Source organism: Mesoplodon mirus, assembly GCF_964341445.2.
Source record: "Mesoplodon mirus genome assembly, chromosome: 4".
Lineage (NCBI taxonomy): Eukaryota > Metazoa > Chordata > Mammalia > Artiodactyla > Ziphiidae > Mesoplodon > Mesoplodon mirus.
Window position 1 is genome coordinate 38,042,300 of NC_138979.1, and position 141,676 is coordinate 38,183,975.

The following is a 141,676-nucleotide window of genomic DNA, read 5'->3' on the forward strand; positions in this document are numbered from 1 at the left end:
CCATACTCTCAGCGCTGCAAGGCCTCACTTCTTAGTCTGGGACCGGGACTCCCCGCTCCATGCTGCCCCGCCCTGGGATTAGCAGATTTGGGACTTTCAGGGTAGGCGGGTGACAGGCTGTTGGAACCTTCCCTGAGCCTCTGCGCTCTGCCCGAGCCAGGATGAGCAGGCCAGTAGAGAGTATGAGGACCACCAAAGTTTGCTGCTTGCTCCAGCAGACCCCACCCCAGCCAGGGAGTCCCTGAGAGCCCAGAGAGAACCCTGCCTGGTTACTGGGGTCTCAGTGGGAAGTCAGAGTTGTGTGAAGGGCTTGAATCCTGCCTCCTCCACTGACTAGCTGTGTAACGTTGGGCAAATTACTTAACCTGTCTAAGCCTTAGTTTTTTCATCTGTGAATAGGGATAGTAAAAACATTGACACTTGCTGAGTGCCAGGCCCCATGCTAAGTGCTTTACGTGCATTCGATATTTCTTTCACACGTCACGTCAGTCCCATCAGGTAGGTACCTCTTTTATCCTTATTTGTCAGGCACAGAGAGGGGTTAAGTAACTTGCCTGTGGTCACACAGCATGTAAGCAGATTTGCACCAGCCAGCCTGGCTCCAGAGCCCATAGCCATAACTCCTCTGTGATGCGTTCCTTGAGTACTGGCAGGATGGGAACTCAGAGCCCCCACCTTCAGGTGGTTGTGAGCGTGTACAACACTGAGGCCTCACCTGGCTCCTAAAAAGCCCTCCTAGAGTGCTTGCTATTACAGTGGTAATGACTGTCTCGTGCTGTGTGCCTGCAGAGGTGGAAGCCAAGGGGAACACCGACAGACTCACGCCTGAAGCGCTGAAGGGGCTGGTGAACAAGCCAGAGCTGCTTGCGCTGACGGAGAGCCTCACCCCCGACCAGACAGTGGCATTCTGGATGCCTGAGTCAGAGATGGAGGCCGTGGAGCTCGAGCTGGGGGCTGGGGTACGGCTGAAAACTCGAGGCGATGGCCCCTTCCTGGGTGAGCAGTGCAGCCCTCACTGTGGCCTGATGCTCCTATATGGCCTGTGGGGGCTCCTGGCCTCCTGTCCGAGGCTTACCCACCCCTCCAGCTTTGAGTTCATGGAGCAGGCCACATCTGGCCTCCCCGTGGACAAGACCCCTTGAGATTTATTCCTAAGTCCCTGGGCAAGTGCCTTGGAGCCAATAGCCTGGACACTTTGGATCCTGGAGTGCTGCCCAATCTCATGGTACCTATGGGTGACCTCTCCTATCCATTGCCTTGGGGGTCCCATCCAGGGCCTCCCTGAGCACACTCAGGCCTAGGGGACCCCAGCAGAATGGGCCAGCCCCCACTATGTTTCTGCCACACGGAGAGAGGCCTTCAACTTCTTTCAGATTCATTAGCCAAACTCGAGGCTGGAACAGTGACCAAGTGTAATTTTGCTGGTGATGGGAAGATGGGGGCATCCTGGACAGACAACATCATGGCCCAAAAGTCTTCAGAGGGGGCTGCAGTGGAGACCCGAGAGCAGGGGGACGGCGCCGAGGACGAGGAGTGGGTAGGTCCAGGGAGATAACCGTGGACCTGGCGTTGGTGTGGTTCATCTCCTGGCAGGAGTTTTGTATGCACTGGTTGTGGTTGGGTGTAGGACAACAGCATAAACTTTACTCCCCAGCTTTGGTGGAATTCCTGAGAGTGTGTTAGCATCAGGAAAATTCCCTCAAGGTATGAAGGGACCTTTCTTTTTGGTGGGTCTGAACTGTGCCAATCAACAAGAGAGCCCCCAAGATTTATGAAAGCAAGGGATGGAAAGAAGGGAGCGCAGAGGGGAGCCAAGGAGACTTAATTCCATTAAGGCTCCAAACATTTCTACTTCAAGTGAATACATTAGCCATGTTGAGCAGCTGAATGAGCATTTTTCCCCCCTTTGTTCTGGGCTCCCTGCCCAGAGTGGCTGGAAAATGGCTGACCTGGTCCTTAATAGTTATTTTGGCCCAAAGTTCAGCTTCCTAGTTGATCCTCAGCCTACTCACAGTTGATTTGGTATTTTGCGGTATATTTCACCCGAAGATTTTTTTTTTTTTTTTTTTCTGTACACGGGCCTCTCACTGCTGTGGCCTCTCCCATTGTGGAGCACAGGCTCCGGACGCGCAGGCTCAGCAGCCATGGCTCACGGGCCTAGCCGCTCCGCGGCATGTGGGATCTTCCCGGACCAGGTCACGAACCCGTGTCCCCTGCATCGGCAGGTGGACTCTCAACCACTGCGCCACCAGGGAAGCCCTCACCTGAAGATTTGAATTGGTGTCAAAAGGCCCCAGATTGAATGTTTAAAACAAAGTCTCAGAAAAACGGGCTCTTTATCTAGGTGATGAAGATGATGATATTTGCCAGAGAAAGCAGGGGCAGATAGAGGGAGTGGATTCTCTTTTGTCTTAATAGAGTGAGTCTTGGACTAAAAAACAATTGGAGTTGCCAGGCTGGCTTCCTGGGCCAACACTAATGAGGTGAGGCCAAGGCAGGTAGCTGCGGGCCCCACTGGTACTACTCAATCGAACCCTTGTTTGTCTGATGACGGTAGAAGACTTTTACGAAATGTGCTCTGTTCATATCTCTTTACTTTACCTCTAGGATGACTGAGGTCAGTGAGAGGTGGTGCCTCCGGGGCCCACTGTTGAGCATTTCTTCCATCAACTTTCACTCTGGAGCTCGAGAGAGCGGGTCTGCCAAGCCTTACCTGGTTCTTCCCTACAGCCACTGTGGAATACCCTTTGAACAAGCTCTGCTAAAATCAAATGCAAGACCCTGACGTTAGACGTGGGGCCCCAGCCTGTGGCTCATGGAGGGTCCTTCCCTGGATGTGAGTCTAGCCTTCCTAGACATTTTCATGGTGGCCCTCACCCTGAGTGGCAGCCTTGTTTCTGGAGGCAGGCAGGGGGCAAGTCACCCAGGGCAGTCAGAAGAACTGGACCTGGTTTTGGTGCAGAACTGGTGGGGGGAATCCCTCATCTGCATGCAGAGTGGCTCAGAGGGGAAGTTAGCGGGGCCTTCTTCTTCTGTCCTTGTTGTATTTCCTGCTTTCCTTCTGCAATTACCCTCCCCAGCACTCTGTGCTGTAGCCTCTGCCCTCCTGCTCAAGCCTCCTTGTCCCCTGTGCCCTTTTCAGTCCCCAGAGCTGCCAGTTCTTTATTCCTCCTCTGGTTCTCTGCCACCCTGGGGGTTCCTGTCTCCTGACCTCCTTTGGTGGCTTTCCTGGGAATGCTCTTTTCAGGGAGGCTGAGAGCATTCACAGGTGTGGCCGGCTGGTCTCCATCTCTCTGACTCATTCTGCCAGGCCACATTTTGGACAACACCTTTTTTCTTGTTGTTTTGTACCTTGAGAACTTTTTACGAATGAGTAAATCTTCAGGAAGGATTCCTCTACACCGACTGTGTTATTATTAGGTATAAACTGGGCAGCCTCCCTATAAGAAGAAAGCCATATCTTTTTGGTCATGAACATTGCCTTGCTGGGTAGTATGCCCACACCCACATCTATGAAGAGACCTGGAGTTGAAATCTACACGTCCTAAGAATGGGTAGGGACTTGGTGGAATGTGGATCCTGCTTCTCTCAGGGAAAAGAGGGGTGGTAGTAAACAAACAATTATGGAGCCCCCTAATGTGCCAAACACAGCACTAGATGCTTTCCATGATGATAATTATAGTCCCTGACTGTTGAGTGCCTCTTGGTTCTATTACTTGTGCCAAGCACTTCCAGTATCTTACTTAATTGTCACAACAATCCCAAGAGGCACATGTGATTATTATCTCCATTTTTTTTCATATGGTTTTCATGGTTGAGGTCCCAGCATTATTATCATGGTTCAAACTTTCATTTGCCTTCCTGCATATTTGAGCCTGGGCTCAACAGTATGGCTATGAGGCTTGGGGTTAACACTTCATTTAGGCCACCTGAAGTCACAGGTCACTGGACTGCTCTCGGGTCTCTTCTGTTCTTGTTGCCCTTTTCCTAGTTCACATCCTTGTTCTCTTACCTCGGCTACTATAGAAGCCACCTCGCTAGTGTCCTGTGTCTGAATGGGGCTGGCTCACTGTTGAGCATGCTGGGACCTCAACCATGTGGTGGCCAGGGGAGGGGTTAAACAGAAGGAGGACTGGGGACACTGACATGGGGAGAGGCACCCAGTGAGGGCATCCTGTTGCCCAAAGCACTGTGGCCAAAGGGTACGGCAAGCTCATGTGGGCAGGCCACCATTCTAAACAAGGAGGCACAGCGTGTCAATGGGGGAGCCCCTGGGCAACAGCTAGGCTTGGTGTCTCTGGGGGGTGGGGATGGGCTCCTGGAAGGAAAAGGCCATTGTGGCTGGAGCTTAGAGAATGGTGGGAGGTTGGGCATGGCATCTTCAGCATGTTAAGTATTTTGGGACTTTATCCTTAATACCTTGGAAGTCAGTGATCCCCGGGAGAGTAATAAGATCTGATTTGTATATTTCAAAGATCACTTGACTGCAGAGAAACTGAAGGCAATGAGCCCAACTAGGAGACTGCTACAGTGGTGGGGGTGAGAGCCTAGAGTGATTTAGTCTATAGCAGTGGCAGAGGAGATGGAAAGAAATTCAGGTAGACAGGTAGAAAGGGACTTTCCAGCAAGAGAAGAGGACCTGCAAGGCCATGGAGGTGGGGGAGTGGCCCGATCTTGGAATATGCAATTTCTGTACATGGTCATTGCAATTTTATACCAACACATAAAATTTGATAATCCTTTTTCAGTTGATGTTATATAACTACTTCCTATCAATATATCGCTAGTCTTCATGTCATTGTTTTTAAGATTGACTACCTTAACAGCTCTATTATTTTCCAGAATTTGGGTAATTAATTGATCCCTCTTTGGAGCTATCTGTGTCAAAAACTACTGTAAATTACATAGTTCCCTCAATCTCACCTGCCTCCCCCTGCCACTATATTTTGGTTTTTTGGGTTTTTTTAAAAGATTTTTTGATGTGGACCATTTTTAAAGTCTTTATTGAATTTGTTACAATATTGCTTCTGTTTTATCTTTTGGTTTTTTTGGCGTGAGGCATGTGGGACCTTAGCTCCTGGACCAGGGATCAAACCTGTACCACCTGCGCTGGAAGGTGAAGTCTTAACTGCTGGACCGCAAGGGAAGTCCCCGGGGTTATTTCTTTAGGGATGGATTCCTAGGAGTCAGATTACTGGGAATCTAGGAATTCTTTGTAAAGGTCTTGGGGTTTTTTTTTTCTGTTTGTTTTGTTTTGGTTTTTTTGGCCACGCCTTGCAGCATGTGGGATCTTCCCTGACCAGGGGTTGAACCCATGCCCCCTGCATTGGAAGCTGTAAAGGTCTTGTTATATTGCCAAATTGCTTTCCAAAAGGGTTGTTCTAAATTATAATCTCACCAGCAAGGTAGGAGAGGACTATTTTGCTAGACTTGGGTATGATAATATTTTAAAAATTGATATTTGATAAGGTAAAAATAACACTTTAATTTTAAGTTAATACTTTACTTTTAATTAGCCTTTTCCCCCATTAATAGTGAGCTTAAGCATTGTTTTTCATGTTCATTTTCTAGATGTATTTCCTCATTTGTTACTCAGTTCCTTTGCCCATTTATTACTGAGGGGGGGAGGTTCTTTTGGTTTATCAGTTATATTTTAAATATAACCATTTGCCATATTTTAAAAACTTTTCCATTAAAAAAATTGACTTACAAACGTAAAATTTTTATATAGCTATATCTTGACTTTTTATGATTTTTATTGTTTCTAAGCTTATATACTCTTTTCAGATGTTAGATTCTCTATCATTTTCTTCCATTCTAGTTATTACTTGGTTTTATATTTAACTCTGTAATCCACTCTGCCTTTAATTTGAGAGAGTATGAAGGGAGATAACTAAATTGCTTATTTTCAAATTGCTAACCAGTTATCCCAACACACTTACTGAATTCCTTCCCACTTGCAAGGTATGATGTCTTCCACATCACATATTAAAATCACTTATACTTAAATTATCCATTGTATTTCAATAAGTCTCCCTTTAATGACAATGTGAACTATCAGAGTAGGTTTTAATAGTTGGTAGAGCTAGGTCTCACTTATTATTCTTCTGTTTCAGAATTTTTTTTGGTATTCCTCCTCAACATTTGAAATATTTTGTCAAGTTTCAGTGCATATTTATTGCCTTTGGATTCTTTTAAATGAAAAAAAACTGGCTACAAGAGTAATACATTTTATTTTAGAAAATTTAAAGTAAGAAAAACATATAATTCCACCACCATTTAAAAAATCACTTATGTAGTACTCAATTATATACCATGCACTGCTCTGAGTACTTACAAATATTAACTCTTTTTGTGCTATAACAACTGTCTTAGGTAAGTAGAATTTTTTTTTCAAGCAGAAATAAACTAGTTTTACAGTAAAAGAACCTGATATTATGCCTGTTTTACAAATGATGACACTTGCCCAAGGTGCACAGGTGGTGGACAGAGCCAGGGTTTTGATCAGAGCAGTGTGGTTCCACCGGCCTGTGGTGAACACTATGATGCTGCCATTCCATCAGACACAATTATTATTCACATTTTGGTGTATATACTTCCAATCTTTTACAAAGTGGAGTGTCCCTCTACATACATATGCATGTGGATCAATGCATTTAACCAGTTTCTCATTTTGGAATAATTAGTTTGCTTCCCACTTTCCCCTGTAGTAAGACTGCTGAGATGTACGTTCTTGAGGCTAAATCTTTTCACACACCCACATCGTCTTATTATAAATTCTAAAACTGGAAATGCTGGGTCAAATGTTCAATATATTTTAAATGTTTTTGATAAATATTGTCAACTGTCCTTTGGGTAGATGATTCCAATTTGCAGGTCTATCTGTGATATAAGGACGTGCTCCACCTCACCCGCACTAAGTCATTAAAAGAAAATACAAAAACTTTACTAATTTGGGGTCGCCGATACCTTTTAAAAGGAATTGCATTAAAGATCCCTTAATTCCACCATTCGCTATCTACCGTGGAGAGAGAGCCCTTTTGCACGAGGAGGCACATATATAATTCACTACAGCATTGTATGTAATACTAAAAAATAAAAATGAACCTAACTTTCCCCAACAGGGGAATGGCTAAATTAGCCTGCATCTCCACACCGCGAAACGTTCTGCAGTGTTAAGGGGAAGGTAAGACTGCATATGTTAAGGCAGATGATGATAAAGGGAGACTCCCGCTGCGCTTCACCTGGGAGCGCGGCTGCTGTTGGGGTTTCTGCTTCTTGATCCGCTTTTCCGGTGTGCTCGGCTTTGCGCCAGGCCCGGGATTCTGCGGCCCTAGCCTCGGTGTCCGCACCAGCCTTACCCCCGCAACCCGCCGCCCGTCCTGGAGCCTTCTGCAAGGCGTGCCGGGAAACCGGACTCTTGGTGGTCGGGCCCTTGGGCGCCGGGACATGTTTCCGGGAGCCACTCTCAGCAGCGCACCAACCGGAAGCGTCCGTGTTGTGGCGGAAGGAGATGCTCTCTGGAAGCAGCCGGTGGTGAGAGGACCGTGGCGGGCAAAGATGATTCAGGCGATTCTGGTTTTCAATAACCACGGGAAGCCGCGGCTAGTCCGCTTCTACCAGCGTTTCGTGAGTGCGGCCGAGCTTCGTCACATCCTTACAGGGCACCTGCGCCCCCTTCTCTCTCTTTGTCCCGTACGGCGCACGCGGGCATCGCCCGCTGACCTCCTAGGCCTCCTGCACCGTATATGTGATCTTCCCCGGACCGGGGCCAGTGTCAGGCCTATGTGTCCCACGCCCGCTACCCCCGCTCTTTCCCACCCCTTCTTGGACCCCGGCATTTTTGTGCCATTTTTGTGACACTTCTCGCAGAGTCTCAGGGCTCTATAAATGGTGTGTGTGTGTGGAGGGGGTGTGCCTCATGGACAACTTGAATGATTGACATCAAATGATTGAAATCAAATTAATCTCAAATTAATTAAACTGTTAAACGCAGTTTCACGAGGAGGAAGAAATATGCAGCTTTTTAATGATTTTGCTTTAGCTAACGGATTTGGAAAAGTGCTTTCTTGGAATTATTTTGCTTCAGTGTAGGCTGGGACTGCCCAGGAATTGATACCTTTCACTACGTAGAGTTGAAGAAAGTCAGTTTGAAAGTGAGAAATGTTGAGAAATTATACGTGATAATGTGAATTTGAATTTTCCAAAGACGTTACTCTGGAAAAAATAAACATCATTATTTGCCTCCTGCCACCCAACGTTTTATTTCTTCGTGGCTAGGTTTCAAAATGTTAAGTACGTAATTGTGAAACCGTAGAGTGGAGAGTGTCAGAAAACTTATGTTCAGGCCTCAGCAACACCTTATTTTACCCTTGTGTCAAGTTAACAAAAATCTCTTTCAGACTTCATTTCCTCTTTTGTCAAGTAGAAATGAAAAAAAATTTTTTTTACCTTTTTCATAGAATTTTTTAGCTAGGTTACATTTTATTATATCGATTTTATATTAACACTCAATAACACTATTCAATTTGTATTTACATTTGTGTGTGTGTGAATTTTTCTCTCAGGTTTTAAAGTGTTATTGAGATATGTTACATAACATACAGTTCACCTTTTAAAAATATACAATAGAATGGTTTTTAGTACTTTACAGAGTTATGCAACCATCACCACAATTTTAGAACATTTTCATTATCCCAAAAAGGAACCCCCTACCCATTAGCAGTCATTCTGTGTTTCCCCCTCAACTCCCCCAGCCTTAGGCAACCACTAGTCTACTTTCTGTCTCTCTAAATTTGCCTATTCTGGACATTTCCTATAAAATGGAATCATACAATATGTGGTCTTTTATGACTGGCTTCTATTACTTCTATAATGTTTTCAAGGTTCATCTATGTTGTAGTGTGTATCTGTTCTTTATTCCTTTTTATTGCTAAATTATATTCCATTGTGTGGATGCGCCACATTTTTTTTTTTTTTTTTTTTTCTGTACGCGGGCCTCTCACTGTTGCGGCCTCTCCCATTGCGGAGCACAGGCTCCGGACGCGCAGGCTCAGCGGCCATGGCTCACGGGCCCAGCCGCTCCGCGGCATGTGGGATCCTCCCGGACCGGGGCACGAACCCGTGTTCCCTGCATCGGCAGGCGGACTCTCAACCACTGCGCCACCAGGGAAGCCCGATACGGCACTTTTTTTTTTTTTTTTTTTTTTTTTGCGGTATGCGGGCCTCTCACTGTTGTGGCCTCTCCCGTTGCGGAGCACAGGCTCTGGACGCGCAGGCCCAGCGGCCATGGCTCACGGGCCTAGCCGCTCCGCGGCATATGGGATCCTCCCAGACCGGGGCACGAACCCGTATCCCCTGCATCGGCAGGCGGACTCTCAACCACTGCGCCACCAGGGAGGCCCGATACGGCACATTTTGATTGTCCATTCATCAGTTGATATTTCCACCTGTGGCTCTTGTGAATAATGCTGCTGTGAACACTGACGTATAAGCTTTTGTGTGAGCATGTATTTTCATTTCTCTTGGGTATATATCTAGGAGTAGAATTGCTGAGTCACGTAGTAACTTTATGGTGATCATTCGGAGGAACTGCCAAATTGCTTTGCAAAGTGACTGCACCATTTTACATTCCTATCAACAATATATAAGAATTCCAATTTTTCCATCTCCCTATCAACATTTTCTATTATCTTTTTGATTAAAGACATTTTAGTAGGTGTAAAGTGGATTCTTGCGGTTTCAAAAATTTTTCTAATGACTAATAATGTTGAGCATCTTTTCATGTCTTTATCAACCATTTGTTTATCTTCTTTGGAGAGCATAGGATTTTTATAAGACCTAAATTAGCTCCTAAGTGAAAGTTACCTTGAAAACTGCAGAGTACTAAAAGATATGAGGGATTATTAAAATGATTGAGAGATGTAAGCAGTTGGTAGTTTGCTATTTTGTTGAATTAGAAATTAGGTAACCTCACCATTTCATAGTGCTTACCCACTGACTATCACCACTTCCCTGTAGAATCAGATAAAAGGCTTTGCAAGATGTTTTTGTCAGTTTAAAAAAGTGCTGATGCTTAGCATGTTTTGTATTTCTGGGTACACAGAGTTAATCCTTTACAGCATCCTGGCGTCTGTGAGCTTTCTGAATTCTTTAAATGGAAACCAGAAAACAGTGATTGATTTACTCAAACTTACAGTGACCAGTTATTAGCAAGTTTTCATTTATCCATTTGGTAAATAAGAGAGCCACTGTATACCAGTGTAAGTCAAAGTTATGAAAAGTAATTTCTTCACAATGACATTTTCCCTGTTTTTTTCCTGTTTCATTTAAATAACTAACCATTTCAAGTCTAAATTCTATGCTGTAGAAAGAAAGGGGTTAATGTTACTTGAATCTATGTTCTGACTCTTAAGGGAAGTCCAGTCTGAAGGTTTTCTTAAGCTTTGCTACTCAAAATGTTGTCCTCAGACCAGCAGCATTGTTTTCACCTGGAAACTTGTTAGAAATGCAGTCTCAGGACTTAGCCCAGACCTACTAAATTAAAATCTGCGTTTTAACAACATTCCCGGGTGATTCATTATACATTGAGATTTTTTTTTGGCCCTGCCATGTGGCTTGCAGAATCTTAGTTCCCCAACCAGGGATTGAAACTGTGCCCTTGGCAGTGAAAGCGCAGAGTCCTAACCACTGGACCGCCAGGGAAATTCCATTATACATTGGGCACTGGTCTAGAGCTTTTTATTACTTTTGTCTTTTTTTTTTTTTTTTTTTGGCCATGCAGCATGTAGGATCTTAGTTCCCCTGAATCCCCTGCATTGAAAGCGCCAAGTCTTAACCACTGGACCTCCAGGGAATCCCTACTTCTGCCTTAATGACTGATTTCTCCCTCCCACTATCCTTTTTTAAAAACCATACTTACTATGAACTTCATATGTATAAATAGAAATCAAATGTGAGTTATCAAGAGATTCCATCACAGTTGAGCTTTCTGGAGTGTAGTAAGTGAAAAAAGGTGTTTATAGCTCTGCAATTGTTCAAGATTCTAATCTGTAAATAGAACACTTTCTGTCTTTCTCTGTAGTACTTTGTTGGTAACACAGCATCTTATATGTAATGTCTGTATTACCAGTACAAAAGATGGCAAATGCAGGTTTTTAAAGCACGTACATGATTACATCTTGACTTCCTTAAAGTGTTAGACCTATTAACGTTTGTTATTTGCCCTGGCATAGATGTTTTCTAGAGTAAGACAAAATATTTCAGAACCAGGCCTTCTAGTTATTCTTTGACCTTGTATGAAAGTTTGTCAGTTCTCCTTTCCTTGGTTATTCACAGTAAAGAAATATCAGCTTACCTATCAGGATGGTAATGGTTAGGGACTAGATATCTAGGTAAATATGCCCTATTTTAATTCCGGTAACAGAGCCTTGTCAACTTTTCCCTAGATTCCCCTTTTACTTTTTCTCTACTCATCATTTCTATCTTTTTTGTAAACTGGTACCAAATGTTCAGATCATTCCTAGTTTGGAAGCCCTTGCCTTCCTGTCCATCCTCACTGATGGGATGTAGTTTTTCAGACTTTCCCACTGATTCACTTTATTTCTTTTATTCCGTAGCCAGAAGAAATTCAACAGCAGATTATTCGAGAGACCTTCCATCTAGTTCTCAAGCGGGATGACAACATCTGTAACTTCTTGGAGGGTGGAAGGTAAATGATCAGTTTTCTCCCCATACATCCACTTTTGGGTGGCCTTCATCATTATTGCTTCTTCAGGCAGTACTCAAGTGTCAGGTGAGTACCTGATGCAACTTGAGCTGAGCTGAGCTAAATCTGCTCAGGGAGAGACCCAGTTCTGTTTTGGAAGCTGCTAAATGGTTGTGCTTCAGATATTTACAAGTTTGGTGCCTGGGAGGATGGGCAGAAGAAAAGGGGAGGTAAAATGGCTTTAGGCACCTCTGCCAAATTTGGTTGCCGTTCACCTGGTAGAAATGGCCTGTTGTTTGGCCTGTCCTCCCCCTTTCTGTTGGGCCCCTTCTCCTCCCTTGGCACAGAGTTTCTCTTTGATATATTCAGTTAAGATATAGGCATTTAAATGTTTCCCATCTTCCACAGTTTGATTGGTGGCTCTGACTACAAACTGATTTATCGGCATTATGCTACCCTCTATTTTGTATTTTGTGTGGATTCATCAGAGAGTGAACTTGGGATCTTGGACCTCATCCAGGTATGTGTAGCAGGTAATGATGGCAGCCACTTCAGAGAGTTTGCATGGGATTTTTGAGTAACCATCTGTAGGTCCTTTTGTCAGTATCTTTTTTGATACTTGGTGAAAGTTGCTACATGTCCACCAGATGGTGCTATGAGAAAGCTCCTTAGAAACCCTTTAAAATTCTTAGAGCTTTTGCATTCTTCTTCTCCAGCCCTCTCACTCCCTTCGTTTTCTTTTTCTAAAATATTTTATTTATTTATTTATTTATTTTTGACCATGCCACGTGGCATGCAGGATATTAGTTCTCCGACCAGGGATCGAACCCATGCCCCCTGCAGTGGAAGCATGGAATCTTAACCACTGGACCGCCGGGGAAGTCCCTCCCTTCGTTTTCTTATACAAGGCTGACACCAGTTCCAATGTGTGTACTCACCCCCACCCCAAGCAATTAACTAAGTTCTCCATGGACAGTAACCAGGTGTCCCACAAATTTGCTCAATTCTGACACTGTCTACCTGGAGATAGATACCAATCTCAAGTCCAGGTTGTCTGTCACCTGTGCATCTGACTGACAGCCTATAGCTTGAAGATTCCCATGATTTCCTCCTCAGGTTCAGTTTATTTGCTGGAGTGGCTCGCAGAACTTTCTAGAGAAACATTTTACTAACTAGTTTACCAGCTTAATTTAAAAGGGTATAACTTAGGAACAGCCAGATGGAAGATGGGGAAAGGGCGTGGAGCTTCTATGCCCTCTTCAGGCACGCCACTCTCCTCGAATATCCACATGTTTACTAGCTTGGAAACTCTCCGAACCCTGTCCCTTTTGGGTTTTAAGGAGGCCTCTTTACATAGGCATGATTGATTAAATCACTGGCCATTGGTGACTGACTGAGTTTGCAGCCCCTCTCCCCTCCCCAGAGGTCAGGAAGTAGGACTGAAAGTTCCCACAATCACATGGTTGGTTCCTCTGGCAACCAGTCCCCATTCTTGGGTGCTTTCCAAAAGTCACCTTATTAACAGAACAAAAGGTACCCTTAACACTTAGGAAGTTGCAAGGTTTTTAGGAGCCCTGTGCCAGATACAGGGTTGAATACCAAATATTTCTCATTATAAATTACAGTGTCACATCGTGTTTTAAGATATTTTTCAAGTATCAAACTAAATGACATTTAAAAATGCATACTTCGTATTTTCACTTGTAATTCTAGCCTAAAGCAAAGAAACTTGATGTTTTATTTAGTCTGAGCAATCTTGACATAGGTAAACATGTTTTTTTAGGCTTTTTGAAAATTAGAAATGGCTTACAGATTTCTTTTCATTACCTTCATGGAAACTGAGATATGTAGGGACCCTATACTGGGAACTATTAATTTAGTACAATTCCGTCATTTTGTACATGATATTCTAGATAGGCTTTAAGTGACTTGAACAAGTCACTTAAGTTGAAAGCACTCAAAAGGAGCATGCATTAAAACCTAATAACAACAATTATAGAAAACTCTAGCTATAGATTATAAACTTTACATGCTTACAACTATATTTTATTTTGTTAAGATAAAATTAAAGAAGCTAAATTTAATATACCTTGGGACAAATAAATGGAAATTTTAAATATGTATTTTTATTTCAGATATACTACACTCTTCCAAAAAGTTATATTCTTGGACATAGCAATTTTTAAATTTTATTTTATTATTTTCTTTTAAATTTTATTTATTTATTTTTATACAGCAGGTTCTTATTAGTTATCTATTTTGTACACATTAGTGTATGTATGTCAATCCCAATCTCCCAATTCATCCCACCCTCTTTTCCTCCTTAGTATCCATACGTTTGTTCTCTACATCTGTGTCTCTATTTCTGCCTTGCAAACCGGTTCATTTGTACCATTTTTCTAGATTCTACATATATGCGTTAATATACGATATTTGTTTTTCTCTTTTTGACTTACTTCACTCTGTATGACAGTCTCTAGGTCCATCCACATCTCTACAAGTGACCGAACTTTGTTCCTTTTTATGGCTGAGTAACATTCCATTGTATATATGTACCACATCTTCTTTATCCATTTGTCTGTCGATGGGCATTTAGGTTGCTTCCATGACCTGGCTGTTGAAAATAGTGCTGCAGTGAACATTGGGGTGCATGTGTCTTTGTGAATTATGGTTTTCTCTGGGTACATGCCCAGCAGTGGGATTGCTGGCTCATATGGTAATTCTGTTTTTAGTTTTTTAAGGAGCCTCCATTCTGTTCTCCATAGTGGCTGTATCAGTTTACATTCCCACCAACAGTGCAAGAGGGTTCCCTTTTCTCCACACCCTCTCCAGCATTTGTTTGTAGATTTTCTTTCTTTTTTAAATTAATTAATTTATTTTTGGCTGTGTTGGGTCTTTGTTGCTGTGCATGGACTTTCTCTAGTTGCAGCAAGCGGGGGCTTGGTTGTGGTGTGTGGGCTTCCCACAGCAGTGGCTTCTCTTGTTGTGGAGCATGGGCTCTAGGCGCGAGGGCTTCAGTAGTTGTGGCACGCGGGCTCCGTAGTTGTGGCTCATAGGCTCTAGAGCACATGCTCAGCAGTTGTGGCTCACGGACCTAGTTGCTCTGTGGCATGTGGGGTCTTCCCGGACCAGGGCTTGAACCCGTGTCCCCTGCCTTGGCAGGAGGACTCTTAACCACTGCGCCACCAGGGCAGTCTCATTGTTTGTAGATTTTCTGATCATGTCCATTCTAACCAGTGTGAGGTGATACCTCATTGTAGTTTTGATTTGCATTTCTCTAATAATTAGTGATGCTGAGCAGCTTTTCATGTGCCTCTTGGCTCTCTGTACGTCTTTGGAGAAACGTCTATTTAGGTCTTCGGCCCATTTTCTGTTTGGGTTGTTTGTTCTTTTAATATTGAGCTGCATGAGCTGTTTATATATTTTGGAGATTAATCCTTTGTCCCTTGACTCATTTGCAAATGTTTTCTCCCATTCTGAGGGTTGTCCTTTCGTCTTGTTTATAGTTTCCTTTGCTGTGCAAAAGCTTTTAAGTTTCATTAGGTCCCATTTGTTTATTTTTGTTTTTAATTCCATTACTCTAGGAGGCGGGTCAAAAAAAGATCTTGCTGTGATTTATGTCAAAGAGTGTTCTTCCTGTGTTTTCCTCTAAGAGTTTTATAGTGTTCAGTCTTACATTTAGTTCTTTAATCCGTTTTGAGTTTATTTTTGTGTATGGTGTTGGGGAGTGTTCTAATTTCATTCTTTTACATGTAGCTGCCCAGTTTTCCCAGAACCATTTATTGAAGACACTGTCTTTTCTCCATTGTATATTTCTGTTTTTGTGCCAGTACCATATTGTCTTGATTACTGTAGCTTTGTTATATAGTCTGAAGTCAGGGAGTCTTATTCCTCCAGCTCCGTTTTTTTTCCCTTAAGATTGATTTGGCTATTTGGGGTCTTTTGTGTCTCCATACAGATTTTAAGATTTTTTTGTTCTGGTTCTGTAAAAAAATGTCATAGGTAGTTTGGTAGGGATTGCATTGAATCTGTAGATTGCTTTGTGTATTATACTCATTTTCAGAGTATTGATTCTTCCAATCCAAGAACATGGTATATCTCTCTATTTGTTTGTGTCATCTTTGATTTCTTTCATCGGTGTCTTACAGTTTTCTGAGTACAGTTCTTTTACCTCCTTAGGTAGGTTTATTCCTAGGTATTCTTTTTGTTGCAGTGGTGAATGGGATTGTTTCCTTAATTTCTTTCTGATCTTTCATTGTTAGTTAGTGTATAGGAATGCAAGAGGTTTCTGTGCATTAATTTTGTATCCTGCTACTTTACCAAATTCATTGATTAGCTCTAGTAGTTTTCTGGTGGCATCTTTAGGATTATCCATGTATAGTATCTTGTCATCTGCAAACAGTGATGGTTTTACTTCTTCTTTTCTGATTTGGATTCCTTTTATTTCTTTTTCTTCTCTGATTGCTGTGGTTAGGACTGTGAAAACTATGTTGAATAATAGTGGCGAGAGTGGACATCCTTGTCTTACTCCTGATCTTAGAGAAAATGCTTTCAGTTTTTCACCATTGAGAATGATGTTTGCTGTGGGTTTGTCATATATGGCCTTTATTATGTTGAGGTAGGTTCCCTCTATGCCCACTTTCTGGAGAGTTTTTATCATAAATGGTGTTGAATTTTGTCAAAGCTTTTTCTGCATCTATTGAGATGATCATATGGCTTTTATTCTTCAATTTGTTAATATGGTGTATCACATTGATTGATTTGTGTATTTTGAAGAGTCCTTGCATCTCTGGGATAAATCCCACTTGATCGTGGTGTATGATCCTTTTAATGTGTTGTTGGATTCTGTTTGCTAGTATTTTGTTGAGGATTTTTGCATCTATATTCATCAGTGATATTGGCCTGTAATTTTCTTTCTTTGTGACATCTTTGTCTGGTTTTGGTATCAGGGTGATGGTGGCCTCGTAGAATGAGTTTGGGAGTGTTCCTTCCTCTGCAATTTTTGGGAAGAGTTTGAGAAGGATGGGTGTTAGCTCTTCTCTAAATGTTTGATACAATTCACCTGTGAAGCCATCTGGTCCTGGACTTTTGTTTGTTTTCTTTGATTTCTTCAGTGATCTCTTGGTTATTTAGTAACGTATTGTTTAGCCTTCACGTGTTTGTGTTTTTTACAGTTTTTTCACTGTAATTTATTTCTAATCTCTTAGCGTTGTGATCAGAAAAGATGCTTGATATGATTTCAGTTTTCTTAAATTTACCGAGCCTTGATTTGTGACCCAAGATGTTATCTATCCTGGAGAATGTTCCGTGTGCACTTGAGAAGAAAGTGTAATGTGCTGTTTTCGGATGGAATGTCCTATAAATATCAATGTCCTATAAATATCAATATCAATGCAATCTCTTGCATTCCTATACACTAACTAAATCTATTAAATCTATCTGGTCTATTGTATCATTTAAAGCTTGTGTTTCCTTATTAATTTTCTGTCTGGATGATCTGTCCATTGGTGTAAATGAGGTGTTAAAGTCCCCCACTATTGTGTTACTGTCGATTTCCTCTTATATAGCTGTTAGCATTTGCCTTATGTATTGCGGTGCTCCTTTGTTGGGTGCATATATATTTATAATTGTTATATCTTCTTCTTGGATTGATCCCTTGATCATTATGTAGTATCCTTCCTTGTCTCTTGTAACATTCTTTATTTTAAAGTCTGTTTTATGTGATATGAGCATTGTTACTCCAGCTTTTGATTTCCATTTGCATGGGAAATCTTTTTCTATCCCCTCACTTTCAGTCCATACGTGTCCCTAGGTCTGAAGTGGGTCTCTTGTAGACAGCATATATATGGGTCTTGTTTTTGTATCCACTCAGTGAGCCTGTGTCTTTTGGTTGGAGTATTTAATGCATTCACATTTAAGGTAGTTATTGATATGTATTTTCCTATTACCATTTTCTTAAATGTTTTGGGTTTGTTTTTGTAGCTCCTTTTCTTCTCTTGTGTTTCCCATGAGAAGTTCCTTTAGCATTTGTTGTAGAGCTGTTTTGGTGGTGCTGAATTCTCTTAGTTTTTGCTTGTCTTTAAAGCTTTTGATTTCTCCGTCAAATCTGAATGAGATCCTTGCCAGGTAGAGTAATCTTGGTTGTAGGTTCTTCCCTTTCATCACTTTAAATATATCGTGCCACTCCCTTCTGGCTTGTAGAGTTTCTCCTGAGAAATCAGCTGTTAACCTTATGGGAGTTCCGTTGTATGTTATTTGTCGTTTTTCCCTAGTTGCTTTTAATAATTTTTCTTTGTCTTTAACTTTTGTCAGTTTGATTACTATGTGTCTTGGCATGTTTCTCCTTGGGTTTATCCTGCCTGGGACTCTCTGTGCTTCCTGGAGTTGGGTAGCTATTTCCTTTCCCATGTTAGGGAAGTTTTCAAATGTAATCTCTTCAAATATTTTCTTGGGTCCTGTCTCTCTTCTCCTTCTGGGACCCCTATAATGTGAATGTTGGTGCATTTAATGTTGTCCCAGTGGTCTCTTAGGCTGTCTTCATTTCCTTTCTTTTTTTTTTTTTTCTTTATTCTGTTCCATAGCAGTGAATTCCACCATTCTGTCTTCCAGGTCACTTATCCATTTTTCTGTCACAGTTATTCTGCTATTGATTCCTTCTAGTGTATTTTTCATTTCAGTTATTGTATTGTTCATCTCTGTTTGTTCTTTAATTCTTCTAGGTGTTTATTCTTTAATTCTTCTAGGTCTTTGTTAAATATTTCTTGCTTCTTCTCGATCTTTGCCTCCATTCTTTTTCCGAGGTCCTGGATCATCTTTACTGTCATTATTCTGAATTCTTTTTCTGGAAGGTTACCTATCTCCATTTATTGTTTTTCTGGGGTTTTATCTTATTCCTTCATCTGGTACATAGTCCTCTGCTTTTTCATTTTGTCTGTCTTTCTCTGCATGTGGTTTTCGTCCCACATGCTGCAGGATTGTAGTTCTTGCTTCTGCTGTCTCCCCTCTGTTAAGTTTTATTTATTTATTTACACCCATTCACGTTCAGAAAATGACTTAAAATTAGTTTTAAAATTTCATGTAGTATATTCACTTACCATATATAAAGGTATAAATAAATACTAGAAACATCCAAAAGAGATTTATCTCTAAGATAATTTTAAATGCTTTTTTTTTTTGGCTGCATTGGGTCTTTGTTGCTGCCTGTGGGCTTTCTCTAGTTGCGGTGAGTGGGGGCTACTCTTATGAGTGGGCTTCTCATTGCAGTGGCTTCTCTTGTTGCAGAGCACGGGCTCTAGGCATTCAGGCTTCAGTAGTTGCAGTGCGCAGGCTTTAGTATTTGCAGCATGCAGGCCCAGTAGTTGTGGCACGCAGGCCCTAGAGTGTGTGGGCTTCAGTAGTTGTGGCACGTGGGCTCAGTAGTTGTGGCATGTGGGCTCTAGTGCGCAGGCTTAGTAGTTGTGGCAGACTGACTTAGTTGCTCTGCGGCATGTGGGATCTTCCCAGACCAGGGATTGAACCCCTGTCCCCTGCATTGGCAGGTGGACTCTTAACCACTGCACCACCAGGAAAGTCCCTTTAAATGCTTTCTTAACACCTGAGTTTGATTGGACATTTAGAGTCAATGTGGCGTAATGGAAAGAGCTCAAGATCTAGAATCAGAAAACCTGGGTTTGAGTCATGGATCCACCACCTGATATAGAACTACTAGGTTGTAAAAATGGAACAGACTTACAGGTACAGAGAACAAATGGGTGGTTGCCAGAGGGAAGGGGGATGGAGGTGGAGGGCAAAATAGGTGAAGGGGATTAAGAGGTACAAACCTCCAGTTATAAAATAAATGAGCCACAAAGATATAATATACAGCTTGAGGAATATGGTCAATAATATTTTAATAACTTTGTTTGGAAAGAGATGGTTGCTAGACTTACCTTGGTGATTGTATCATAACGTATGCAAATGTCAAATCACTATGTAGTATATCTGAAACTAACATAATATTGTATGTCAATTGTATTTCAACTAAAAAAACCCTGAAATACTAGGTTGTAGAATTCAATTGTGACAATGTACTTTATATTATTGTACACTGTAGAATGCTATAGGAATGTGCATATAATAAGTATATTAGAAAATAAAGGTAAAATATATAGTGATAATATATTTTAAAAATTGAGATGCAATTATTAGAGGAGATGCACTTCAAGACAAAAGAGAAATGCATATTAACAAGACAAAAAGAGAAGTGTAACTTTATAATGTCATGGACATTTATTAAATACTTAACATGCATTGGATTTGGGAAGATAGATAAAGAAAAGGTAAAAATAATTGGAACTGGGCTTCCCTGGTGGCGCAGTGGTTGAGAGTCTGCCTGCCGATGGCAGGGGATGCAGGTTCGTACCCCAGTCTGGGAGGGATCCCACATGCCACGGAGCGGCTGGGCCCATGAGCCATGGCCGCTGAGCCTGCGCGTCCGGAGCCTGTGCTCCGCAACAGGAGAGGCCACAACAGTGAGAGGCCTGTGTACCGCAAAAAAAAAAAAGGAACTAAGAGTTTTCATCATTGAAAAGACAATAAAATCAGTAAATAGTTATCCTAATATAAAGAGGATAAAAGTCAGAAATAGAAAACATTAAAATGTTTTAGTGGATGATATACATAGTTATAATGCCAATATATTTGAAATAGCTTACCTCAAAAAATAAATATCCAAAGACACTGAATCCAATATCAGGATGAAATAAGAAAGGTAAAATGAAAAACTGACTCTCTAATAGACTCAGTAGATTTTAGTACAGTAAGACCTCTATTATGTAAGTTATTTTTTAAACTCAGACTAAAAAATCATACTGCTTAAGTGTATTTTATGGAGTAAATTGGTTATGATCCAAAAGCTTCTCACAAAGAAAATGTTAGTCAGATACTGCATTAAAAAAAAAAATTTATTTATTTTATTTTTGGCTGCGTTGGGTCTTCGTTGCTGTGCGCAGGCTTTCTCTAGTTGCGGGGAGCGGGGGCTACTCTTTGTTGCCGTGCGCACGCTTCTCATTGCAGTGCCTTCTCTTGCTGCGGAGCACAGGCTCTAGGTGCGCGGGCTTCGGTAGTTGTGGCACGTGGGCTCAGTAGTTGGGGCTCACGGGCTCTGGAGCACAGGGTCAGTAGTTGTGGTGCACAGGCTTAGTTACTCTGCAGCATGTGGGATCTTCCTGGACCAGGGATTGAACCTGTGTACCCTGCATTGGCAGGCGGATTCTTAACTACTGCACCACCAGGGAAGTCCCAGATATTGCATATTTTTATTGGACAGAATTATTAAATAAAATCTTAGCCAATAATCAGTTGAACCAAGGAGTCATGAGACCTGGCTCTTGTTTTGGACTCTCCTGTTAGCAAGCGGCATGGTCTTAAATCATTTAAGTTTTGTTGGCGTTAGTATTTTTGTTTTATGTTTTGGCTCTGTGTGTGTGTGTGTGTGTGTGTGTGTGTGTGTGTGTTTATTTTGATTTATAAGTATACTAGGTGTTCTTTCTAGCTCTAAAATTCTTTCTCAGGAATACTGCGTACTAGAAGAATTATTTATTATGTACAAATAGTCTTTATTCCAAGGATACAAGTCAGTTTAACAATGACATATTCTTAGAGTCTCTATTACAACAGTAAGAAAAATATAACTAATATAATTTCATCAGTAGATGCTGAGAGAAATGATTACCCAAATTATATTTCTGAAATACTCTTAAATTGGAATAGGAAGCATTTTTACTTGATTATTTAGTGCATGTTTTCTTTATTCAGTATAAACTATTTATTGTTGAAGAAATAATACACTTATGTGGTTCAAAATTCAAAAGGCATACCAAGAGTATACAGTGAAAAACATCTTTCTTCTCTTCTCCCCCAGTCACCCAGAAACAGCCAATTTTAGTTTTAAAACCAAGAGCCAGAGCCAGTGTTATCTCAGGGGAGAAATCTACAGGCATTTATGAAAACAAGGTGTCTCTTACTGTTTACTCTAATTTGAGCAAACATTTGTAATGAGTAATTAAAAAAGAAATGAAGAAGTAACGTAGTAAAGGAGGAGAGAGGTAAGTTATTACTGTAAGAGAGCCTGATTATGTACCTAGTAAACCTTAAAAAAAAATGGGGGGAGATTGTAGAAAGTAATGAATGATATGAGCAACATGGCAGAATATGAGATCAGTTCGTCAAAACTGAATTTCCTATTTTTTGTGAAAACAGCTAGGAAATTCATAATTAAAGAAATTTCACTTACAGTAGTGACAAAGGATATTTAATGTTTGGAAATTAACTTAGTATGGAATACTTGATATTGATTCCAATAAAATTGTAAAATCTTTCTTTCTTTCTTTATTTGGCTGCGTTGGGTCTTAGTTGCAGCACGTGGGATCTTTAGTTGCTGCATGTGGGATCTAGTTTCCTGACCAGGCATGGAACCTAGGCCCCCTGCATTGGGAGCATGGAGTCTTAGCCACTGGACCACCAGCGAAGTCCCTAAAATTGTACAATTTTAAAGGAAAAACATAAAGGAATACTTGAAATCAGTGGAGCTATAAGCCCCTTATCGGGAAGAGTTGAGCAAAGATGACAGTAGTGGGCTTCCCTGGTGGCGCAGTGGTTGAGAGTCCGCCTGCCGATGCAGGGGACACGGGTTCGTGCCCCGGTCCGGGAAGATCCCACATGCCGCGGAGCGGCTAGGCCCGTGAGCCATGGCCGCTGAGCCTGCACGTCCGGAGCCTATGCTCTGCAACAGAAGAGACCACAACAGTGAGAGGCCCGCGTACCGCAAAAAAAAAGAGATGACAGTAGTAATCAATAGATTAAATGGGGAACCAAGTATAAATCCAGATCTTTTTTTTTTTTTAATTTTTTTTGGGCCATGCCACACGGCATGTGGGATCTTAGTTCCCCAACCAGGGATCCAACCCGTGCCCCCTCCAGTGGAAGCACGGAGTCTCAACCACTGGACTGCCAGGGAAGTCCCAATCCAGGAGATTGTATAGAACTTGGTAAAGAGAAAGTTTATGAGGAAAAGTGAATGGCCAAGAAATGCAGAAGTATGTTCTGAGGGAAGAGGGGCAGTAATGAGTGATTGGCTTCACTAGGCTTCAGAATATATAATGGTTGCAGATGAAATTATTATCTACCTAGAAATTACAAAACAATCAACTGGAAAACAATTAGAATGAGCAATATAGTTCAATAAGGGACTGGATACAAGTTGTTTTTTTTTTGTTTTTTTTTTGTTTTTTTGCGGTATGCGGGCCTCTCACTGTTGTGGCCTCTCCCGTTGCAGAGCACAGGCTCCGGACGCGCAGGCTCAGCGGCCATGGCTCACGGGCCCAGCTGCTCCGCGGCATGTGGGATCTTCCCTGACCGGGGCACGAACCCATGTCCCCTGCATCGGCAGGCGGACTCTCAACCACTGCGCCACCAGGGAAGCCCTGGATACAAGTTTAATGTATAAAAACTAATAGCTTTCCCTTAGCAATAATAAGTTAGAAAATATAATATTTAAAAGGGGCCCATTCACAGTAGGAAAACGTTCCTTAAGATACCCAAGAATAAATGTAAAAAATGTGTAAGATCTATATGAAGAAAACTTTAAAATTCTACTGAAAATATGATAAAAGACCAAAATAAATGAATAAAACATACCCTTTGCCTGTGGAAAAAACTTTTAAAACTGTCAGTACGGTTGACCCTTGAACAACACGGGTTAGAGGTGCCGACCCACCATGCTTCGAAAATCCCTATATAATTTACAGTAGGCCCTCCTGTATACCCAGTTCCTCCGTGTACACGGTTCCTCCGTATCCATGGTTCTGCATCTTCAGGTTCAACCAACTGGGGATTGTATAGTACTATAGTGTTTACTATTGAAAAAAATCCGAGTGTAAGTGGACCCGCACTATTCAAACCTGTGTTGTTCAAGTGTCAACTGTACTTCCAGCTTATAAATTACTGAAAACCCAATCAGAATCTCAATAAGATTATTGCTGTTTTTAAAATAATTTTTATTGTGAAACGTATATACAAAAACTACGGAAAACATGCCTATACAGTTTGAGGAATGCCAGTAAAATGAAGCTCTCACCCAGATTAAGAAATAGTACATTGCGGGGCTTCCCTGGTGGTGCAGTGGTTGAGAATCTGCCTGCCAATGCAGGGGACACGGGTTCGAGCCCTGGTCTGGGAGGATCCCGCATGCCGCGGAGCGACTAGCCCCGTGAGCCACAATTACTGAGCTTGCGCATCTGGAGCCTGTGCTCCGCAACGAGAGGCCGCGATAGTGAGAGGCCCGCGTGCCGCGATGAGGATTGGCCCCCACTTGCCACAACTAGAGAAAGCCCTCACACAGAAACGAAGAGCCAACACAGCCATAAATAAATAAATAAATAAATAATTTTTTAAAAAGGCAAAATTCCTTAAAAAAAAAAAAAAAGAAATAGTACATTGCTAGTACCTCAAAGCCCCCGTATGTCCCTCCTCAATTCTGTCCCCCTTGTTCATTGCATTCTTCTTTAGACTTTAAAAAAAATATTTATTTATTTATTTTCCTTTTTTTCTTTTTCTTTTTTTTTTTTGTCTGTGTTCGGTCTTCATTGCGCTCACAGGCTTTTCTCTAGTTGTGGTGTGTGGGTTTTCTCTCTTTAGTTGTGGCGCGTGGGCTCCAGAGTGTGTGGGCTCTGTAGTTTTTGCAGCACGTGGGTTCTCTCGTTGAGGCACTCGAGCTCAGTAGTTGCGGCACGTGGGTTTGGTTGCCCCATAGCATGTGGGATCTAAGTTCCCTTAGTTAGGGATCGAACCTGCATCCCCTGCATTGCAAGGTGGATTCTTTACCACTGGACTACCAGGGAAGTCCCTTTCTTCAGACTTTTAAGTTGATCATTGCTTTGCTTTTCTTTATAGTTTTATCATGTGATATATATTCCCTAAATGATACTTTGTTAGTTTGGAAAAACTGAGTGTAAGTAGTTGTGTAAGGAAAGGATAATTTGCCACTACTAGATGAAAGCTCCCGCAAGAAGATAAGTTGAACAGTGTCACCATCTGGCTTCAGTATCCCTGAGGGTTTACAAGAGGCCTTTCTGAGGAAGTCTGAGGGCAAGGTCATGTGAGTGATTCCGGGGAAACTTAGAGCTCACCGTAGTTGGGGTATTAGCCTTTGGCTGTCTTGAAGGAACATGGACAGGAGGAATGGACCACTGTGCGTTTTCTGCTTCTCACCTTTCATAACCTCTGTATTTCAAGATTAAATCAAAGCAGAACATTTCAATGGGGGATGGGTAAAATGAGTATTCTCAGCTGATCCAGGCGGCAGAGCAGTAGAACAGATACTAGATGGTTTGATTGTTTCCATTTTCCTTTTTTTTTTATTAGTTTGATTGTTTTCATTTTCCTTTTTTAAAATTAACCCAAATAGAACTACTGTAAGTCTTTATGCAAACTGTTGTGTCTCTTCACATCCCAATGAAATTCCTGGGTCAAGGGATTAATATTTCTAATTATAATGCATGTTGCTAGATAGATATTTGGGAAGGTTATATTAGTTTATAATGCTTCCAGAACTATATGAGTTTATGTTTCTTCCTAACTCCAGCATTGAAATACGTCATTTTTAATTTCTACTCGGAGGTGAGTGGTACCTCACAAATGTCTGAATTTTTATTTTTATTAATCATGCCAACTTTTCCCATGTGTGAATTTACAATGTTCTTTTTCATGTAAACCTTTTGTAATATAATTGAAACATTTGTCCAGTTAAGTCTAGTTCCTGGTTTATAATATTATATTTCATCTCTTGTAAGATACACATTTTTTCACACTTTAATAACTAACATGAGGATGTATATTACAGTAGATGACATCTTACAGTTACAATTGACAGCATTTTTTTCTTTGTTAATACAAAAATAATGGTTTGTCTTATAGTCAATGAAAAAGTAATTCTTTGTATATTTTTGTTTATTTTAAAACTAACTTTTTTCTAAACGATTCTATTAAATGTAAATAATCCATTTATACCTCCCCTTGTTGAAGAAACCTTCGTGTATAGTATGTTAAGTTTAGAGTAAAATCCAAACTCCCTATCACAACCTGCAAGGCCCGACATGGTCTGGCTCCTTTGTCTCTCTCTGTCCGATCTCACCATAGACACTGTCACCTTCACTGTAGCCATTCCAGCCTTCTTTCTGCTCCTCAGGTCCAAGTACATTTTTGCTTCAGGGCCTTTGCACCTGGTCTGTCCACTGGAGTGATTTTTCCCAGGTTTTTCACTCTTCAGCTCTTCAAAAGACTGGCTTCATTCATGACTCAGCTCAAATGTTAATCCTCAGAGAGACTTTCTTGACACTCTGTCTGAAGTAACCACCATCACATCATCTGTTTACTTCCTTCAGAGCACGTGTGACAATGGAAAAGATCTTGTTTATCTGCCTCATTCTTCCTACACCCAGAACATAACCCAGACAAGAATGTGACTTGCTGACTGAGGTGTCCCCAGAGTACACCCGTGTGTGCCTAGTGCACAGTAATCACCCTCTATTTAGTGTTTACTCTTCACTTTGTTCCACTGAGTTATGTTTCTCTTTCTGTGTTAATTTTGCACTGTTTTACTTGTTGGTATATAGGTTCATATCCCTAGTAAGACCAGTTATTCCCCTTGGGTGCGGTTCTTTTTCAGAATATTCTCCAATAGTTATAACCATTTATTCATCCTTATACATTTTTGAATAATTTGTAAAAGTTCCAAAAGTCCCTGTTGGATTTTAATCAGAAGTAAATTTAAAGTAGCATTTCCTTGCATTTATTCATTCCTTCTTTCAAATCTTACATTACAGTTTTGTTTTGTTTTTCAAAAAAGGTCCTAATATATCCCATGGTTTATTCTGGAGTTTTAGGATATTAAGCTTTTTTTTTGCGTTACGTGGGCCTCTCACTGTTGTGGTCTCTCCTGTTGCGGAGCACAGGCTCCGGATGCGCAGGCCCAGCAGCCATGGCCCACAGGCCCAGCCACTCCGCGGCATGTGGGATCCTCCCGGACCAGGGCATGAACCCGTGTCCCCTGCATCGTCAGGTGGACTCCCAACCACTGCGCCACCAGGGAAGCCCACGGTATTAAGCTTTTATTCATCATTATATTCACAAATATTTCTTTACCATTATACAGCCGTCCCTCTAATTCTTACTTTACACTGTTCATTATTTGCACTTCAGCGTAGTTGAAACCATCCACTTTATGTTTATCTCCTCTACTTCTTCACTAGTCATAAGTTTATCTTCCAATTGGGACAAAATTCCAAATCATTTGTTTTCAATTAAAAAATGTTTTAATAAGTTTTTAGCACAAAGATTATTTAAATCTTTTTAACACACAAAAGATTTATTTCAGTATATCTGAGATATGGAACTGAGTTTCTTTTTCTCTGTATCATGTTCCAGTTTCTTCAAATTATTCAGTCTCCTATTGTTTCGCTACCTCTAGTTTAACTTAAATTTCTTTATAAATGTAGGCCCCTTTTTGGAATTTCAAGTACATTGTTTTGGGTTTTTTAAATTATACAAGTAGTACCTGAATATATTCTTTTTATTAAAAAAGGTAAGGTTTTTTTAAAAAACAGTTTTATTGAGATATAATTCACATACCATACAATTTATCCATTTGAAGTGTGTAATTGAGTGGATTTTAGTATATTCACAGAGTTGTATAGCCATCATCACAACCAATTTTAGAACATTTTCATCACCCCAAAAAGAAACCTCTTACTCATTAGTCACTTCCCATTTCCCTCCAACTGCCTCCTAACTCCAGCCCTAGGCAACCATTAATTTACTTCCTGTATCTATAGTTTTGCTTATTATGGACATTTCATAAAAATAGATTTGTATAATATGTGGTCCTTCTGGACCATAGAAGGACCACAGAAGACTGCCTTCTTTAGCATAATAGTTTCAATATCCATCCATTGTTGTAGCATGTATCAGTATTCCATTCCTTTTTTTTTATTATTAATTTTTATTGGAGTATAGTTGATTTACAATGTTGTGTTAGTTTCTGCTGTACAGCAAAGTGGATCAGTTATACATATACATATTATCTGCTCTTTAGATTCTTTTCCCATATAGGTCATTACAGAGTATAACAGTAAATTTATTAAGTATAATGGAGAAGTCCTCCCCCTTAGCATTCATTCCCCTCTCATATACCACTCCCCTTTCTAGAGGTAGCCACTATTAAGTCTTTTAATGCATGTACACGCACACACACACATGTGTCACATACATTATTTAATTTTTAAGTAAAAAGTAATCTCACTACATACATAGTTCTGCAACTTGCTTTTTTAATCCCTTAGAAGTCTTGGAGCTTTTTCCACTTCATATATGCTTTTTAGTGATGCATGATTTTCCACAATATTAATATATCATAGTCTTTTATTTATAATATTTTATTCAATACTCTACCTGTGGGCATTCAGGTTTCTCCCAGTTTCTTCCTATTGCAAATTATTGTGCAATGATATCCTTGCACATGCATCTGTATGCACGTGTGTTAGTTTCTTTAGGATAGATTCCTAAATTTGGAATTGCTGCTTTAATTAAAGATGTGTGCTTTTTAAATTGTTAGATAGTACCTGATTGCCTCTCCCCAAAGTCCTATTTCCCCATAACCTTACCAGCTTTAAATACTAAGGATATTTTCAAATGTTTGCCATCTTATGGGTGAAAAAATAGAAATTTGTGGTTTTCCCTAGCTTTCTTGAATACTAGTGAGGCCACATATCTTTTACTGTTTACCAGTCATTTTGTATTTGAAAATGTCTTACCATAGCATTTGTCCACTTTTCTAATGGCTCATTTGTTTTTGTTTTTTTTAATCTATTTATTTATTTATTTATTTTAAAATTTTTTGGCTGCATTGGGTCTTTGTTGCTGCGCTCGGTCTTTCTCTAGTTGCGACGAGCAGGGGCTACTCTTTGTTGTGGTGTGCGGGCTTCTCATTGCGGTGGCTTCTCTTGTTGTGGAGCATGGGCTCTAGGCACGTGGGCTTAGTAACTGTGATTCACAGGCTCTAGAGCACAGGCTCAGTAGTTGTGGCTCACGGGCTTAGTTGCTCCGCGGCATGTGGGATCTTCAGTTGTAGCGCATGGGCTTAGTTGTTCCATAGCATGTGGGATCTTCCCGGACCAAGGCTCAAACCAGTATCCCCTGCATTGGCAGGCGGATTCTTAACCACTGTGCCACCAGGGAAGTCTGGCTCATTTGTTTTATTCATTTGTAAGTGTTTGTTTTTTTCCTAACTTTATGGATACTAATCCTTTTCTGTTATATTTATTGCAGATATTTTCTCCTAGTCCATTTGTCTTTTAACTTTATGTAGTTAGGTTTGCTTGTCTTTCTTCTTGTAGCTTGAAGGTATATAAAAATATTCTCCAGTATTGCCATTGCTTTTTTTTTCTTTTGAGAAAACCATTTTTATTATTATCACCACCCAGCTTATTTGTGTTTGATTATGTAGCACTTTGGCCAGATTGTCTAAAGAAATCTACATAACGTTTCTTTCGTGTTTCAAGAGATGAAAATAACTATAAAAAGTTAACAGAAGTACACAAGACAGTGGATGCAAAAAAATCTGTGTGAGATTTTGTCCCATCTGCAGCTTTTATATATTTGAAAAGTAGGATTCATGAGCTAAAAAATATTGTCCTATCAAGTTTTTTTTTTTTTTTTAATTTATGGTTGTGTTGGCTCCTCGTTTCTGTGCAAGGGCTTTCTCTAGTTGCGGCAAGTGGGGGCCACTCCTCATCGCGGTGCACGGACCTCTCACTATCACAGCCTCTCTTGTTGCGGAGCACAGGCTCCAGATGCGCAGGCTCAGTAATTGTGGCTCATGGGGCTAGTTGCTCCGCGACATGTGGGATCCTCCCAGACCAGGGCTCGAACCCGTGTCCCCTGCATTGGCAGGCAGATTCTCAACCACTGCGCCACAGGGAAGCCCTCAAGTTTGTTTTTTAAAATTTTATTTATTTTTGGCTGTGCTGGGTCTTCGCTGCTGCACGTGGGCTTTCTCTAGTTGTGGTGAGTAGGGGCTACTCTTTGTTGCGGTGCGCGTGCTTCTCGTTGCAGAGCACGGGCTCTAGATGTGCAGGATTCAGTAGTTGAAGCACACAGGCTTGGTAGTTGTGGCATGTGGGCTCAGTAGTTGCGACATGTGGGCTCTAGGGCACCCAGGCTTCAGTAGTTGTGGTGCGCAGGCTCAGTAGTTGTGGCTTGCAGGCACTAGAGCGCAGGCTCAGTAGCTGTGGTGCAAGGGCTTAGTTGCTCCATGGCATGTGGGATCTTCCCGGACCAGGGATTGAACCCGTGTCCCTGGCATTGGCAGGTGGATTCTTAACCACTGCACCACCAGGGAGGTCCCCTTCTATCAAGTTTGATAGAAGTAGATTTAACCTGATGACAACACTAACACCAGTATCATTGATTTAATAGTTATAAAAAATGATGTTTTTCTTTTTTCCCCCAGCTTTATCAAGGTATAATTGATATATAACACATAACATTTTGTACAGTTAAGATGTATAGTGTATTGACTGATATATATTGCAAAATGATTACCACCGTATCAAGCTAACATCTCTTATCATGTCACAAAATTATCATTTCTTTCTTGTGGTAAAAATCATTTTTCAATATACTAAAGTCATCATGACATCCATGCAAATTAGAATGCTAGCTGTTTGGTGCACAAAGACCTGACTTCAGAACAAGAACTCTGTAAGTCCCATACTTTTTTTTCTTTTTTTTTTTTTGGCCGCGCCTTGTAGCATGCGGGATCTTAGTTCCCCAACCAGGGATCAAACCCATGCCCGCTACAGTGGAAGCGCGGAGTCTTAACCACTGGACCGCCAGGGAAGTCCCTCCCATACTTCAAATGTGTGATCTTTTTCAACCTGTATCCATTCCTCGCGTTGAAGAGTGAGACCCAATCCTACTCCTCTTTGTGTATGAGTTTATGATCTTTTCATACTGAGCATCTAGATTACCACATACTACTTCCTGTTGCTTCAGAGTCTTGTAACTTTCTTCATCAGCTGAACTATATCCAGTGTTTTCCTTTTTATTTCTGTTCAGCTAATTTCATTGGAGTCACAGCTGCTGTGTTATAATAGCTAAATGTGGCTATTCTGACCTCTGCCAAAGGTTTAGCTTGTGGGGCTGCCCTTTGAGCCTCTGTAGCTACCTGAGGAGTTACCTGTGTTCTTGATGGCAACAGGGCAGCAACATTGAGAACAGAATCTCCAGTAGCTGCAGCTGTTTCTTCTTGTTTTTGTTTTTACACCATTTCCTTTTCTTGTAATTTGTCTGCCCTTTGCAACCTTGTAGGATCAAGACCTTTTCCATTCCTTGCTTCTACTAAGGTGATGCCTTTTATGAGACTTAGATGTTGAATGACTTTTGCCTCTTGATGACTTTCATTCTTTGTATTTGTGTCTGTTCTCACCATTTGCAGATGAATTTAGTTGCTCTTTTCCTTTGTGAGAAGAATGTTCTTTGTCATTTTATTCCCCAGATTTGTTTCTTAATTTAGTTTTAGATTCATGTCATATTATTTTGCCATCTGAGTCTGTAGCACCTTCATTTCAGTCCCTTCATGCATTAGCACACTGTTTGCTTATTATGTTCTGGCTCCTGCGGTTTCTTCCTACATTATCTGACTTTTGTTTCCTTTCTCTTGACCTTGATTATGATCTTGAATTATGATGTTTTGAGAAAGCTTTAGGAGAAATAGATACATCTGACTGTTCGTTTTGATCTCTATCTGGGGATGTCTTTTCTGGAGCTATTCCATCTTATTCTGTATCACTAGCCTACTGAGAACCCAATTGTTACGGACTAAATTGTGTCCTCCCAAAATTTGTATGTTGAAGCCTTTAACCCCCAATGTGACTGTATTTGGAGACGGGGCCTTTAAGGAAGTAAGTTAAACTAGGCCTAAGGGTGGGGTTCTGATCTCATGCAGCTGGTGTTCTTATAATTATGAAGAGGAAGAGACACCAGAGATCTCTTTCTTTCCACATGCACAAACCAAGGAGAGGCCATTCAAGGACACAGGGAGAAGGCAGCTGTCTGCAAGCCAGGAGGAGAAACTGCTCCTGCCAAACCTTGATCTAGGACTTCTAACCTCCAACACTGTGAGAAAATGTCTGTTGTTTAAGCCACACAGACTTAGTTACTACCATGTGGTATTTTGTTGTGGCAGCCCAAGCAGACTAATACACCAATCTTTTTTTTTTTTTTGCGGTACGCGGGCCTCTCACTGCTGTGGCCTCTCCCGTTGTGGAGCACAGGCTACGGATGCGCAGGCTCAGCGGCCATGGCTCACGGGCCCAGCCGCTCCATGGCATGTGGGACCTTCCCGGACCAGGGCACGAACCCGTGTCCGCTGCATTGGCAGGCAGACTCTCAACTACTGTGCCACCAGGGAAGCCCCTAATACACCAATCTTAATTTCATTAACCCTCTTTAATGAAAACAGCCCCTTGGCACAGTGCTGCTGAGAAATATGGGCTGCTTCTCCTCACGTGTCCTGGCGCTAGGCAGCATCTCCACTTGCTGCTTTGAACAGTGTCAGCTAACCAGAAGCATCCCAGAGAATGACTAAATCATTTCCAAGAGAGACCCAGATGACATAAAATGGATCTGCCATTGCTTTGTTAGTTTTTTTTGTTTTTTGTTTTTTGTTTACATTTAGCTCAATATCTTTAAGGTATTTATATGTCTGTATTGAGATAGGTACAATATATATCTATATTTTTTGGCGGTACGCGGGCCTCTCACTGTTGTGGCCTCTCCCGTTGCGGAGCACAGGCTCCGGACGCGCAGGCTCAGCGGCCATGGCTCACGGGCCCAGCCGCTCCGCGGCATGTGGGATCTTCCCGGACCGGGGCACAAACCCGTGTCCCCTGCATCGGCAGGCGGACTCTCAACCACTGTGCCACCAGGGAAGCCCAGGTACAATATTTTTTACCCCAAAGGATAGCCATTTGTCCCGACACTATTTATTGTCTAGGTCATCTTTTTCCCATCAATTTAAAATACCATCTTTATCAAAAATTGTATTTTCTTGGCATGGGAGGCTCCATGCAAAATGAAGTGCCTCTACGCCCAGACCTACCAGGGCAGGGCAGAGGAGGGGACATCTGCAATAGAGGGAGAGGAAGAGGATTTGGTGGTGCCAACCATTGGAGGCTACACGAATGCTGGCACCCAGTATGGGAGCTACAGATATGGAGGCAACTTGGTGACGGCAGGCTATGGTGACTTTTTCACAGACTGCTACAGCTGTCATGATTCTGGGTCTTCCTAGAGCATGTAAAAGTATTCCGCACAAAATCTACTTTCTACTTCAATTTTCTCAAACTTCAAAACCCAAAGTGTCTGTGCTGTGTCCCTGTGCTTCACTGCGTTTGTCAACTGTGACTTTTTGGTGAAACTTACCTGAAATTCATAGCCTGTAGAATTTAAGACAATGGCAGTTTTTAATCATGCCTTGTCTTTGAACTTGATCTACTGACATTCACAATAAGTGGAAAACAATTTTCAGAGAATGCATTTTTGTTTAGACTTGCACAGGATTCTAGAACCAGCGTTATTCAGCATTAAGGCAAAAGCCCACCTTTGCTTTTTATGGGAAGTATTACTTTATTTAAGAGACAGATGATGCATTTTAATGTACATCATTTTAATCTACATTACCTTAACTTACAGTAGGTTTTTTAAAATGAACTTTGACTGTTTAACAAATTTCCAACACGTGTTTATGCCTTTGATAGTAATGAAAATGATTTATCCCACCCAGAAAAAGAAATTGTTTTCTTATAAACGTGTATATGTTCCAGTATTTTATATTCTGTCCCACTGATCCATACTTTTATTTCTATCTTAGTATTACACTCCCTTAATTACCAAAGCTTTACAATGAATTTTGATACCTAGTAAGACCAGTCATTCCTTATTATCATTGTTTGTCCAAATGTTCTTGGTATTCTTTCACATTTTATTTTCTGTAAGAATTTTAGACTTTGTCAGTTTCATGTTTTTACAAGTCCTCTTGGGAGCTCCCACACTTCTAAGTTCATTTTCTTCCTTTAAAACTATAGAACATGAACTTTAAAAGAACATACATACCCACAAGGACAGAGAGAACAGGAGAGAAGACAGTAGCAAGGAATTTTTTGAAAGAAGGGAAGAGTATGAATGCCTGGTATTGACTTGGCTGGTCCAAGGAAGTCACACCCCAGGCCAGCAGTAGAGAAAGCTGACAGCCAACCTGCTACACACCGTGGAACCCTCAAAAGGCACAAAGCTAGCTGTACAGAGTCTCACTGTGGTGTGGGTGTGGAGTGGTCAAGGAAAGCTGAGAACCAGTTAGATCCCTAAATCCTTTCTCCAATTCTAGACATAGTTGATGGTACAAGTCAGGGGGATTAAGTGAACATATGCCTTGTGAACGTTGTATACTAACTTTCCAACCCTTTTCCTGCCACTCAGCTCCCAAATTTCTGACAGCTAGTCTTTTACTGTTTAGGCAGGAGATTGTAAAATTCCTCTGGGAAATCTGACCAATCTAAGGAAAATGAAATTAAAAAGCCCAGGGCGGTGGTGGAGGGTAGGATTCCCAGCAAATAGCCATTATTACAGAGCTTCCAATCAGCCTTTAATTCTTATGAATAAAAAACAAGGATAGGGCCTCCCTGGTGGCGCAGTGGTTGAGAGTCCGCCTGCCGATGCAGGGGATACGGGTTCGTGCCCCGGTCTGGGAGGATCCCATATGCCGCGGAGCGGCTGGGCCCGTGAGCCATGGCCGCTGGGCCTGCGCATCCGGAGCCTGTGCTCCGCAGCGGGAGAGGCCACAACAGTGAGAGGCCCGCCTACCGCAAAAAGAAAAAAAAAAAAACAAACAAGGATAATCAGACATCTGAGGAAAGGCTCTGACATGGAAAATGGAGACTAAAACAGTAAAATTCAACTCATTTTAACAATAAAACAAACAGCCCCCTATCTCTAAGCCACAGAGAAATAAAGGAAGACAAACAAAAATGGGCTCATAAACGGGAAACACAGAACAGAATGATCTCTTTAAAATTAAAAACATGAGAGGAAAATGAGACAGAAAAGATAAGAAAATGGGAGGTCTAATACCCCAATATAAACAGCTCCAAAAAAGAAAGATGAGGAATATGGAAGGGAGGAAATTCTCAACAAAATTATTTGATGAAATTTCCTCAAACTGAAGGACTTGAGTTGCCAGATTGTAAGGGCTCACTGCCCAGCACAGTGACTGAAAACCCATATTTATGTATGTTATCCTTACAGTGGATATTCAGTCATTGTTAAAAATGTATAGGGTTATAAATAATGCTATTATGAAATTATTATATGTGTTTTCTGGCATACATTTGTATGCATTTCTTTTGAGTATGTACCTAGGAGTAGAATTGCTGGATCATAGAGTATTAGTAAATAATGTCAAATAGTTTTTCAGAGTGGTTGGAAGTATAGTTTCCATTTATATCAATTTGTACCCAGTCAAAAACAAAAAACTCAAATGTCTGTAGGAGAATGGATAAATAAATTTAAGAATGAAATACTATACAGCAGTGAATATGTACAAGATTTTATGACATGCAACAACATGGGAGAATTGACAAACATTGTTGAGTGAAAGAAGCCAAATGAAAAGAGTACATGATGTATGACGCCTTCTATGGAAATTCAAGGACAGGCAAAACTAAACTGTGATGGTAGGAGTCAGGATGGTGGTTACCTTTGGAGAGCATATGGTCTGAGGGGGCATGAAGGGGGCTTCTAGGGAACTGGTAATGCTCCATTTCAATATTTGGATGGTGGTTACATGATATGCTCATTCTGAAAATTCATTAAGCTATACCCTTATAGCTTAATTATAAAGCATTTATTTATAATATATAAATTATAAAGTGTTTACCCTTTGAACACTTTTCTGTTTAAATGTTATAGTAAATTAAAATCGTAAGCATGTTAATTAAGTTGATTCATGGAAAAGTGTTTTGAAGTTAATGTTCATTGAAATTAGCAGGACAGAGCTATGTTAACACCATGATAATGAAAAATGTTTTTACATGTATACGTGGAGGCTTGGGGAAAGGACATAGTCTTATAAGTAGCTGTTACTTCGTTATTCTTTTATATCAGCTGGCATCTTATAAAGGGGGAAAGAAAGCCACATGTGTCTGCTGGTTGTGTTGCTATACTGAAAACAAGACTGTCCTGTCTTCAGTTGTCCCCTTCAAATTGGGATAAGTAGGGTGATCAGCTAGTGCTGGGAGGTTTGCGGTGGGGTTTTTTTTGGGGGGGGTCGTGGGTTTGAGATTTATCATAAGGTAAATAGTATCTTGACTGCCCCCTTTACTTTCAGATGTGACATTTATGAAGATGTGACTTATGTATCTATTTCTCCTCGTTTCCTAGGTTTTTGTGGAGACTCTGGATAAGTGTTTCGAAAATGTTTGTGAATTGGATTTGATCTTCCATATGGATAAGGTAACCTTCTCTCCCAAACCAGGGTTACTAGGAAACTAAGAACTTTGGACATCTCTAGGCATCTGTACACCTTCATGTTCTTTCTTTTGTTTTTTTTACTCTAGGGCTAGTCCTAGAACCTAAGTTATTAAACTTAATAACTTAAGTTTAATAGTTTGGGGAATATTTTGCTGAGATTTGTTACCAGTTTTAACACACACGGGTTAATTACTGGGCCTATATTATGGTTCGTGTTTTCACAGACGGACTTCTTGGTTTAGGGCAATGATGGCTACCAGGCCAATGGTGAGATAAATAGTTTTATATTGATTTTGAAATGAGTTTCCCAGGCATAGTCCAGTGACAGTGAAGCTTTGAAATAAACACATCATGGTTTTGAACTTAGCTAGTAAAATGTACCCTTTTCCTAAAGAGTAATATAGTGACTAAGACATCAGTAGCATAGTTTGAGGTCAGGTGATACTCTGTAGGGAAGCCTGCCAGGCAGAACTGAAGTGGTCCGAAGTACATGTTCTCAGTTTTGTGTTGCTACCATAACTGTGACATGGCTTATGTCCTCATGTGCCAAATGAAATATGGGAGATAGCCAGCAAGGGGATAGGAGCTGCCACATTTATTTTATCCAACTGGGCACATGCTGTACCCAGTGCTGTTCATTGGTGGAGGTTGGTGCATCTTAGGTTTGCTTGGTCCTGGTTTTTCTTCCACTGATTATTGTCACTATGATCCATGGCCCTTAGAGGGAGATAATGATGTTTAGGAGACTACTACCCATTGCTATGCCATGATCCTTTATTAATCTGTTTTCATCATAACGAGGTAGGTTATTTTTAGATCCATCATTGCCATCTAGAGCACTTTCATTTTCCAATAGGATCTTCAGTCTCAGTTAACTCTCCCAGGGTTTCTCAGATAGCATTTTCTGGGCTAATGCAATGGGTGTTGGAATGGAGTACAGTTTTCTCTCTCAACATGTGGCTTGGCTGTGTGGCTCCCTGAGCAGCTTGGTGCAAGAGAATCACAGAACCCCATTCCTTTTATAGATACTTGACTTGGGGCTCCCTGATAGCCTCACAAAGCTTCCGGGACTGACTGATACTTTTCTTTTTCTTTTTTTTTTTTTTTTTTTTTTCTTTTTTTTGCGTTATGTGGGCTTCTCACTGTTGTGGCCTCTCCCGTTGCGGAGCACAGGCTCTGGACGCGCAGGCTCAGCGGCCATGGCTCATGGGCCCAGCCGCTCCGCGGCATGTGGGATCCTCCCAGACCGGGGCACGAACCCGTGTCCCCTGCATCGGCAGGCGGACTCCCAACCACTGCGCCACCAGGGAAGCCCTGACTGATACTTTTTTTTTTTTTTTTTGGATTAAATTTTTTTTAATTAGTCTCTGCTTTACAACAAAGTGAATCAGTCATACATATACATCTGTTCCCACATCCCCTCCCTCCTGCGTCTCCCTCCCTCCCACCCTCCCCATCCCACCCCTCCAGGCGGCCACAAAGCACCGAGCCGATCCCCCCGCGCCACGCGGCCACCCCCCACCATCCATCCACCCCACTCCCGGCACTGTATACACGTGCATGCCTCTCCCCCACCCCATCACAGCCGACCCCCACCCCCCATATCCCCAAGCCCACCCCCAGTAGGTCTGTGTCTCTATTCCTGTTTTACCCCTAAGTTCTTCATGACATTTTTTTTCTTAAATTCCATATATATGTGTTAGCATACGGTATTTGTCTTTCTCTTTTTGACTTACTTCACTCTGTATGACAGACTCTAGGTCTATCCACCTCATTACAAATAGCTCAGTTTCGTTTCTTTTTATGGCTGAGTAATATTCCATTGTATATATGTGCCACATCTTCTTTATCCATTCATCCGATGATGGACACTTAGGTTGTTTCCATCTCCGGGCTATTGTGAATAGAGCTGCAATGAACATTTTGGTACATGTCTCTTTTTGAATTATGGTTTTCTCAGGGTATATGCCTAGTAGTGGGATTGCTGGGTCATATGGTAGTTCTATTTTTAGTTTTTTAAGGAACCTCCATACTGTTCTCCATAGCGGCTGTACCAATCCACATTCCCACGAGCAGTGCAAGAGTGTTCCCTTTTCTCCACACCCTCTCCAGCATTTATTGTTTCTAGATTTCTTGATGATGGCCATTCTGACTGGTGTGAGATGATATCTCATTGTAGTTTTGATTTGCATTTCTCTAATGATTAATGATGTTGAGCATTCTTTCATGTGTTTGTTGGCAGTCTGTATATCTTCTTTGGAGAAATGCCTATTTAAGTCTTCTGCCCATTTTTGGATTGGGTTGTTTGTTTTTTTGCTATTGAGCTGCATGAGCTGCTTATAAATTTTGGAGATTAATCCTTTGTCAGTTGCTTCATTTGCAAATATTTTCTCCCATTCTGAGGGTTGTCTTTTTGTCTTGTTTATGGTTTCCTTTGCTGTGCAAAAGCTTTGAAGTTTCATTAGGTCCCATTTGTTTATCTTTGTTTTTATTTCCATTTCTCTAGGAGGTGGGTCCAAAAGGATCTTGCTCTGATTTATGTCATAGAGTGTTCTGCCTATGTTTTCCTCTAAGAGTTTGATAGTTTCTGGCCTTACATTTAGGTCTTTAATCCATTTTGAGCTTATTTTTGTGTATGGTGTTAGGAAATGATCTAATCTCATACTTTTACATGTCCCTGTCCAGTTTTCCCAGCACCACTTATTGAAGAGGCTGTCCTTTCTCCACTGTACATTCCTGCCTCCTTTATCAAAGATAAGTTGACCATATGTGCGTGGGTTTATCTCTGGGCTTTCTATCCTGTTCCATTGATCTATCTATCTGTTTTTGTGCCAGTACCACACTGTCTTGATTACCGTAGCTTTGTAGTATAGTCTGAAGTCAGGGAGCCTGATTCCTCCAGCTCCGTTTTTCGTTCTCAAGATTGCTTTGGCTATTCGGGGTCTTTTGTTTTTCCAAACAAATTTTGAAATTTTTTGTTCTAGTTCTGTGAAAAATGCCAGTGGTAGTTTGATAGGGATTGCATTGAATCTGTAGATTGCTTTGGGTAGTAGAGTCATTTTCACAATATTGATTCTTCCAATCCAGGAGCATGGTATATCTCTCCATCTGTTTGTATCATCTTTAATTTCTTTCATCAGTGTCTTATAATTTTCTGCATACAGGTCTTTTGTCTCCTTAGGTAGGTTTATTCCTAGATATCTTATTCTTTTTGTTGCAATGGTAAATGGGAGTATTTTCTTGATTTCACTTTCAGATTTTTCATCATTAGTGTACAGGAATGCCAGAGATTTCTGTGCATTAATTTTGTATCCTGCTACTTTACCAAATTCATTGATTAGCTCTAGTAGTTTTCTGGTAGCATCTTTAGGATTCTCTATGTATAGTATCATGTCATCTGCAAACAGTGACAGCTTTACTTCTTCTTTTCCCATTTGGATTCCTTTTATTTCCTTTTGTTCTCTGATTGCTGTGGCTAAAACTTCCAAAACTAAGTTGAATATGAGTGGTGAGAGTGGGCAGCCTTGTCTTGTTCCTGATCTTAGTGGAAATGATTTCAGTTTTTCACCATTGAGGACGATGTTGGCTGTGGGTTTGTCATATATGGCCTTTATTATGTTGAGGAAAGTTCCCTCTATGCCTACTTTCTGCAGGGTTTTTATCATAAATGGGTATTGAATTTTGTCGAAAGCTTTCTCTGCATCTATTGAGATGATCATATGGTTTTTCTCCTTCAGTTTGTTAATATGGTGTATGACATTGATTGATTTGCGTATATTGAATAATCCTTGCATTCCTGGAATAAACCCCACTTGATCATGGTGTATGATCCTTTTAATGTGCTTTTGGAGTCTGTTTGCTAGTATTTTGTTGAGGATTTTTGCATCTATGTTCATCAGTGATATTGGCCTGTAGTTTTCTTTCTTTGTGACATCCTTGCCTGGTTTTGGTATCAAGGTGATGGTGGCCTCTTAGAATGAGTTTGGGAGTGTTCCTCCCTCTGCTATATTTTGGAAGAGTTTGAGAAGGATAGGTGTTAGCTCTTCTCTAAATGTTTGATAGAATTCGCCTGTGAAGCCATCTGGTCCTGGGCTTTTGTTTGTTGGAAGATTTTTAATCACAGTTTCAATTTCAGTGCTTGTGATTGGTCTATTCATATTTTCTATTTCTTCCTGATTCAGTCTTGGCAGGTTGTGCATTTCTAAGAATTTGTCCATTTCTTCCAGGTTGTCCATTTTATTGGCATAGAGTTGCTTGTAGTAATCTCTCATGATCTTTTGTATTTCTGCAGTGTCAGTTGTTACTTCTCCTTTTTCATGTCTAATTCTATTGATTTGAGTCTTCTCCCTTTTTTTCTTGATGAGTCTGGCTAATGGTTTATCAATTTTGTTTATCTTCTCAAAGAACCAGCTTTTAGTTTTATTGATCTTTGCTATCGTTTCCTTCATTTCTTTTTCATTTATTTCTGATCTGATCTTTATGATTTCTTTCCTTCTGCTAACTTTGGGGATTTTTGTTCTTCTTTCTCTAATTGCTTTAGGTGCAGGGTCAGGTTGTTTACTCGAGATGTTTCCTGTTTCTTAAGGTGGGATTGTATTGCTATAAACTTCCCCCTTAGAACTGCTTTTGCTGCGTCCCATAGGTTTTGGGTCGTCGTGTCTCCATTGTCATTTGTTTCTAGGTATTTTTTTATTTCCTCTTTGATTTCTTCAGTGATCACTTCGTTATTGAGTAGTGTATTGTTTAGCCTCCATGTGTTTGTATTTTTTACAGATCTTTTCTTGTAATTGATGTCTAGTCTCATAGCATTGTGGTCGGAAAAGATACTTGATACAATTTCAATTTTCTTAAATTTACCAAGACTTGATTTGTGACCCAAGATATGATCTATCCTGGAGAATGTTCCATGAGCACTTGAGAAAAATGTGTATTCTGTTGTTTTTGGATGGAATGTCCTATAAATATCAATTAAGTCCATCTTGTTTAATGTATCATTTAAAGCTTGTGTTTCCTTATTTATTTTCATTTTGGATGATCTGTCCATTGGTGAAAGTGGGGTGTTAAAGTCCCCTACTATGAGCGTGTTACTGTCGATTTCCCCTTTTATGGCTGTTAGTATTTGTCTTATGTATTGAGGTGCTCCTATGTTGGGTGCATAAATATTTACAATTGTTATATCTTCTTCTTGGATCGATCCCTTGATCATTATGTAGTGTCCTTCTTTGTCTCTTCTAATAGTCTTTATTTTAAAGTCTATTTTGTCTGATATAAGAATTGCTACTCCAGCTTTCTTTTGATTTCCATTTGCATGGAATATCTTTTTCCATCCCCTTACTTTCAGTCTGTATGTGTCTCTAGGTCTGAAGTGGGTCTCTTGTAGACAGCATATATATGGGTCTTGTTTTTGTATCCATTCAGCCAATCTGTGTCTTTTGGTGGGAGCATTTAGTCCATTTACATTTAAGGTAATTATTGATATGTATGTTCCTATTCCCATTTCCTTAATTGTTTTGGGTTCGTTATTGTAGGTCTTTTCCTTCTGTTGTGTTTCTTGCCTAGGGAAGTTCCTTAAGCATTTGTTGTAAAGCTGGTTTGGTGGTGCTGAACTCTCTCAGCTTTTGCTTGTCTGTAAACATTTTAATTTCTCCATCAAATCTGAATGAGATCCTTGCTGGGTAGAGTAATCTTGGTTGCAGGTTTTTCTCCTTCATCACTTCAATTAATGTCCTGCCACTCCCTTCTGGCTTGTAGAGTTTCTGCTGAAAGATGAGCTGTTAACCTGATGGGGATTCCCTTGTGTGTTATTTATTGTTTTTCCCTTGCTGCTTTTAATATGATTTCTTTGTGTTTAATTTTTGACAGTTTGATTAATATGTGTCTTGGCGTATTTCTCCTTGGATTTATTCTGTATGGGACTCTCTGTGCCTCCTGGACTTGATCAACTATTTCCTTTCCTATATTAGGGAAGTTTTCACTATAATCTCTTCAAATATTTTCTCAGTCCCTTTCTTTTTCTCTTCTTCTTCTGGAACCCCTATAATTCTAATGTTGGTGCGTTTAATGTTGTCCCAGAGGTCTCTGAGACTGTCCTCTGTTCTTTTCATTCTTTTTTCTTTATTTTGCTCTGCATCAATTATTTCCACTATTTTATCTTCCAGGTCACTTATCCATTCTTCTGCCTCAGTTATTCTGCTATTGATCCCATCTAGAGTATTTTTCATTTCATTTATTGTGTTTTTAATCGATGCTTGATTCATCTTTAGTTCTTCTAGGTCCTTGTTAACTGTTTCTTGCATTTTGCCTATTCTATTTCCAAGATTTTGGATCATGGAAATAGAATCTTGGATCATCTTTACTGTCATTATTCTGAATTCTTTTTCAGGTAGACTGCCTATTACCTCTTCATTTGTTAGGTCTGGTAGGTTTTTATCTTGCTCCTTCACCTGCTGTGTGTTTTTCTGTCTTCTCATTTTGCTTATCTTCCTGTGTTTGGGGTCTCCTTTTTGCAGGCTGCAGATTCGTAGTTCCCGTTTTTGGGGTCTGTCCCCAGTGGCTACGGTTGTTTCAGTAGGTTGTGTAGGCTTCCTGGTGGGGGGGACTAGTGCCTGTGTTCTGGTGGTTGAGGCTCGATCTTGTCTTTCTGGGGGACAGGTCCACGTCTGGTGGTGTGTTTTGGGGTGCCTGTGGCCTTATTATGTTTTTAGGCAGCCTCTCTGCTAATGGGTGGGGTTGTGTTCCTGTCTTGCTAGTTGCTTGGCATAGGGTGACCAGCACTGTAGCTTGCTGGTAGTTGACTGAAGCTGGGTGCTGGTGTTGAGATGGAGATCTCTGGGAGATTTTTGCCGCTTGATATTATGTGGAGCTGGGAGGTCTCTTGTGGACCCGTGTCCTGAAGTTGGCTCTCCCAGTTCAGAGGCACAGCACTGACTCCTGGCTGTAGCACCAAGAGCCTTTCATCTATCTGGCTCAGAATAAAAGGGAGAAAAAGTAGAAAGAAAGAATTAGTAGAAGAAAGAAAGAGAGAGAGAAAGAAAGGAAGAAGGAAAGAAAGGAAGGAAGGAAGAAAGAAAGAAAGGAGGGAGGGAGGAAGGACAGGAAGAAAGAAAGAAAGGAGGGAGGGAGGAAGGAAAGAAAAAGAGTGAAAGGAAGAAGGGAGGGAGGGAGGAAGGAAAGAAAGAAAGAAAGAGACAGGAGGGAGGGAGGGAGGGAGGAAGGAAAGAAAGAAAGGGGCGGAGGGAGGGAGGGAGGAAGGGAAGGTAGGAAAAAAAGAAAGAGAGAAGATAAAGTAAAATAGAATAAAGTATAATATATAGTAGCGTTATTAAAAATAAAAAGTAATTATTAAAAAATGCGGACGGATAGAACCCTGGGACCTATGGTGGAAGCAAAGGTATACAGAGAAAATCTCACACAGAAGCATACACATACACATTCACAAAAAGAGAACAGGGGGAAAAAAATCGAAAATCTTGCTCTCAAAGTCCACCTCCTCAATTTGGGATAATTCTTTGTAAAAAGAGGAAAAGGGGAAAAAGTCTGAAATCTTGCTCTCAAAGTCCACCTCCTCAATTTGGGATAATTCTTTGTAAAAAGAGGAAAAGGGGAAAAAGTCTGAAATCTTGCTCTCAAAGTCCACCTCCTTAATTTGGGATAATTCGCTGTGAAAAGAGGAAAAGGGGAAAAAATCTTAAATCTTGTCCTCAAAGTCCACCTCCTCAATTTGGGATGATTCGCTGTCCATTCATACACTCCACAGACGCAGGGCACATCAAACGGACCATGGAGATTTAATCCGCTGCCTCCGAGGCTGCACAGAGAGATTTCCCTGTCTCTTCTCTGCTCTCGCAGCTCCCGGGTCTCAGCCTTGGACCTGGCCCCGCCTTTGCGCGTAGGTCGCCGGAGGGCGTCAGTTCTTCGCTCAGACAGGACGGGTTTAAAGGAGCCGGTGATTCGGAGGCTGTGGCTCACTCAGGCTGAGGGGAGGGAGGGGCACGCAGTGCGGGGCGGGCCTGCGGCGGCAGAGGCCGGCGTGACGTTGCACCAGCCCGAGGCGCTCCGTGCACTTTCCCGGGGAAGCCGTCCCTGGGTCCCGGGACCCCGGCAGTGGCGGGCTGCACAGGCTCCCCGGAAGGGGTGGTGGACAGTGACCTGCCCTCGCACACAGGCCTTGTGGCAGCGGCAGCAGCAGCCCCAGCGTCCCACGCCCGTCTCCGGGGTCCGCGCCTTCAGCCGCGGCTCGCGCCCGTCTCTGGAGCTTCTTTAAGCAGTGCTCTTAATGCCCTCTCCTCGCGCACCAGGAAACAAAAGGGAAGAAAAAGTCTCTTGCCTCTTCGGCAGCTCCAGACTTTTCCCCCGGACTCCCTCCGGGCTAGCCGCGGCGCACCAACCCCTTCAGGCTCTCTTCCTGCCACCAGCCCCAGTCCTCTCCTGACTGATACTTTTGAGGTGGTCACTCTCCCTTTTCATATGAAGGGACTTTAGAAACTTCAGAGACCTCTCAACCTCCTCTTTGCAGGCAATTAGAATGGTTTTAGGCTTGTCAGTTGTTAAAGGTGCTGCTATCTGGTAATTTCTGTCAAGGAGAACCATAGCTCTAGTTTCCTTCTGTGCTACTGGGGAAAAAAAGTTAAGACTTAAAGAGACTTGAGAATATGGAGGGAACAGAGGAATGCTTCCTATAGGCCTTATTATTATTTTAAAACAATTTTTTTAAAATTGTGAAATACAAGGTGTTAACCTTGGGGTTAACACCTGGTTTCAAAGTGGATTCCTTTGGGGATGCCACCTGTTGCTTACCAAGCCGGTCTCAGCTCATGGATTAAGGGATAGGCTTTGCTTGGGAATTCCCAAGCAAGAGAAGAGGAGGCACAGGTCTCCCATCCTCCCATTGTCCCCATGGCAAGGTGTGTCAGGGCCTGTCTCTGGTAGAGTGGCTTCCTGCCCCCTTCTCCCAATGCCCTTTCTTTTTTTTTTAAAAGAAACTCTATATTCTTATTAAAATTTTTTTTTTAATTTTTGGCTGCATCGGGTGTTCATTGCTGCACGTGGTCTTTCTCTAGTTGAGGCGAGCAGGGGCTACTCTTCGTTGCGGTGTGCGGGCCTCTCATCACGGTGGCCTCTCCCGTTGAGCACAGGCTCCAGGCACGCGGGCTTCAGTAGTTGTGGCGCATGGGCTTAGTTGCTCCGCGGCATGTGGGATCCTCCCGGGCCAGGGCTCGAACCCGTGTCCCCTGCATTGGCAGGCAGACTCCCAACCACTGCACCACCAGGGAAGCCATGCCCTCTCTATTTATCAGACAACTGCAGGAGCAGACTTACCAGTGAGGAGATACACAAACTGCCTGGATACTAGGCAGTCTGTATTTGGGTGCCAGCTGTCTCTAGAAGTTGTCTCAGAATGCCAGATGCCTAACACCTGAAAACTTGGGGGCCTATGGGATGATACACCTGGAGGAGGCAGTTGCAGGTCCTATGGGAAGTTGAGCTTGGTCCTTTGCATTTTAGTGTGCAATTTAGGGTCAATTTGTAAGTTACACATGCGCACATGCACACACACACCTGTTGGGATTTTGATTGGAATTGCATTGAATCTATAAAACATTTGAGGAGAATTTACACTTTTACAATATCAAGTTTTATCCATGTTATGGTATAGCCATTTCTCCAGGTCTTCTTTGAGGTTTCTCAGTGAACTTTTACAATTTTTCCCATAGAGGTTTTACATATCTTTTATTAAATTTATTCCTAGATACCTGTTTTTTTAATGTAATGATGTTTTAAATATTCATTTTTTGCTTATTGCTGCTATATAATATATACATCACTTTATTTCTGCAAGTTGATGTTGAATTCAGAGATTGTGTTAAACACTTAACTAATTCTGATATTTTATCTGTAAACATTTTGCCCATTTCTTTTCAATCCTGTAGCTTTCTGTTTCTTGCTTTACTGACTAGGAACTCCAGTGTAATGCTGAATAGAAGTGGTGATAGTGGGCATCTCATTTTGTTCATAATTTCAAAGCGAAGTCTTCATCTTGTCAGTATTTGCTGTATATATAGTATTTGAAGTATAGCAAGTTTTTGGGTAAATATTCTTATCAAGTTAAAGGAAGTTTCTTCTTTTTCTAATGGCGAAGAGTTTTTAGTCATGAAAGGGTGTTAAAATGTATCAAAAGCTTTTTCTCCATCTCCTGAGGTAACCATGATTTTTTGCCTTATCATTCTAATATTGTTCTTTAAATATTTGTGAGGATACCTGCTAAAGCAGTGAAGTAATTCCAGTCCCAACTATTTTATTGCATGTGGCTTTTAAAGGAAGTAAAAGGCCATAAAAATGTTGTTCTTTCTCATATGTCTTATCTTCAGATGAGTTCTATGAAGTGTTTCACTGCTGCTGCACATTTCTTTTACAGTTTATAAAACTGTAATTTATTTTTAGTTGCTCTATGACATCAGGAAATTGCTGTCCATATCTCCTAAGGTTTTTGAAAAGTGATGATGCAAGGACCAAATCTCACTGTACTCGCCTGCAGAATGTCTAAAGGTGTCTTCCAACAGGTGACTTTCTTTCAGTGGGATTTCAAGCTTACCTTTGCCCTAATGTAGAGCAGTTGCTAATTCAGGCATATCTTCTATTGATAGTAGAAAATGGTCTTTTACTCAGATAGGCAAAGGACCTGTCATAAGACAGGAGGAATGTCACCTTGAACGCAGTCCTTCTTAATTAGTCTCCACCTTAAGTCAGGAATTCCCATCAGGCGGTTACACTCTGCATTGGGTTGTCCGGGATAGCTGCCCCATTCCCCTAAGCAGTTGTGGCTGGAGTAGCAGGCCTGTGTAAGGTCCAGAAATGACTGAATTCCTGCTGCCCTGGCAATTTTTTTCTAATCTTGAGATTTCTTTCTCAGCTTCTAAATTATTTTTGTCAGTGTCCTCTTTTTATTACTGCTGCTCTCTTCACCTCTTCACTCACCCTTTCTTCCTGTCTTACAGGAAGGTTTATTCCATTCCATTTCTAGAACTAAGTCCTCTTCCTTTCTCTCCCTAATATGCAGCATAATCTCGGTTCTTCAACTCATCTCCGAGGTGTCTTTGCTCCTTCTCCTGTATCTACAAATTTCGCCAGATTGTCCCAATCTCTTACAGAATACAGCTCTCCCCATGCTTCTAGTGCTCCTTTTAACTGTCGTTTCATTTCCATCATTTCATTTAAGGTAAACCTCTTCATGTGTGTGTGATTTATACCCAGTCTTGCATTTCTACTTCGTCTGTTCCTTTTGTGGAGCCTATAGCCTGGTTTTCACTTCTACCCCAAATTCACTGATTATTTCCTAATTCTATTTGCCAATCTTCACCTTCTTTAATGTTTCTGCAGTATTTGATGCCGTTGATCGTTCCATGAAGCACTGCCTTAATCCTTTTCGTACCTTTGTTTCTGTCACATAGAACCCTCCTGGTTCTCTTATTCTCTTCCCACCGTCTACCAGTAAATTATGATGTCAGTCATCTCTCACTTCACTCTTTTCCCTCTCTTACTTCTATCATAGATCTCATCTGTTTCTCATACTTAAACTATTATCCACTTAGGTAGTTAGTAAATTGGTATTTCTAGTCCTGATGTGTGGCCTGAGTCTTATTTTTCCCAACTGCTTGAAGACATTTCTTTCTCATTTCATTCTAGTATCTTGTTTCTTCTTGCCACTTCTTATCCGTAGCCAGATTCAGCACGTGTCTCCTGAAAACTGTTTCTTCCCTTAGCTTCCCTTTTCCAGTGGTGCTACCAGTATTCTATGTCATGTACACGCAAAACCTTTCCTCCTTCTTCCTTGCCCCCAGCAGCCAGTCAGTCACGAAAATCTGTGCTTCTTTCCATAGAGTCCTTCTTATATCTTGTTCTTAGATTCACTAGTTATTGACATTGGTCACACTTGCTTTTATATCTCTCTAGGTACATACTTTTTTCCTGAACCATTTGAGAGTTAGTTGCAGACATCACAACTTTTCAACCCTAAATACTTCAGCAGACCTCTCCTAAGAGCAAGGACATTGTCTTATATAATATGTTGTGCGTAATTCTCTAATATACTTAATTACAGCATAATTAATTAACCACAACATAATTAACATTCAGGAAATTTAACATTAATATATACTGTTATCCAATATATAGTTCATATTTAATTTTTCCCATTTGACCCAGTAATGTCCTTTATATATATATATAAATTTTATAATCCTAGTTTCAATTATGAGTCAAGGAGAGCCACTGTTTTCAGTTATGGTGTCTCTTGATCTCAGTTGTGTCTGTCGGGTTTTCTAACCTTGTTTTCTCTTCATCCTTGTTGATCCTGTACACTGGAATTAGATTCATTTTCCAAAGCACCCTTTAGACTAGCTCCCTTGATCACAGACCCTGTTTTGGTCCCCCATTATCAAGCTTTGGCCCCCTGTCCAGGCATTCAAGGCTGTTCACAGTTTGTCCTCACTGTCTTGTCCTCACTTACCATTACTTCTAGCCAGATACCTTCTCCTCTAGCCAGAGTGGACCAGTCTTCATCACTTTGTAATTCTTGCTTCAGAGCCTCTGCCTGAATTGCCTTTCAACATCTCTTTGTAATCCAGTCTGTCATTCAAGCTCAGCTCAAATCCTACCACCCTAAAGCTTGTCCTGGTTACCCTGGCCTGTCATCATCTCTGTGGACAATATGTAGTGCTATTTCTTACCTTATGTACCTTAGTTTATGTAAGTTTGTATGTTTTCGCTACTCGACTAGACTGTTCTTTTCTTTGTGTTTGCCCTTGTCTCCCTCCCTGGATCTAGCGTGGCCCCTTTTACTGAGTAAGGTGTCTACAGGTGAGTGTCACTAAAGAGTTCTCATGTCTCTAGCCTCATGAGCTTCTTCATGATTTAAAATGCTGCAGGTTGGAGTAAAGTTTGATTTCATAGTCTCTGGCATAGTCCTCAACTCTCCAGACTGTGCCATTTGGAGCTTATCTTGCCTGGGCAGTTGGTTCCCTTCTGCTTTCAGAAATCCCCCAAACACAGCTCAATTTCATGGCTGAGGTGGGTATTGGTGTTGATTTTGGTGAATTGAGTTTTGTTCAAAGAAAGTAATGTGAGTAGCCTAACATTCTGTTCTACCAGTGCCTCAACAGCAAAGCTGGGTTTGGAGCTCAATTGGGCTTTCAAGATTTGGTCATCAGAGTCATGGTTTAGTGCGTACGTGAAGGGAATTCATCCAGCCTTTTTATAGATTTCAATCTGCAATGGGCTGTCTCAGGAGATTTGGAACATATGCTTTGGGGCAGGTCTGAGCCCAGGAAACCTTGTAGTATGGAATTTAAATCTCTGCTAAGTATAAGCTGCTGAAATGGGAAAATGCTGAGGGCTCAAAATTGAAATGAACTGTTGAGACCTAAGATGAAAGGATCATAAATAAATGATGGTGCTTGTTAAATGTCCCTTCTGGGAACAGAGGTTGTGATAAGAAAGCTCATTAATGCCCTCCACACCCCAGTGATGTTTGAAGCAGATACCCTGATTTCTGTTTCAAAGAATGGAGGAAGAGTAAAGGACACACGTTTTATGTGTTTTTAGTGAGGAAGGAGGAGCTGTTTGGGCCTAAAAGAACAAGACGTTCTGTTTGAGTCTTAGTTCTTGTGAAAGGTTATAGTTGGCATGTCTAACCGTCTCTGGCTACCTGTGTTTCTCTCTCTGAATGCTCCCGAGAAAGTGGAGGGGAGCCGAGGCTTGCCTTTTGTCCCATCGCATCCCAAGCCCTTCTCTGCTGAGGCTTGAGAGAGAAGAATTTTGTGGCAGAATATTTTTCAGAGGCTAGTATCTTATTCCCTCAGGACAGCTCAGAGATTAGCAATAATGATTTCTTAAATTTCTAACATTGCTATACTTTGTTTTAAAAAAAGGAAAGAAAAGCTCAGACTGCTCCAAACTACACTTAATATCTGCTACCCTTTGCGCTTGAACTTTGCACTGCCTCAATGTACAGTCTCATTGATTGCCACTTGAAATTACAGAGAACCTTTTTGGTTTGTTTAATCGTTCCTTATTACTGGTTTAGGGAATACTATTAGGATGATACTGTACACAAAACAGCAAAATTTGACCTTTAGAGCTGTTTGTTATCTGGCCTTTTCAATAAAACCTAGTGTTTGTCAAGACTGTAGTTATAGCAAAGCTTATTACCAATGATGTTACTTGGTTGTGTTGCAGATAAAACAAATTGTGTATCACTTTGATTGCTGATGTGTAGGTGCCCTAAAAGGCTGGAATTGAGATTCACTTCTGCTGTTCTTGCTATTATTATTTATGATGCAAAAGAGGATTGGCCTGCTCTGAGATAAAAAACAGAATTTCTTGATCCCCAGTTGAAAACCCTTTGCCAGACTTGGTGTTTGTATCAATCTAGGTGGACTAGGTAATAACATAACTCCACACTTTCAGTAGCAGAAAGGTTAATTTCTCACTCAGGCTGTGTGGCCGTTGTGTGTCTCTGCTCACTGTAGTCACTCGGGGGTCCAGGCTGAAGGAAATCTTCTTCAACGTGTACTTTTCCACCTGGGCGCTTAAAGTGTGTTGGCTCTTAAAGTGACGCATCCATTGCACTCACATTTCATTGGCCAAAAACAAGTCACATGCTCTCACTTAAAGGCCTAGGAAAGTGCAGTCCTACCATGTGCCCAAGATGGGGGGGAACCTGAAATAGTTTTGAATATTACTAATGACTACCACAGTTTTGTGTTTTTTTTTCATTTATTTTCTTAGAGGCAAAACAAATCCGATGTTTGCTTCAGTATCAATTTATAGGTGGAAACTTAGAAATTTTAGCATCAGAAAAATAGAGGAACACTCTTGTAAAAAGGAAACATGATTGAATCTTAGGAAAAGGCATCTCATGTAACAGCTTTTCAGTTTCTCTAATGAAATACTTGGCATTTATGTCTTATATACTTCCCATATGAATTTAAGGTGATTTACAAAATTTAAATTCCCTAATAGAATAAATTGCTTCCATATCTGAGAGGCAGGTTCCTCTCTCCTTATAGAGGCTTTCTTCCAGTTATCTATCTTACCTTGGTGGCTTTCTGACCTTGGTAAAGTACTGAAGTCTGTTGAGAATGTTTTTGTCTTTTTTTTCTCTGGTTATCAAATAGCAAACATTTATTAATGAGGAGGCCACTGTGTTAGATATGGAGATACAAAGATGGAAAAGACAAATATTCTGTCCTCAAGAGGTTCATGATGCACCTATAAAGATGGGTCACATAGAGACATTCCTGGGTCTTGGACTAAAGCAACATTTTTGGAGAAGGAGCCTTAAGTTGAATGTAATTTTTTAGGAGGCATGTTATATGAGGGAGCCCTCATTTTGTACTACTTTTTATAGCAGTGATCACAAGCACTGCATTTAGTCAAATATATATAGTATATCTGCATATTGTACTTCACAAAACTAAAATGTATATACATTATTTATACAGAATAACATAACACCTAATCATGAGCTCTTTTATTTAATGATATTTAATCAGAGGTAGAGAAAGAAGAATGGAACTTTAAAGAAATAGCTGTTTCTGGGGCTAGCCTCTGAAATTGAGGAGGGGCAGGATAGATGGTGGCCCATCTACAGCTTTTGCCTGAGAGCCTGAGGTCCTAGATATGGAGCATGTTGGGCAGCCTACTGACTGAGTGCAGTGGCCTGTGCTGTGTGTGGCAAGGCTGGACCAGCACCACAGGTGTGACGGCCCCAAGTTAGGTAGCTGGAGAAAACCATTAGCAACTTGAGGTAGAAGATCACTGCCAAGTGAGAAGACCAGTGAGGTCTGTATGAATTCCTGAGTAGAATACAGTTAGCCCTCTGGATCTGAAGGTTCCACATCCGCAGATTCAGTAAACCTCAGACTGAAAATACTTGGAGGATAAAAACATTCCAGAAAGTTCTAAAAAGCAAAATTTGAATTTGCCATGCTGCCAACTATTTATATAGCATTTACATTGTATTTGTAACTATTTATTTAACATTTACATTGTATTAAGTATTATAAGTAATCTAGAGATGATTGAAAGTACATGGGAAGATGTACGTAGGTTGTATGCAAATACTGTGCCATTTTATATAAGGGACTTGAGCATTCACGGGTTTCAGTATTTGGTGGCGGGGTCCTGGAATCAGCCCCCAACAGATACCATGGGTGGACTGTAATCATTCAAGGGAAGGGTAATCATAGAAAGGGAAATTAATGTTGATTGGGCAGCTGCTAAGTGCCGGGCATTGTGCTAGGTACGTTAAGCCCAATAATCTTTAATATAGTAGATAGTAACACCCCTGTGTAACAGATCAGCAAGCTGAGGCTTAAAGTGCCTAAAACTTAAACAAACAAACCAAAAAAAAAAAAAAAAACCATGTTCTTTCCACTATACTACAGAATTTGAGAATTTAAAAGCAGGAATATTATAATAAATATGATTTGTAAAAATTTACAGAATTTGTTGACTTCTCCTTCCCAAACCAGAATTCCAGGAGACCAAACAGTAGGAACAAAGGCTAAAGGTATGGCAGGGGGTGGGGAGGAATGGGAACATGAGGGGTGAAGGCCACTGGAGATCGGGAACTTTGCATAAACTGCCGCTAGACAGAGGGTCTGCCAGCTGAGGCATCAGTGGCATTTTGGGCAGTAGTGCGTTGTTCATTGAACTGTGGGTACCCTGACCCCTCCACTAAATGCTAGTGGGTCCTCTGCCCGGTACATTTCCAGATGCCCTCTGGGCTGGGAGCAGTGCTATTCCAGATGAAGGGCACTGAGTTCGAGGAGGGTGTGTGTATGGGGTTAGGCCGAGAGAAGTTGGAAGAAGTAGATGATGATCAGGCTGTGGAGAGCCTTGTCCTCTGTGTTTCTGAGTCCAATGTACGCTCCCCAGTGCCCTTCTCACCAAGCAGTTTTGATACTTCCTCATTCTTAAAGCATTCTTTGTTTCTAGTTTTAGGTTTTATCTACCTTTCTGGCCATTTCATCTGGCATTTTGAGCTTCTTACCTCTTAAATGATCCCTCTTCTCTTTTCTTTTAGACACTCTTTTCTTAGGAAATCTCACACAATCCCATGACTTCAGTTATCTTTCTGCTAGTGATTCCTAAAGTACCATCCAAACTCACTTCACTTCAAACTCAGTTATGTCCAAAACTGAATCTCTATCCCCCTGTATTTCCAGACTGACAGTTCTGGAAAGGTTTTAGGAAAACTTTTCTTGGCATTCCCCTCACTGCCCATAGACTGAAATAGATATACTTATCTTGTTTCCCCCCCAATCACCTTCAATTACTTTTGCTGTGACATTTAACACAGTGTGTTGTTTTTGCTTATTTGCCTGTTTAAGAGCACACACTCCAGAGCCTGCATGTCTCGGCTTGATTCCTGGCTCTGCCGCTTAAGAACCATATGGCTTGTGCCTTAGGAACTTATGTGTGGACAGGAAATCGTGATAGCACCTAGCTTATATGGTGGATGTGAGCGTTAAATATATGGAAAGTGCTTAGAACATAGTAAATATTTATTTCATTCTTTTGTTTGTTTACCCCCCGCCACCTCCAGATACTGTTAAGGTAAGGATCAGACTGTCTTGCTCACTACTGTATTTCCAGATATTAGCACAATACTTGGCACATACTGGTTATTCATTGTTGAATTCATTTGTCCATCTACTGCCAGCGAAATAGTTAATCAAAAATTCCTTTCTTCATGAATCTTATATCTACTAGAGGGAGACAAAATAAAATAAATGTTAGGTGGTAATAAGTGCAGGAGAGAAAATAAAGCAGGCTGAGGGGTGGGTAGGTATGGCTTGATATTTTATATAGGGTGCTTAGGAAACGCATCCCTGATAAGACGGCATTTGAGCAAAAACCAGAAGAAAGTAAGAGAAGAGAGAGATAGGTTCTTCCCTGGAGAAGAACATTCCAGGTAAATGGAACAAGTCCAAAGGCCTTGGGGCTGGTATAGCTGAATGGAAGTGAGAAAGGGGGGGAAATAATAGGAGATGAGGTAGGGATGGGGAAAGAGGAACGGAAAAGTCACCACTGCCTCTGGAGAGGGGAGCTAGGTAAGTGTGGGGACTAACTTTTCAAAAATGTTGTACCATGTGCATATATAGCCTATTTATCACACTGGGTCTTCTAGGCCCAGTGCACTGAAGAAAGAGTACAGCCCTCTCTTAATATAAGCTTTATACAGCAAACAAACTTAAGTTGCTGACTGCTGCTCTGAGGCAAAGTCTGAGCTTGAAGCTAGATAAGTTGTAGATTGTCTACACATTATCCCTTCACCTTAGCCTAGGAACTGTGATTAACTCCGGAGTACAAGTGGGAGGGCCAAGGGAGTGTGTGCACAGTAGTGGTAATGGCCCAGAGTACACCTCAGGACACATTTATGAGTCTGAAAGCACATCGATCTAGATTGGGGAAAACAATTCGCTACATTGACATCTTGGTCATTGATAAATCTTTGTGGCCTTATCTGCTTATGACCTCAAGAATTAAGGTCCATATTCTGTAGAGAACAAGTTGCTTGATGTGTTTCTGAAGTTAGCCAGGTCTGTACCGTGAGACATTTTTAGCAGGTTAGGGCAGAGGGATGCCCAGACCCATCCGCCTGCGGTTGAACTCCCGATAGCACTGAAGGGAGGTCATCCTGTCAAAGCCTGGAGTTGAGCACTTCCTGTTTTTTGCCCAGTCACTATACAAGTGCATCCCTTTAGATTTTCAGAATCCATATATCTGAATTTACCCTAGAAGAATCATGTTAATGTTGTTTAGAAACCTCAGGGAAGGAATGGAAGGTTCCTTGCTGACTGGGTCTGACCCCCTTGGGCTTTAAGACTGCTGCTTCTTTTCCTACCTACAGAATGAGAGAAATGGGCACATTCCACACAGGTCTGTCCCTGGCACCCTGCTGGCTTTCTCTTTTTACATTCATCCTTGGGCACTCGTCTGCTTTGATACAGATGGGCGACAGATCTACATCTCATTCTGACCCAGGCTAAAGGCTTGTGTTTATGGGAGTGTACAGCACCTTTCCATCTGGATGACCTGCCATCACTTCCAACTTAGTGTACACCAAACCGCTCATTTTCTCCTCCTTTCCTCACCTCCTCTCTTGCCTACCCCTCACCCACTTACCCACTCAACTGTGGTCTTCTCTTCTTAACTTTCCTTATTCTGTCAGCGATTTCATCTTTCTTCAAGGCATGAAATCTCAGGGATGTGTACTTTGCTTTCTATTTCCAAGTGGTCGCAAAATGGTATTGGTTCTTCTTTCAGGGTCTGCTTCAGTCCCACCTCTGCCTTTCCTTCTCTTTTCCTTTCCCCTTTCCTTTCCTTTTCCTTCCTGGGTAACTAATATATTAGCTCTAGGTAACTACAGCAGCTATATCCAGTCTTTCTCCCAACCTTTTTCACTCAGTCTAATCTTCCATAGAAAACATTTCTCCCATTTTCCCTTCAGTCTACATTCTTCCTTCTGGCCTCAAAGGATCTCTGGATTGTGGATCCTCTTGTCCCTCAGGCTGTCTCTGCTTTGGAACAGAGACCCCTCAGGCCAATCAGACACATCTTCCTCTGTTTTTCATACATACCTTGTCAATTCCCACCTCTTTGCCTTTGCCTATGCCTTGTCCCCACCCTGTAATACCCTCATCTTCTCCCTAACAAGCTTTCAAGGTTTCAGCACCCAGCTCAAGTTTTACATTTGATGAAGTCTTCTCTGAACTCCAGTATTGTAGGTCTCCAAGTTATTTGTCTTCTTACTCTTGCTTTAAAATTTTTATTCCTAATTGTTTCCAGTAGGTTTTAAACTCTTAGAATAGTGTCAATATGTAATAGTTTGTTGGTTACCTGAACAGTACAGGGCACTCAAATATAACTGGTAGGTTGATTGTTGCAGTTGATTGATTGTCCAAATTTTGTGTGGTTTTTAAATTTTTTTAATTTTCAAAGCACTTTTCAGATATAATGTCTGATTAACATAGCTAGAGGCCTATTTTTAAAAACTAGATTCTCATTAGACCTCAACTTTCAAGGTTATGACCTGTGTACACCCACTAGTTTCAGGGCATACATCAGTCTATCACTTAGCTTTGCCTTTGCTCCCTTGGGAGATAACATCTGGGTGGACTCAGGAGGAGCCCTGTGTGCCTTGAGTGGGATTCTGCCTGAAGTGGCTTCATGGGTTCTGGCTCTACTAGATTCTAACTTTGTGACTTAGGCAACCCTCCTAAGGACCTCCTTGTGCCTCAGTTTCTTCAGTTGTAAAATAGGGATGATACCAGGGTAGAGGGCAGGGACTTATTCTTTACTGCTCCAGAGGGCACAGGTAGGGTCAGGAGTTGGAAATGGTTCCATGCACATTGTAGCTCAGTACAGTTAAGAACTTTCGAACAGCTATTACTGTTCCACAGTAGATGGAGCAGTTTAGGAACAGTTGTGAGCTCTTTTCACCTCAGCGAAGACTCTGTTCTGTCTCAAGAGCCAAAGAATAAATTCCTGCATTGGGAAGGAGGTAGGACAATTATAACCACTACTAGTATTCATCAGGTACTTAAGTGTGAGGCACAAGTGTTTTAAATACACTGCCTCATTTATTTCCTGCATCATTTTATTTTATCTTTAAATAGGTATGTCAGGTAAGAACTCTTGTTCTCCCCATTTTACAGATGGAGAAACTGAGCTTTAGAGCTAGGATGCCTCAGTTTCTCCAAAGTCACACAACTAATAAGTGGCAGAGACAGAATTCAGACCCTGGACTCTGATTTCAGAGCCGGCACTCTCCACACAGCTATGCTCCCCTTAGTGTCCTCTCCTGCTTTAGCATCCTCAATGTGGTAAGAATGTATTAAGCTCATGTTTTGTTAACAGATAACCAGCCAGAGAGAGGATAAAATTCAAGAGAACAAAGCCTGGACCATTTTCTTTACAAAGTGTTGTGCTTAGCATTTGGGACCAATATTGCAAACAGGCAGGAAATGAGGGAGGATGAAACAGTAGACAAAAAAGAAAGTCCTGCTAGAACGTTTAAAAAAAAAGTTACTTGGGCCTCCCTGGTGGCACAGTGGTTGAGAGTCCGCCTGCCGATGCAGGGGATACGGGTTCGTGCCCCGGTCTGGGAGGATCCCATATGCCGCGGAGCGGCTGGGCCCGTGAGCCATGGCCGCTGAGCCTGTGCGTCCGGAGCCTGTGCTCCGCAACGGGAGAGGCCACAACAGTGAGAGGCCCGCGTACAGCAAAAAAAAAAAAAAAAGTTACTTCACAGAGAACTCTGACTCATTATAGGAATTTTTTTTTTTATAAGGAAGGAGTAAAATGCAACGAGTACACTTTGCTGCAGTCAACAGTACATACTCAAGAGCACAAAACAGGACTTCCCTGGTGGTGCAGTGGTTAAGAATCTGCCTGCCAATGCAGGGGACACGGGTTTGAGCCCTGGTCTGAGAGGATCCCACATGCCGCGGAGCAACTAAGTCCATGTGCCACAACTACTGAGCCTGTGCTCTAGAGCCCGTGAGCCACAACTACTGAGCCCGCGTGCCACAACTACTGAATCCCGTGTGCCTAGAGCCCATGCTTTGCAACAAGAGAAGCCACCACAATGAGAAGCCCGCACATCACAACGAAGAGTAGCCCCCACTCGTCGCAACTGGAGAAAGCCCACACGCAGCAACAAAGACCCAATGCAGCCAAAAATAAATAAATAAATAAATTTATTTTTAAAAAGAGCACAAAACATAAAACCAGCAAGTGAGTAATCCTTTTTAAAGAAGAAGAATTATTAGGAGAGAATAAAGAATAGTTTTTTGTTTTGTTTTGTTTGAAGACTTTACCATGATTTTTTTCTTTTTTCTTTTTTAATTTTATTTATTTTTTGGCTGTGTTGGGTCTTCGTTGCTGTGCACGGGCTTTCTCTAGTTGCAGCAAGTGGGGCTACTCTTCATTGTGGTGCGTGGGCTTCTCATTGCAGAGGCTTCTCTTGTTGCAGAGCATGGGCCCTAGGCACGTGGGCTTCAGTAGTTGCAGCGTGCGAGCTCTAGGGCACACGGGCTTCAGTAGTTGTGGCACGCGGGCTCAGTAGTTGAGGCGTGTGGGCTCTAGGGCTCAGGCTCAGTAGTTGTGGCGCATGGCCTTAGTTGCTCCACAGCATGTGGGATCTTCCTGGACCAGGGATCAAACCTGTGTCCCCTGCATTGTCAGGCAGATTCTTAACCACTGCACCACCAGGGAATTCCCTAAAGAATAGTTAATGAGTTACTGGGTGATTTGCCATTTCCCCTGCCTGGATAGCTTCTCTTCCATTTACTGGTTAGTTTAAGGCCCAGCCTCGTCTAAACTTCCACAGCATTTTGTACTTGGGTCACAGTCTTCCTTTTATTATAGTTAATTCCATGCATGTTTTATCTTCCCTCCTTGACTAAGCCCTTTGAGGCCAGGGTCTGAATCTTATCTTCACTTCTTCCTTCCAGCTTTAACATTCTGTGATGTTAAGCATATTTAAAAACAGGTATTGATGGGACTTTCCTGATAGTCCAGTGGTTATGACTCAGCACTTCCAGTGCAGGGGTCTCGGGTTCTGTCCCTGGTCAGGGAGCTAAAATCCCACATGCCATGCGGCACGGCCAAGAAAATATTAAAAAAATAAAAAATAAAATAAAAATAGACATTGTTACGGATCACATTCTTTTAGTGAAAATGAGTGAATACTTGAACCTAATACATTATCTTGTGTGTGTGGGTACAGTGGGCTCACATATACATACTTAGTATATACAGATTCATCTCTAACCATTTGGCAAGAAGAAAGAGAATTAAATTCTAAATACACAATGATTCTGTCCACAATTCTACTCCCTTAGTCTGTGCCTGGAATGAGTATGAGAGGGAAGATTTGAATCTGCTCTTCTTTGCCTCTCCTCTCATGTGCCTGTCATGTGCCTCCCATGAGCATTTTACTGTGTTTAGAGTGATTTTAATCCCTAAAGATACAATACAGATTTTCAATCTGTGTGGTCCCTAAACAACAAGCCAGCCACTTTATCTAGTACTTAACTGAGGACAAAAAAAAGTAATCAAGAGGAAAGACTAGCCAGGTTGGACTGCATTGGTGATTTAAGGGATTTTGGCTATGCATAGTTTCCATCTTACTTGGTGACTTTAGAACTTAAACCTTATATAAGATGAGGTTCCACTATTTTCTCATTTTTTCATTGTGTGATCATGTGAGTGAAAGAGAAAGACAGAAAATCAAGGGCTAGGGATTGGGTCTTATGGAATTTTATGACAAGACATCTGGAGAAAACTGTGGAAAATGTCTAGTCTAAAAACCAAGGAAGGTCATGAAAGTGGTCCAGGAGACACTAATAGAAAGGAAAAGAGAAAAACAGAACTTTACAAAGCAGGTTGCTTTCTTTTCCTGCTCTCTTTGCTTTAGCAGAGCATACCAGGTTTCTGGAAGGCATTTTTATGCCCTCTTCCCCTTTTCATTTCTTTCTAAAATGGATAATATGGGAACTAGAGACTTACTCTGGACAAAATGACTCTCAGATGATTTTCTCTTCCCCTATCAGTACTGAGTCCACTTGGAGCATCCTCCTACCCTTTGGCCTATTAATAGCCACCACACCCCCAGCATAGACAAAGAGATGGTGCATACCCCATCCTACCAAGAATCTCTTCCCTCCTTACTCTCTGGAGGCCTTTCCTAGGAACTGATGAAACCAACCAAGCTTTTTGACTTGGGGTAGAAAAAGTTATTAGCACTTAGATTTTATATAGTAGACTAGATATTTTATTAGTGATTAACAGTTCTTTTTAAAAACTTGAATGTTGCAATATTGGCATCCTCCTGTTCCAATACAAGCACTGTGACCATGCTCTTCTGTATTTGATGAGCATTTTATTGTCTTCTCTGTGGTAATAGTTGTTTTAAGAAAGATATGAGGGACTTCCCTGGTGGTGCAGTGGTTAAGAATCCGCCTGCCAATGCAGGGGACACGGGTTCGAGCCCTGGTCCGGGAAGATCCCACATGCCACGGAGCAATGAAGCCCATGTGCCACAACTACTGAGCCTGCACTCTAGAGCCCACGAGCCGCAACTACTGAGCCCGTGTGCCACAACTGCTGAAGCCTGCATGCCTAGAGCCTGTGCTCCGCAACAAGAGAAGCCACCACAATGAGAAGCCCGCGCATTGCAACCAAGAGTAGCCCCCACTCTCCACAACTAGAAAAAAAAAAAAAAGCCCGTGCGCAGCAACGAAGACCCAACACAGCCAAATAAAAATAAAAAATAAAAAAAGATATGAGAATATGGATACGAAGTGGGGATGCGAGCCCTTGTCTTGTGTGATACAGCAGGCTTTCATCCTCCAATGCAGAATACCTGGAGAGGGATTGATATAGTTTAGAGATTTCTGTGGGTATGATTGAGCTTGGAGTGTGGTGAGTGTTGACATGTCACTACCCTTTCTGCCCATGGAGTTCCTCTAGATGGGTTCCTGCCATCCCAATATAGAACTGCATTTTACTATGGAAACAGTATTATTCATAGTACTTAGTTGTAGATGCAGGGGTGCTTTATGGTATCACATTCTAGGTAACATTATGGATTTGAGTCAGATTTTGTGTCCTGCTTGCATGAGAACCTTATTTATTATAACTATAGAAAAATACATTGTAACTTTAATACTTAAAAATAAAAATAAACTTTTGGAACATGGCCAGCAATGTCTGGAGACTGTATTTTTACTGGAGGAAAGAGTGATGTTTGTTATCTTCAAGCTCCAGGTCAGTTTGCTTTTAGTGATTGCTGGAGGACAGAGGGAACAAAAAGTGCCCAGTGAACTGAGAAGGTATCTTGAGACTGAAAGACAAGACAGGCAGCTCTATATAATCAATGGATCAGTTTATTATAGGGTAGTTCACTCACAGGGTGGGATCAGGCAGTGATCTGGAAGCGTTTGCAGCTACACTCCACACTGCCGAGGGGCCCTTGGGACAGTTTCATAGTTAACCTAGTGTAGGGGGGTATGTGCTTGGAAATGGGACATGCATTCCTAAGTCAAGATTTATGAATGGGTTACTAGTCTCATGGGTAACCAGATATATGTCAGCAAAGGTCTTCATCATTGTTTGAGAACTAACAGAGCATAGAGGCCACCTGGTCAGAATGATTATTATAACAATAACTATTACATACCAATCCCCTGACAATAGAGAAGTGATTACCGCACAGTACAGTCCTGGGTAGGAGCAGCAGAAGGATAGGAGGAACTGTATGTGCCCAAGATGGCGTCAGTTATGCTAACAGCCATAGACAGTGATGGCTTCTGTTGACCTGGGATTGGATTCAGAACTTCTTTGTCTTCAGTGACAAACATAACCAAGGATGAACTTTTTTTTTTTTTTGCGGTACGCAGGCCTCTCACTGCTGTGGCCTCTCCTGTTGCGGAGCACAGGCTCCGGACGCACAGGCTCAGCGGCCACGGCTCACGGGCCCAGCCGCTCCGCAGCATGTGGGATCCTCCCGGACCGGGGCACGAACCCATGTCCCCTGCATCGGCAGGTGGACTCTCAACCACTGCGCCACTAGGGAAGCCCCAAGGATGAACTTTTGAAGGTCCTGGAATCCTCTATTCTTGGATAGGTTTGTTGAAACTGACTTGTCTCCACACCCTGTAGTTCCAGAGCTGTGTCCCTAAGGAACACCTCTGTCCTTGAAGTGACACTTTTATTTTCCCTTTTAGACTGTATCAATCCTGACATGAAACGAGCAAGCTCATTTTAACCCACTTTTATCTGTGGAGGTTAACTCTTGTGTCCCAGGCAGTAGAGTGTGCTTCTCAGTGCCCGAATGGGAAACCAGGCCAACTCAAAAGGCCTGTGTCTCCTCAAAATCAGGACTTGTGAGCCAGATGAGCCTCTTTGATCCATTCAGCCAAATTTATGAAGTACCGCTGTTACAAAGCACGGTGCTTGGCACTGGAGACCCAGAGAAGAATATGACATAGATTCTGCCTTCAAGGAAAATCATGGTGGAGGAGAAGAACAGACAAGTGAAAAATATGACAGTGCACTGAATTGAGTGCCTCAGGAGAGATGCATACTGGGCACAGCAGTATCACTGAGAAGAGTGTGATTATCTCAGCCTAGAGAGGTCCTTAGTCTTTCTTGAATTTACTCGGCCCAAGTCTTAAGTATTCATCACCTCAAATCTTGGAAGAATGGTTTTGCAGTCTCTGATTTTTACAGAACTGCTTAACAGGATCAGCATGAAGAATGGTAGAAGGTAGTGAGGGTTAGTATTAGCAATTCTCAGCAGAGTTGGCAGCATTACAAGCCCTTGTTCAATTAGAGAAGTGCTTTCTTTCCATCAGGAAGTCCCAGCAGGTTAAACAGTCATTTAACTCTCCTTCGATGCTTCCCAGTGTTATTTTCCCCTTTCTGTGCATTTTCACAGTGGAACTGCTTACCAAGGCTTTGTTGGCACAGAACCTCTGATTCAAGCTGTTCAGAACAGGAGAGTCACACCTTCCAGGAGTCCCAAAGCTGTACCTAAGCACTATTGAATGCTCAACATACACCAGATTTATTCTTCTTATTTCATCTGTTAGTAAACTGGGTCACAGGAACACTTCCTGAGGGAGCCCAGGGTACAAACTTATAGGTCTCTATCCTGATCAGGACATTTCATATTGCCTCTAGGGAATGAGATGGGGAAGGTCTCAAACAGTTAGCTTATACTGACAGGAAAGAATAGAGGGGCCACATTGGATGCCCAGTGGATCCAGTTATAGAAGCAAGTACCTTCAACAGAGGGAGGATGATGTGACAGCTTCCTGGAAAAGAAAAATGAAGGAGACGGATGTCCAGATGTGTGGGGAGGAGAGAATAGAGTCTCGATAGCAGGTTAGATTGCCTTCAGAGGAATAGACATCTTGACTGCTAATCATTCCTACTTTTTGACTGTTTTGAGGGTTGTTGTTTTTCTCTTTAATTAATTTACTTTTTTAGTTTCGGCTGTGCCAGGTCTTAGTTGCGGCATGTGGGATCTTTGTTGTGGCATGCGGACTTCTTAGTTGTGGCATGCATGTGGGATCTAGTTCCCCGATCAGGGATTGAATCCAGGCCCCCTGCATTGGGAGCGCAGAGTTTTACCCACTCGACCACCAGGGAAGTCCCTTTGAGGGGTTTTAAGAGACAGAATTAAAAACACCAACTTTCACTCATTAAAGTGTGGCCATAAATTTATGTATCTTGATCTTGTAAAACACAGTTTCCAACCAGCATTTTACCTGTTAACATTTCAGATCACCCAAAGTATTTCCTCTGTTGCCTTACCCTCACATCAAGATAACCTATTTGTTTATTAGGGTTATCTTAATCTTTTTATTCAGATTAAACTCTTCCCTGTTGTGATTACTCTTGGGTCAAATTACCAGGGGATTTGCCAGGAACTAAGAAATCAGTAGCACTTTTGTTTAAACACTTCTGAATGAATTTTGCTAGAGAGCTATGAATTACTATTACTTGATAATTGATATTTGTTCAGTGCACACTGTGTTAAGCTGGGTTTAGGGCTCTTGAGGGCCTTTACCTCTTTGCTATCTTCTATTCTGTGGTTTTTATTGCCACCTACATGACTCAGGTTTCAGATTTCTTTTTCCCTCACCTCAGTTGGTTTGTTGGTTTGATCCTTTAACCCTCAGTGTTCTCTGAGGTACTTACCTACATTTCTGCTAGCATCCTTAAGATCAGTCCATCAGTCAGCTCCTGTCATTTAACAGAACCATTCTTTGTGATCTTTTTTCTAGTTTTTTAAGTACATGAGTTTGGTATTGATTCTTGGCTGCCTTCTCCCCACACTCATGCTTGACAACCTCCAGCTTTCTCAAGGCCCCTCTATCTCCACTCAAAGAAATGTCACCCATCTTTCATGGTCCACTTCATAGTCAGTGGAAGGAAGTCTTCACTGACTTGTCAGGTTAACATGGGCAGCTGGTGAGCTAATCCCTAGTTGCCCATGCTTTGCTCATTTACACTGCACGAGTCACTGTGCTTACCAAAGGTCAGTTGTGATTGTTTCAGACCTGTTGATGCCAGTTATATTGGTATTGTAAATAAGTAACTTAATTAATAATATACAGATAAACCATGAGTGAGGAAAGAGACTTGTTCTATGAAAAATTAACTTGCTTTGGAAAGGCAAAGTAACTTGCGTTGGAAAGGCAAGTTACTTAAAAAAGGAAATGAAGTTGAATTAGGTTTGGACAGAATAACTATAGGAGACTAGAGGTGGAGGACTCCTAAAATCTAGAAGAGTTCTGTGCTTCCTGTTTCACAGGAGTCTTGAGTTCTCCCTCTCCTTTAGAGAAACTGGAAATTGTGGATGATACATTATGAGTGAATTTTATACAAGAAAAAGGCTTAGATCTCTAGCTAGCAGAAAAGATCTTTTGGGCTCTACATAAAAAGTTTGATGGCTCTCTGGAATTTAAGAAAAAATAAAAATGTCATGAAGAACCTAGGGGTAAGACAGGAATAAAGACACAGACCTACTAGAGAATGGACTTGAGGATATGGGGAAGGGGAAGCTGTGACAAAGTGAGAGAGTGGCATGGACATATATACACTACCAAACGTAAAATAGATAGCTAGTGGGAAGCAGCCGCATAGCACAGGGAGATCAGCTCGGTGCTTTGTGACCACCTAGAGGGGTGGGATAGGGAGGGTGGGAGGGAGGGAGACGCAAGAGGGAAGAGATATGGGAACATATGTATATGTATAACTGATTCACTTTGTTATAAAGCAGAAACTAACACACCATTGTAAAGCAATTATACTCCAATAAAGATGTAAAAAAAATTGATAACTCTCAAAGTAGTGTTTATAGCAGATGATTGTGGGCTTGGACATTGGGAAAAAAGTCACAGTAAAAGTCAAAATAACTTATCTTTATTACATGAGTTGTCGGTTTTAAATGCTATCCATTGAGGGTAAGGAAATCAGTGTTATTATTCTGCCTCCCTCTTTTTTTCCCCCGTCTTCCTAATTTTTTGCTAGCTGTAGCTTTCTACATTGTCAAAGCATATAGCATGGGCATTCTGTTTTCACTCTAATCCCATTTGTCTTAGTCCTACCATTAAGGGGATTCAATGCTCACCGCCAGTCTTTCTGCCACGGTTTTTCCAGTCACCTCTTGGTTAGCAGAAGTGTTTTCTTCTGTAGATTCCTCAAAAAAGACTCATGGGAACAATATTTCCTATTCTGTTACTCTTGATTGACAGTCACCTAGGTGTAAAATTCTTAGGTTACCCTTTGTCTCCTTGGGAATTTTTGTAAGTATTGCTCCTTTTTCTGCTAGCATTGAATTTTACTGTTGACATTTTCAAGATTTTGTCCCTCTTTTAAGTGATTTGATCTTTTTGCCTGGTGGCAGAAATTGAGAAATCTTACCTTCAAAGTCTAACTTCGGGCTTCCCTGGTGGCGCGGTGGTTGAGAGTCCGCCTGCCGATGCAGGGGACACGGGTTTGTGTCCCGGTCCGGGAAGATCCCACATGCCACGGAGCGGCTGGGCCCGTGAGCCATGGCCGCTGAGCCTGCGCCTCCGGAGCCTGTGCTCCACAACGGGAGAGGCCACAACAGTGAGAGGCCCACGTACCGCAAAAAAAAAAAAAAAAAAAAAAAGTCTATCTTGGCAGTGACTGTTCTGGGTCAGTTTTTCCCTGGGATACAATGTGCCCTTTCAAGAACATCCTGAATTATATTTTTACATCATCTTTATGAACTGAGTCTTTACATATCTGTCTGTTTCTATGTTACAGTTTTCTTTTATGCATATGTTATATCTCCTTTGCTGTCTTCTGTAACTCATTTTCTCCCTATTCCTTTTAATTCTTTTTTTCATTTCATTTTAGTTGCTTTTTAAAAATTTCTCCCCTTTTTGTTCCTCCCTATATTTTCAGCAGTCTCTCCTGCCTTTTGTTCCTTCCAGTTTCATCTTCATTTCTGTATGTTTTTTCCCTTCCACTTATGTCTTCTTCTCTTCTTGTCTCCCTGCCTCTCCCATAAACTCTTGCACTTTTGCTTTGAGCTCTTGCTTCATAGTTTTCTTTTTTCAATTTTATAAAGTATTTTATTACATTTTATCTGCTCTATCACAGCATTTTTCTGGTGTGTAGTCTTAGTCTGCCCTTTGGGTTTCCTGTTTCCTAATTTTTTTCTTGTTGCATCTTTATATAGATCCTGTGCAGATTTCATTTTTATAACTCATCTTTAAATAGATGAGTTTTTCAGGGACCAGCTATTTGCAGGATGCTTGTTTAGGGGAGGTCCCAAGTCTATATTCCAGGCTGGCTGAAGTTGTTCTCATAATTTCAGGTTCCAGGTGAGTTCCTTTACCCTTTATTTCTACCTAGCCAAGAGAGATGGGCATCTGCAATTTTTCCACCATGCAAAGGCTATCTTCTCTGCTGCCACAGAGACTGGCTCTGTGAGGCAAATAGAGCTTGTTTGGGTGTTTTCTCATTTAACTCCAACTCCAGGTCCAAGGAAGCTCCTGTTTTCCAAAAACAAGGAATCTGTTTGGTCCCAGAGGGTGTGTTCTTTACCTACAAAAAGTATATTTTTGCAGGTCTTCCTGAGCTCTCCAGCTCCCGTGTCCTCTCTCAGTAGCATCCTTTCTTCCTCTTCTCAAAAGGAAAAGAGCTCTTGCTTGAGCTCCCTGCTTTTGACAGCTTTTACACCTATTTTGGTGCCTGGGATTGTGGTTATCTTCTTCTTTTTTTTAATGTATTTATTTGTTGGGTTTTTTTTTAAATTTTTGGCTCTGTTGGGTCTTCGTTGCTGTGCGCGAGCTTTCTGTAGTTGCGGCGAGTGGGGGCTACTCTTTGTTGCAGTGTGCGGACTTCTCATTGTCGTGGCTTCTCGTTGCAGAGCATGGGCTCTAGGCGCATGGGCTTCAGCAGTTGTGGCATGCGGGCTCAGTAGTTGTGGCTTGCGGGCTCTAGAACTCAGGCTCAGTAGTTGTGGCGCATGGGCTTAGTTACTCCGTGGCATGTGGGATCTTCCCAGACCAGAGCTCGAACCCGTGTCCCCTGCATTGGCAAGCAGATTCTTAACCACTGCAGCGCCAGGGAAGCCCTGTGGTTATCTTCTAATTTTGTTGAAAATGGAGTTTGCATTTTTATTTATTTCTCCTTTTTTGCACTTGAAACACATTTTGAATAGCATTTAAAAATTATGACTTCGTGATGCAGTGTTCAAATCAGAAGTCTTAACTGATGTTACCTATTAACCAACCGCTGGTCCCCATGATATCCTCTGTTAGGCCTTTCACTACACCTTCTCCATAAAGCCTCCACCACCACACTGTCATCCATCTTTTAAGCACTTGAAGCCCAAGGAAGATGCTATGAAGATGCTTTTCAGACTTATGAAAAGCCTTTTATTCATTCAACATGCCTACTCCACACTGGGCATTGTTCCAGGCCTTGGGGATAAAGCATGGAAGACTTTCTACTAGACTTTTGACACACCCTGTTCAGATGAAGAGGGTGGAAGACTCAGTTTGGAATTTTGAGGGAGTATGGTGGAAAGGGTAGAACAGTAGTTGGAGCAACTAAGCCCATGCGCCACAACTAAGCCCATGCGCCACAACTAAGCCCATGCGCCACAACTACTGAGCTCTGGAATCAGACGGACCTAGATTCAGTGATCAGTTCTGCTACTAAATATGTGACTTTGGGATAGTTTATTGACTTTTCCATGTATCGGTTTACCTCAGATGGATGTTATAAAATTAAAATAAGTTACATATGAAGTGCTCAGCACATAGTAGATGCTCAACAAGTACTACTTCCCCCATGAAGAAGGGGTTCATTAAACAAAAAGAATAAATACTAGGAGTACTGGTATAGAGACCTATTTTTTTAAATTGTGGTAACATTTACATAACATAAAGTTTACTGTCTTCATTTTTAAATGTACTGTTCAGTAGTGTTAAATGTGTTCACATTTTTGTGCAGCCCATCTCCAGAGCTCTTCATCTTGCAAAACTGAAACTCTGTACCCATTAAACAACACTCCCCGTTCCCTCCTCCCCTCAGTCTGTGGCAACCACCGTTCTACTTTCTACCTCTATGATTTTGACTACTAGGTACCTTATATAAATGGAATTATACTATATTTGTCCTTATATGTCTGGCTTATTTCACTTAGCATAATATCCTCAAGGTTCATCCATGCTGTAGCATGTTTCAGCATTTTCTTCCGTTGTAATGCTGAAAAATATTCCATTGCATGTATATGCCACATTTTGTTTATCTGTTCATCCATTGATGGACAGTTGGGTTGCTTCCTACTTTTGGCTATTGTGAATAATGCTGCTATGAAGATAGGTATACAAATATCTCTTTGAATCCTTCTTTTCAGTTCTTTTGGGTATAAACCCAGAAGTAATATGGTAATTCTATTTTTAATTTTTTAAGGAAACACAGTACTATTTTTGGAAGCCTATTTCTTGATGGGGAAGTATAAACAGTGTAGTCCCCCAGGGCATAATTTTAAGACCAGTCTTGTTTAACATTTTGTAAATTATCTGTATATGAGAGTTTCACTATTAAATTGCCATTGTGTATAGATAATGAAATAGTTCATATTGTGTAAAATTTTAAAACACCTCATGTGAGTGTATATGTAGACATAAAAGTGGTTGATAAGGCTTAATTAATGTAGGCAAACATATTTTATTTGTATTTGAATGTATGCTTTATTACACTCCCTCCTTGAGGTCGGAAGAAATACCCTAGTTACATCTGTTAGTGTATTCCCCTCACTTATTATGGGCAAAATATGGAGAACTGATGTGTCAGAAAACTTCATGTGTCAAAAATACACATGCACAAACTTGGAGACGTGTCTTTTTTCTTGACTGTCCATAACCTGTGGAGTATATTGGCCCTCAAATCCTCCATAGTTTAGTCTGGACTTTACGCCAGTAGGGTCTCAACTGAAGACAGTTTTTTCCCCCGGAGACATTTGATCATGTGTGGAGACATTTTTGTTGTCACAGGTGAAGGAGTGCTACTGGAGTCTAGTGCTCAGAGCCAGGGATACTGCTAAACATGCTGCGATGCACGGGACAGCTCCCCACAACAGAAAACCCTCCAGCCCCAGATGGCAATAGTGCCCAAGTTGAGAGACCTTGCCTTAGACCCAAACTACCTTCTCAGCATCATCCTCAGCCTCTCTTTTGCATAAACCTGACCTTCTAGCCAGACCCGGGTGCTCCTCAGACCATACACCAGCTGAATTGCTTCCTCCAGTGCCTTTCACCTGAAATCCTCCTCCCTGCTTCTCTGATGGCAGACCCAGCTTCAGTTCTCTCACTGTCTCGGTGAAACTGGCTCTGGTCTCTCTAGCCATTGCACTCTTCCTTCTCTGACCTCCTGTATGACTATCCCACTAATCTGGCACTTCGTTAACAATACAGAGTGGTACTTGCTCTCTTTCCAACTTAACTGAAAGTGCTTTGAAGGCCATGTTGATAGGACTTGATTTGAAATATGAAGTACCACCCCTTACATACCCCAGTGGGCACCTTGACCCACCTGGGGCTTCCCATGGCAGCTTTCCTGCCACTGTGGGATAGAGTGATTTAGTCAGCACAATACTCGGCTGTCACAGCAGTCTGAGACTCAGCTTTGTTGGGAGAAGTACTAGCTAGATGGAAGGCCCACTTGTGAGCCTCATGACCAAAAAAGTATTCACCCTGAACATGGTTTCTTATCTAAAGCTGGAAGATATGGGATGAGGACGGGTGCCAAGAAATGGGCCTGTTTTGCCTCCAGCGGAGCACAGACTGGAGGATCTTGTGAAGCCTGGGGGATAACATATTTCACATGGAAATATGCGTGGACAGGAATTGTTCTGTCATAGCTGGACTGACTTAATGCCAGTTGGTGTTTATGATGATAACACTAGTAATGAAAGGCATCATTATTTTTTTAGAACCCAATGTGTGCCAGGCATCGGGTAGGTGCTTCACACAGGTTGTCTCCTTCCGCCCTTACCACAATCCTGGAAGGAAGCTGAAGCACTGAAAGGATGATTTGCCCAAGGTCACCCAGCTAATAACAAAGAGCGGAGCTGAAATTTAAACACAGTCTGACTTCAAATGAAGCCTGTGCTCTCAGCTACCACCTTGAGTGTAGCCAGGCCCTTCTGCACTGCTTTTGGAAGAGATTTGTGTCTTGATATGCCGGGATGTATGGGGAATCCCCTGTGGTCTCTGAGGCATTTGTTGTGAATCAGGTGCCAGTGTCAAGTATGACCACCCTGCTGCTGCAGGAAAGCCCACGAGGTTTCCTTCGGGTCCACACTGTCACTCCCACAAAGGGCTCTAACCCTTCTTATTTTTATTTCCCCTTCAGGTACACTACATTCTTCAGGAGGTGGTGATGGGTGGGATGGTGTTGGAAACAAACATGAATGAAATCGTGGCTCAGATTGAAGCTCAGAACAGGCTGGAGAAATCTGAGGTGAGATGCAGCTGTAATTTTGCCCTGGATGGTTAGAGAAGACATGGGCAGAAGGAGGAATGGCTAATGTGTGGGTTTGGGTTGCTGTGGAACCTTAACAGTGTTTTCTACTCATCCTGTTTCTTCCTTGAGTCTATCGAAACTCATTGGTTTGAAGGCCAGCCATGAAGATTAAAAAGGTAAGAAAAAGGCTAAAAGTGTGAATGGAAAAGCCAGGTGGCATGGGAAGGCAAACAGCTTCTGGCTTGGGAGGTTATGGCCAATGTTTGTGGTTTCTAATTCCTCCTTCAAAGCCACGTGTTGCTTGGAGGGACCCAGAATCCCCATCTCTGATTCCAGTGTGGTTTCCTAGCTTGTGTGCCTATGAGTCTGGTCTCCCAGCAGGCACTTCTCGTGGTTTCAGACCTCAGAGTTGCCAATTTCCTTATTTCCAGTTAGCCTTATAAAAAGCTACAGTAGAGTTTGGGCTGGGTTTGAAAATAGCATACCCCAGGTCCACCCCCACATAGTGCTGAGTTTGATACAAATGCTCACAGTAAATTCCCATCCTTTTCCCCTGAGATCTCTCCATCACCTTTGTCAGCCTTACCAGGGAGTAGAGGTTACAGGCATACACCTTCACACGTGGCAGAACAAGCAGAACAAATTACCTCTTCAATTATCTGAGTGTCTTAAAGAGCTTCATTGCTGGGCTTCCCTGGTGGCGCAGTGGTTGAGAGTCCGCCTGTCGATGCAGGAGACACGGGTTTGTGTCCCGGTCTGGGAAGATCCCACATGCTGCGGAGCGGCTGGGCCCATGAGCCATGGCCGCTGAGCCTGCGCATCCGGAGCCTGTGCTCCGCAACGGGAGAGGCCACAGCAGTGAGAGGCCCACGTACCGCAAAAAAAAAAAAAAAAAGAGCTTCATTGCTTTGTGTAACGGAACTTGATCTTGCGAAACCAGGAATGCTTCCTGTGAGGACTGGCAGTCCTGCTGAAGAAGCTTTTCCAGACCACAGCTATTGTGGCAACTATAGTTCTCTTCGAAATGTAGGCTGGGAAGCTTCCAGGAATAGTAAGTGAGTCAGAGGCAAGGGGTTTGGAAACTAGAAGCAATGGAGACTTGCTGGGCGAGGGTGGAATTGGAGTCAGGATCCTGAAAGTAGTCAAGAAGAACGAAACGGTTTTGAGAACATCCTCGACTTCTCCCCGTCTCCGCACACCGGGGCCAAGCCTGGAGAGTGAGGGCTGACCGCAGGCACCTTTCCTCTCTGTTGTTCCCAGACTTTCTGTGTCTGTGGGTACGCTCCACCTCCTACGTGTCCTTCTTCCCGTCTTGTGGCCACATGACATTTCCAAAGCCAGCTCTTGTCCATTTCATGATATTAATTGGCAAGTGGTTGTCCTAAGCTGTGACATTCCTTTTCCCTTTAAGAGTTTCCCTGTGACTGCCCTCCTCTGTAAGAGTCTTCAGTCTCTTGAGGAAAGGGTTTTGTTTTATTTTGTTTCATAACCCTGTTGTGAATATGACTTGGTTAAACTTCCTTGGTTATTTCAACAGGCATCTACTTAACACCTACTGTGTGCCAGGCACTGTTGGCACTGGGGCTATAAAACTGCATAAGACACAACCCACCTTTAGGAGTGCAGTTTGGGTCCCTGTACTATAGAACCCACTAACCTAAAGATTGTTGTGTTGGCCACCTTTGAGGCATAAGGAGGGAAAAATCAAAATGTGCATTGCATGTGCTCGGTTTGGACATTTTCTAGCCCTCTTTCACTTGTTTTTATTTAAGCCTTAAGCAGATGACACTGAGGGTTTCTCTTATACCCACCTTCACGTCTCCCCAGGGTGGCCTTTCAGCAGCGCCCGCCCGGGCCGTGTCCGCTGTGAAAAACATCAACCTGCCGGAGATGCCTCGGAATATCAACATTGGCGATCTCAACATCAAAGTCCCCAACCTGTCCCAGTTTGTCTGAGAGTGGAAGATGGCTGAACTGAATCCTTGGAACCAGCAAAGCTGAGCCAGTCCTGCAGCAAAACCCGCTCTGCGCCCTAGAGGAGTCCAGCCTCAGGCCGTGGCCCCTGCTATCCCGAAGCGGGAAGGAGTCCTGTGTCCAGTGGCAGCGTTTGTGCTTGCTTCTCACATGTGCGGCCTTGCCCGTCTCTTGTACACACAGCCACTGCAGATGTGAGGGGCCCTGGCTTCCTCAGTGGGTGTCAGGTGCCCAAGCCACTCGCCCCCTTTACCCGCCACGTGCAGCCACTCCCAGGGATTGCAAACTCTAGTGAGAGGCCCCCCTGCTCCCAGAACCCCACCACGAGGATGTTCTCTGACGCGAGTCTTCAACCTTAGCACCACGCGGCTCCCTGAGGTCCTGTAGCATTGACTTTCCTGGTGAGGTGCCATAGCTAGAAAAGAGCTGACCCTCTAGATTTGGGGATGTGGTGAGTGGCAAACAAGGGCAGGATGTTATGAGATCCAGAGTTGCCTACTGACTCTACTAGAGTTGGCACACCCAGAATCCTTTTGTAGAGCCACGCTGTCTCATCACCACCTCCTGCAGCATACACTCCCCACTGCCACAGTCCTGGCCGTGCTCTCCCAGGTGTTTATGTGCAGGACACAGTCCAAATCATAAGCCTGTTGTTTGCCTTCCCCCCACATTTCTGCCAATAGGGAGGGCACCCCCCTCAGCCAGAGGGGTCCCCCTCAAAGGGGCCCTGTGTCTGTAGAAAGCAAAGTTGACAACATGGGGAACATCTAAGAATTATGACTCTTCCAGGTTTAAAATACATTCTCCTTCCGAGGAGCAGACTGGTCGATTGCTGTGTTATGAATGATGAGTCTTCTTTGTACAGGAAACCCACTGCTGTCTACACCAGCTTCTGGAGCATGAAAGCCTGAGCTGGGGTCATGTGTTCTGGACCTGGCACAGGGGAAGGCTGGGGACACGGGCAGCCTGCTGGCTGAAACCGGTGGCAGTGCAACATCTTCTCCCCCGTGTGCGAGGGGTCCCTGCCTGAGCTCACTCTGGGCACACCCTGTTCCCCTCAGATGACAGTCCCCTGGAGCTAGCTGTGGAAACCTGTAGATGTTTACATTCGGTAAGAGCAGCTGAAGCTGCTCCTCGAAGCAGTGCTTCCTACTCCCGCGCTGCCTTGGGGCCAGGTCTCAGGTATGATGTTGAGCTGCCTTGAGATTAGGGAGCTCGCTGCACCATCACGGTAAAGCCTCCCGGCCTGGGGACTTTTCATGCCTGCCAGCCAGTGGCCCAAACTGTTTCCTCAGGCCTCCTGATGCTGTCGCAGAGCCCGTCTGAGGTGGTGCCCGGCAGGACCATGGTCAGGACCACGTCTTTTCCCGCTTTGAACAGTGCTTCCTGTGCTTGGTGCCTTTTGCTCTCTGTAGCCTCTTAACCTCAGTCTTTTGGAACATCTCTGATAACCTCAGAGATGGGTAGTATTGATGAGAATGTAGGCCCTCTTATGTTGGAAGAGGGAAATGTAAGTTTATATAACTATCTGATGTTAAAACCTCTGATATTCTTTTAAAGAGTTTAATTTTTATTTTTAACAGACATTTCAGTATATTCACATTTGCTGAAAGTGATATAGGAACAAAGAAGGAAAATGATATTTATTTTGCACCTCCTGTAAGGTGGCATGAGCGAGATCCTTCCACAATCCTTACAACAGACACTGTTATCTCCATTTTGCAAGTCAAGAAAGTAAGACTCAGAGAGGTCAAGTAACCTGCTTTAGGTCACAAGGGCTAAGAATTGAGACTGTCTGTATGTCTAAATCCACAGTTCATTTTTTTTCACTGCTCAAGATGGCTTCTCCTGATTTTATTTTCTTTCTTATGGGTGAGGAAACCTCAAAAAGTTTAGGTAGCTTCTCAGAAACTGTGATAAAAACTGGCTTGGTAGGGCTTCCCTGGTGGCGCAGTGGTTGCGAGTCCGCCTGCCAATGCAGGGGACACGGGTTCGTGCCCCCGTCCGGGAGGATCCCACATGCCGTGGAGCAGCTGGGCCCGTGAGCCATGGCCGCTGAGCCTGCGCGTCCGGAGCCTGTGCTCCGCAACGGCAGAGGCCACAGCAGTGAGAGGCCCGCGTACCGCAAAAAAAAAAAAAAAAAAAAAAAGCTGGCTTGGTAGACAGTGACAGCATCAAAGAGTGTGGGCTGGGGGGTCCCCCACATGCCTCCACTGAACTGGTGAGGAAGCAGAAGCCCAGAGTGTTTAGTGTTGTGTCCAGGGTCACAGAGCTGGAACAAAGTCAGTTTTCTGTTTTCTTTTTTTAAGATTTTTATTGGAGTAGAGTTGATTTACAATGTTGTGTTAGTTTCAGGTGTGCAGCAAAGTGAATCAATTATACGTATAGTCGTTTTTCTTGAGTTTGTTTCATGGCTTATCGCATTGCTGCCACATGTCCTGGATTTCCTGGAATAGTCTTTGAATGTTTTGCCTGCCAGAAACCAATGATTCCCAAAAGCCACTGACCGGTGCTAGAGACTCCAGCAGTGGGCATCCCAACATCATCCCTCATACCGCTTCTAAAAATGACATAAAACTTGAACCTGGTCTTTTGTTTGGAACACTTGATCCCTTTGGATGAGCCACAGCAATTGTTCATTAACTACTTGAGGTTGCCTGCAAATCCAGCTACCTTTTTTGCTTGTTATCAGCAAAGCCACAAACGTTTTTGAAAAATAAGAGGAAATCCTCATTGGCCTTTTTTTTGGAGAGGGATACAAATACTGCTGCTGAGAGATGTTGGTTATGAAAATAGGGGCCAGGTTTGAATTTGGGAGCCCTTGGCCCTGGATGGTTTACAATGAGGATATCCTAAAGTGGTACAGAATACTGGGTTTTCAGTGTTCACTGCCACTGACAGAAATCTAATATTCCTCCATTATGCAATTTCTCAGTGCCTGGTGGATGCCAGGCTCAATGCTGGGCACTGAAGGTTGCGAGCAGTGAGGCCCTGCCTCCTACAGCTGTCTCTGCTGTGCATTTCTGAGTGCTCAGTTTGCATCTGACTGGCAGCCTGAATTTGTGGAGACTAGAGTCAGTGACTTTGTGTTTTATGGAATATTTAAAGGCCAGTAACCCATTTCCCAACCCCAGCTGACCCCATCATGCTCTGCTGTCTATGCTCCAAACAGCCTGTCTTCAAGCTGCTAGAACAAAAATACTATAGACTGGGTGGCTTAAATAACAAACATTTCTCACAGTTCTGCAGGCTGGTCGAGATCAAGGTGCCAGCAGATTTGGTGCCTAGTGTGGGCCTACTTCCTGTTTCACAGAGGGCCATATTCTTGCTCTGTCTGGAAATAATGAAGAGAAAGCTCTGGGCTCTTCATCCCCTTATAAGGGCGCCAATGCCACCATGGGGTCTCCACCCCTGTGACCTCATCCAAATGTAATTACCTCTCAAAGGCCCCATCTCCAGGGGCTTCCCTGGTGGCGCAGTGGTTGAGAGTCTGCCTGCTAATGCAGGGGACACGGGTTCGAGCCCTGGTCTGGGAGGATCCCACGTGCCGTGGAGCAGCTAGGCCCGTGAGCCGCGACTACTGAGCCTGCGCGTCTGGAGCCTGTGCTCCGCAACAAGAGGCCGCGATAGTGAGAGGCCCGCGCACTGTGATGAAGAGTGGCCCCCGCTTGCCACAACTGGAGAAAGCCCTCGCACAGAAACGAAGACGCAACACAGCAAAAATAAATAGATTAATTAATAAAAACTCCTACCCCCAACATCTTCAAAAAAAAAAAAAAAGGCCCCATCTCCAAATACCATCACATTGGGGATTGGATGTCAACATATGAATTTGGGAGAGGACACAAACATTCAGTCCATACGTACCCACCTTTCTGCTAGGCCTGGTCATGGCTCTGTGCTTGTCACATTAAGGATTAAGTCAGCTATCTTGAGTCTTCTCAAGTCCTTGTTATTCAGGCCTCTGCCACTTAAAGAGCCAGCCTTTCCTCCCCACCACCTCCACCTCCATGGAGCCAACCTAGGGAAGACCTCTCGGGCCCCAGCTTCACCAGGTAAGAAACCAGGGGAGTTTGGCTGAAACCAGGCTGCTGGCTAAGTCCTGTCTCGTGGACCAGTCTTTAGTAGGGGATTTCCTTAGTGTGGTCCATGGGTTTCCAAATAGGATGCAGCAGTGATCAGTGCCTGAAGATAAAGATCAAGAGAGAGTGTGATAGCCAGGACAAGAGCCAATGAGGTAAGGGGAGTCACCTGGGGTGGAGTGGGGGTGTCAGCTCCTAGCAAACATCCTGGTCTTCAGCTTCCTGAGTCTCCTGCCCTACCCATCTCCTTGTGGTCATCGTGAGCCTGGTGTCCACATACCTGTGTGTACACGTGGCCAGTGCCCACAGGTGGATGAATGGCTGATCTCATGGTTAAAATGTTGCCCACTGGGGAGCACTGGAGGATGCTACATTTGCGATGTCTGGCAGCAGTTGGCAGATAGACAAACAGGCCTCCTATAAGGCAGTAGTTCCATGGAAATGATTAATCTTTTCCAGAAGATTGTTCAAGTTCTTTCCTATTTCAATGAATTAATGTTTTGAAAAGGAAATACACATGGTTCAAAATTTAAGGTGACAAAAGCCTGTTCAGCCAGACTCTCACCCTGTTCCCCCAAACCACGGAGCACCCACCCCCATCCCTGGAAGCAACAAGTGTTTCCAATTTAAAAGATTAAGAGACAAAGCCCCTGGATTTTTATTACTGAAACTGAGAGAGTGTACTTTCATCAGAGTTGTGTCCCATTTGACCTTGGTTGACCTCAGCCCACTACAATCCTGCTGTCCTCTGTAGAGGGAGAGGCCTCCCAGACCACCCCGTCCTTGCTCTGCCTGTCTGTTTTCCATGGCACTCTGATGTCCTGTGTGTTTGAGTTGTAGTTTTTATCTCCCCTACTAGGATGTATGCCCCTCAAAGTCAGGGATTTGTCTCTCCTGTTCAGTGCTGTCCCAGCTGCTATGACCAGTGCCTGGTATGTACTGCTCTATATTGAATGAGTGAATAGTTGAGACAAATGGTAACTCGTTCTAACAGCAACTTGTAGCTTATGCTCTCCAGGGCCCTGTGCTCAGTTAGCATTTGGGGAAAGAGCCTGGGTAATGGCATTGGGAACAGCCTATAGAGAGGGACCAGGTGATGGCCTGTGGAGGATGAGGGAGAGGAGAAAGGCAAAGCTGATGACAGTGGAGCCCACATGACCAGAGGACCAGCAAGGGAGAAAGACCAGAGTTTGGATGTGGACATGTGACACTGGAGTTGCCTGAGAGTATCTGGGGCAGATGTCCACCAGCCAGCTGGGAACCTGGGAGTGGGCAGAGAGGAAATGAACGTCCAGCCCAGAGAGATGGTGGTTGAAGCCATGTGGGTGAGTGATGTGGCCAAGAGGACTCAGCCTGTGGGCAGAGTAAGGGAGATGAGAGTAGACAGGAGCAACTTCCAGTCGACGGAGGACTTTCAGTGGGAAGGGCCCCTGCTGAGAGGCCAAGGGGTGGGACTTAGAAGAGATGACCTTTATTGGTCTTGCCATTGCCCCTCCACCCCAAGCCCTCTAAGTGAGGCAGCGAAATGAGGGAACTTGGAAGGGGTGGTTCTAGCCGAGTGGTGGGGTGGGTCTCACCCACGAGGTGGTTGTATAAGAGTGTGCGTTACAAGCTAGCTCTGTGATGTACAGAGCCTTCGGAAGGTCAGTCAGTGACCACATCCATAAAGGGGTACCAATAACTCCTGCCTTAGGGGGCTGTTTGAAGACCACAAAGGACTCCATAAACACAGGCTGCTGTCATCATTGGGATTTTTGCAGAGGGAATGGGAGCTGAAGTAGATGCAATTAGCTGGGAGAGGTTTGGTGGTGCTGGGAAGGAGAGATGGGCGTCTGTAGTGCTCAAGTCCTGGCAGAAGACCTCAAAGGTGGGGCTGCAGAGGGATGATGGGGACAGTGGATGCTGGCCTGGCCCCACCAGTGGCCCATATCTAGAGGCCACCGGTAGATAAAGCTGTAGGAGAAGTGGTGGAATCTCTGGAAAGTGAAACTTCCCTTACAGTGAGGAGGTTGAAGACATAGAAGAGCAAGCTTGGGATTGGTAGGACCGGAAGCGTGGGGGACAGAGCCTGGAACTCCCTTCCCCCAGAGTCAGGGGGAAACGGAGAGGTCCCAAAGACACAGTGGGAGGAGTCAGCATTTGGCCAGGACGGGTGAGGGCCTCTGGCCAAGCAGGCCTGTCCGAGGGTTGGGTTCCTATAGAGACTCCACGCTTCCTGTGAGAAATGGGATCTTTAGGCTTTCTCAAGAGCAAACCTTACATTTTTTTTCAACTCTGATAGCAGCCTGGCCTGAGAGCACTTGGGTATAGGGGTGCCCTCCCCTCCCACCTAGGATTGGACTACACTTTCAAGAAGGCAGGTTGGGGGTTATTTTCTGTATTGGTGATGATGAATGCCCTTTACAAACCCATGGGATAAAGGCACAGCTGAAATGACAGAAAGGAGGAGGTACAGGTAAATACTTACTCATTTATTATTTTAAGAGTTCAGCTATTGAACATGTTACAAAAGAGGTTCAGTCGAAAAGCCCAAAGCCCATGTCATCATCAGACTCCTCAAGACTGTTCTGTCTTCGCTGCCACTGTCTTCTCAGCTGGGGCAGCAGTGGTGGAGGCGGCAGGACCTCCTGCTGGTGCCGCCCCAGCTGACAGGCAGGCCCACCAGCCCCTTCCTTGCAGATGAGGCACCCGATGTTGACATTGGCCAGAGCCTTTGCAAACAATCCTGGCCAGAAAAGGTCAGCATTTACACCAGCTGTTTAATGAGGGCATGGATCCTCCGTGACCATCACCTCATAGTTGTGCAGGATGAGGGCCGAGTAGATGCAGGTGAGCTCCGAGATGGAGGCCATGGTACAAGCGAATGCGAGGAGGGCGTGGTGCTAGTCGCCGGATGAAGTGAGGGGTTCACCCCAGTGCGACCCAAGCTTCCTCGGAGGGACTGAGCACCTTAGCGGCAGCTGAGGAGAGGGAGCCAGGTGAATTTTTCAAAGACTGGGATCCATTGACTCCCCAGGCTCAGGTGATATTCAAAATATTTACCAACAGGCCTGTCTCAGGCACTGACAAGTGGAGGTACCAGATGGGCGCTTGGGGATGTTACTGGTGGTCCATGATGCTTCTGCCACCAGGCCCTACCTCTCCTGTGGTAACAGGAGAACCCAGGAGGTTGCCACACCTGCAGCTGCTGCAGTTCGCTCCTCTGCTGGCCTGGGTGGGGCCCTGTTGATGGCAACTGTGGCTTGGTGAGTCAGTGTGCCTCTTCCTGCTGGGGCCCTGAGGTGGGAGGGGCAAGGAGCCTCCTCGTACCCCACCCCTAGGCCCTTACAAGCTGGAAATGAAACTGAAGGCCAAGAGACACAAGCCCAGGGCACGCCCACTGCAGAAGATCACCACCTTTGCCATGGGCAGCCTGGCACTGAAGCTTTCCTCCAGCCTCCCAGTTCTGAGTCCTTGGCACTGGGTGCCCTTCCCTTGACCCCTCTCCAAGCCTCCGAGTGGCTCCCCAGCTGGCCGCGGGCCACATGAATCTTATTCTGGCTGGCAGGCCTGAGGTCGCTGCATGCCAAAGATGGCAATATGCACAGCCTGGAAGGTAATCCTTTCTTGCTAGGAAAGTGCTTATCTAACTGAGGCAAGCTAGGATTTGAACTGCTAATTGCTAAGCCAACTTTTCTGGAACTTCTTTTGTGTGTCTGGGAGGTACAGCTGGTCCACGAGGAGGTGGCTCCCATTCAGATGCTGGACTGTGCACTCTGGGGTGTTTTCTGCTGAAATTCCCTCACGTTTTTTGCTGAGTTTCCCAGCCTCTACCTGCCTCTTCTCCACCATCTGGGGCCTACCTGGGCCCTATGAAGTGCCAACCAACCCATCAGCTGTTTATTGTGCACGATGATGTTACAAGATTGGAAGGAAATCCCTGGGTCCAAGATCTGTGCCAAACGCACGTGATACGGTGACGCTGCCTGGCATTGTACTGTGCCTGGCACAGGTTGGTGGCCCGCAGCGGGCCATCCTTTCAGGCCTCTCCCTGAGCCACAGTGCTCAGGGTTACAACCCTTTCCTATCAGGTCACCCACTCCCAGCTCCAGCCCAGACCTGATGAGCTGCTCTTGGCTCCTGTGGCCCCAGGCCGTGCCAGACCCTGGCCCTGGCCATCCCCTCTCCCTGTCTTCAGGTCTTTCTCACTCGCTCACTTCAGGAGAGTCTCTGCACAAATGTCGCTGTCAGAGGACTTCCTTGCCCTTTCCTATTTCTCATGGCATTTATCACCTGACGTGATAGTGTTTGTAATGTCAAACTCTGTTCTTTTCACTATTTTTTGCTGTTTTGCTGTGCCTAGCACAGTACCTGACCCACTTTAGCTGTCGGTTAAATAAGTGATTGTTTATGAATGAATGAATGAATGAATGAATGAACACTTCTGCTGTTCCCCTGTCAACATGCATGGAGCTCCACACCTACTCCAGGCTTGAGGGCAGGAAGCTCTGTGGGGTGGGAGTCATGGGGCCTGGCTTCTCAATTCACTGTGTGAGCCTGAGTGAGTCATTTAGCTGCCTACTTGCAGTTGTAGGAATAGTGTACGAGAACGCACTTATCATAGAGACATAAAGCCCTGAATGGGATATAAACTTGGTTTGAATCCCGGCTCCACCACCTGCTAGCTGTGTGGCCTTGGGCAACATACCTAACCTCTCTGTGCTTCTGTTTCCTCATCTGTGAAATGGGAGTGAAACAGCTTCCTTGAATCAGTCAAGGTTCTTGGTTGCAAACAATAATACCAACCCAGAAGCTTACTAAAGGACTATAGGGAAGCTCTCACAGGCTCAACGGAAAGGTGGAAAGCCCAAAACAAAGCTGTCCAGGACACAAGGAAAAATATTCTCTGAAGCACGCCACCAGCACTGCCAACACTGGACCCCAGGGCCACGGACCCTGCTGGCCTTCCCTGAATAGACCAACTCCCAGGCAGTGCCTCTGATTTGTAAAACTCAGGTCCAGGGGCCAGGGCAGCAAGTAGAGGAGGCTGGCCCCAGCATCACACAGTGAGGAGCTTGCCAAGCAGGGAAGAGACGCCTGTCCACCACATCACATGCAGAGGGTTGTCCTGAGGATTAGAGTTAATCCAGAACCTCGAACACAGCTAGTGGGAAACCTGGTGGAATCCGTTGGAGTTAGTACATGCTTATCCTATGACTCAGTGATGTCAAACTAGTGTGCGTGTCTGGAAGACGGGGACAAAAATGTTAACAGCAGCACTATGTGTAATCGCCAAAAACTGGGAACAGCCAGATGCCCATCAAGAATGGAATACATGAATAAATAAGTACCCTGGACTACTACACAGCCACAAGAAAGAGCAAACCACAACTACATGTAACAACGTGGAAAAGTCTAACAAACACAACACCAGGCATAAGAAGCCAGGCAGAAAACCACGTAGGTTGTATGGTTTCATTTATTTGCACTTCAAACACAGGCAAAGTGAATGCATGATTTTAGAAGCTGGGATAGTGGGTGTCCTCCTAGAACGAAAGAGAAGAAGGGGCAGGAGTGGGGCTCCTTGTGCTGAGAAAGCTCACTTTCTTGATCTGGGTGCTGGTTTCACAGTGTGTTCACTTTGTGAACCTTCATTGAGTTCTTCATTTATGATTCTGTATTTTTCTCTAGGCTTGTTATACTTCAATTAAAAAATCACATACGGAGCTTCCCTGGTGGCGCAGTAGTTGAGAGTCCGCCTGCCAGTGCAGGGGACATGGGTTCCTGCCCCGGTCCGGGAAGATCCCACATGCCGCAGAGTGGCTGGACTCATGAGCCATGGCCACTGAGCCTGTGCGTCCGGAGCCCGTGCTCCGCAACGGGAGAGGCCACAATGGTGAGAGGCCTGCGAACCGCAAAAAAAAAAAAAAAAAAAAAAAAAAAAAATCACATACGGGTTTAAGAAAAAAAGAAAGAAAAATAATTTGTCTCTGGGAAGTACTGGGGATAGTGCCCATGGTATGAGATGAATAAATCTTAGGTCGTTGTTACCATAGTCCTTGTCCCTGGTTAGTCTCTCTCCCACCCCACACACCCTATCCTCACACACTGTCCTCCCAGGCTGGAAGAGACCCCTGTGTTCTCAACCCTCAAATGCATTCAGTAGGCAGAGTTGGTGCTACAAGCACAGGGGTTCTGAGCTCATTTGTGAGTGGTGGGGAAGACCTCTTGGCTTAGCACAACCCATTCACTCCTCAAGGAATTAGCCACTTCCTGCAGAGGCTGGGAGGCCAGAGAGAGTGAGAACTGGGCAAACAAAGGGACTGCAAGTAGCTGAGGACAGGAGTGGAGAGAGATCAGGGAGGTGATGGAGAGCTGGGGCCTCGGAGGCAGGGAATGTGTTGGAGCCCATCCTGAGGACAGTAGGAAGCCAGGGTGGAGTGGTCTGTGTGTGCCTGTGTTGGGCATGGGGGAGGTGTATGTGTCCAGTTTTGCTCTGGCTTTAGTGAGGAGAATGGATGAAAAGGGAGAAAAAAAACATTCCAGGAGTCCAATTTGGAAGCCTTTGGTGGTGACCAGGTCAGGGTGAGACCATGGAGGTGGAGAGAATTGGAGGATTCATGGGGCATTCTAGGATTAGAACTGATAGGACTTGGGGATCGTCATCCAGCGTGGAGGGAAGCATGGGGATGGGCGAGGCAGGCGATGACCAGGGGCTTGAGTAGCCCCACAGATGATAGGTCTTGCTCTATCTGGCACCCCGGAGGAGCTGGATTTGGGGTGAGTGTAAGTTAGATTTGGGGAGCAGAGTCAGAAGAGACTGAGACAGTGGGCAATGCCTGTGGAGGGTGGGCTTGTGGGAGGGAAGGGAAGCCGTGTGCATAGAGAACCCCTGGCTTACAGGGACGCTGTCGAATTTAGGCAGCCAGCTCAGAGGAGAGGCCCAGATTAGGAGAGTGTGGGCCATGGAACCAGGGTTTCTGGGGCTCAGTGAGAAGGAGGGGAAGGGCTGACAGGGGGATGGGATGGGTGCACAGAGTGAGCCAGGGCCAAGGATGACAGAGATGTGGGGCCTGGTGGGCTTAGCTAGTCTCTATAAATTTCCAAATCAATGAGGTGGACACTGGTGAATGGGAGGACCCTGACCCTTGAGAAGGAGAGCACCCAGCCCAGGGTGGTGGTGCATCAGGGGACATCAGGCTAGATCACGTGTGTGGAGACTCTACATGATCTCCAACTAGAACAATATCAACGATAATAGTGAAAGTGGCTCTGGTAGACATTATTACTGTTCAAAATATCTATTGCCTCTCCCTGGGGGAGCATGCCACTTCCCATACCTTTGACATCAGGCTTGACTACCTGACTTGCTTTGGTCAATAACCTGAGCATAAGTGAGGTGTGCCACTTCTAAAAAGAAACTTCTGGAGTCATGGTGCTGCCACGTTCATTCTTATCCCTGCCAGGAGACCTGCAGTGTCCCAGATAAGGGCTGCTCCTTCAACCTGGGTCTTGGAGTGGAGCTGACTTACTGCAGAGCTGCAACCAACCCATGACGGACATGTAATGTGAGTCAGAAATAAACCTTGTTGTAAGATGCTAAAATCTGGGGGCTGTTTTTTGCTGCAGGATAACATAGCCTCAGCTGACTGATACAGCAGCCCGTGGATTTGGAGTGTATACTCTGCACCAGGCACAAATGATTCCATTTGTATAAAGTTCTAGAAAACATAAACTTATCTATAGTGACAAAAAGCAGATCAGTGGCTGCCTGGGAACCGGGTGGGAAAGAGGGGGGCAAGAGGGAGGGATTACAAAGGGCATGAGAAAACTTTTGAGGTGACAGATATGTTCATTATCTTAAGTGTGGAGATGGTTACATGACTGTATATACATGTCAGATCTTACAGACTTTAAATATGTACAGTTTATTGTATGTCAAGTATACCTCAATAAACTGTTTTTATAGAAAAGTCAACTCTGTTGGACTAGAATTCTAATAAAATTCTTATCCTTATTTTACAGATGAGGAAAATGAACCTCTTTGGGATTAAATTACATGCTGAGGGTCACTCAGTTCTTAAAGGCTGGATCCAAAATCTGAACCAGGTGTGCCTGAATTCAAAACCTGTACCTTTTAACCCTAAAGGAGTTTGAGTGGCAGGTCAAGGGTCCAGGGGTGAGGGCCCCCAGGCATGAATATGGGCTACATATGGAACCCCAGAGACAGCCCCTGCTTAAACACAGTGTTCCCCAAGAGTCACCTTGTGGGGGGAGAGGAGGTGGGCAGACGCCAGGCCCCACGGTTTTCAGAGCAGCCCCACGTCTCCTGGAAGTCTCTTAGGCACAGCATGGCAGCAGTGGGGTTCTGGAGCCAGCTGGTACCCACATGGGAGAGCCGGCTGTTAAAATTTCAGGAATTTCACGAATCAGTTGTTAAACGTAGCCATTATTAAAAATTAAATCATATATGCTTACAATTAAACAAAATATGTAAAAAACAAAGATTATAATACTCAAAACTCATGGCCTCCTAATTATGTTCCCACTCCTGACTGGTGTTTATGCTCTTGTGGTTCTGCACACCATTGTGTCTATTAGGGGGAGATGGTCTCTTCCCAGCTCCGCCTCCTGTGGTAGCTTGAATTCGGACTGGTGGGATTATTTACCCCGTGGAGATGGGAAAAATGCTAAATCCTAAAAATGCTAAATGCTAACCCCTCAAGCCCACCCCCTGCGGATTGTTAAACATTTAATCATCACATCACTGAGCCCTAGGGTCTTGGACAGGAGGCTCAGGTCTGGGGCTGAAGGGAGAGGCAAGTACAGACAGAGGCTGGAGGCCCGGAGCGCCTATGATGACGGTGATAAAATGGCTAGCCTGATTCGACCGTAGCTGCCTGACAAGTTTTTTTGTGAATTCTATCCCTTAATCCTCATCGCAACCCTGAGAGGTAAAGTGTTATTACTACCTGCAGATGAGGAAGCCAAGAAGATATAATACTTGCCCAGAGTTGCTCAGCTAGTAAGCATCACAGGCAGGATTACAAAGCCTGACCCTTAACTGCTACTGTCCACACACACCCCGCCCCCTGAAAGTAGCAGTGTTGGGCTCAGGGTCTGGTCTAATCTTTTCCTGAAACCTCCAGCCAGGCACAGGCTCCAGGTCCCTAGGAGCCTGGAGTAGGCTTCAGTGACCACTGGGCCCGTGGCCCCAGTTCTCCTGTGGGCAGCCTGTCTTGGGGGCCACGTTTTGTGCAGAACTGAGTACCAGGGAGAGGACTGACCCATTTCCCATGACCGAGGCCAAGGGCAGGCTGACCCCTTTCCAGAACAGTTTGCGCCTCTCAGGGGCCCTGGAGCACTAGGGGACAAGCTGGGCTGGTGGAAGCCCTGAAGCCTCCTGAGGGCTCTGAAGAGGAGAAATTCCAGAATGCCGCAGCCTGAGGGGCCTCTCAGATCCTCCTCTCAGATCTTCCTCTTCATATGTGAGGAAAGTGAAGGCTTGGGTGTGCAAATGTCCCTGAGACTGAGATGGGGCTGACTGTCCAGAGTCGAGTTTCAGAGAAGAGTTTTGGAAAAGGTCTCAGGCTGCCAGAGCAAGAGGAGGAAGCCCTGGGAGGCCAGAAGGTTGGAGCAGGTCTCCCAGGTGCCATGAAGGCGGTGCCCCGAGGGCCGGTGGGAAGGATGCCTGTGATTTTCTTTCTGATGCTGGAGGTGAGGGAGGCTGCAGTGCAGGGTTGAGGGTGACCGGTGGGTGTGCTTCAGGTGAGCCACATGGGGAGTGGACCAAGGCTGGCCTGGAAGAGATTGGGGAAGCTGAGGAGGGCCCCAGGGCCCTGCTGAGTGTAGTGGGTTGAATGGTGTCCCCCAGAAAGACATGTCCAAGTTCTAATCTCTGGAACCTGTGAATGTGACCTTATTTGGAAAAAGGGTGTTTGATGTAATTAAGTTAGGGATCTGGAGATGAGATCATCTTGGATTATTCAGGTGAGCCCTAAATCCAATGACAAGTGTCCTTATAGGAGATACACAGAGATGAAGGCCACGTGACCCCAGACAGAGACTGGAGTGATGCAGCCACAAGCCAAGGACCACTTGGAGCCACCAGAGGCTGGATAAGCCACTGAAGCATCCTCCCCAGCGCCTTTGGAGGGAGTATGGCCCTGCTGACACTGTGATTTCAGACTGGTGACTCTCCATACCAGTGTGAGAATATGTTTCTGTTGTTTTTGGCCACCCAGTTTGTGGAAGTCCTAGGAAACCCATCGGTGGGGGTGAAAACGGGCATGTTACAGAGATTCCTCCACTGCATGGGATGGTGCCAGGTGGGAAAGGAGGCTCACAGACTGGCAGGTGGAGTGCGGTGGGCTCAGGCTGGGTGGGCAGAAGGAAGCCCTGCAGAGGGGGATGGATGGAAAAGACTATGGGTGGGAGGTGGGGAGAAGCTTGGAGCTCTCAGGGGGATGGGAGAGCCAGGGTCCAGGAGGGGGCTCAGGAAAAGGGCACTTTCAGGACATGGCAGGTCCTGGGAAGAGACGCGGGAGGGGTGGCCGAGAAGGCAGATGGGGAAACCCCCAGAGCTGAGACTTTCTAGACAAAGAGGCTGACATGCTCAGGGAGAGGCATGCCCAGAGGAGTCATGGGCTATGTATGCCAAGTGGGTCAAAGACGAGCACTGCACCAATATCATCCACGAAGGAATCATTACTGAGGGCTCCTGTGGGCCGGGCGTTGGTAAACACTGTGCACAGCTTTTCTCGTGTAACTCTCACAACAGCTCGATGAGGGCTTGTTCCCATTTTACAGGCAAGGAAGGCGAAGGCTGGGGGTAAGGTAGTTGCCCAGCTTGTAAGTGTCAGACCCTGACTGGAAGCCACGTGTCTGCCTGCAAAGCTGGCCTCCTTCTGAGCATCCTGCCCTGCCCTCGGGAGGCTCCTGGGGCAGCCTGTGGCCAGTGCGGGGTTGGGTGGGGTGTGGAGCGAGCACTAGGATGGGAGCCGGCCCAGGGGAGCGACACTCACCCTGCCTTCTTGCCCTGCCTGGCCTGTCCCTCCCTCTCACCCCGCCTCAGGGACTGCTGTCCCTCCCGCTAGGCTCCCAGTCCATTCTGTCCCTTCCACGCCTGGGACCCCGCTGGGCTCAACTTCGCATCAACAACAGGCTCTTTCCCACTTCCGGCTTTGCCAAGAGAGTCAGCTCTAAAACTGCTCTTTGTCCTTTTTTTTTTTTTTTTTCCAAAAAATGTGTTTTTGATCAATTTTGTAATAAAACCCAAACTGAATTCTTGAAAACAACAGCAATGAGAAATAATAAAAGAAAAAACTCTCAGCTCCAGGAAGTGCTGACTCCAGCACCATCCTCTCCAGCCCAAGCTGCAGCACTGGTTCCCTTCCCTCTCTCCCCCAAAACCCTGCCTCCACCCACCCATGCACAACTCCTGGTACCAAGCCTCCTAAATATCCCCTAGCCCCTTGGTCTCTGCCTGCTGCTGAGATCCTTCACCTCTGGAGAGGCTCTATGCCTCCCAACTGCTCTTCCAGCCTCCAGTCTGATTCCCCTCCATGCTGGTCCCCTCCGTGCATGCTCTCCCCAGAGGCTCACTCTGAAAGACAAATCTGACTTCATCAGTGTCCTTTACTCAGAGTTCATAGAGTCTTAACTCCTTACCACGGCATTCAAGGCTTCAATGTCCAGTCCCTGCTCGCCCCAGCTTCATACCCCACCAGGCACCTGACCCCCTGCCTTTGCATATGCTGGTCCCTCTCTCTGCTTGAGACACCCTTCTTCCACCTGTCCATCAAGATAATTCAACTCAATCCTCAAGACTCAACCCAATTAGTACCCTCTTTTGATGGCCCTCTCCTGCCCTCCCCAGGCAACAGAGTGGCCCTCCTCCCCACTGTCATGACAACTGGGTGGAACCTGGTTCATTCATTCATCTGATATGTGTCCATTCCCATGCTAGGCACTGGGGCACAGCAGAAAACAGTACTGGCCCAGCCTCTGCCCCAGTGGACATTACTATCCCTGCTGCTGTTGCCCAGGTAGACCGTGAGTCCCCCAGGACAGGTGCCACCTGCCTGCACAGAGACGAGCTTGGTGCCCACAGGCAGTGTGTGCTCCTTAAATGTTTGTTGACTGAATGACCAACCGGATGAGTGAGTGAATAACCTTAACCCCTTCCAGCTTCCCCTTCCCCAAAGCTTTTCTATCTCCTTTTCTTTTTTAAGTAGTATTTTAATGGTTTTGGTGGTGGTTGCTCCAAAAATAGTACAGATGTATGTTTCTTCAAACAATTCAAAGAATGCACAGGTGTACAAGGAAAAAATGGTAGTCTCTCCCGGCCCTGCTCCCCCCAGCCCCCTGCATCAAGTCGACCTCACTGACGCCGATGACATTAATCATTTGGCAGGTGCATTTCCACCACCCCAACACTTCATGACTCTAAATAAGTCTACATGCACCAAGAAAGTTCTTATGAAGATGAGTAATAGTAAATATATTACTTTGGCTCTTGCTTTTTTAACATAAAAATATGCTAGGGACATCATTCCAAGGTCATATAAACAGAATTAACTTGATCTCTCCAACTGCTGTGTAATGTTCCCTGTGAATGTTTAATACTTTGTTTAAATGGTACTCTATGGACACTTTGGCCTTTTTTTTTTTTTTTTTTTTCTGTAACAAGGAATGCTGCAATAAGCCTCCTGCTACACATCTTTGAGTTCTGGTTGGGTTTCTCCAGGGTTTAGGATAAAGCCCCCGAAGCAGAGTCACTGGGTCAAAGGGAATATGCATGTGAATTTTTAATAGGTCTTGCAATTTTACTTTCTCAAACAGACCAATTCACAAGACTCCAGGAGTGTATGAAAACGTGAGTTCCCCATACCCTGGCCAATTCTAGATGTTATCAATAGTCTAAACCTTTGCCTGTATCATGGGCAAAAAATGACATCTCATTGTTTTGAAATTGCATTTCCTGAATACATCTTTTCATGCAATGGTTGGCCTTTTTTTATTTCCTCTTCTGTGAGTTTTTGCCAGTTTTCAATTAAAAAATCACCTTGTAGGAACTTTTTAAACATTATCAATATTAATTCTTTGTTGTATGTGTTGCAAATATTATAATCCCGTGTAATAATCGTCTTTTGCCATACAGAAGTTTGTATATGCTTAAATGATTTTTAACCCCTTATTACAAGAATTTGAAAACATACTCAAAAGTAATGAGAACGATATAAGGAACTCCCAGTGTACCTACCTCTGAGCTCCAACAGTGATCAAGATAAGGATAAGGCTAATTTTTCCCCCAGTATGAAGTTTTCCTATTGACGTTGCTTGTGGTGGTTTGTTTTGCAGAAAAAAAAATTTTTTTGTAGTCAAATTTATCTTTTGTCTTTTGAGGCTTCAGGTTTTGTATAATATTTATAAAGGACTTCCCCACTCTGGGATTTAAAAAAAAATTCTCCCATGGTTTCATTCAGTAGTTATAAAACATGATTTGTTTTTCATGGTGGGATAGTATTTCATTATATGGGAAGACCATAATTTACTCAACCAATCACCTATAGCTGCATATTTGGGCTATTTCTGATTTTTCCTGAATTATAAGTAATACAAGGCAGTAAAAGCCTTGTCCATGAATATTCTAGTTCATCAGGCTAAATTCCTGAAAGTGAACTTCATTTCCATCGCCAAACTGCCCTCCAGAAAGTCAGGTTGCATTTCTGCCACAGTGGCTTGTGTATTACTCTCAGAATGCCCTCAGAGCCTAAAGCAGAAAGGCAGGGACCCAGAATGGAAGATTCTCTCCTGGCCTGATTGAGCCTTCCTTTGGCTTGTCAGCCATAGAGAGGATTATGTCAAATATGCTAGAGGAGGGGGCCAGGCAGCATGAGACTGGAGGCCCAGAGTAGCTGCTAGGGTATCACTCAGAGCCAACTTTTACTTCACATACAATTCTATACTCCAATAAACTTGTGACCTGGCTTTTCAGAGCACAGGAACAAATGAGAAAGGGGAAGCAAAGCTGCTACTAAGAGCGCCCTAGCCCACTTGTGCTGTTTCTAAAGGAAGAGAAAGTGCATGTCAGTCAAAAAGCAACCACTTTGGACCATGGTGATGCAGTGCTAAACTGTCCCACAGATCCCAGTAATGGATGAGGGAGAGTCAATTAGACTGGGTGATCTCGAAATTTGCTTCTAAACCTGAGATTCTGGAAGGTATCTTGAACTTTGTGGTAGGCAGAGTAATGCCCCCTCCCTGAAGATGCCCTTGTCCTAATCCCTGGATTCTGTGAATATGCTTTGCTATGTGGCAAAGAGTAATTAAAATTGCTATCAGTTAACCTTAAAATAGGGAGATTATTTTGGATTATCAGGGTGGACACAATGTAATTACAAGGATCCTTAAAAGCAGATGCAGGAGGCCAAAGAAGAGTTAATGTCAGAGTGATACAATGTCAGAAAGACTGGATAGGCCACTGCTGGCTTTGAAAATGGTAGGGGACCACAAGCCAAGGAATGTGGGCAGCCAGAAAAGGCAAAGAAATGGATGTTCTGTAGAGCCTCCAGAAGGAAGCCCTGTGGACACCCTTGAATATAGCCTAGTGAGATCCATCTTGGACCTGACTTACAACACTGTAAGATAATAAGCGAGTTGTTTTAAGTTTGTGTTAATTTGTTACAGCAGCCATAGGAAGGAAATACAAATATCGTCTGGTACTGCCCAGTAAAAAAGATACCCAGAGAAGAGGAGTGCCCTGCCCCTGGCCGCACAGCCTCTGGAAGCAACATACTCCTGGCTCTGGTCTTTATTTTATTTTATTTTTTTTGCTAGGTCCTGCTGCTTCTCTGCCTTCTTAATGATGAGCCCCAGGTATCACGAAAGTTAAATTCTGTGCTGCCGACATTCAGTTATCTGGAACAGCCATCTCCGGGGGATGCCCAGTTTATTTTTTTGAGTGGGGCTCCCCCCACCCCCCCGCGCCCCAACTCGAAGGTCGAGGCTTTGTGTCCCTCCCCCAAGGGCAGATGCTGTCCAGATGGGGGGGCGGGGCCGGGGGGCGTAGCGGGGTGGGGTGTGGAAGCGGGAGACCTGGAACCGAAGAACAATTCCAGGGCCTGCGGGCCGGCCGTCGTTGGAGCGGCTCCCCATCTAGGATGCTCCTGGGAGGCTGCGGGCAGGCGAGGGAGGAGTCCAGGCGGAGCTGCGGGGGGGCAGAGATTAACCCGGGAGTAGTGGTCGGGTCAGGTTACTTCACTTTACAAAGAAGGGGAAAGGAGGAGTCAGGTCCTGGTGGGCAGTGTCCGTGGCTGGTCCGGCTCGTCGTTCGGGAGAGGAGGCTCCGAGCAGGTCAGGGTCGGGCGCCCTGGCGGCCACAGGCAAGTGGAGCGCGGTGGAGAGGGTCTGCGGGGCGCGGAGGGGCTGCGGGGCAGCTGCGGGGCGGCAGCCACAGCGAGGAAGGGACATCGGCGCAAGCGCGCGCAGAGACCCCGACGTCCCTGCCGACTCCCCCTTCTCAGACCGGTACACTGAGGTCCAAGGAGAGCGAAGAATTCTTTTGGCTGAGATCCCGCTATGATCTCGCGGCCGAGTTGGTTCCGCAGCGGGCCTATCAGCCGGGCAGGAGGCCGCCCACCTGGAGAGGTGGTCCCCAGGGCGGGGAGGGCGGCTGCCGGCGCCTCTGGGGGAGGGCAGATGGAGAGACTCCGCTGGTGCAGCGGACTCTACCCCGCTGGGGTCTGAGGCAGGGTGGTGTGGGGACAGAGGTGCGAGCGTGGTGACTATGAGGCACCGCAGCTCAGACTCTTAGTGGTGGGGCGGAGCCAAAGATGAACGGAATCCCGGCCAGCCTTTGGGGTCTATACAGCCCCCAGAGGAGGACGGGGGGGGGGCGGGGGGTGGTCCAGGGTCAAGGCCGCAGCAGGAGTCCCCCTTAGCTAACCTTGGACGTTTTGCCTCCGTCCAAAGCCCTCCCCGACCGCTTAAAGGGAATTCCCGCTGAACAAGCGTCGTCTCCCTTGCTCCTTACAACCCCATAGTTCGAGGGTTCTCCTGAGGCAGGAACGGAGCGCCGGCTCCAGCACTCCCTGGCAGCCGAGACAATCAATGCACCTACTGCAGCCCGCACTTGTTCTGGGGAGGGGTCCTCCAGATGAGCCAGTGGGGCCCTAACTCTGCACCTCCAAACCCCCAGCAGTGCAGTGGGCACGGGTGCCCCAGTTGGGTCATGCCTTGGGTTTTGTAACTTGAATCCGCCTCCTCCCTCCAACCCAGCCCAGGGACTGCACCAACCAGGCAGTGTGGTTGAATGGTCAGAGCACTGTTCTCAGTCAGGCCTAAGGTATGATTATGGCTTAGTCTCTGAGTCTCTAACTGACCTGGACCTCTCTGGGCCATGCCTTATTCACCTGTAAAAGCAGAGTCTTGGACTAGATGGGCCCTCCCGTTGGTTGTCTGTGTTTGAGGAGCTGGCTGTAGATATGTGAGGTGGGGGAGGGGAGAAATGAGGGCATGGTCACACGGAAGTGGAAATGGGCCTCCAATCCACCAAAGATCCCTTTTGGACACATTGGGGGCAGGGGAGGTGGGGAAGGCAGGGTGCCTCGCCCCTCTCTGGCAGTGGGCTGGCATCCTCCACTAGCCCACCTCCCTAAAAAGCCCTAGGGTAAAGCTAGACTATCAGTGGAAGAAAGCTTACCCCAGAGAGCTGCTCCCACTTCACAGATGGAGAAACAGGCTCAACTGCGTGAGACAGACCAGCCACCTGCCCTGTGATTACCCCAGAGCCTTCTAGGGAGTGGGGCATCAGCTCCTTCCCACTTCCACAACCCTTAAGCCAAGTCCTCCAGCCCCTTTGCTTCAAGAGTTTTATTGCTAAGCATTCTGAGAAGACAGGTGGGGGGTCCCCACGTGGGAAGGCATCAATCAGGGTATTGGAATGGGGCCTAGTTCCTGGGCCTCTGGCTCTGGTGGAAAATCCAGGACCCCATGCTGGCGGCTATTCGAGAGTCTAGGAGGGATGGCAGGGACAGTAGGCCAGCTGTTCACACTGAGTCCCCTGGGTGCCTTCCTTCACACAGGGCAATAGCCATCACCTCCAGCCTGGGCCCAACCCTGGGTGTCCGTCGTTGGAGACGCTACAGTAGTTCGGCTGCACCCTTGAAGGCAAGCCAGGGTCCTCCACAGAGACCTGTGTCTGGTAGCACAGCGCTCCCCCTCTGATAAGAAGTTCCACTTGCTAGAACCAGCCCCTGCTCCCGGTCCTGGTCTGGGGGCAGGGAGTTCATGGCCCCTTTGTAGAGCCCCCAAGCTGACTTCCACCAGGTTCCCAGTCTCTCAGCTATTCCTTGCAGCAGCCACTCCTGCCCCATGTCCCTTAGTGTGCCTCTAAAATTCAGCAGAAGGGACACACAGTTCCCCTAAAAGATGATCAGGTCTTTCATCCTGCCCAGATTGGCCTTCCTTAACTTGTTGTCATGTGTTGTTATGTTGAAAGGTGTGTGTCTCCTCCTGTGGTCTTTTAACCCTCCTGGGCACTGCATAGTAGGAAATGTGGGGAGCTGTATGAGAGGATGCTTTGGGAGACACATATAGTTAAGCAATAGAAACTGCCACTAACTAGCTGTGTGACCTTGGGCAAGTCACTTAACTTCTCTGTGCCTTGGTTTTCTCAACAGCCAAATGGTGGTGATTATCCTGATGGTGATTATCTGTTCAGTTACACAGATGGGAGTTTCCAGACAGGATCCACAGCCCAGAATGGCCCTTCCGAGGCTGGTGTACTTCCCCGACTCCAAGAGGACCCCTTCTGCTCCTTCGCTCCTGAGTGCCCTTGCATTGGGCTCCAGAGGCCAGAACAGGAGCTGACTTCCCATTAGGGCCTTCTGCGGTTCTCACAGGATGGACAATGTCCAGGGCTCCCAGAGGAAGCACCCTGGGGGCTGGCCCAGGCCCAGCCTCATGCAGCTGTGGGTGGAGACCTCAGAAGTCTGGGAGAAGGCCAGGGGCTGGAGGGGCCAGAATGTGCCCTGCACTGGGGCCCCAGCCTCATCCCTGCTCCTAACTCGCTGCTCCTTCAGAGCAGACAGATGGGCTTCAGGTTGTTCCATAGCTCCCAGCCTGCCCAGCCCTGCAGCTGAGGAGGATAGGGCGGGGAGGTGTTGAGCGAGCATGAGCAGCAGCTTACCCCAAGACCCAGCGATCTGTGAGGGAGCCTGGACTGCACAGTTGTTTGCCTGACTGCTGGTCCTGGTTTTCCCCACTACAGCCCCTCCCAGGCTCCTGGCATTGTCATGTTTGAATTCAAGGCAACTTGTACCCCCATATCTGAGATAAGGCTGACTTTTCCCATTCAATTAATGTCTTCTACACGAGTGGCTATGCCTCAAATATTCTCTAACATGATTGTTGTCAACCTTAATTTTTTTTTTTTTAATTTAGAACTTTTGTTCCCAGACCAAAACATAGGCAGGGCAGAAATATATAAACCCATAGATGGGAAGGCTGCTTTGGTTGAGACCGGGGCTGGGTACTCAGCTTCTCCCCCATCAAGAAATGAGTGGTAAAGGGAATGCACACATTCTGCTCGCCTGCAGAAATCTTCCACTCCAAAGACAGTCTGCAGGTGATGCCACCCCAGAATCATACAAGGTGGAGCAGTGATTCCCCAAGTGAGTGCAGCTAAACAAGATGATTTTAGTAGCCACCTAGATGAATAGTTTTAAAATCAATAGTCATAAACTGAAATGTGTATCAGAAAAAATATAACATAATACATCCAACCATGACTTCATGGTCGTTATTGCTCAGAAGGAGAGTAAGTAGTGAGTTTATTTAAAGAAAAATGTAAACTAAATAATGTACAGGAGGATCACAGATACGGCAAAACTCACAAAAGTGGTTTGAATGCACAATCTAAGAGCCCAAGAAGGAATGTGAGGCATAGAGGGGAAATCTGTGCCGAGGATCCAGGGTCTGAATTAACGCCGAGTTCGGTCTTTAACCACTGCCTCTTGTTTTCTTATGGCTGCTCCATTTCGCAAGCATGTGTTACCTGCCTGCTGTGTACTAGGTGCTTGCCTGGTATGGAGGATACCATCCTCGTGGCGCTGAATCTTGGGGGTGCTGGGAGAGCTGCCCCGGGATAGCATCGCTGAAGTGAGCTTCCAGGATGAGTGGGTGGTATGTGAGGGAAAGACAGGCCCAAAGAGAAGCTTGGGGTGAGGGTGAGGGTGAGGGTGGAGTGGGGGTGGAGGAAGGAAGAGATGGTGGGCTTGAGAAACCAAAAGAGGCCAGTGGGGCAGAGCAACAGGGGGAGAAGGCTTGAGATGAGACCAGAGAATCATTGGAGGCTAGATCACACTGGATCTATAAGCCAAGCCAAGTTCTATAAGCCTTGCCTATAAGCCAAGGCAAGGATTGTGGACATTGTCATTCATTTAGCCAGTGTTGAGCTTCTGCCCTGTGCTAGACATGGAGGGGTGTACAAAGTCACAGAGGCTTCCCTTGAGGTGCCTAGGTCTAGTGAGAAGCTTTTGAACACATAGATGGCCTTAAGTGCTGTGATAGAGGTGTGAACCAGAGGCCAGGGAAGCACCCGGGGGAAAGGGGCTGCCTGTTCATGAGAAGGTAGTGATGTTTGAGCTGGGTTTTGAAAGATGAGTAGGAGTTTGACAGGAGGGAGAGGAAAGGCATTCCTGGCAGTGGAAACAGGATGGGTAAAGGCACAGAGGTATGAAAAAGTCCAGGGAGTTTGGGGAAATACCCACAACTGGAGCCACATCGGGCATTGGAAAGAGGAGAGGCCAGAGGGTCAAGTCCACAGAAGGTTTTCAGGCTCAAGCCAGAGCTGAGGTTTCATTCCACAAGCAGTGAGGAGCCAGAGACCAGGTTCAAGCAGGAGAGGACGATCCCTCTGCCAAGGTGTGCGGGCAGGTTGGGTGACAGGGGAGAAGAGCATGGTTACTGCTACCCAGTGGGGTGTGGAGATGGCCATGCCTGGTCCTTGGCAGGGGGCTGGAAGAGGGATCCCTTTTTATTATCAGAGAATGTGGGGGCTGTGGAGCATGCCCCTCTATGTGCCCCCAGCCGGGGCTGGCACAGTACCCAGAACAGGGATCTCTCATTACAGAACAATGGGCTGCCTGCTGTGCCAGCTTTGAAGACCAAAGCCCCTTTCCAAAAGGATAAAGATCCCAGCCAGCTGGGCCCACGGGCTGTGTCCAAAGCAAACAGGAAAAGGCCATGGTGGGCCAGGCAGGGCCTCTTTCTTTGGAGTAGAGATTAGGCCAATCAGGCTTATGTGTCTTTTTGCTGCAAACGTGGGTGAGGGCTGCGGGTCCTACAGAGTGAAACTTGTTGCAAGGGGATGCATGACACCTGGGTGCCAGCCTTCAGGGGTACAACAGAGATGGCTTTCCTTGGCAAATTCTAGCCCTGATGAAGGGAGACTGGAAGCACATACTTCTCACTCTCAGTCACCCTCAGGGGCTGCCGCTCCCTCTGTCACTATGCCCAAGTTGGGGCCCTCCCTCGGTACTTGGCTTCCCACTCTTGCCCCTTGGCCATCAGCCCAGGCCTAATACGGGTGGCTGTAGGTCACTGCCATGGGAAGTCCACACTGCCCAGACCAAGGCCCTGGGGGGCAGGTCTCTAGAGAGAAAGAGGGAAGTGCTGACGGCTCAGAGCACTCTTGAGCCCAAAGATGGGCACCCAGGATTCCCCTGAAGACCCTATACAGGGATGCCTGAATGAATTAACCTATGAATACTTACCATCCATGCATGCATTTGTTTACCAAGCTTCCAGGCAGGCTCAGGGGTTGCTGGGCCAAGCCAGGGCAGGGAGTGGCCAATGAATGAGGAGCTGACAGACGAGATGAGGGAGGAGACAAGCGTGGGCCCTGAGATGCATTTGGCCCTAGCAAGAGTCTTGCCTGTCTGCCATGGTTGGAGGAGGGCTCAGAGAAGGGGGTAGACAATTCTCCTAGGGCTAAGTGGGAGTGGAGACAGGGGTGGAGATGGGCTGCAAAGACTCCAATAAGGAGTGACTCCTGAATTGACTCACTCATTCATCCATGCACCCATTCACGCCTGTGTGCATTCACTCGGCAAATATGTATCGAGCAGCTACTATGTGCTGGGCACCGTGCCTAGTGCCAGTGAGCAGAAGCAGCCAAGGACCTGCTCTCATGGGGCCTGCCGTTGGTGGGGGAGACAGGCAACACTCAAGTCATCACCACACAGATCAAATGGAAAATTGTGCTGAGTTATAGGGCTTTGAAGAAGAGGTTTGTGGTTCCAAGGGGCCTGACCTAGTCACAGAGGTCAGGGTGTCTTCTCTGAAAAAGACTTGAAGGATAAATAGGAAGTAACTAGGGCAAGAAGGGGGAGAAGATGATCCAAGCAGAGGGAACTGCACATGCAAAGATCCTATGGTGGAGGGTCTGGGTGAAGGCCAGAGTGGCTGGAGTTCCACAACAGAGGGGAGTGTGGTGAGAATGAGGTTGGGAAGTGGTCCAGCTGATAGCACTTGAACTTGTGGGTGTCTTTAGAAGATTTGGTCTGAATTCCAAGAGCAAAGGGAAGGTTTTAAGCAGTGGTGCAAAATGATCCAATTTGTGTAGCAAACTAGTTTGAGGGGGCCCAAGTGGAAGTGAGGAGTCATGAGGGTTCAGCAGTGCCCACATAAAAAATGACAGTGGTTTTGACCAAGGACCTGGTGAGATTGGGGGGCAGGGTGAGTTGGATGTTGGGGTGAGGGTCTGGTGATGTTGAGGTCTGAAGAACTGGGCTGGTGGATGGGAAGGGTGATGATGAACATCATATTCCTGTAAGAACATATTATATTGAGCATGATAAGTAATATCTTCCTTTCTACCAAGGATAGAATGGTTGACCTCTGAGTAAGAAAGAAGGGAAGGATTTTCAGGTTCTACTATATGGTATTTAATATGTTTTCTCATTAAATCTGTTCAACAAATCTGAGAAGTAAATACTATTATTTATGTATGAGGAAAGGGGTCTCAGAAAGGTAAAATTACCTGCCCAAGGTCATGGCTGGGAAGAGGTTAAGCCTCCACCAGCCTCCTCTCTTAAAAAAAAAAAATGGCAAAACAACTTATTTCATTCTTCTCAGTGATCTTATAATTGAGGAAAAAGTTTTTGGCAGAAGGGAAAGGGAGGGGAACCTGGAAGAACTCCCTGCTCTGAAAGAATGCAAGGGAGGCTGGGGCCAGGTCACTGAGGAGCCCTGGGCATCCATCCAACCACAGGGGTGAACCAATGTGTTCTTGACCCGAGCCAGAAACCAACTCTCCCTTTCTCTTCATCTCCCGCCTCCTTGCTCCTGGGAAGTCCTTCTAACCTCCTGGACCTAACCTCGATCCTCCTGTTCCGGTGTCTATTGTCTCAGCTTGCAGGCAGATCCAAGCCACCTGGCCGCTCCCTCTCCCCGCTGGGCATGAAGCCTGACGCCTGCCCTTCAGCCCTCGGTGGGCTCCCAGGAAGCCTGTAACCGGACAGTTTGCTCCCAGCAGGTACCCCTGAGCTGCACTCCGCACACTGTTCCTGGATCTCCTCTCCGAAACCTGGGCAGAGTGTGTTCCCACCCAGTCCGGTGACCTTCGCCTGTCTGAACCCTGGTTAATTTTTGCCCAGTCTGCAGGCTGTGGGGCTCCTCCCCTTCAGGGATATAAGCCTGGCCCGAGGCTGTCCTGTGCCTCACCTGTCCTGAGCCTCCCCAAGCTCCCTCCGCACCCTCACCATGGCCAAAGGATTCTACATATCCAAGACCCTGGGCATCCTGGGCATCCTCCTGGGCGTGGCAGCCATAGCCACCATCATCGCTCTGTCTGTGGTGTATGCCCAGGAGAAGAACAAGAATGCCGGGTGTGCCACAACCGTGGCCCCTACGAGCCCCACGACCCCTACGAGCCCCACGACCCCTACGAGCCCCACGACCCCTACGAGCCCCACGACCACGGCCCCTACGAGCCCCACGACCCCTACGAGCCCCACGACCCCTACGAGCCCCACGACCAGCCTGACCACCACCATCACCGCGGCCACCACCTTGGATCAGAGCAAGCCGTGGAACCGATACCGCCTACCCACGACACTGTTGCCCGACTCCTACAATGTGACACTGAGGCCCTACCTCACTCCCAATGAGAATGGCCTCTATATCTTCAAGGGCACAAGCATCGTCCGCTTCATCTGCAAGGACCCCACTGACGTCATCATCATCCACAGCAAGAAGCTCAACTACACCACAACCCAGGGGCACATGGTGGCCCTGCGGGGCGTGGGGAACTTCTCGGTCCCCATAATCGACAGGACCGAGCTGGTAGAGCCCACGGAGTATCTGGTGGTGCACCTCAAGGGCTCGCTGGAGGCAGGCAGAATGTACGAGATGGAGAGTAGATTTCAGGGGGAGCTGGCCGACGACCTGGCAGGCTTCTACCGCAGCGAGTACATGGAAGACAATGTAAAAAAGTAAGTTAGAGCTGGGTCTGCTGGGTGGGGGCAAATCCTAGGTGCTGAGGCAGAGCTGGACCCTGGGAGCCAAGGAAGGGCTTGGGTTCGGGGCCTTTGAACCTTCGGGAGTCCTTGGCTGGCCCATCACTCCATCTGCAGCTCCGGTAGAGCAGCTACCAAGACAATCGACCCTTTCCCGGAGGGCTCCTCTATACTTTATTAGGGAGTGGGGATGAGAGATGAAATTGCCCCTTGGATAGATAGGAAAACAGGCTCTGAGGAAAGAAATTTGCCAAGGTTTCCCAGCCAATACAGGGATGGAACCTGCCAGGACTTTGACCCTGAGTCCAGAGGGAGCTCTGCTCTCCCATGTCAGCTGGCCTGTCGGCCTGGAGGTGGCCTGGAGGAGGTGGGGAGGGCAGGGATTAGGCCAGGCAGCATCTGTGCACCCCGTCCCTCCACACCCAGCAACACCCTGCAGCCCCATCCCCACACACACACGGGCACAGGCATTAAGCTGGCATACCCTCTAACCCCCGCTTCGGGCAGGGTGCTGGCCACGACACAGATGCAGTCTACAGATGCCCGGAAATCCTTCCCGTGCTTTGACGAGCCGGCCATGAAGGCCAGATTTAACATCACCCTCATCTACCCCAAGGAACTCACGGCCCTGTCCAACATGCCGCCCAAAGGTGAGCAGGTCTGGCTGGGGCCACACATCCTTGGAAAGGAGACCCCCAGGGCTGGGACACAGGGCAGGGAGAGGGCACAACCCCACATGCCTGCATGCTCCCTGTCCAGGTCCCAGTGTCCCGTTTGCAGAAGACCCCAACTGGAACATCACTGAGTTCGAAACCACACCTGTAATGTCCACATACCTTCTGGCCTACATCGTGAGCGAGTTCACGAGTGTGGATACAACGGCACCGAACGACGTCCAGGTATGGAGCTGAGGCCACCTATCCTTCCTCGGGATTGGTCCTGGCCTGGGAGATATTCCTATTTATCCTCATCTTTGTCCCAGCCCCTGAGTTGCTAGGCGGTGTTTGAATCCCAGTTCTGAGTGATCTTGGGCAAGTGCCTTAGGTTCTCTGACCCTCTGTCTCTGCATCTGAAAAGTGGGACCCTCCTCACGAAGGGAGTTCCCGACTCCTGGGTGCCAGACAGATGGTGTCTATGGCTATTGTTATTCCCCAAAGGCCCCTGCCTGTGACTCAAAGCTCTGAAGAGACACCCCTGCCTTCTCCTCCGCTGACCAAGCCTCCCAGTTTAACCTAGTTGGTCCCCCAGCCTGCCAGGCTTTGGGACTCGGCCCAGCCCACCTGCACCAGGACCCAAGAAGGGCCCCTGACCTACCTCTGTCTTCTTTGCAGGTCCGGATCTGGGCTCGGCCTAATGCAACTGCAGAGAACCATGGCATTTATGCCCTGAACGTGACAGGTCCCATCCTAAACTTCTTTGCCAATCATTTTGATACACCCTACCCACTCCCAAAATCTGGTGAGTGAGGTACCTCACATTGGGGGGAAGCGGATGGGTCTCCCCCCATAGCCCGAGGCCATCCCACCAACAGCCTGGACTCCCCAGACCAGGTTGCCTTGCCCGACTTCAACGCCGGTGCCATGGAGAACTGGGGACTCGTGACCTACCGGGAGAACGCGCTGCTGTTTGACCCACAGGCCTCCTCTATCAGCAACAAAGAGCGGGTTGTCACTGTGATTGCTCACGAGCTGGCCCACCAGGTAGCCCCCCAGTCATGGGGAGTGCAGACGAAGAATGAGGGGGGCTCTGGGAGGAGATGGCACAAGTTGTGGCCCCGTCCTTGGCAGCTGAGAAGGGAAGAGTTCCACCTGGCAGGGTGTCAGGGAAGAGAGTCATGATGATGTCGGTGAAGCCGAGCTCAAGACTGGCACACTGGGAACACTCGGTGAAGGATAGCTCTGGGTACCGTTAGTGACCGCAAGGCCCGAGTGGCTTGCTGGACTGACCTCCCCTCCCCCACAGTGGTTTGGGAACTTGGTGACCCTGGCCTGGTGGAATGATCTTTGGCTGAACGAGGGCTTTGCCTCCTACGTGGAGTACCTGGGTGCTGACTATGCAGAGCCCACCTGGAACCTGGTGAGCCCGCTGCCCAGGGATCTCCGGGGTCTGGGATGGGGGAAGACTTGGGTCACCCCCTCCTAGGCCAGTCTCCTGATGGCTGCTGGGGATTTGCAGAAAGACCTCATGGTGCCGAACGATTTGTACCATGTGATGGCTGTGGACGCGCTGGCCTCCTCCCATCCCCTGACCACCCCTGCTGACGAGGTCAACACACCCGCCCAGATCAGCGAGATGTTTGACTCCATCTCCTACAGCAAGGTGCTGCTCAGCCCCCGTGCTGGTCCTGAGACAGTAGGGGTCATGGGAAGGGAGGTGGGGTCTCGGCCCACAGGGGCCCACCGAAGCCAGGGGCTCCGGGAGCACCTGTTCCAGCCCGATGGGGACACAGGGTCTCCTGCTGGCTCGGCGCAGCCTTCTGAGCCCCCTCTCCTCCACCAGGGAGCCTCGGTCATCAGGATGCTTTCTGAGTTCCTGACTGAGGACCTGTTCAGGAAGGGCCTGGCGGTGAGTACCCTTGGCCAGCCATAGGGTGGGAGGTGTTTCCTCCAAGCCCCGGCCTACCACAGAGGCTGAGTGGTAGAGCCTGGGGCAGCAGCTTTACCCTCACCGTGCCCTGTCTTTCCACAGTCCTACTTGCATGCCTTTGCCTATCAGAACACCACCTACCTGGACCTGTGGGAACACCTGCAGATGGTCAGTAACAACCAGCCCCCCTGAAGCCATTCTGTGGGGGTCCTGAGATGCTGAAAGTCCCTGGGGGCAGCACACGTGTAAGAGAATGTGCCCAGCTCCACTGCTTACCCTCCCAGGCAGGCCATCTGGAGGCTTGGTTGCTCATCTGTAAAATGGGCGCAATGATGGCTCCTTGAAGGTGGTGTTATGAGAGCCTGGGTCACGAGCCCTGGCAGGCAGCCCCCCTCACGCTACAGTGAGCTCTGTGAGGGCAGCTGAGGAGTGCCGTCATCTGAGTAGCGAGGAAACGGGCTCTTGTGGTTCCCAAGCCCAAGCCTTCCTCTCCCTGGAACTTTGGAGCCAGTCATTCACCTACTCAGCATTCCTGGCTGCCGGGCGCCCCGGCTTGCCCCTCCCAGACATGACTTTGCACACACCAGCACCCTCGGTGCGCTCTCTGACCCTCCTATCCAGCCTCACCTTGCATTCCTGTCCATTCAGACCCTGAGTGGCCCCTGTCTTTGGGCAAACCCTCTGACCACTCCCACCCTCCCGCCTGCCCCTCCTCCCCACCTCTCTTGAGACTCTCCCCATCATCCCCCATCATGTCCTCTCCTTCGTGGCGGCCCCCACCCCTTCTCTGTGGCCCTGGTCAGCCCTACTGATCCCCCCATATGCCTGTGCTCCATGACCAGCCTGACCAGGGAGGGGAGGCCCAGGGCCTTGTCACAGTCACAGCTGGGCTCCAGGGCCCTCCTGGCCAGTCTCCAGCCCGACATCCATCTGCCACGAGGCCGGTCCACCTCCCACACCTCCCACAGCGTCAGTCCCTCCCCTCCACTTCCACTGTCTTTCTTGCCCAGCCTCAGTTTCCAGCGCCTTCCTTTCTTCCGAAGCCAAGCCCTCCTCCACACCAGCACCCCTCCAGCTCCATCTGCCCCTCCCTCTTTCCCTGAGCCCCTTCTCTCTGCAGTCCCCCTAGAGACTCCCTCTCCCTCAGCTTGCACCTTCCGACAGGGTCTTCTGCCCTCTATTTACGCTGTTCTTAGTTTTTTATTTTCTCAGTTATTAATAGATGTGGTTCGTTTTTTGTTATTATTATGAAAGCAATGCACACACATGGAAAGAGATGAAAAAAGATTTAAGACAATAACAATCACCCTAAGCCCATCCCCAGACCCTTATCCAGGTGCGTTTCCTTCACATCGCCATGACCCTCTCCTTCGAGCTGCCTGTGACATGGGGACACTGGTTTTCCTTCCTTTCTGTCTCCTCTCCCTGCCTGTCCTCCCGGGTTTGTTCAGGCTGAGCCATGGGCATCCTGGGTGCCCCTTCCTGACACACACCCACCTGAGGTTGGATCACAGAATGGGAGGCCACATAGATTTGCTTAATCAAAGTGGAATGAACCAGAGGCTGGGAAGCTCTTGGCTCATCCAGCACTGGGCAGCCGAGGAGACAGAGAGCCGGGCTGGGACCCCAGCTCCTGCCTCCCAGCCCAGTGCTCCTCCACTGCCTCCCAGCAAAGTGGTACCACTAAGGGGAGGCCAAGGTGCAAGGGGAGAGTGGGTGGGTGGGAGAATGGCAGTCGCTGATGGCCGCACCACATCCCTCTGCCCAAGGCTGTAGACAATCAGTCGACCATCATGCTGCCAGACACCGTGCATGCCATCATGGACCGCTGGACCCTGCAGATGGGCTTCCCCGTCATCACCGTGGACACCAAGACAGGGGGCATCTCCCAGAAGCACTTCCTCCTTGACCCCGAGTCCAACGTCACCCGCCCCTCAGATTTCAAGTGAGCAGATGAGGTCACTGAGACAGGCATCCTAGTGAGGGTTCTGAGGGGCAGTTGCTCTGGAACCCTCTGACCATAGCAGGGCCTGGCCCGCTGTGGCCCTGCCATAGTGGCTGTAGACAGTCTCCCTCCTGGGCCAGGAGGATGGGGGCGTTTAGTGCCAGAGTTGGGCAGAAACTGGAAGTCCAGGCAAGGCTGTTCTTTGCTGGCAGTGCCCAAGAGCTGCCATTTCTCACACCTGGCCTCTGGATCTCTTGTTGCAGCTACCTCTGGATTGTTCCCATCTCATCTATCAGAAGTGGCAACCTACAGGACCACTACTGGCTGCAGGGCAATGCAACAGGTAATCCAGCCCTGCCCTAGTGGACAGCAGCCCCATCCCATACTCCCAGCTCCTGGCCCACGTTCTGGGGTTATGGCAGGCCTCAGCCAGGGCTTCCTTCATCGTTTCATTCAACAAATGGAGCCAGCGTCTTTGGTTCTAATTTCTACGCTGTGTGACCCTGGCCAAGTTACCATCTCTCTCTGGTCTCCATTTCCCCATCTATACAATGGGGCTAGGAACAATATCTACCCCATTGAGTTGTGTGAAGGTTAAAGAAGAGGATTCCCATGAAATGTTTAAAACAGTGCCTGGCACATAGTATGAGCAGTCCTACTCTACCAGGCACTGAGGAAACCAAGGTCAAGGCAAGTCATCCTCTGCCTAAGCCAAGGCTGTAGATGAAGGGAAGGAAGACAAGCAGTTCAAACGTTCCAGAGCTGTGCTGAGTGCTTTAACAGAGGCATATGTGGCCTCTGGGGTACTGGGGCAGGTGGGTAGGGAGCAGGGAGTAGGGAGCTTCAACTTCATGGAGAGGTCAGGAAACCCTTCCTGGAGGAGGTGAGCTGAGTCAGAGTAAGAGCAGGAGTTCGCCAGGCTAATGGCAGCAGAGAGAAGCAGTCCAGGCAGAGTCAATAGCAAGTGCAAGGCTTGAGGTAGGAGAGAGCTCGGGGACTGAGTGTGGCTCGGGCAGAGGTGCGCCCTCGGTGAAGCGGGTCCCTGCAGGCTGCAGGAGACAATGGCTATGTCCTCGGGCCAGGAGGAGCTGGGACAGGTGGGAAGTGGGAAAGCCATTGGGTCTGACCTGCAGGTATGGAAGGATCCTCTCTGGCTGCCAGGAGAAAGGGTGGAGGGAGAGCCGTGAGGAGGGGGCACGGAGCCCCCAGGAAGAGATGAGCAGTGCTGGGGTGCTAACTGGATGGGAGGCGCTGCCTGGGTGTGATGGCGCTGTTACAAGCGGAGAGGTGGGAGGAGGAGGGGGTGGAGGGGGAGAGGCCGCCTGGGGAGTTGAGTGTGAGTGGCCGGGGGTGTGCCGATAGCGTTGTCCTGGTGGATGCCACTGGCCCGGCCACACAGAGCCTGTGGGAGGCAGGGCGGCCACTGAGGTTCAGAGATGGCAAATGGTCTGTCCGAGGTCCCCGGCCAGAGTCGGGCCCCGGCAGCCAGTCCTACCCCTCTTCTCTGCCCCTCTCTTTGGCATTGGCCCAGCGGCATGAGGGCCGGCTGCTGCCAGGCTGCAGTGGAGGCTGCTCTGCCGAGGCCTGGGTCAGGTCAGCCTGTGGCCTTCTGAGCAGCCCTGCCCAGCTCTGGTCTCTCTCCACAGCCCAGCATGATCTGTTCAAAACCAAAGAAGGAAAAGAGGAAGACTGGGTCCTGCTAAACGTCAACGTGACGGGCTATTACCAGGTGAACTACGATGTGAACAACTGGAGGAGGATTCAGAATCAGCTGCAGATAAGACCACAGGTGGGTACCTGCCGCCCCACCCATCCCCTGCCCGAGGCCCAGCCCCAGGACGGGGCCCCAGACTGCAGGGCCTGCCCGCACCGCCAGCCCGAGGTCACACGCTCTGTTGCCCCTTCTAGACCATCCCTGTCATCAATCGGGCGCAGGTCATCTACGACAGCTTCAACCTGGCCAGGTGAGTGCTCGGCCATGGAAGCCTGGAGACTTGGCGAGTGCGGTTCCATAGTGAGAGCCAGTGCTGCCTCCCGCCGTCCTCGCCGTGTGCCAGGCTCAGCACCGTGGGGTCCCTGTGCTTGTGCACACCCCTCCCTTGACCCCATGTCCCCGGAGATTGTCGGCGTCACAGCCCATACATCCCAGAGAAGGACTCTGAGATTCAGAGCTTGAGTACCCTGCCTGAGGTCACACATTAGCCCATGGCAGCCAGACGCAGTCCTGTCCAACTTCAAAACCACAGTGCACTCCACGGCACCAAGGTTTTCTGGAGGGCTACCTATGGCCCAGGCCACCATGCTCAGTGCTAAGAAAAATACGGGAAGGACAGGATAGAAGAGATGCAGCATGGATAAACAGATATTTATTGAGCAGCGGCTGTGTTCATGAGCACCAGCAGGTGCCAAGTTCTTAGGCATAAGTGATGTCACCCATAGACATGGACATTTATAAACCAAATATGCACAGATGGCCTGAGGAGGTGGAGGGGGGAAAGACCAGAGAGCCAAGCAAATCAGAGAAGAGGTGGGCAGAGTAAATAGCACAGGTTTCTTGTCTTTTTGAATCTCTGATCTGTCTCCTATGGGCTGTGTGGCCTTAGGCAAGGCACTTTACCTCTCTGAGCCTCAGTTTCCTCACCTGTAAAATGGGGATAATGAGCAAGGAAATGTGACTGGCAGTGGGTGAGGGCCAGGCCTGGGCTGGCCTTGTTTGTGGCACCACCCAGCATCCACATCCCTCACCCCTACCCCCAGCCCCACCCCTGGTGAATGCTGGAGCTGGCTCAGTTGGGCCTCTGGGACCTCAGGCTCTAGGAGGAGGCTGGGGTTCCCACAGTGAGGCTGGACTGGGTGGGGGTGCTTACTTGAGCCCCTCTGTCTGTTCCCAGTGCCCGTATAGTCCATGTCACCCTGGCGCTGAACAACACCCTCTTCCTGATCAATGAGACAGAGTACATGCCCTGGCAGGCCGCCCTGAGCAGCCTGAGGTACTTCAAGCTCATGTTCGACCGATCCGAGGTCTACGGCCCCATGAAGGTACAGAGGGGTATGGCGGGGTTCAAGGACCGATTCCCCAGTGCCTGAAATTACATCATAAGGAAGTGAATAGAAATATTGCCTGGAATGGTGAAACACGCCAGGTCCTTGGCAGTGGTGAGAGAGTAGGAGGGATGTAGGGTGAAGGGAGCAGGGACTGAGCAGGTGAGCAGGTTGGGCACAGCAAAGAAAGGACACAGACTTCTAGCAAAGTTTGCTAGATTTGGAAATTAGCAAATCCTTCTTTCAGAAGGCAACAGAAAAAGCCACAGTACAGGAAGGGGTTGGGAGTCGGGGAGAAGGCCTTCTACCAGCTGTGTGGACTCAGGCAATCCTCTTCAGACCCAGAGAACCCCTCCGTGAAAGGAGCAGGCCTGTGCCTGCCTAGCCTGCCCTAAGGGCCTGGAGGGGGATGCCGATGTTAACAGTTTTGAAGCTTGGGGGCACGGGCAGGGAGGATCAGAGGGAAACTGCTCGCTCTGGATCCATAGCTGACCCCATAAGGATGTTCATTGAAGTGTGGTTTATAAAAGACAAGAAAACCAAAAATACTCAAATGTCCAACAGTTGGAGTTGGTTAAGTAAACTAGAATATCCATTTGATGGAATATTATGTAGTCATTAAAAATGTTGTTCACATGATTAACTAACTGTTATGGTAAATGAGGTTTTAACTCACTTTAAACTCATTAACCTACCTACACCTTGGATTCACCCCATCCTCCTAATGTAGTAAAATCACAATATTTGGTCAACTCAGTATTCAGCATTTACTTTATGTGATTATTTAAATATCATTCTCCGCTGAGCCACATAAAGTACCATGTTTGTGTCTCCTTTTTATACATCTTATACAAATATATCAGATAATACATTAGTTTTGCTTTTTCCTGAAGGCATCCCTCCTGGAGCCCTCTGTCGGCCTGCTCCCTTCTAGAACTGCTACTCAGCTCCCATGCTGGGAGGCTCTCCATTGTTGCATCTCTTGTTTCCTGAACCCATGGATTCTTCCTTGAGTTTTCTCTCTATTAGGGGAGCACATCTTCCAGTTTTGGAGAAAGGGTTCATAAGAGGTGGATTTTTTCAGGTAGATTGTCTGAAATGTCTTTATTCCACCTTCACACTGCATTGAGAGTTTGCTTGGGTTTAGAAGTTTCTAGGTTGAGAGACTTCCCTGGCGGTCCAGTGGTTAGGACTCTGCACTGCCACTGTAGGGCGAATGGGTTCAATCCCTGATCAGGGAACTAAGATCCCACATGCCTCGCAGCATGGCCAAAAAATTGAAAAAAAAAAAAAAGTAGTTTCTATTTTGGAAATTATTCCTCAGGAAATTTCAGGTCTTTCTCCATTGACATCAAACCTCTCGTGTTTCTGTTGAGAAGCCCAGGGCCTTTCTTATTTCCAGTTCTTTGAATGAGGCCAGGTTCCCCTTCTGGAAGCTGTGGGCTCTTCTCTCCATGCTGGTGGTCCTTCATGCAGGCCTTTCTTATCCTTCTACATTTTCAACCTGGACAACTTTGCATTGCTCCTTTAAACTTTCTTCCTCTCCTTTTTCCCCCCGGTTCTCTCTTTCTGGGACCCTTGTTAATCCAATTCACTGCCCTTACATTGGTCCTCTAGTTTTCTTCTCTCCTATTTTCCAGCTTGTTGACTTTTTGTTCTGCCCTCTGGGATATGCCCTCAGTTTAGCACACCACCTCTCCTCATTTTTTCTATCATATATTTAAGTTTCCAAGTGCTATTCCTAGCTCCAGCGTCCTATGCAATATCTTCTCTGAGCTCTTGGAGGATATTTATCATAGGCTTTTATGAAGTTTTCTTTTTCTTTCACTGACTTGTTTCCTCCAAGTCTTCTGTTTGTTTTGATCTCCTCTTTCAAGTTGGAAGCTGAGCTGCCCCTTTGAATTTGAGAGTGAGGCAGTGGTTGAAAGCTCCACGAGGAGGTGGAGTTTGTCACCTGCAGTCTTGTTATGGGGTGACTAGGTGGACAAGTAACTCCTCGTGGGGACCCTCAGAAATTAATATCTGTGACTGTGTTCCCTCGAGACCATTCAGTCTCCAGAGTGATCCTCTGTCTTATGCAGTTGAGGCTCACTTTCTGGGATCAGGGTGGGGAAGGAAACTGGGGGTACCTCCATTTAGGCTGTAAACTTTCACCTCTGGCCCTCTCTGCAATTCAGCAACCCTCCTACTGTGTCTGGGGACCCTAGTGCTGAGCCCCTCTGATTCAGCCTTGCTCATGGGGGAGGGAGGGGTGTTGCTTGAGGCAGGGAGGGAAGTGGGCGCTTGAGGGTTTAATTAGTCCCTCTACAGACTTTGACTCCATTGCCCTCCTCACAGCCCGGCCTCACTCCTGTCCCCTGCACACCCATCCCTCTAATCCTGAGCCTCGTCACAGCAAGCTCCTTGCTTCTGTCTCCATCTCCCCCATGGCAGGTGCTCTGCTGCAGACCCCCGCCTTGGCCAAGCCTGTTCCATCTCCCTCTCTCCACCTCCCAGCTCCTACACTGTGTGGATGTCTCATCCACTGTTGTTTCCTTTCCAATTCTCTTTGCTCTTGGGGGTTTATTCCTTTTACATTTGGATGCGGATTCTGGTTGACACACATGATAATCTACTGTATTGAACCAGCATCTGCAAAGGATTTTAATAACATGGGTTGGGCCTTACACGACAATGCCAGCTAAAAGAACAGCATGCAGAATTGTAGATATGCTGGGTAGAAAAGAGAAAGGAAGGGGCAAACTCACCGATTTGGAAGTCGTGGATTTGGTAAGTCCTGGGGTGGTTAGTATTTTCTGCCTATGCTTTACAGTGTTTTCTAAATTCCCCACAATAAAGGCAGAATACTTATGATCAGGTGGTGGGGGATGGTAGGCCCTAAAACTGTATTAGGAAATGGTGATACTTAGACATTGAGTGTCTGAACTGGTGGAGGAGAAAGAATCTCAGATCAGTCAGTCATCTGAGACCTGGACTAGCGCCGGCTCCTTTGACCACTATCTGGCCTTGGGCAAGGCCCTTAGCCTCTGGCCTCTTGCTTCTGTAGCCATTAGCCCTTGCTACACTTGCCCACCCACATCAGAGGCTCCGTGGGGCTCCAGGTTGGTCAGGCATGAGTCTCCTCTTTGAGGCTGTTCATGTTTTCTTTTTCTCAGAGTTACCTCAGGAAACAGGTTAAACCCCTCTTCCTATATTTTGAAAATCTCACCAAAAACTGGACTGAGCGCCCAGAAAGCCTGATGGACCAGTGAGTATGACCTCTCTTGGGTCCGGAGATCACAGGTGGCCCAGGCACCCTGACCTGGGAAGTCCAGAGCAAGTCCCAGCAGCATCCTCCTCTGAAGTTCCCAACTCCTGGCTGGACCAGGGCCACCAGTCAGGGAGAAACCCCCCCACCCACTAGGAATAGGGAGCCCTGCCCTGAGGCTCTATGTGGCCTCTTTGTACAAGGGACCAAACTGAAATTTCAAGGTCCCCTCACCGGCACTGTTACTCAGATTCCAGGTGTTGAAGGTGGGGCTGGAGTCTGTGCCCGCCGTCCCTGGGCTGCCCAAGACAAGAAGCACAGAGGGGGACCCAAAGGGCGGGTGGGCTGCAACCTTAGAGCCCCAGCCCTGCTGCCCTGCCTGGAGTTGTGTGTCAGCAGGGGAGTCTTTGCCAGAGTCAGAGCCAGGCATGCTGACAGAGTGTCACCCCTGGGGCAGGTACAATGAGATTAATGCCATCAGCACTGCCTGCTCCAATGGGCTGCCTAAGTGTGAGGAGCTGGCCAAGAACCTTTACAACCAGTGGATGGAGAACCCCAAAAATAACCCGTGAGTGTGTCCCCTGCTTGTCTCCTGATCTTTATCTGTCCCTCAAGCTCACAGCCCCGTCCTCATCAGACCCTCGTCCCACCCTCCCTGCTGCTGCTCTACCCCTGACACCCTGATCCCACACCAGGATCCACCCCAACCTGCGGTCCACCATCTACTGCAACGCCATCGCCCAGGGCGACCAGAAAGAGTGGGACTTTGCCTGGAGCCAGTTACAACAAGCCCAACTGGTTAATGAAGCTGACAAACTCCGCTCAGCGCTGGCCTGCACCAACCAGGTCTGGCTCCTGAACAGGTGAGGACCAGAGCTGGACGGGGCTGGTGAGTTCCCCTCCCCGCCGGGGACCAGGGTCCCAATGTGGGGGAGAAAGAACCAGCCAGGCGCCCACACTCTCCTCCGTGGGATCCTCACAAACCTGTGCAGTGGAGCAGTGTGTTTCCCAGTTTTACAGATGAGGACACTGAGGCTCAAAGAAGCAAAACAACATGCCCAAAGTCTAGAAGCTTTACTAAGTGAAAAAGACAAGATTTGAATCTGGATCTGGGTCCACGTCCTGTGCCTTTAACTGCTGCAGTCTCCTAGCCTTTACCACTCTGTCAAGGGCTGTGGTGCACCTGGACCTGAGGCCTTCTGGACATCCAGCTGGGCACCCCCCAAACCCTTGGATGAGGGCTCCTGGCTCCCACTGTTGTGCCTCTTATGCCATCTTCTGTACTTCAGTAAAGAAGAGCTACCCTCAATGGCAAAGACAGGAGTGGCCACCCTACCTGGTGCAGCGCTTACCCCTTCCTTCGTTCATTCATCGTCAGATATTTATCAAGCACTTGGTCTATGTCAGTATGATACCTGGCATAGCCAGTGACCCCGCTTAGTGGACTCAGTGTCCCATCTACAGGAGGGCGGTAGGACCGAGGAGTCTTTAACCGCAGCATGCTGAAGGCATGTTGAGAGGTTGCAGGAGAGGTGTGTGGGGTGGAGGGCAGGGTCCTTTTACTTATTACGCAGCATGCTGTCCTCACAGGTACCTGAGTTACACCCTGAACCCAGACCTCATCCGGAAGCAGGATGCCACCTCCACCATTAACAGCATTGCCAGCAATGTCGTCGGGCAATCTCTGGCCTGGGACTTTGTCCAGAGCAACTGGAAGAAACTCTTTCAGGAGTGAGTCTGCTGAGAGCATGTTAGGGGAAGCGCACACCAAGGCTGTGTCCCCTGGGGGTGGGCTGTGTGCACCAGACCCTGTAGGGTTGGGAGTGGAGGGTAGACACTGCATCGGAGTGGTCCACAAAGAACCCAGCTTGAGGTCGGGAAGGGACAGGAATTGAAAGACGTGGCAGCGGGGCACAGCTGTCCCTTTTCCCACTTGGGGGAAAGAAAGTCTGGCTGGTGGGAGTGTTCTCTGAAGAGATGGGAGCAAGGACACTGCAATCAAACCTGTGTTCAAGTCCCTAGTGGTGTCTCCTAGGACATGTCATTTCATCGCATCTACGAGATGGGGACAGTCACAGGGTCCTGTGTCACCTGCCAGTCACTGAACATTTGTTCCTGGCCCCCCTCACGGTTCCTCTCTCTCCCTGCCCTGCAGTTACGGTGGTGGTTCCTTCTCCTTCTCCAACCTCATCCAGGCTGTGACCAGAAGATTCTCCACTGAGTTCGAGCTGCAGCAGGTAAGAAGCCCCAGACCTTGGAGCGGCATCCAGAGGCCCATCCCCAGTCTCAAGGGACAGCCGCCACTCAGCTCCCACTGCATGTGTTCACAAAGCAGCAGGGCTCCATGTGGTCAGGCCTTCCTCATGTACAGGGGAAGCTGGGTATCCAGACTTTCTAAATGTCACAATTCAATCACAGATATTCATCTTGGAATTTTTGTATAGGTAAAAGGTAAAGAGAATAATATAATGAACCTCCATGTACCCATTACTCAGACTGAACAATTATTAACATTTGCTGATATTTTTTTGGGGCGGACAGTTTTCAAGCTAATCATTGATATTATATAATTTCACCTATAAACACTTTAGTCATATCTAAAATAAAGGAATTTTAAAAACATAATCTATCATTAGCAAATACAAGAAAATTAACAATGCCTTACTATCATCTTATACCCAGGCCATTTTCAAATTCTCTGTCTTTTTTTTTTTTTTTTTGGCCGTGCCACAGCCGCTTGTGGGATCTTAGTTCCCTGACCAGCGATTGAACCTGTGCCCCCTGCACTGGGAGCGCAGAGTCTTACCACTGGGTCCAGGGAAGTCCCCTATGTTCACGTTTTTGAGTGAACCTCTGTTTTTACTTCTCGTAGGTGTACACCTAGGAGTGGAATTGCTAGGTCATTTGGTAACTGTGTTTAACTTTTTGAGAAACTGCCAAAATGTTTTCCAAAGCAACGGCACCAACTTACATTCCCACCAGCAATGTATGAAGGTTTCAATTTATGTTTTGGGGAAAATTGTTATTTTCCTTTTTTAAAAAATTATAGCCATCCTACTGGGTGCAAAGTGGTATCTCACTGTGGTTATGAGTTGCATTTCTCGGATGACTAATGATGTTTAGCATCTTTTCATGTGCTTCTTGGCCATTTGTATATCTTCTTTGAGAAATGTCTATTCAAATCCTTCACTCTTTTTTTTTTTTTTGCGGTACGCGGGCCTCTCACTGTTGTGGCCTCTCCCATTGCGGAGCACAGGCTCCGGACGCACAGGCTCAGCGGCCATGGCTCACGGGTCCAGCCGCTCCGCGGCATGTGGGATCTTCCCAGACCGGGGCACGAACCCCCGTTCCCTGCATCGGCAGGCGGACTCTCAACCACTGCGCCACCAGGGAAGCCCTTTCACTCATTTTTTTAAAAAATAAATTTATTTATTTATTTTTGGCTGCATTGGGTCTTCATGACTGCGCGTGGGCTTTCTCTAGTTGCGGCGAGTGGGGGCTGCTCTTCATTGCCGTGCACCGGCTTCATTGTGGTGGCTTCTCTTGTTGCGGAGCATGGGCTCTGGGCACGCGGGCTCAGTAGTTGTGGCACGCGGGCTTAGTTGCTCTGCGACATGTGGGATCTTCGCGGACCAGGGCTCGAACCCGTGTCCCCTGCATTGGCAGACAGATTCTTAACCACTGTGCCACCAGGGAAGCCCCCTTCACTCAGTTTTTAATTGGTATATTTGTCTTTTTATTGTTGAGTTATAAGAGTTCTTTATATATTCTGGATACTAGGCCCTTATTAGACAAATGATTTGCAAATATTTTCTCCCATTTTGTGGATTGTCTTTTCAGTTTCTTGATAGTGTCTTTGATACATGAAGTTTTCAATTTAAAAAATATTTATTTATTTATTTATTTATGGCTGCATTGGGTCTTCATTGCTGCGCGTGGGCTTTCTCTAGTTGCGGCGAGCTGGGGCTACTCTTCGTTGTGGTGCGCACGCTTCTTGCTGCGGTGGCTCCTCTTGTTGCGGAGCACGGGCTCTAGGCACGCGGGTTTCAGTAGTTGTGGCATGTGGGCTCAGTAGTCGTGGCTAGCGGGCTGTAGAGCTCAGGCTCCGTAGTTGTGGCACACGGGCTTAGTTGCTCCGCGGCATGTGGGATCTTCCCGACCCAGGGATCGAACCCATGTCCCTTGCATTGGCAGGCGGATTCTCTACCACTGAGCCACCAGGGAAGTCCAATAGTTTTTTATTTTGATGAAGTCTAACTTTCTAGTTTTCTTTTGTTGCTTGTGCTTTATGTGTCATATATAAGAAACAATTACCTAATCCAAGGTCACAAAGATTTACACCTATGCTTTTTACTAAGATTCTTATCATTTTAGCTCTTACATTTAGGAGTGATCAATTTTGACTTAATTTTTGTACATGGTGTAAGGCAGAGGTCCGATTTCATCCCTTTGCATGTGACTATCCAGTTGTCCCAGTACCATTTATTAAAAGGACTATTCTTTTTTTTGTAATATCATTAATTTATTAAAAAATTTTATTGGAGTATAGTTGATTTACAATGTTGTGTCAGTTTCAGGTGTACAGCAAAGTGATTCAGTTATACGTATACATATATTCATTCTTTTTCAGATTCTTTTCTCATATAGCTTATCATAGAATATTGAGTAATGCTCCATGTGCCATACAGTAGGTCCTTGCTGATTATCTATCTTATATATAGTAGTGTGTGTATATTAATCCCAAGGTCCTGATTTATCCCTCCAGGCCCCCATGTTTCCCCTTTGGTAACCATAAGTTTGTTTTCAATATCTGTAAGTCTGTTTCTGTTTTGTAAATAAGTTCATTTGTGACATTAAAAAAAAATAGACTCCACATATAAATGATATCATATGATATTTGTATTTCTCTGTCTGACTTACTTCATTTAGTATGATAATCTCTAGGTCCATCCATGTTGCTGCAAATGGCATTATTTCATTCTTTTTTATGGCTGAGTAATATTCCATTGTATATATGTACCACATCTTCTTTATTCATTCCTCTGTTGATAAAAGAACTATTCTTTCACCCATTGAATGATCTTGGCACCTTTGTTGAAAATCAATTGACTGTAAATTTTAGGGTCTATTTCTGGACTCTCAATTCTATTTCATTGATCTGTTTGTCTTTATGCTAGTACACATTGTCTTGGTTCTCATAGATTTTTAGTGAGTTTTGAAATCAGGATTGTGGGCCCTCCAACTTTGTTCTTTTTCAAGATCACTTGGCTATTTTGAATCTTTGCATTTCTTTATGAATTTTAGGATCAGCTTGCCAATTTCTGCAAAAAAATACAGTTGGAATTTTGATAGGGATTGTATTGAATCTGTAGATCAGTTTGGGGAGTATTTCCATGTTAGTAATATTAAATCTACCAATCCATTAATACAGATTTATTTGTCATTATTTTTCCTTTTATTTAGGTCTTCTTAATTTTTCTCAACAATATTTTATAGTTTTCAGCATACTGGTCTTGCAATTCTTTTGTCAAATTTATTCCTAAGTATTTTATTCTTTTTGATGCTATTGTAAATGGAACTGTTTTCTTAATTTCATTTTCAGATTTTTCACAGCTAGTGTATAGAAATACAATTGATCTTTGTATATTGCTCTTATATCCTGCAACCTTGTTGAACTCATAAGTTTTAATAGTTGTGCTTTTTTATTTTTCGATTCCTTGGGATTTTCTGTATACAAAATCGTGTCATCTGCAAATAGAGATAGTTTACTTCTTCCTTTCTGGATGCTTTTAATTTCATTTTCTTGCCTAATTGCCCTCGCTACAACCTCCAGTATTAATACATCTTTTAATCTGTAGCATCTCTTTAAAAACAACAACAACAACAAAAAGCATTTATTTGCTCAAGCAACTGGGCCATTTGTACTATAGAAATGGCCACATTTTGAATTTGGCTGGTTGCTTCCTTGTGGTGTCTGTTTAATTTGTTCCTCTCTCCTCCCTTGATTGGATTGAGATTGTAATTCATTTAAAAACTGAGGATCAACTCAATAAGAACCTCACAATGAAGGTTAAATACATGTAGGAGCCAGGCTGAACCTTGGGGCAGTCATTTTTTTAAAAATTTATTTATTTATTTTTGGCTGTGTTGCGTCTTTGTTGCTACATGCAGGCTTTCTCTAGTTGCAGCAAACAGGGGCTACTGTTAGTTGTGGTGCGCGGGCTTCTCACTGCAGTGGCTTTTCTTGTTGCAGAGCGCGGGCTCTTGGCGTGCAGGCTTGCTTCAGTAATCGTGGCTCGCGGGCTCTAGAGTGGAGGCTCAGTGGTTGTGGCGCACGGACTTAGTTACTCCGAGGCATGTGGGATCTTCCCGGACAAGGGCTGGAACCCACATCCCTTGCATTGGGAGGCGGATTCTTAACCACTGCACCATTAGGGGAGCCCAGGGCTGTCATTTTTGACCCCTGCCAGGGAGAGGGAAGGACTGGCCCTCCCTGTCCTGGAGAACAGGCTGTGGCTCCCATCCCCAGGGGCCCTAACACGGAGGGGGAGGACAGAGGACCTGGCAGCCCTCTCCTCAGGGCTGTGTTAGAGACCTAACCTGGGGCTCAGAGTTATCCTTTTCCTCGCAGCTGGAGCAGTTCAAGAAGAACAACATGGATGTAGGCTTCGGCTCGGGCACCCGGGCTCTGGAGCAAGCCCTGGAGAAGACCAAAGCCAACATCAAGTGGGTGAAGGAGAACAAGGAGGAGGTGTTAAAGTGGTTCACAGAAAACAGCCAAATAGTCCCTGGTCCTTACAGTCACCTGGCCCCCATGTGAGATGCCCATGTGTGTCTATCCAAGTGGCTCATGGTAGCCCCATTCCTGAAGCCTGAGGCACCTGTGTCCTCCCCTTAGGAACAGAGTCTCTGGCCCATGTTCCCTCCACTCTGCCCAGGGGGCCAATCCAGTTTCTGATGGCCAGACTGTCCAAGTGCCTCCCAGCCCCTGCCCCTCATGCCAACCCTACCCCAGGCCTGGCATGGCTCCTGTCACCCAGGTCCCTGGGGCTGATCTCAGGGAAGTCCAGCTCCAGGGCCAGATGAGCAGAGGCCCTCGATGGATGATGGACTGCCTTGGAGGGCTGCCCTGTGCCCTCTCTCACCCTCCCATAAGGACCCTGAATCTGAGGAGTCAACAGAGCACCAGATCTGTATATTTTTTTCTAAGATAAAATGTAAATAAAAGATTTCTAGATGAGTTTCCAGACTCATTACTAAACTAGAGCAGGAGTGGGTCTGCACAACAGCTAGAGAACCTGGGGTGCATGGGGGCCTTGGACCCCCAGGAAACAGGAGGGAAGAAGTACCCAGCCTGCCGGTCCTTCCTAGAACACCTGTATGGCAGTGTCTGCCTGCAGTGTTCATTTCATTGGCAGGATTGAGACTCTGGGTGCTGGGGAACCACTGGAGGTGGAAGGAATGGGGACACAGCGGTCCCCAAGGTGGAGTGGGGCTTGGTGCCAGACACAGAGCAGGTCCTGACAGTGGAGGGAGTGCTTTTCCAGAAAGCCGGAGTTTCCACGGTTTCAGAAGCTAAGATTTGCACCTGAACTAGCGTAAGGCAAGTTCAGGGAGCAGGGTGCTGGCTGGGCCCCTCTTCCTGCACTGCAGCCAGCACACCTGGGAGAGTGAGAGAAAAGGGCTCACGGTAAGGGCAGCAAGCCCTGGGTCCAGGCCTGGTGTGACCACTCACTGGCCAAGGGCATGTCCTGCCACCTCTCCAGGATCCCTGGGTGGCATATCAGTTTGTAAAGTGGTTGTTTTCAAGAGTAGCATACAGAAAAAGGGCAGGTGCTCTCCAGATCACCTGGGGCAGCCAGTGATCAGGGCCAACTCTGAGGAGAAGGTCTGGGACTCGCAGGGCTCCACGGCCCACATCAGCCTTGGTGGAAATTTCTTGGCAAAGGAGGTCCAGCTGAGCACCCAAGGCTGGTGGGAGGGAAAGAGGGAGGTAACAGATAGCCCAAGTTCCTCAGGGGTCACCTCCAGTTGACCCCACCTGTGAGCTGCTCCAGCTAGTCTTGAAGTCCAGCCTGTTTCTTGACCCCTGGGCTTTGGTTTCCTCATCTGCACAATAAAGACGATCTATCGTAGGGTTGGTGTGTGGATCTAAGGAGATTCACGTACTTAGCACACAGTCTGACACTTAAGGAGAGCAGGGTGTTACTATCATTCTTAGCCCTGTCTCCTGCCCAAGGCCCCATCCATCCTTTTTCCTCCCAGCTTCTTCCTCCTTGTGAGAAGCTCGCCAGCAGGCCTGGGGCCAGGAAGGCTCCTCCACGCTCCACTGCCTTCCGCATATCAAAGGGTGGGGCGGGCCAAGGGGTGGGACCAGCCTTGGGTATGGGTCCCTCCACCAACCAGGAGGCTCCCCCCAGCCCAGCCTCTCTGGACCAGCCCTTCCTGTCGCCAGGGCCCAGCTGCCGGTGGCTGGCACTTGACCTTCGGGGGACCAGAGGGCAGGCGGCCCCCTCAGGTGGTCCCCGCTGGGGGAAGGACCAGCACCGCCATCTAGGGTCCCTGGGGGAGAGCTGGCCTCCAGGTAGGAGAGTCAGCAGGGACCCTAGTCTCTGTGCCTGGCACTGGGCTAAGTGTTTATGCGCATTATCTCATTTGGTTTTCAACAGGCCCAGGAGATAAGGACTGTCTTTATCTCAGTTTTGCAGATAAGGAAACCGAGTTGCAGGGAGGTTAAGACTCCGCCTCTAATGCCCGTGCATGAGTGGAAGCTGGCCCTGCATTTGGGGCTACAGTAGTTAGGCACTCATCACCTGACAGCTCACAGTGCAGGCATTCATGACTGCCTGTGGGGCTGGAGGAAATCCAGGAAATACCGAGGATGCAGCGAGGACATGCAGATCCAGAGACCTGCTTGCAGAACCTAGCTCAAGGTCGGATGCAGAACAGGAGCTGCCTAGAACTCCGACTGCTCATTCCCTATCCAGCGCTCCGTCTACAGGTGGGTTGACTTCTCACGGCCAGTGGGGGGCCCTGAGGATCAGCCAGAAGCAGCGGGGGCAGGGGGGGCTCTCCCACCTCCCCACCCTCCAGGAGACTCCTCAGGAAGCACGTCCTCTGCACTGCAGGGTCATTAAGAAGCCCGGGGTGAGGTACTTGGTGAATGTCCAGTCTCTTATGGATGGTGACTGGGTCCCCAGGAAGGTGTAGGTGGACCAGTCATCCCAGGCAGGGCACCAGCATCAGTCCCTCTCCCTCCCCTGCCAGGCTCTTAGCACAGAGATGCAGCCAAGAACAGCCTGTCTGGGATGGAGCCACACATGAGAGTGAGTGGCTGCTGCTCCTGAGAGGCAGGGCTGAACCTGCCCTCCCAGAGGGTGAGGACAGGGGTGGCGGATTAGCCCAAGCCCCCAGCCCTGCTCCCCACCCAACGCCAGCAGCATCTAGGAAGTGTCCCAGGCAACTCCAGCTGGGGTGATAGCAGCCTTTTGCCTCTGCCTTTGCATCTCCCAGAGGAGCTAGGAGAAGAAGGCTACCAAGTTCCAGAAGATGCTCAGCTCTGGCTGGCCCTTGACATGGCCATCAGTGACTGGACCAAGGACTGAGCCCAGATAGGTGGGAGCCAAAGGAAGGAGATGGGCAGCTGTTCAGTTCTGCCTTAGGTGCAGGTGCCATGAGACTGTGGAGCCAACTTCTTGAGAAGGAGAGAGCACTGGACAGGGAGTCAGGGGCTTGATGTTCCAACCTAGCTGGAGGGCTAGAGAAAGTTGCTCCCCTCCCTGGGCCGGTTTCCTCAGCTGTAAAACGATGGAGCAAAAAATAGCCATTGCTCCCAAACCTGGTTGGGCCTCGGCTCCAGGTTCCCAGGTCCCAGCCCGATGCACTGAATCGCACTCTCAGGGTGGGACCCTGGAACCAGAGGGCTCAACATGCAGTCAGATGAGGGAACCACCGGACTGGATCATCTCTTAGGTCGTGCGATTCTATTCAGCTATTATGTATTGAGCAATTACTACGTGCCAAGCCTAAGAACCCTGAGAGGTGGGGTCTATTATTGTTGCCACTTCACAGCTGAGGAGACTGAGAGGGAGGTTTTGTTCGTTTTTTAAATTTTTTGGCCGCGCTGTGCGGCATATGGGATCTTAGTTCCCCAACCAGTGATTGAACCTGCGCTCCTTGCATTGGAAGCTTGGAGTCTTAACCACTGGACCGCCAGGGAAGTCCCCAGGGAGGTTTGGAAGCTTGCCCACGGTTACACAGAGAGTAAGAGCTGAATGAATGTGCAACCAGGGCAGCTGTGCCCTGTATCTTGTCTCCCTGCTGCATGTAAGCTTGTGTGAGCTTTTCCCATCCTCTGCTGTGGCAGGCAGCCCCTACAGAGGGTCCTGGGGTAGGAACCAGAACCCACTTCTAAAAGGTTGGGGGAAGACGGCACTGCAGAGGTCACCTAATCCAGCTCCTCTTTAAAAGATGGGGAAACTGAAGCACAGAGATGGAGTGACTTGCCTGGCGTCAAAGGGCATGTCAGCAGGCAGTGGGTCAGATGGGAGGCCCTGCATGTGGCAGCTCACGCTCTGGTCTTCCTCCTGCCTCTGCTCTTGCCCTGCACGGTTAACAGTGGCCCCCTGCCAGGCTCCATTGCTATAAGGCAGTCCAAAAGACCAAGAGTGGCTCTGACCAGCCCACCCCCCTACCCTCCACCTTCACTGCCCTCTCCACCCAGGACACAGAGGCCAGATGCCTCCCCCTGCTGCCATGTGGGGCTCCCCACAACCCCGCCTCCCAGCTCCTTTTCCAACTCAATTTGTCACTTTTCCCCATCAGTCCTGGACTTCAACCACCTGTTTCAACTTGGCTCATGCTGTTTCTTCTGCCTACTCCTCTTGGCAAACTCCACACATCCTTCAATACTCAGTTGCAACATCCTGCAACTCTGCCCTCTCCGAGTCAGAAACAGAATGAAGTCACCACCACTGCTGGCTCCCAAGCCTATGGCAGCCTTTGCTAATGGATCATGGCGCCCTTTCCCCAAGATCCTGGAGGTGCCTCTTAGTCTTGCTCAAGGCCACATAAATCAATGCAGCAGGACTAATGGATCAGGTAACTCAAGAACACAACAGCACTGTCAACCCCATCTCCCACCAGGCTGGCATATCCTCTCTGGTCCCAAAGTACCTGGTATAAACCCCCAGCTTGACCTGGGCTCTGATCATTTCCTTCCCTGTAATTTACCCCATCAGTCAGGGCATGTTTTCTCCGGCACCTACTACTGGGTGTTGTGAGGTGAACTGTGTTCCCCCACAACTCTTGGCGAAGTTCTAACCCCCAGTATCTCAGAATGTGAATGTATTTGGAGATAGAGCCTTTAAAGAGGTACTTAAGGGAAAATGACTTCATGTGGGTGGGCTCAAATCCAATATACTGGTGTCCTTGTAAGCAGAGAAGATTAAGACACAGAGACTGGACCATGGGATAACCATGCAAGGACACAGCAAGGTGGCGGCCATCTGCAAGCCAAGGAGAGAGCCCTCAGAAGAAACCAAACCTGCTGACCCCTTGGTCTTGGACTTCCAGTCTCCAGAACTGTGAGAAAATCAATTTCTGTTGTTTAAGCCACCCAATTTGTGGTATTGTCTTATGGCAGCCCTAGTAAACTAATACACTGGGCCTACCACATGGGGGCCACTCACAAGCACCCTTTGGAAACAACTTCACATAACTGTGAAAGAGCCCTATGGGTCAGCAGGAATGCACCCAGGAGAATGCAAAAGGGCAATGGTGACGGGCTTCAGGCAAGTGAACAGGCCCGAGCGTTAACTTACCTGTGTCGCCTGCACAGCAGGCCAGGTGGAGCCCCTGTGCAATAATTACTGTCAAACTGGCAAGTGAGGGCCTGGATTCCAGGAGGGGAAAAGCAGCATGATTTGTTCCCTGCAGGACGGGAACATTTTTCCTTTTCCAGAAGCAATAAAAACCCAGGTGGATAGAAGAAAAACAGACCAAACCAAATTTGGGTGTTTCTTTTGGTTTTTTTTTTAAGAAGTACAAAATCTAAGCATATACTTTTCTTCCCAGTTCCATCCCCACCCCCCCAAGCCCACTCCCCCACCAGTCCCAGCCTGTCCAACCACTGTGGTCAAACAACCCATGTTACTGCAGCTCAGGCTGTGCTCTGCAGAGCACTGGTCGTTCTGGAGGGCGTCTAGGAGTGGAGGGGCTGCCCCAGCCCCGACTTCAGCCAGGGAGGCCACCCTTAGCTGTTTCAAACACTGCTTCCATGAAAGACATCATTTGGAAAAGGGATCCTTGGCTAAAACAAAGCCTGAATACTAGTGAAGTAGCAGGTGAGGAGGACACCCCACGCTACAGGCCTGATTCCTGGCTGGAAAGGGGGCAGCCAAGGCCATTAGTAGAAGATGCCCAGGTGAGTCCCCTCCAAATCTTCTTGCCAAAATTCAGGGCAGCCACTGAGCTGTAGGCCTGAGCTCTGGGGAGGGCTTTCATCACTGAGCTGGAAAGCAGGGTGTGGTCCCTGGTCCTCCGAGCTGGGCAGCACCTCTGCACTGTGGCTCCAGCATCCCCACTGGGTCTCAGGCTGGAGTCTCTGGCATGCTGGGCGGGGCAGGACAGGAGGGGTTTCTGGCAACAGACAGGACTCCGGAGACATAGAGATACCCTGAGAGAGAGAAGAGTAGCGGGTTAGTGGGCCACTGCCTCATGCCCTGAGATCCTGAACCTGGATGTTCCCCACAGTGTGGCTGGCAGCTGCTGAACTGCCCTGGTGCCATGGATCCAGTGAAGCAAAGTGGTTTAGAGTACAAGCTCTGGAGATATACTGCCAGGGTTCAAAACCCAGCTCTGCCACTCACTAGCTATGAGAATTCAGATAACCTCTTTTAGTCTCAGTTTTTCCATCTATAAAATGGTGATTATGAAAATAAAACCTACTTTGCAGGGTTGCTGGAGGGCTGATGAGTTAGTTAATTCATGTAAAATACCAAGAATCGTGTTGGGCACACAGTAAGCATTCAATAAATTTTGGTTATTAATATGCTTTTTTATGGAAGCTTGAGAAAAGCATGAAGGTCACCAGCTCCAAGCCCATCTACTTAGGAAGCCCCTACCCCTGGGGCAGCCAGGCCTCCCTCCCCCTCAAACCTTGATGGAGCACTTGCAAGGAATTTCCTGAATTACCTGAAGGCCCCTGCTACCTTCCACCCTGGACTCTGAAAGCAAGTCTAAAGATTCCCCCCTCTTCCACATGACTGTGAAGGCTTCTAGGTAGAGGTGGTGGTGGCCTTAACTTCCCAGAGCCCCACCTCTTTCCCCAAGGAGGTTAGGGTCCTCTTCATCCTCCCTTCAGATTTCCATCCCTAACCAGGGTTGGATTAGGTAACCCGGGATCTAAAAAGCATAAGATTCTCTGAAGACTAGAGCTTACTCACCCCCTCCGTTTCCAATTGAAGCCTGGGGACCACTCCGAGGGAAGCGGAGAGAGCCTGGGCGCGTACCTGGTACACTGCAGCCAGCTCCATTGCGGGGGGCGAGGTCCAGGGCGTGGCCTGGTTCCGGGGCTCTGGGGGTGTCTGCGTTCCGGAACAGGCTTGGGGCGGCGTCCAACGGGCCGCGTCAGGGGCTCTCCCTTGGGACAGCTGCGGGGGCGACTGCATCCCGGGGCAGTAAGGGGGTGTCACCCAGGGACCCATATCGGGGACCCTGCTCCCCAGGCGCTCGGGCGCCGCTAGGGCTCCGGGACAGACGGGCGGGGACCCCCAGGACACCGCGGCGCTAGCGGCTGAGCCAGGGCCGCACCCTTGCGTCTGCGTCTGCGCGGGGCCGCCGTCGGGGCACAGCGGGCAGCCTCGAGGGAGCACCGCGTCGCTGTGCCGCCGGCGCCGGCGCTGCAGGCTCTCCTCGCTGAGGCCCAGCACGGCCGACAGGTGGCCGATGTAGCGGATGGCCAGACGCAGCGTCTCGATCTTGGTCAGGCTCTGGCCGGCGGGCGCCACGGACGGCGGCAGAAAGCGGCGCAGCTCGTGCAGGGCGCGGGCGAGCGTGCGCATGCGCAGCTTCTCACGCTCGCTGGCGCTCTGCCGCTGCCCGCCTGCCGGCCGGGTCCGCGCACGTCCGGGTGCCGTCGAGGCGGCCCCTGAGGCGCTGCGGGCTGGGGGCGCCGGCTGCGAGGGGCCGCGGGCACGGTCGCAGGGGCAGGAGCCTGACGAATCCGAGGAGGAGGCCGGGGACGTGGAGTCTGAGTGGCCGGTCCAGCCCCAACCCTGAGGGAAGATCCAGTGGTCGTGGCCGAGGAGGCCCTGCAGAGGTGGGGACTGGGCCATGGCCGGGGCTGCGGGCTCTGGGAGGCTGGGCCGGCCACCTCCAGGACTGAGCTTTTATCTGGACCAAAGGTGCGAGGTGGACCCCCGCCACGTTACAGAGAGGTGTCAAAACCCACAGAGCCCAGGGAAGGTCTGGGCAGGGGGCGCCCTGGGAAAGCGGGCCCATTTGCAGAGGTGTGGATTCTGACTCCTCGGGGGCTCTAATGGAGGCCCCTGCAGCCCGGGAAGTGTGGGAGGTACAATTCGCATCTGGATGGAGCTGCTAAGCTTCTCACTGTGTTCCCACCCACTCCGCCTCATCCACTGCTCCGGTGAGTGCCCGGGACCCTGACAGTGGTGGGCAGTGCCATCGTCAGGGGGCAGCCAGGCTGCCCCTCAAGTGACTCAAGGACCCCCGCAAAGAGTGGCCGCCTCCCTCATCACCACCCTCTGGGAGGCTGTACCCAGTAACTCCCACCCAGTGCCTACAAGTGTGCTGGATAAGGCGTCAAGACAAACCCCGCGGGACTTGCTCACAGTGATGGCGGGAAAGGGGTTGGGGAAGGAGGGGACATACAGGTGGACCGTTCCTGGGTTCCCAGAGCCCGCACTTGCTGCTTTGCTGAGTGACACCGAGAAAGTCATCTCACTGTCCACAGTTAGTTTCTTTCCCTGAGAAATAGTACAGAGCAGCCTGAAGAAGAGGCATGGAGTGTAGTGAGTGATGAAAATGGGGGAATGTGGGCCCCCAGGCAGGCCTGAATCAGACCTTCTTTATTTGCTGTGTGACCTTGGGCAGTTCACTTAACTCCTCTGAGGCTCAAGTTGCCTCATCCCTGTGGCAGTAAATAAAATACCCACCACCTAGGATGGTTGCTGGTACTAAGTGAAACCATCCATGGGACCACTTAGAATGAGCCTGGCAAGTGGGCTAAATGTTTGCTGCTACCATTTTATTAAGAAAGTACTTACATTTCAAGATGCTTGTAGGCATTATTTAATACATATTTATTTAGCAACTGGTAAATGTCAGGCATACCAGAGTGAACAAGGTAGTTGTGGTCTGTGCTCTCATGGGATTTCAGTCTTGTGGGAGAGAGAAGTAAACGTTATGTAATTAGTAGCTCCACCACTAGCTAGCTGTGTTGCCCTTGGGCAGCTCTGAGCCTGAACTACAGCTCTTCAAACAGGAATACTAATTATAGTATCTGCTCAGAGGACTGTTGCTGTAGTCTTATGATATGACCTTTGACACAGTGAAGTTTAAAAGTAAAAGCTCCCACCCCTCAGCAATGATTACAATTTAAAGGAGGCATCAGTGTTCTTCGTAATCTTCAGAGAAGAGGCTGAACTCGGAGGGACTGTCACGCTCTGGCCACAGAGGCGGAGAGGTCACAGCTGGGCCTTGAACAATGGGTAGGACTTGGGTAGGGAGCGAGGCAGGTGGAGAGCATTCTGAATGTGGAAACTGCATAAGCAAAGGCCTGGCAGTGGGACTTCCCAGTGTGCTTCAGGAATGGTGTGCAAGGTGGGGTGGGCGATGTGGAGAGCAGGAGCTCACCTTGGCTGGGGCCAGGCTGAGAAGTTGTATTTTACTGCCAAGGCAATGGGAAGCCAAATGGACTTTTCAGCAGAAGTGTGACATTAAAAAAAAAATCAGTAATCAGTAACTAAAGGTTAACATGATGATTCAGGAATAGATTAGCCCTCAGCAGCCTGAAGTAATAAATGGCCTTGTAGTATTTTTGTGACTATTTTTAAAACTTAACTCTTAGGGACTTCCCTGGTGGCGCAGTGTGGTTAAGAATCCGCCTGCCAGGCTTCCCTGTTGGCGCAGTGGTTGAGAGTCCGCCTGCCGATGCAGGGGACACGGGTTCATGCCCCCATCCGGGAAGATCCCACATGCCGCGGAGCGGCTAGGCCTGTGAGCCATGGTCGCTGAGCCTGTGCGTCCGGAGCCTGTGCTCCACAATGGAAGAGGCCACAACAGTGAGAGGCCCGTGTACCGCAAAAAAAAAAAAAAAAAAAGAATCCGCCTGCCAATGCAGGGGACATAGGTTCAAGCCCTGGTCTGGGAAGATCCCACATGCCACGGAGCAACTAAGCCCATGCGCCACAACTACTGAGCCCGCGAGCCACAACTACTGAAGCCCGCGCACCTAGAGCCCGTGCTCCGCAACAAGAGAAGCCACCGCAATGAGAAGCCCACGCACCGCAGCAAAGAGTAGCCCCTGCTCGCTGCAACTAGAGAAAGCCTGCGCGCAACAACAAAAACCCAATGCAGCCAAAAATAATAAATAGATAAATAAATTTATTTTAAAAAATTAACTTTGTTACACAGATTACATAACTAATATGTTCTCTTTATGAGAAATGGAAACCTGACAGATAAAGCTGGAGTCCCTGTAACCCCTCCCAAAGGTCATGTGTCCTTCCAGACTTGGTCCCTGTGCACTCACATAAACATATGTATCCTTAGAAAACACATAGTATAAATGAGGTAACATTATGGCAATTTGCCTGTAACTTGCTTTTTTTTCATTCAGCAGCGTATCTGAGAGCATTCCATGTCAGGATGTGTTTAGCTGACTCATAGTTGGTCTTAGTTGATTTAAATGTTCATCCATTTAAATCATAGTGGATAATTCTAACTGGAAAAAAAATTAAATGGCAGGAGGTACAGATAAACCTTCAATAATGAAATTACATCACTTTCTCCTCAGAACTTTCTTTTTTAATTATTGGAGAAAATATGCCCGAGTTACTACTCTAACGTTATGATGAAGTAATAATTGACATTGAATAAGGTTGGTCAGGGCAACTGTTTTTAGTTTATTCTAGCTGCTGTGAATGAGGAGGGGACATATTTAATCTGTCCATCACACACACAAAAGGTGGAATCAATCAATAATGGCCTTGATTTCAAACAGGAAAGAAGCAATTAGTTATGCAATATTTCATGATCTGAAAGGGTTTAAACCAAGGTTAAAAAAATAATAATCCTTTTTCCTAAGGGGAGGGAGACTTAGAAAACAGTCCCACACTTTTTAGGATTAAAATAATGGCAAATCATCATTTGTCTAAGGCTGCACAGTACTATAAAGATCTTGACATATTGTACTATCAGGAAATTTATATATATGTAATTGACAGTTGTAAACAAGATTCATCAGTTTTCATGTATATTTCTTTTTAAAATTTTTTATTTATTTATTTGGCTGTGCTGGGTCTTAGTTGCGGCATGCGGGATCTAGTTCCCTGACCAGGGTTGAAACCTGGGCCCCCTGCATTGGGAGCACGGAGTTTTAACCACTAGAGCACCAGGGAAGTCCCTCATGTATACTTCTTCATCTGGATTCTGAAGTGTCAGATCGCTGTGCTGTTGATACTGACTGTTCCAACTCACCCCTTTTCACTGCAGTATAATATTCCATGGAGTGCTCACACCATAGTCCCTCATTGATGTACCTTTAGCATGGTTTTAGTTTTTGCCAAAGAGTGCTGCCTTGTGCGCAGGCAGCTAGATATGGAGTGGTGGAATGGCCTTGTGATTCCCAGGAAGGTTCTGAATATCCAGAATCATTCCTCCTCTCCCCCCACCCCCTACTCATTAGAGCAAGCCTGGAGGGATTTCCTGTGAAAGGATTTGGTGAATTATGAGAATTCACCATCAGCAGAGCTCTGCATACTATCCTTTCTTCTCTAGGATAGCCTGGCCTCCTTCTGTCTTAGTTTGGGCTAGCCCTGGCGCCCAGGCCTCAGGCTGACTGTGGGATGGCAGAGCATAAGTTCTGGGAGGTGAGGCCCTGGAGCTGGTTTGCTGTGGCCCCTAGCTCTTCACTGGGCCCCTCAGCCAGGCTCTGGGAGCACAGGGGCACACTGTCACCAGCCCCACTCACTTAGCACAGGGAGACAGTATGGCTTAATGGTTAAGAGGCTGGGCTATGGAATCAGACAGATCTGGGTTTAGAGTCTCAGGGTCATCCCTTCCAAGCTCTCAGAACTTGGGCAACTTAACCTCAGTTTTCTCATCTATGAAGTGGGAATTCTGATTTCCAGGGCAATTGTTGGGACAAAGTAAGAACGCATGTTGTAGAGCTTAGAATAGAGCCTATAAGTCTTGCTTATAGTAAGTTCAGGGGCAGCAGAATAAAGTGGGTAAAGGACTAGATTGGATTGTGGGGAAGAGGGCCGACATCTTTAGCCTTGGCCCTACAAGATGATTCCTTCCTTCCTCACTCTAGCACCAGGCCTCAGGCATCCTGCCCTACCCTCTCCTCCATCTTCAGCCCTTCTTCTCTGGGACCCAGCATGGGGAGTCCTCCTCAGCAGGGCACTCCAGCTCCTGGCCTGTGGCAGGGGTCACCAGAGCTGCAGTGCAGAGGCAATGGAAGAGCTCCAGGTGCCTGGAGCTGGAGCCGCAGCCGACTGGCCCAACCAAGGCTAGGAAGTGGAGGATCTGAACCAGCTTCTCCTGGTGGGCTGGGTCCTGGCCCAGGTGCTTTTCCAGCTTGTCTCTGGCCCTGGGACCCTCAGGCATTCCTCCCTGTGTGCTCAAACCAGCCCCAGGTGCTGCACGAACAAGCTAGGTCTGGGCCCAGGCCGCAGGGGCTTCCACTTGAGCAGTCTCCACTTCTCTTTCATCTGACTCGCCTGGTAGAAGGAGGGATATTTATGGCTGTGTGCTGTTAGATAAGGTGATTAACTTCTGAGCCTCAGCCTGATAGTAACACCAGGTTTACCGCCCTCCTTCCCGTGATAGGAGGAGGTGGAAGCTAGATCAGAGAAACATGGTCAGTAGAATATTCACTAGTGTGGCAGACACTTCTGGCTGCCCACACAGCATCTGTTACAGCCTCTATTCTTTCTCCCTTAATAACAGGGCTCTGTATTATCATGGGCGGTGATATGCCCAGCTGAAAAGCTATATTTCCCAGCCTCTCTTGCAGATGGAATGGCCAATGAGATTTATTAGAATATTGTTTGGGGCTTCTAGGAAAGCTCTTTAAAGCAGAGAGGTACACTCCTGTGGCTCTACTCCCTTATATTTTCATCCTGGAAAATGTGATGGCTGGTGCTTCAGCAACCATTTTGTGACCCTCAGGCAATCTCAAGGACAGCAGTCACACCTAAGGCTGGTGGATCAGAAGGAAGCCTGAGGCACTGATAACAACATGGAAGTGCCATACTGGCCCAGAACAGTCTAACTCTAAATTTCTTTAATGTGAGAGATAATAAATTACCATCTTGTTTAAGTCATTGTCAGTTTGGGTGTGTGCTATGAGCAGCCAAACATAATGCCTGTTCACATAGTAAAGAAGTTCAGGGCTTCCCTGGTGGCGCAGTGGTTAATAATCTGTCTGCCAATGCAGGGGACATGGGTTTGAGCCCTGGTCCAGGAAGATCCCAACTGCTGCTGAGTAACTAAGCCCGTGCACCACAACTACTGAGCCTGCACTCTAGAGCCCACAACTACTGAGCCTGCGTGCCACAACTACTGAAGCCCATGTACCTAGAACCCATTAATTAAACAAATAAATTTATTTTAAAAAAATTATTTAAAAAAAGTTCCTAGATTATCCTTGTCGACAAATGGGGCCATGTGAGCTTAAGTTAAGTGAATTCATAACAGATTCAGTGTTCCCACAGTTGAATGGATGGATGTTCACCTAGAGGAAGGTCTCTAGTGATGTGCCACCAACTCTATTCCCAGCCTCGTCATGGGCAGCATTATGATCTTTTAAATTAATTTATTTATTTTTAATTTACTTATTCTATTTATTTATTTTTGGCTGTGTTGGGTCTTCATCGCTGTGTGCGGGCTTTTCTCTAGTTGCGGCCAGCGGGGGCTACCTTCGTTGAGGTGCACAGGCTTCTCACTGCGGTGGCTTCTCTTGTTGCGGAGCACGGGCTCTAGGTGCGCAGGCTTCAGTAGTTGTGGCTCGTGGGCTCTAAAGTGCAGGCTCAGTAGTTGTGGTGCACGGGCTTAGCTGCTCTGCGGCACGTGGGATCTTCCCAGACCAGGGCTCGAACCCATGTCCCCTGCGTTGGCAGGCGGATTCTTAACAACTGCGCCACCAGGGAAGCCCCAGCATTATGATCTTGAATGAAGATACGGACTGATCTAATTGGGGGTAAGATCCAAACCCAAGAAGTTAACTGGGTTACAGCCAGGATCTAAAGAGATTCTGGCAGGCTGGAACAACTGATCGGATCTCATTACTAATAAGGTAGAATCAACAGAGCCCTATGTACCCTCCCTCTAAGTTGAGGGTTAGGAGACATCATGTAACCAGCAGCAACTGTGGAAAGGGCATGGTAGTCGTTGCCTTCTAGGCACCAAGGGCATGAAAATCAAATGTGATCCCATTCACGTTTGCAAGAAACAGGGGATCTTCAATCAAAGAGGCAGTGGTCTCTTATTGCCTATGCGGGGTAAGTGGTCAAATCTGGGGGCCACAGTTTATGAGGGCAGGGGATAAACCCTAGCTCAGGAGGGGGAGGTTAGTGAGGGGCTTGAAGCCAGGTCACCAGAGAAATAGCTGAAGGACTTGGGAATGTTTCATCCAAAAAGGAAAAGACACAGGGGATGTGAGAGTTGTCTCCAGATGCCTCGAGGGGATACTCCAGGGAGAGTCTGAAGGCCTTTCTAAGATCACAGGGGCTGTCTTGTGAGGGGGTGAATGGCCACATGGAGGTGGTCGAGAAGAAGGCAGCTGAGTACCTGCAGGAGCTGGAGGGGATAGCTTGCTGTTGTCTCTGCCAACACTGACAGGTACCATAAAACAGGCGTTTGGACCTGATGATCCCTGAGGTACTTTCAGAGCTGAGGCCAAGAATCAGGGAGAGGACAGGAGCTGTCCCCTGGGGAGTCTCAGGGCGAGGGAGCCACAGGAGACCTTGGCTTCAGGACATCTTGGGCGGGGGGAGGGCAGAATAAGGCCTCCCATGTGCTTCAGCGCTCGTGACACTCCCACCCCTGTTCTTCTGTGTGCCGGCAGCTCGGGCTCAGCTGGGCCTGCTCTCAGGGCCGGAACCACAGGGCCACGTGACCTTTGGCTCAGCTCGCCGGCTTGGCACCAGTCAGCTTGGCACTACGAGGCAGGCAGTGTCCACATCAGTATTCCTATTATACAAGTGAAGCAACAGGGGCCTCCGTCCCATCAGCCCCTGATCGACTTCCCAGGACTTTGCCCCAGACCACCAGTCAGATGGGAAGGGCAGAGGCCCAGGTTGGGGTCAGAATGTGCTCCCTGAGCCCCGGCCCTGCGAGGAGCTGCGGAGGGCATGGCCTCTGTTCAGCCTGCTCTGGGTGGCTTAGCGCAGGCCTCACCTGTGTTTGTTTACCCCCAGCCCTGCTCCAGGAAGTTCTCCACCCGCTCTTTCTCCCTGGGCAGGTGGTGCAGGTGGGAATAGGCCCAAGGACGTGGAGCCAGTTTAAGGGCTGGCCTCTGCCCCCTAGGTTTTCTTTCCCTTCCTTCCCCTTGGGTCCCTGCCAGGCCCTGGGGGTGGTCAGGCTGTGGGAACATGGGAGGGAAGGGGGCTGCATGCAGGGGCCGTGTGGTATTCTCATTACCAGCCAGCAGCGAGGGCCAGCCCAGCCTCCCCCTTGGCCACTGTGGCTGCCTTCACACCTCCCGTCTGCCTGTTGACACAATGCCGCCTCCCCCAGGGCAGAAGGTGTCAACTTGGGAACGAGGGTGTGCAGGGGCCTCCAAAACAGCCCGGCAGCAGGTCCCCTCAGAAACCGTGGAAAGCCCTTCTGGGATGGGGGTGGGAGGCTGCAGGTCCCCATCCTGGGAGGCCCAAGGAAAAGGCAGAGCCTGCGTCCTTGGAACGGGGAGCGGGGTGCAGGGGGGCCTGCATGGGCCCCTCGCTCCGGGAGCCCTGAGTCAGCCTGCCCGGATACTCCCCTCCCCTGACCCCAGGGGCTGGTGCGTGACTCTGGGCACAGCCAGGGAAGCCCGATGACCAGGCCCTGCCAGGCAGGCACCATCAGTGTCACCAGAGGCTGACAGCCACCAGGCAAGGTCACAGAGTAGCCCCTGGAACTGAATTCACCCTGACCGGGCCTCAGACTACTGGTCTCTGAGCATTTCCACACCACACGGCACCCAGCGCTGTGCCTGCAGCAGCCCGTTCAGTGCTCAAACCCCAGGCCTGACAGCCTGCTCTTCCCTGCTTGCTGAGCTAGGGAAACCAGGCCCAGAGAGGCCACTTCCTTTGCTTTAGGTCCCCCAGAACCACAATTCAAACCCACAAAGGCCATGCACCCCATCATTGGGAAACACTGTTCTGAACCAGGGGGCTGAGGCTCCAGGGAGGGAGGAGTCTCTGCTGCCCTCTGGGAGCTGAGAGTTGGAGGAGGAAAAAAAATTGGCTCTGAGGGCTTCCCTGGTGGCGCAGTGGTTGAGAGTCCGCCTGCTGATGCAGGGGACACGGGTTCGTGCCCTGGTCCGGGAGGATCCCACATGCCGCGGAGCGGCTGGGTCTGTGAGCCATGGCCGCTGAGCCTGTGCGACCGGAGCCTGTGCTCCACAACGGGAGAGGCCACGGCAGTGAGAGGCCCATGTACAGCAAAAAAAAAAAAAAAAAAAAAAAAAAAATTGGCTCTGAGTCTGTGGGGCCCTGGAGTGCGGGGCGCCCATGGACAACAAAGCGGAGCCACCTGGCCAGGTGATCAGTGCAGGTCCCAGGAGGAAGGGAGGGACCTGAAATTGTGGATTTTCTCCACGTGGAGGTGGGGCATTCCTGGCCGAGGGGAAAGGTGTGAGCTCAAGTCTGGAAGCAGGGAAGCCCAGGGCTAATTGGGGTGATTCCAAGTGGTCTGGAGCCCTGGGTTGGAGGTGGGGAGGGTGGGAGGGGTGTGGACAAGCAAGTGGGAGCTGGGTGGGGTTGGAAAGTCCTGCTGAATGAGGAGTTTGGACTCTTAGGGAGGCAATGAGACCCACAGAAATTCTGAGGAGGGAGTGGGGTTGGGCGGTAAAGAGCTGGAGGCAGGAAACCAGTCAGGAGACTGCGGTCACATCACAGGCGGGGCGCTGGGAGTGGGCAGAGGATCCGATAGGAGGGAACGTGGGAAAAAGTGGGAAGGACATGGCCACTAGTGCCTGGGGCCAGAGGCATCTGGGGAGCTGCCCAGCAGGCCGGGGGCATGGAGGTGGACTCGACGTTCTTCCTCCAACAAGGCTGAGCCAAGGAGGCTGGTGTGGAAGGGCCTGCAGAGGCCCCAGGGCTGCCTGGTCCATCTCCTTGGGCGACAAGGCGCAGTAGAGGTGGCTCAGGCCTAGGACTATCCATGCCTGGGCTCAGTCCCCATCTGAGCCTCAGTCTCCTCATCTATGAAATGGGTGTCCTTGCCAGGAGGATCAGATGCAGCATCAGGTGTTCAGCATGTGGGACTACGTGAGTATTGCCTGCCTGCCCTGCTGGGGAGGAGTGACCATCTGTGGTCCTGCAGCTCTAGGGAGGGACAAAGGAGGAGAATGACTGGTGCTCACTCCTGCAGGCTCTGCGAGGGAAGACCCAGCCTCCCCAGCCTGATCTCCAAAAGCTATAAGGGGGCTTGGGTCCACCAGCTCTACTACTGGAATGCAAACAAGGGAGGGAAGGGGGCTGCAAAGTCTTTTTCTTCCTCCCTCCCTTCCTTTTCTTTATTTTTTAATTTATAAAAGCAATGCATAATCATTACAAAGAAGTGAGAAAATACAATCAAAAAGAAGGGAATTTTAAAGCCCACACTTCCATCCACCCGGAGAGAACCAGGTTAACACGTTGATCCATATCTCTGCATCCTAATCTTTTCTGAGCATCCCTACAAGTACAGAGTATGGAGACAGAGGCATCGAGGGAGCATGTTGAGTTCTTTTTCCCATTTTCTGAAGCTTCTGGTAATATATATTCTCTTTTTTATAACAGCTTTATTGAGATATACTTCACATACCATAATTCACCTGTTTGAAGTGTACAGTTCAATATTTTTTACATGTTAGATTTAAAATTCCTTTAAATTGTGGTAAAATATATATAACATAAATTTGCCATCTAAACCGTTGTTAAATGTGCAATTCAGTGGCATTAATTACATTTGCAATGGTGTGCAACCATCACCACTTCTATTTCCAAAACTTTTTCATCATCTCAAGTAGAAACTCTGTACCCATTAAGCAAAAACTCCCCTTTACCCCCAGCCCCCAACCCCTGGTAGCTTCTCATCTGCTTCCTGTCTCTATGAATTTGCCTATTTTAGGTACCTCTCATATAAGTCTAATCATACAGTATTTATCCTTTGGTGTCTGGCTTATTTCATGTCATCAAGGTTCATTCACAGTGTAGAATGTGCCCAAACTTCATTCCTTCTTATGGTTGAATAATATTTCATTGTACATTTATACCACATTTTGTTTATCCATTCATCAGTTGATAGACATCTGGGTGGTTTCCACTTTTTAGCTATTATGAATAATGTTGCTATGAATGTTGGTGGACAAATATTTGTTCTAGCCCCTGCTTTCAATTCTTTGGATATATAAAGAGCATGTTGTTTTGTGACCTTTTCTCACTAATGTATGAATAACTTTTCCATATCAGTAGCTGTATTTATTTCTGCAATGAGATTTTTTAAGGCATGCCTAGTACTCCATGGTGTGGCAGTAACAGTTTAGGTAACAAATTCTCTAGCATATACTGAGATGCCTTAAAGTTTTCCACATAGGTGTATCCTTATATTTTAAAAGTTATTATTGTTTTTTTACATTTATTTATTTTATTTATCTTATTTTTGGTTGCATTGGGTCTTCGCTGCTGCGCTGGGCTTTTCTCTGGTTGGGGTGAGCAGGGTCCACTCCTGTTATGGTGCACGGGCCTCTCACTGCTATGGCCTCTCCTGCTGTGGAGCACGGGCTCTAGGTGCGTGGGCTTCAATAGTTGTGGCATGTGGGCTCAGTAGCTGTGGCTCGTGAGCTCTAGAGCGCAGGCTCAGTAGCTGTGGCGCACGGGCTTAGTTGCTCCGCGGCATGTGGGATCCTCCCAGACCAGGGCTCGAACCCATGTCCCCTGCATTGGCAGGCGGATTCCCAACCACTGTGCCACCAGGGAAGCCCCTTAAAAGTTATTTTTAAATTGCACATGTCACATATGAATGCAAACTCCTTGTAAAAATTTTAGACATTACAGATATGATTAAAGTCTCCCTTTATCACACCTCAGAACCCAGCCCTTCTTCCACTCCCACACCAAGTAAGTCCTGGTACATTATCACAGACTTGGTAAGTATGCATTTACGCACATACATACAGTAGAGCCTTACAAAATGCATGGTATCATTTGATGCCTTTATGTGTAGGGGTTGGTTTTTAGATTTTTGTTTTCTTTTGCTTTTCCTTATATCAGTCGAGTCATACTGAAGGGATTTTTCTGCAGTTTGGTTCTGTCACTCAACAGTACATCTTCACTTGCACCTTTAATTTTTTCTTATCAGGATGAATTCCCCATCAGGGAACCCCCTGGGCAAAGGGCATGCTGAGGCTGTTCTGAAGCCTCAGGCCAGCCTTGGGGAGCCATGGGGGTGGGTTGTTGAGGCCAACCTTGTTGTGAGCAGCCAGCGGCACATGTCAGCACTCCCAGGGGCCTCAGCCAGCCTGGCCACCTGTGCCGGGCGCTGACCTTGCACTCCCAGGGCCTGGGTTGGTGCGTAATCTCCAAGGGTGAAGGAAACTTCCTCGGCTTAGCCAAGGGCTGGATCTTGGATTTCTCTTGGTGGGGAAACCTCTAGAACCAAGGACTGAGTTCATCCTATCCTTAGTCTTTGGCACATAATCAGTACTGACCATCTAAGACCCTTCTTCTGTTTGATTTATTATCTGGTCAACTTAAGCTCTATCCTTGCCCCCAACATGTTCTCCACTCTGTCCAGGGATGTCACTGTCCCCCAGCCTCTGGTGAAGGATCCTATGCCCAGAGGCTGTTTACTCTCCCAGGTCCTGCCTAGGCATTCCAGCTCAGTCCTAGACCCACTCTGCTGCTTATTGGGTCTGAAGACAGATACCTCGGGGGAGGGGAGGCAGAGGTGCGCTCCTTCCCCTGACCTTGGGAAGGATGACCTGGAGCTGGCTGAGAGCCTGAGCCACCCAGTGACTTGGCAGGAGCCTCATCATTGTCCTGGCACCTCACTGTTCTGCTGTGCAGTCAGCCAGGGCAGGGGTGGGGTTAGAAGGAGCCTGAAACCTGTGCGTCCTGCCTGGAGGGAGCTCTATCCTGTGCTTTCAGCAGGTGCTGGTGTTGGATGCGCCCCAAGTTGGCAGCTGAGCTGGGCCTGCAAATCCCCACTGGGGAGCTGGCGAGCCTAGAGTTTCGGTCAACCTGTGGTCTGATTGTTTTCAACCTCTGCTTCCAGAGGTGTGTAGGGAAGGTAGGGAGACCTCAGCCCTGTTTGGCCCCTGCCCTCCTGAGCCCGTCCCCCTCTCCTCATTCCTCTGGGCTCCATCTTGCTCTGCCTTTCTGCATACAGGGGTATGTTTTTCCCAGTGGACAGATGAGCAAATTGGGGTCCAGAGAGGGCAAGTGGACTGTCTGGGGTCACACGGCCCATCACGCTGGCACTAAGCCAGCTTCACCTATTTCTTAAGCCAGCCCCAGCATCTCTGCCACACCTGCTTAGCTCCCAGAGCCCACCACCCCCAACCCGCACTGGCCCTGGCCCCAGAAAAAAAGGGCCTCTGACCGGTTGGCAGGAGGTCTGCCCAGCTCAGATCCCCAGGTCCTAGGTGGTTGGGTAGCGCCCTCTGCTGTCTGTGGCTGGGATTGCAGGGACACTGGACACCCAGGGGCAGCCCTCTGGCCTGAGACGGTGCTTTGCAATCAAGGCATGCAGTCTCCCAGGACAGCTCAGCAGGCAGTTGGGGGTCCCTGCTCCATTTTACAGCCATACAAACTGAGGAGCCGTGTGACAAGTTTCCCTACATTCACATGTCTACATCTTTGCTCTGGGCTGGTTCAACTACTTAACCCCTTTATGCCTCAGTTTCCCCATATTTCACTATAAGGCTTAGACCCTCCTCCACTTACCCAGATGAAGTGAAGGAGCATAAATGTGACACCCCTAAGGAGAAGGGCACAATCTACTTACCCTGCATTCTCAGCCCAGCTCCCAGAACAGGGGAGATTCTGGCACTTCCTCTGGAGCCTTTCCCGGAATCTGACAAATCTCTCTCCTTTCCTCCCACCCCCTCCCTCCTCATCACCCCTTTGCCTCCTGTGACTTCCACTGGCTGTGCACCCAGCTGATCCATGACCAAGATAATCAGATTATCATGGGTCCAGAATAATCTATTCCATATGGCTTGCCAACTCGGTGGCTCCGGGAGCTAAAGGTGTGAGGAGAGGGGCTGATCTCAGTTGGAAGGGGCTTCCCGGGAGCTTCCGGGGCCTTAGCTGGGAGGCTGATGGGGAAGGAGGGAGGTGGAGGAGAAGTTGGGAGCCTTCCTGCTGGGCCCTCTGACTGCTCTGGGCTCCAGGTGGCTGCTGCCCCCTCTCCAGCACAAGCACGGCCTCATCTATCCACGACCCAGTGGGGCTTAGGCTCCATGGTGGGGGGCTGGGCACTCCCTGTGCCTTTTCCACTCTCTGGATTGGGGGGTGCTCACTATAGGGCATCGCTTCTCAAAAGGGGCCAAGCTTCATAATTCTTGGGAGATTTTACTTTTCACACCCAGAATCTCCTCCAGGGATTCTGGTTCAAGCAGCTCCAGGGTGGGTCTGGAAACGTTTTTCTTTTTACATCTCAACAGGTCCCAGTGACTCGTAATGAGGTTTCATGGGGGCTTGAGGACTATGGGGCGTCGTCCCCACCTCGGCACCCTCACTCTCCAGGCGGCCCTCCAGGAGGAAAGGAGCCAATCAAGTCCTCCAGAGGAGACAGGGGAGCTGGTGGTCGGACAGAACACTGGCGTTGGTCTCAGACAGAGCCAAATGGATCCCAGCTCTGCCCCTACTAGCCATGTGACATAGGACCGCCGCTTGGCTCCTCCGTGTCTTTAACTACAAAGCGAGGTAATGATACCCACATCACGTCAGCACAGTAGGTATTACTCATGGCTCAGAAGCAGAGGCCGGGGCCCAGAGATGGAGAGTGAGTTACCCAAGTGACACAAGTGGTACATGGCAGGGCAGGGGTTCTATTCTAAGCCACACGGGCCACACCCCAGAGGGGTGTCCTAGGCTGTCTAAAGGTGGGGACTTCATGAATGACAATCGCTCCCCTGAAAGGGCTTGCCTCTCAGGCTGGTGCCGAGGTGTGGCGGGAAGATCCCTGGCAGTAGGAAACACCCAAATTAGGAGCTTCCCAGGAGGTGCGCCTGCTGATGCCAAACAGGCTGGCGGTAGCAGAGAGCTGCTTCCTTCTCCTGGGGCCTCTGGCTCCGGAGGGGATGGGGATTAGGGGCTGCAAGGGCAGTATTCACATTGCACCTTTGATTAGCACTCCTATGTCAGAGGGCCTGGCCGGGGAAAATGAGGGCGCTGAGGCTGGGAGGTGGGAGGGGGAGAGCGCTCAGGACCCAGGCTTGGCCTGAGGAAGCCGGCTGGTTCCTAGCGGGAAGGCTGAGACGGGGGCCCCAGCCTGAGAGGGTGCTGCCCTTTCCTGCCTGCCCCCACCCTGGCCAAGGACCCCGACTGAACTCTCACCTCCGCTTGGTGGGGCTGCCCCAAGGCCTCATTTCCCAGCCTTACACGTTGGCAGGCGACGGCAGGCTCGGGCCAGGGGAGCAAGAGCCACTGGCTCCGGCACTTGTCAAAACACAGGCCCCAGAGGTGTGAAGTCCTCACCCCAGCGGGAGGGCATGTGGGCCATGCAGCCCGGAGAACTCATTAACTGGGGCAGCTCCCTAATGAAGCCACCGGAGAGGCTGGCGATAAGGAGATCAAAGGTGAGAGAGGCATGGGGGCGAGGGAAGAGGGAGGCTGGCTGACATGAGGGGGTAGAGCCCAGCATCTACGTTGGGGTCCCCCCTTTGCCCCCACTTGGCTTCATCAGGCCCACTGACCACAGCCCTTGCACACTCTGGGCCCCAAGACTCAGAGGCAACAGGAAAGGGAGGGACTCCCACGTGGCACATCCAATTTGTCAGCCTTAGGGCTGGAGACTGAAGGACTGGGGTTGGGGGTGGAACCCTCCCATCTGCCCTGCCTCTCATGCCATTTTTGTGAGTTCTTTGCCTCCACAGACACCCCTGGGTCTTTTTAACCCTCTCTCATGGCATTTCTCTCCTGCTCCAGATCTCTCAGTGGCTCCCATGTAAGTGAGCGATGAATTAGTTAACTGTTCGGTCCCAGATCTGAGAATCCTCAGGGGCCAGAGCTGTGTTTTCAGGATAAACAGTCTGCCTCCCACACATATGGCCTCTTGTTTAAAGAATGTCTAGTTGATTTTGTACTTAATAAAATAAAACTTCACTTCAGAGCATTGCTGCCCACAAACCAGGAATGGTGGTTTCCTCTGGACCGGGAATTGGAGGCCTCAGACGGAGAATAGTAAAGAGATTTGTTATACCCTCTGTACTTGTTCAACTTTTAATCACATGCATGTATTATATTTTCAAATGTATAACAATATAACAAAAGGGTGGCTGATTGTCTAGGAATTTTTGGTCATTCTGAGTTTTCTCAATTATTAGCTACAAAGTGGAAATCAGAATCATGTGGGAATTGGAGGAATTTTTTGACATTCAGAGGTTGGCAACAGAATGCTCAGAGCCCTCTGAGATCCCACCCCTCCTGCCTGTCCAGCTTTTAGGCTGCACCTCCCCCTGCTTGGGTGCACAACCAATTCTCACCATTTGTTAGCTCTGGTCCAGTGGATCAAAGGGGCCATCACTGGGCTCTAATGCCAGGTTCTTGGCTTGGATCTGGAACCCCAGGAAGGCATCCATCGGCCAGGGTCCAGAAGGGGCAGACCCTGCTGACAGCTGCAGGCCTGGGCCAGGCTCTCACAGGGAGTAGATGGGTCCCATGGCATGTGCCCATGGAGTGGGCTCCTCCCCGTCTCCCCAATGGTGGGTTG

General features: G+C 46.8%; 4 protein-coding genes and 1 pseudogene across 5 annotated transcripts in view; 3 read left to right on the forward strand and 2 right to left on the reverse strand.

The window, feature by feature from the left end:
- ARPIN (actin related protein 2/3 complex inhibitor) overlaps positions 1-3,399 on the forward strand; it is a 12,280-nt gene extending 8,881 nt beyond the window's left edge. Inside the window, exons 4-6 of the mRNA XM_082619621.1 lie at positions 790-996; positions 1,374-1,537; positions 2,608-3,399. Of these exons, the coding sequence (XP_082475747.1) occupies positions 790-996; positions 1,374-1,537; positions 2,608-2,616 (380 nt within the window). The 3' untranslated portion in view covers positions 2,617-3,399. The remainder of the gene's footprint in view (positions 1-789; positions 997-1,373; positions 1,538-2,607) is intronic.
- Positions 3,400-7,485: 4,086 nt separating this feature from the next.
- On the forward strand, positions 7,486-73,727 carry AP3S2 (adaptor related protein complex 3 subunit sigma 2). The gene is made up of 6 exons (XM_082619622.1): positions 7,486-7,629; positions 11,619-11,710; positions 12,116-12,227; positions 36,239-36,310; positions 70,814-70,921; positions 72,752-73,727. The coding sequence occupies exons 1-6, from the start codon at positions 7,561-7,563 to the stop codon at positions 72,878-72,880; spliced, it is 582 nt and encodes a 193-aa protein (XP_082475748.1). The 5' UTR covers positions 7,486-7,560; the 3' UTR covers positions 72,881-73,727.
- A 5,025-nt stretch (positions 73,728-78,752) lies between these two features.
- Positions 78,753-81,078, reverse strand: LOC309803434 (large ribosomal subunit protein P1-like; annotated as a pseudogene). The gene has a single exon. The product of its transcript is annotated as a large ribosomal subunit protein P1-like (transcript).
- An 18,380-nt stretch (positions 81,079-99,458) lies between these two features.
- Positions 99,459-118,546, forward strand: ANPEP (alanyl aminopeptidase, membrane). The gene is made up of 20 exons (XM_082620082.1): positions 99,459-100,460; positions 100,992-101,134; positions 101,244-101,383; positions 101,816-101,942; positions 102,030-102,184; positions 102,447-102,560; positions 102,660-102,803; positions 102,984-103,049; positions 103,173-103,238; positions 104,840-105,015; positions 105,279-105,358; positions 106,662-106,804; positions 106,924-106,979; positions 107,907-108,054; positions 111,213-111,304; positions 111,762-111,872; positions 112,000-112,167; positions 112,895-113,035; positions 113,460-113,541; positions 117,936-118,546. The coding sequence occupies exons 1-20, from the start codon at positions 99,730-99,732 to the stop codon at positions 118,122-118,124; spliced, it is 3,072 nt and encodes a 1,023-aa protein (XP_082476208.1). The 5' UTR covers positions 99,459-99,729; the 3' UTR covers positions 118,125-118,546.
- A 5,164-nt stretch (positions 118,547-123,710) lies between these two features.
- On the reverse strand, positions 123,711-125,640 carry MESP2 (mesoderm posterior bHLH transcription factor 2; the record flags this gene model as incomplete). The annotated part of the gene is made up of 2 exons (XM_082619014.1): positions 123,711-123,980; positions 124,816-125,640. The coding sequence occupies 2 exons, from the start codon at positions 125,638-125,640 to the stop codon at positions 123,711-123,713; spliced, it is 1,095 nt and encodes a 364-aa protein (XP_082475140.1).
- Between the last annotated feature and the right edge of the window lie 16,036 nt (positions 125,641-141,676).

Bases quoted from the DNA above. Each gene is read 5' to 3' on its own strand.
- AP3S2 (XM_082619622.1), top strand. From the start codon at position 7,561: ATGATTCAGGCGATTCTGGTTTTCAATAACCACGGGAAGCCGCGGCTA. The intron at 11,711-12,115 runs GTAAATGATCAG...CATCTTCCACAG, and splicing joins AACTTCTTGGAGGGTGGAAG to TTTGATTGGTGGCTCTGACT. The intron at 70,922-72,751 runs GTGAGATGCAGC...ACGTCTCCCCAG, and splicing joins ACAGGCTGGAGAAATCTGAG to GGTGGCCTTTCAGCAGCGCC.
- ANPEP (XM_082620082.1), top strand. From the start codon at position 99,730: ATGGCCAAAGGATTCTACATATCCAAGACCCTGGGCATCCTGGGCATC. The intron at 102,561-102,659 runs GTGAGCCCGCTG...GGGGATTTGCAG, and splicing joins CAGAGCCCACCTGGAACCTG to AAAGACCTCATGGTGCCGAA. The intron at 106,980-107,906 runs GTGAGTGCTCGG...GTCTGTTCCCAG, and splicing joins GACAGCTTCAACCTGGCCAG to TGCCCGTATAGTCCATGTCA.